At 49.8% G+C, this 142,189-nt stretch overlaps 3 protein-coding genes and 1 long non-coding RNA gene across 7 annotated transcripts in view; 2 read left to right on the forward strand and 2 right to left on the reverse strand.

Annotated features, from left to right (window-relative positions):
* Positions 1 to 2,870: 2,870 nt before the first annotated feature.
* On the reverse strand, positions 2,871 to 65,295 carry Pald1 (phosphatase domain containing paladin 1). 4 transcript variants are annotated; one of them, XM_038342438.1, is made up of 20 exons: positions 65,184 to 65,295; positions 36,922 to 37,135; positions 33,767 to 33,869; positions 32,167 to 32,346; positions 30,680 to 30,844; positions 29,647 to 29,807; positions 29,424 to 29,499; positions 28,521 to 28,672; positions 28,194 to 28,293; positions 27,946 to 28,050; positions 24,735 to 24,830; positions 24,261 to 24,389; positions 23,756 to 23,872; positions 23,517 to 23,672; positions 23,017 to 23,199; positions 21,878 to 22,018; positions 21,624 to 21,695; positions 18,239 to 18,379; positions 6,526 to 6,681; positions 2,871 to 4,319 (listed from the first exon to the last, which is right to left on the reverse strand). In XM_038342438.1, exons 2-20 carry the CDS (start codon positions 37,104 to 37,106, stop codon positions 4,008 to 4,010), a joined length of 2,730 nt encoding a protein of 909 aa, XP_038198366.1. In that variant the 5' UTR covers positions 37,107 to 37,135; positions 65,184 to 65,295; the 3' UTR covers positions 2,871 to 4,007. The 4 variants fall into 4 exon arrangements, with proteins under 4 accessions (XP_038198366.1, XP_038198368.1, XP_038198365.1 ...); XM_038342440.1 differs by lacking the exon at positions 65,184 to 65,295 and adding an exon at positions 64,846 to 64,957 and having other exon boundaries at positions 2,871 to 4,293; XM_038342437.1 differs by lacking the exon at positions 65,184 to 65,295 and adding an exon at positions 64,846 to 64,957.
* A 31,784-nt stretch (positions 65,296 to 97,079) lies between these two features.
* Nodal (nodal growth differentiation factor) lies at positions 97,080 to 102,163 on the forward strand. Its single transcript, XM_038344057.1, has 3 exons — positions 97,080 to 97,275; positions 100,561 to 101,276; positions 101,927 to 102,163. The coding sequence occupies exons 1-3, from the start codon at positions 97,080 to 97,082 to the stop codon at positions 102,077 to 102,079; spliced, it is 1,065 nt and encodes a 354-aa protein (XP_038199985.1). The 3' UTR covers positions 102,080 to 102,163.
* A 3,947-nt stretch (positions 102,164 to 106,110) lies between these two features.
* Positions 106,111 to 129,024, reverse strand: Eif4ebp2 (eukaryotic translation initiation factor 4E binding protein 2). Its single transcript, XM_038343387.1, has 3 exons — positions 128,647 to 129,024; positions 113,715 to 113,900; positions 106,111 to 111,636 (listed from the first exon to the last, which is right to left on the reverse strand). Exons 1-3 carry the CDS (start codon positions 128,789 to 128,791, stop codon positions 111,605 to 111,607), a joined length of 363 nt encoding a protein of 120 aa, XP_038199315.1. The 5' UTR covers positions 128,792 to 129,024; the 3' UTR covers positions 106,111 to 111,604.
* Positions 129,025 to 129,215: 191 nt separating this feature from the next.
* LOC119823579 overlaps positions 129,216 to 142,189 on the forward strand; it is a 13,886-nt gene continuing 912 nt past the window's right edge. Inside the window, exon 1 of the long non-coding RNA XR_005286977.1 lies at positions 129,216 to 129,465. This is a non-coding gene — a long non-coding RNA (uncharacterized LOC119823579). The remainder of the gene's footprint in view (positions 129,466 to 142,189) is intronic.

Genomic DNA, 142,189 nt, shown 5'->3' on the forward strand with positions numbered 1-142,189 from the left:
TCACCCCAGCTTGCCACGGGGCTTAAGAGCTCCCCTTCTTTCCTTCTGTAGGGTAAGGTCTTTGCTTCTAGAGTTCTGGCATTTCCGGCACGTGGAGTTTTATTTGGTGGCACGGATTCCCACACTCTAGGCAAGCATCGCACCCAATGAGCCACATCCCCAGTCCCTGGCAGGAACATGTTTAAGAGACTAAACAGACAGTGGTAGCCAAGGCAGGGAACAGCACTCACTGTCGCTGGAGATGGTTCACAGGCCATTGCGAAAGGGGGCCAGCTCAAAGGTGGGTATGGAAACCCTTCAAAGCGGGCATCCCCTTATCTGATAAATAGCCAGAGACTGGCACTGCCATCTTCAAACTCAGGGTTTGTCAACCCAGACTGCTAAGGCCCCCACAGTAACCCCTCCATAGGATAACAATTCCCAGCCCTTGGGAAGTCCTCATTTAAAAGTTCAGGGAGGAGTGGAGCCCTCAAGCTCTAGCTGGGAACTAGCACTGACTCACACCTGTAATGTATAAAGTTGGACACCCACCAAGTGGTCACTTTTACTAAACAAAGGCAGAGAAGGGCTACCTACCCTAGACAGCAAGAGCACAGAGGATACTCGGAGATGCTAAAACAGAAAGGCCGGGAGGGTCACAACTCGGTCTCAACATTAGCCATCCTGGACCATTGTGATGGTTCAGGTTACACCTTGACCAGTTGCTAAGCCCCACTCCTCTTTCCTCTGACTTTTATGTCTATGTGTGTCTATACAAGTATGCATGGGCCAACTGATGAGTAGATAGAATATTGGTCCATATCATTGGCCTCTAGGGAGCCTTAAACTAAAACCACCTGATTGTAAGTGTTCATCATAAAGGACTGCTGGCTGTTGATGTTCCCTCATAGAAGGGGGGGAGGCTAACTGGACCTTCACCTGAGGTTCGAGCTGTTCCTCGCAACCATTTTGTAGGCAGTTCTACCACAACCGCATGTGTTCTCGGGGCTTGGGAGGTGCTGGAGTATACAGGTCCAGGAAGGTGAACACAAGCAAGGGCTTCATCTAAGAGGCTGTAGGGAAGCCAACATCCACGCTGGGGTGAGACTTTGCAGGGCAGCTGCTTTGGGAACACCCTAGATCCTGTAGGCCACCCCTCCCCTGTGCTCTATAATCACATATGGTTTACATCTCTCCAGGGGAGGGAGTCTCACAACATGGAAATGTCACCTAGCAGCTGTCAGGATGGCAACTGTCACCGAGACGAGAGATCACCTGGTGTGGAGGGTGTGGAGAAAGGAACACATGGGTGATAACGGAAAATTAATATGGCTTCACGGAATCCGATATAGGGGCTGCCTCAGAAAACCCAAACCTAGTGATTCTATGTATGTATCATTTTTCTATGTATGCATTATTTTTCTAGTGATTCTATATATGCGTTATTTTCTCCTTGTTGTGACAAAATACCTGACATGAAGCAACTTAAAGAGGGTTGTTTAGACTCACGGTTTAAGAGAGATGTAGCCCATCACAGTGACCAGTGGAGCAGTAGAAACTACTCACTCCAAGTTAAGAGCCAGGAAGCTGCGAATGGACAAGAAGCAGGGCCGGGCTACCAAAAACCTCAAGGCCTGCTCCCAGTAGAATGCTCCTTCCAGCAGTGTACTTCCTCTGTGGCACATTTCCCAGTGGCGCACTTCCTCCAGCTGTGCACTTTCTCCAGCTGTGCACTTCCTGCAATGGTGCACTTTCTGCAGTGGTGCACTTCCTCCAGTGGTGCACTTTCTCCAGCTGTGCACTTCCTCCAGCTATGTACTTCCTCCAGTGATGCACTTCCCACAGTGGTGCATTTCCTCCAGCTGTGCATTTCCTCCAATGGTACACTTCCTCCAGCTGTGCACTTCCTCCAGCTGTGCACTTCCTCCAGTGGTACACTTCCTCCAGTGGTACACTTCCTCCAGCTGTGCACTTTCTTCAGTGGTGCACTTCCCACAGTGGTGCACTTCCTCCAGTGGTACACTTCCTCCAGTGGTGCACTTCCTCCAGCTGTGCACTTCCTCCAGCTGTGAACTTCCTCCAGTGGCACACTTCCTGCAGTGGCGCACTTCCTGCAATGGTTCACTTCCTCCAGTGTGGCTCCATTTTCCAAAGTTCTGCGAATTTCAGACACAGAGCCACCCACTGGAGACAGTGTTCAAATACATGGCCCTATCGGGGATATTTGACATTCAAACCAAAATGGCATAAATGAAAAGGACAGGAGAACAGTGCTTGGAGGGGCTGGGCAGGGCCCCTGAGTATCTGCAGAGGACATGGGGACTGACGTCTGTCCTCCTTGACAGGCCCCAACCCAATTTGAGCAGCTTTCTTTCTTAAAGTCTGTAGTGAAACCTCCAGCCCTGCTTCATCATAAGGCTAGTCCTGGCATCCTGTGTGTACGTGTGTACAGATGCTGTGCTGGCTAATTTCATGCCAACTTGACACAAGCTAGGGTCACTTGGGAAGAGGGAAGCTTAAGTAAGGAAGTGCCCCCCCCCACTGGCCTGAGGGCAAGCCTGTGGTATGCTGTCTTGACTGATGGTTGACGGCACTGTTCAAGCAGAGATCAGCATGACCAGTACAGGACGGTAAGGTGTGACCGATGAGACGGAGGAAGTGGTGTCTGTCATACCCACAGCCTCTAAACATCAGGAGTGCCAGTAACAAGGGCTTTCACCCCGCATCCACCCTTTCCCTGGAGGAACAGGGGACCCACTTATCCTCAGGGCTTCCATTATGTCTGCCTCACAGTAAAGATCAACCAGTGTAACACGTTGCATGTGTATACTGTTTTTAATGCTCCAAAGCTCTGTACAAAAAACAAAAACAAAAAAAAAAAAACCAAAGTATTCCTCACAACATCCCTGTGAGGTAGGTAGGCAAGTATTATTCTCCCATTTTACAGATGGGGAAACTGAGGCAGAGAGGTACAGTGATCCGCCAGTGGTCCCAGCATATCCCCTAGTCAGTGCCAAGCATGAGAGTGTGAAGGGGCCCTCTCTGGCCTCTGACTCCGTGGCTACTTCTCTGAAAATAACTGACACGTAGAAAACAGACACCAGCAAACCCGAGAGGCCGTGAACAGACATACAGCAGCTCACAAAAGGAGTCGGCGAGGAGGGTCACTACTTCCCCAGGGCTGGAAACAACTTTGGCCTCTTTGACTATTATAGCTAACAGCTGACAGGTCCTTCCATCTTCCTGCTGAAGGACAGGAGCCCAGGGACTCATCCCTGTCCCCAGAGAGTCAGATAGGTAGCCAGGCTCCCAGGTGTGCAACCGCTGGATGCGGCAAACTGCAATCCCAGCCAAGACTCACCAAACACAGCCCTCCATGTGCACCTTCTTCCTGTGTGAACAATACTGCTCATAACTCAGCCGTGTCCCGAGGAAGCAGCTCGGGGATCCTGGCAAGGGTGGGCCTGGAATCTGAGGCCCGACGAGCCACCATGGCCCTGTCCCACCCTCCACTGTCCACGAGTCTCTCCCAACAGTCAGCCTTGATACCCCTCCTCACTCCCTCACTGGCCTCCACAGGCTCTTTCCCCACACTGGGAAGATCTCCCTGATGTTTCCAACTCCCGGGAACCTCTGCCAGCCTAGGGAAGGAAGAGGGGAAAGGAAGGCAAGAGAGACGGAGGCATCCTCCTTGTCTTCCGGGCTGGCAATACTCACGAGCCAGGAGGAGCTGGGCAGAGCTGCCTTTAACATGGACCTGCCCAGTTCACCCCCCTCGCCTGCCTCAGCAGCTGCTTAGGCTAAAAGATTGAGAAGCAAGAGCAAGCCAGCCGGAGGAAGGCAGTGAAAAAGCAAACACGGCCAGCCTGATGCCCACTTAGGCCATCTGATGACCAACTGTGAAGAAGACAGCGGTGGTGACTGGCTGTGTGGGGAGCGAGCTCCCTGCTGGTCTGTGAGGTACACATGCTGGGCCTCGCCAGAGGCCATTACACACCCCAAGGGCTTACACAGAACAGCTGTGCAGTCTATACACCCAACAAAAACCTCCTTTGGAAGACTCTTAGCCCCTTAATCTCTCCAGAAAGCTGGCAAGTGTTCATCTGAAGCAGTGAGAACCTCAGGCCCCCAGTCTGCCTGGCAAGGAGCAAGACAGGTGGCCTACAGGAAGGCCCCAGCGTCACAGGGCTCGGGGTCTCGGCTCCGCTCCTGCCACCGGTGGCGGAGCCTCGACAGGGGCTGGTCCTCTGTGCTTTCCAGCTCGGGGAAGCCCAGCTGGTTGAGGATCTCGTAGATGCCAGCTTTGGTTGCCACCTGGAGAGGGCAGAGATGGGGCAGAACTTCAGGGGAGTGAGGCATCAACACACCTATTTTCCTCATACCAGCCTCCCCTTGCTGAGCTCTGAGGCACTGAGTCTGGGGCCCAGAGCTGCCCTCAGCCAGTTCAGCGGCTACCACAAGTCTGCGCGTCCATCTCTAACCACCTTGTTAAGAGGATCACTGGCAGTCTTCTCTCCTGGGACTGCATGGAGCAGCCTGTGCAAGTGCATGGGGCATGCCTGGGAGACCTCGGCGGCACTGGCCTGGCCACTCCAGCAAACCACATCTGGTCAGGGCGGCTGCAGAAGCAGTGTGGATGCCAGAGCAGACAGCCGCCCTTCCCTTTGCCTGGGAGTTCAGCCCAGGCAGCTTGGCTTTCTCTGTGCTGAACACTCAACATAGAGGACTGACCCTTAGCCCCAGACTCCAACCATCTCCTACATCTTGGGGACAATTCCACTTGGAGTAAAGAGATGATGCTCTTGCTGTCCCCAGGCACCCTCGCCCCAGCTCTCTCCTTCCAGAAGAGGGGCTGAAGTTGCCTGGGTCAGAGTCACGCTCCTGCCTAAACCACCAGCAACTCTCCCTCGACATCCTTCTGCATCAAGTCCTAGAAGCATATGGGGAGCAGAATAAGTGTGCCCCGGCCCTCGGTTTCTCTGTCTAAGCAGGACTCAAACAGAAAGTGTCCTTGTCCCCAGGCTGGGGATGTAGTTGCTGGTAGAGTGCTTGCTTGGCAAGCATAAAGCCCTTGGATTTGAGCCCCAGCAATACATAAACCAACTTGGCATGGTGGTAATGCCCTGTAATCCCAGGAAGGTGGAGGTGGCAAGATCAGAAGTTCAAGGTCATCTTCAGTCACACAGTGAGTTTAGAGCCAGCCTGGGCTACATGGGACTCCCCCACCTACATTCCACCCCAGGGCTCAAAGAGGGAAGCCAAGCTTGGGCCTGCTTACCAAGGTGGTCTCCGCATGGCCCTCATCATCTTCTGACTCAACACTCACCCTCCAGTGCAGAGAATCATTTTGCATGCCTCCCACAGGACACCTGAGACCAGCCCCAAGACGCATGCCAGGCAGCCCGCATCCCCACATCTCTGGCTATTCCCTGTGGTTCTGAACACGCTTCCATCCCGCCCTGAGCCCCTGCACCCGTCCTGTACCCACTCTGACTGAGTTCCTGGTTCCTGCCCTCCACCCACTCGCATCCTGGGAGCTAACTGTGAACCCGAATCCAGATTAGGATGCGGCTGCTGGATGGTGAGGTGGACAGGGCCAGCTTCCTGGCTGAGCGGTAATTACAGGCTGTTTTCCTCTCTCTCTCTCGGCCAGCACGTGCCAGGTGGGTTTGGAAGTTAAAGCCAAGAGGGATCACAGGGGCCCCAGGAAGGGAGGCGCCAATGACCAGCTCCCGTGACAACCATAAAGAAGTCTCTGAACCTCTGCAAGACCCCTCTGACCTGAAGCACACCTGGGTCTTGCCAGGTCTGGAAGAAACACTACACGCACGTGTGTCGCGGAGTCCCTACCACCTTCCCCGACGATGCCAAAACGATTGTCACTACTATTTTGTTTTGTTTTGTTTTGTTTTGTTTTGTTTCGAGACAGGGTTTCTCTGTAGCTTTGGAGCCTGTCCTGGAACTAGCTCTTGTAGACCAGGCTGGCCTCGAACTCACAGAGATCCGTCTGCCTCTGCCTCCCAAGTGCTGGGATTAAAGGCGTGTGCCACCACCTGACCCAGCTATTGTCACTATTCTAGTGCTGAGGACAGCTGACTTACAAGACGGGTCACCTTATCTAAGGTCATGGGTGGAACGAGACAGGATCAGGACTGACAACCTTACCCTTGGTCTTTATAGGGTATAGATGGAAGTTGAACAGAATAATGAACCAAAGTGTCCAGGCATCCAGGAAGTATTGGCCATGAGATACACAGAGCAAGCTCCTAGCTGTCAGGCTGCCCCTCTCATCCCCATCTCTCCCTTCTCCATCCATTCATGGACTCAGTAGTCACACTTACTGGCTGTCTGCATGGTGAGACACCGGGCAAGGGACACAACCGCTGAGTGAGACACACTCTCCCAGGAGAGTAAGACTCTTCCCATTTTATGGGGGAGCTTGTCACCAGGGTCCTTACAGAGCATACTCGGGGACCAGGGGAGAGATACAGCCCACCTTACCCACCACCCCCAGGCCGGCCTATCAGCTTCAGCGTCCTCTCTTACCTCCCGCATCCAGGTGCTGAAGGGCCTCTGCCAGGAGCTGGCCTTCTCCAGGCGGAGGTAGGCGTTAAAGAGAATCAGGTAGATGTAGCGCTCCAGGTACTGCAGGCTCCGCAATTGCAGCCTCCGAGCCTCCTGCGCCTCTTTGGTGGCCTTTGCCTGGAGGACAAGGAGGATGGTGTCAGCAAGGAGACCTATTGTCTAACGCACCTCCATGCTCACACGCTGCCTGAGCGTCAAGTAGAGTGACTTCAGGGCAGGGCTTGGATTGCTGCCTGGCTTGGCTGTAGAGGAGACCCACGGGGGACCAAGGGGAGGTGTCTCAAATCCATTTCCTACTGAGAAGAAAGGGCTGTACTTCCTCCCTGAAGAACATGCTGCTCCAAAGTCAGGTTGTCTGCTGGAAAGCTGGGGACATCTGAGGTACAGAGGGTGAGACGCTCAGCCTGGGGTCCCTTAGAAGGACCCTGTTGCCAACTCCTGCCAACATGGTTCCCAGTCTCCTAGGTCTGGCTCCTCTCTCCCAGTCCCCTAGCATCCCTGTGGAGGCACATAGGGCTCTGATTATGACCTGGCAGGGGGCCAATGGCACAGAGCTCTGCCAGGTGGGTAGAGTGCGGGATCTCTCACTTTAGCAAGCTCCCGCCAGGCGCCATCTCTGGAAATGGTACCAGGTCATAGGCTGGAGAAAAGGAGACGGCAGAGCTGAGGGATGGGAAGTTCCCTAGGGAAGATGGGAGTCTGGATGGGCAGTGAGGACCTCATGGGCCTGACAGTGAGAATGTGCACCAGTGAGGACAGGGACAAGGTAAGGGACAGCGACAAATATGGGAGATGTGGCCTGCTAGCCTGGGAGGCGAGAGAATGCCACCAGTGTCATGTAGGACATTAATCCTACCCATGGGGTTCACAGCCTCACTTGAGAACCACATGGAACCTTAAAATGCAAGCACCTGGGTTCATTCCCAGATCGGCCAATGAGGGTCTCAGAGAGGTGGGGTGTGAGCGCCATGCAGTTCAGCACCGGAAGTCACTGGCGGTTTAGCTAGTGCCAGTAGCCTGTTGGAGGAAGACGCTGTGGGAGACACATGCTCAAGAGAAAGAGGACATTAAAAAAAGGGAACACTTTCCAGGCTCTCCTCAGCAGGGAAACACGCCAGGAGACACTCACAAGATCTGGGACACGCAGTCAGCCTCGCCTCTGTAGGGTGGTCTGTCCCCACATCCCAGTCTGCCCACACAGCTATGGGAAGGAGTCGCAAAGGGAGAAGGCCACCCTGACCCGTACTACCCGATCCTCAAATCCTCGGGCCTCCACCCAGGCCTACTGCAGCTCTCTGATCCGGGGGGAATAATGTGTGGCATGGGATGTCCTTCAAGTGACAGCATTATCTGTGGGCGGGCACAGCCAGCCCCAAGGGGCCGGGGAGGGCTGCTCTCCCAACAGCTGGGCCGCAGATGGAAGCCCTTCCATGAACACACATGGTGCTGGCCTACATACTCTGGGAAAACTCCAGGGGCGCCCCCACGCCAGACGCGACCCAGCCCAGTGCCCTAAAACTCACGGCTGGAGAGGGCCTGCTTTGGGAACATACGAGGGGAGGTAACAGGCAAAGCCGGAGACCCTGGGGAGGGAAGCAAGGGAGAAAGTGGTACCAGAAAGGGCTTGAGGTCAGGGACAGTGCCCTGGATTCCCGAAAGACAGTGAGGCTCATCCCATGGCTGCAGTCTGACTAAACAGGTCTGAAGCCACAAAGGTGAATCCATCTGCCCTGCCCCCGGGAGGCCCCAGTGGCTACAAAGCAGCTTAGTGGCTGTGTCAGGAAAGGAGGGGGAAGGGCAGTAAGAGGAAAGTGACCTGTAGTGTGTGAGGAAGAAGAGGCAGGAGGCTGCAGGGAGACAGGCTGGGGTCAGGAGGGAGGTGTGGCCTCAGGGTAGAAAAGGGGGCAGCTTCGATTAGGTTAGCAACAGGGGAAGACAGGTGGGTTAGTTTTGATCATTGCCGACTCAACGCAACGTAGAATCACCTGGAAATAGCCTCAGTGAGGAACTGTCTAGATTAGGTTGGCCTGTGGGCATGAGAAAATTTCTTAATTGAGTTAGCTGAGGTGGGATAACCCACTCTGAATGTTGGCAGCACTGTATCATAGGCTAGGCCCTGGGATGAGTGAGGGGGAGAGAGAGCTGGCCAAGCACTGCCATGCATTAATTCAATGCTCTCTGCTCTTGACTGTCACTGTGATGGGTGTGATGGCTGATACCAGCTGCTTCAGACCCCCACAGTGGAGGACTGTATCCTAGAACTGTAAGCCAATCAGGGCTTTTCCCCCTTAAGTGCCTTTGTCAGGGAGTTCTTATCACAGAAGAAAGAAGAGAAGCTAGACATGGGCTCAGAGCTCGGCAGAAGCCAAGACCAAGGGCCAGAGCAGCTGCCGGCAGAACACATAGGGCAGGAAGCGGGTCACATCCTATTTTAAGGATTAACATCGTGTGCTCTAAAACACATCGATTTTGCTTATAGGCAGTGGATATTAGGGAAAAGAAAAAAATAGAGTTTACTTAAATGAGAAACACTTGGCCAACACAGTGGCATTGTTTGGTGAGCTGGTGCACACTGCATGGGTCAGGTAGCCCCATCCCTCAGTCTGCCTCTCCTCTCCAGTCTCCTCTGGACCCTAGAGTGTTCTCAGGAGGACAGGAGTCACCCACGGTGCTCTTTGGAAAAGCCACTTTAAGTTGCTTCCAACCAAGGCTCAGGAGAAATGCCCCACCCTCACCTGGCACGGCCACACCATACCAGCACTGTCCCAAGACACCGTCAAGAATGAGGTCTGAGGTACATCCGGCGAGGGGCAAAGGATGTCTTTCTCCTTACCACCAAGGGTAGAATTATCTCTAAATCCAGACACTGTGTGAAGATGCTGCCTGACACCCCCAGAGGTTCCCATGGACACATCCTGCCTCTGGCCACAGGGCTGTGATTTGAGACAACGGTCCATCTGCCTGTCACAGCCCAGTTTTCTTAAAAGCAGTCCATGCTGGCCCAGTTCCGGGAGCGGGCACCAGGCCACCTTCAGTTCATAAAAGTAGCCGAGCTGTTTTTAAATGGTCCAGCAGGCCAAGCTGTCATTAGCCATGAACCTGGACAAAGGCTTCCTGGACCCTTTGGGACTGAAACCTAAAATAAAAAGGGTCTGGGAGAGACACCAGGGCTACGGGGACCACAGGCTTCACCTCTGACCTGTCTAGCATGGATGTAGGTCTAGCTCTGTCAGTATGGCTGTCTGGCAGCTCTTTGCTGGGTCACCAGGAATAAATGTGAGGCTGACCTCTGTGCCTTCACCCACTCTGTTCCTTCTGCCTGCATTGCCCTTCCTCTCTACCTAGCCTAGCCACAGTCAACTTGTCCCCCAGGCTCAGGACAAAGCCCCTCTCCACAGCCCGCTCTGAGCAGTCCAGGCTCTACAGCCTCCCCTTCCCCGGCCTCCTTGCTCTCAGTCCGAACCATTTCATTAAGGCAGGGTTTCTAATTGCTTCATGGAGACGGGACTGCGAAGCCTAGGGTGGGCGGAGGTTGCTACCAGTTTTTGGTCTCTCTGTCCCTACTCCAAAAGGTCTGCATTAGAGCCTGGGATGCAGCAAGCCTCTGGCTGGTCAGTGAGTACCCTCCCCATAGTCTCCTCCTGAGGCGGTTTCCAGTAGCTTTGAGAATCTAGATTCTAGAAAGATGTTGGGACAGCCCGTCCCCCAACACGCCCCCACATATGCCTTCATAAAGGTGCCTGCACAACACTTCAACAGATATCTGTCAGGTACCCCAACTCATCACCCATGTCCCCCTGAAATCATTCACCCCCACAAGTTGTCCATCTTAGCGGCAACTGCCTCCTTCCAGGGACAGGGGCTAAACTCTAGCTACACAACCAACTCTCCCTTCCTTCATTTGCATCCCAACCAGGAAATCCCATTGGCTCCCCTTCGACACACTTCCAGAGACTGCCCTCCCCCCATCAGCTGCTCCCAGCTACCCCATCCCAGTGACAGTCCCTTCCTGGCCCACCTCCATGCCCCAGGACCCTTCCCATCACTGGAGAATGGCTTGTCCTGGAAGACCATCCCGGTAGACTAAGAGCCTAAGGGACGCGAACAGACAAGCTCTTCCTATTTAGGCAAATATTTATTCCACCTGCCATCTACCACCCACTCACCGGACACTGCAGAGCCCTGCTGTGCCCGGCAGGGTCCTGGGAGCTGGGCCTCTGCAATGAACCGAGCTCTCCCCGGAGAGTGAGAGCTACAAGCAGAGACAGCACAGGGGCAGGTCCCAGGGAGACGATGCTGGAGTTGACCCTAGGACCTCTAAGTCCAGTGGTACACAACAAACAAATACCATGCCAGGCACAGCACGGAGGTCCCTTGTAGGACCGAAAAGTTTCCAGCCCAGTCAGCAACCATGGGAAGGAAGGGAAATGAGGACCGGCTGCCAACAGGGGCCCTAGAGACACAACGGAAACACACTCATGAACACACAAGTGCTCACACTCACGTACACGTGCACACAAACTCTATCCGGCTGCACCAGTTTCACTGGCTCTATTCTGAGCTGGCCGTGAAGAACCTTAGGAAGCAGCCCTTCCTCCTGTCAAGGCAGCTCATGACGTTCAGAGGCTACTTTAATTACAGGGCGGGGCCCTGGAGACTCATTACCTACTAAAATGAGGTCTCCGGGGACAGTGAGGCTCTTAGAGAGTCTTAGAGAAGCTGAGACCCATTGGGGCTCAGCGCCTGAGCCTGAACCATCTCACTTTCTGTTTTTCTTAGGAAATGCCTTTAGTCCTTGGGGCACTGAGCTGATCTCTCCGCCTCCTGGCAGCTCCTGTTTGCTAGGCCTAGTCTGCATAACCAAGAAAGCAAAGGCAGAAGCAGCCACGGCTTCCTCCATAACCCTTCCTCTTTCTGATACCATGAAATTGTCCCCTGGGTCTTGAATGCCATCATGGAGGAAAAGGAGGATAGGACAAAGTAGAAGATAAAGTTCTGGACCCGCTTCCAGCCAAGTACAATCCTTCTCGGAGCCGGGCGGTGGTGGCGCACGCCTTTAATCCCAGCACTCGGGAGGCAGAGGCAGGCGGATCTCTGTGAGTTCGAGACCAGCCTGGTCTACAAGAGCTAGTTCCAGGACAGGCTCCAAAGCCACAGAGAAACCCTGTCTCGAAAAACAAAACAAAACAAAACAAAAAAAACAATCCTTCTCGGGCCTCAGTTTCTTCCTCAGTAAAATGGGTCTAATAAAACCTGCCCTGACTTCCTTACCTCTCTGAGGACGGGAATGACCAAGTGCTGAGTTCTCAGGGAACTCAATCAAAGCAGTGTGGTCTCTGTAAAGCATCCTGCAGAGAGCAAAGGGCAGCTACGGCCACCTCTGCCTCAGATTTTTCTCAGACTCTTTCTGGATGGAAGGCAGAAGGCACGGTAGACTGTTTCAAAAACACAACAGTAAGAATGACTGCAGCACTGGGCAGTGATGGCGCACGCCTTTAATCCCAGCGCTGGGGAGGCAGAGGCAGGTGGAGCTCTGTGAGTTCGAGGCCAGCCTGGTCTACAGAGTGAGTTCCAGGACAGCCAGGGTTACATAGAAAAACTCTGTCTCAAAAAACAAAAAAGAAAAGAAGAGGAGGAGGAGGAAGAGGAAGAAGAAGGAGAAGGAAGAGGAGGAGGAGGAGGAGGAGGAGGAGGAGGAGGAGGAGGAGGAGGAGGAGAAGAAGAAGAAGAAGAAGAAGAAGAAGAAGAAGAAGAAGAAGAAGAAGAAGAAGAAGAAGAAGAAGAAGAAGAAGAAGAAGACAACGACGACTAAAACCAGCCAAGGCAAATGCTTGCTGGCATTAATGCTTCTAGCAGGGCTTCCTCTAGAGCCTGACCTTGGTTTCTGTCAGAAATATTTTCCCTCTCCAAGTCCAAAAGGAAACAACATATTCACAGTTGGGTCCACCTGTGGGCGGTAGCCACGTTGGAATACCTCAGTAGGGCCTGGACTTTTCATACTGATCCCAGCTGCCTCATCTCCACCCCAACCTCATCAAGGGGCTCATCTCAAGAGACCTTATTTCTTTTCTTTTCCCATGTAAGGCAGTTACTTGTGTGCCTGTGCGGATGTGTGTACAGAGTCAGAAGACAACTGAAGGGAGTCTGTCATCTCCTTCCTCGATGGAGGTCCAGGGAATCACACTCGGGCTAACACACACACACACACAGACACAGCCTCACAGTTGCTCTGGAAAACAGAGGCATTGCTGTGAGCTGTGCCTCCAAGGCCAGGCTACTGAAGCAGGTGGAGGCAGAGAAAGGCAAGACTTTCCCAGAAGGCCTCGGGAGCTCCCACCTGGCATATACCACCTGGCATATAGCCACAATGGTATGAAGGGCCCTCGGCCATCACCATAAACTGCCCAAGGGCAGAGACAGGCAAGTGTGTGCCTCTTTTCATCTTGCACACAGCCTGGCAGACTTCCTCTTTGGTCTGACTCAGAGTCCGCAAAGGACAGGTAAGTGAGCACACATCAGGTGAGCCTAGCCTCAGATGCGGGAACACAACCCCGGTGATTACTCAAAGCCTACATAAGCCCACCTGTGAAGAAAGGCAAGCACGAGTGGACAAAGACCAGAATGAGGGGGCTGGAACCATGGCTCAATGGTCAAGAGCACTAGCTGCTCTTCCAGAAGATCCAGGTTCAATTCCCAGCACCCACGTGGCAGCTCACCACTGTCTGTAACTTTAGTTCCAGGGGATCTGGCACCCTCACATAGACATACACGCAGGCAAGACACCAATGCACATAAAATAAAAATAAATAAATTTTTAGAGGGAGAGGGAGAGGGAGAGGGAGAGGGAGAGAGAGAGAGAGAGAGAGAGAGAGAGAGAGAGAGAGAGATCACTGAAGCTCAGTAAACAAGGGGAGCCCCTCTGCACCTCCAGGCCATTTTGGACATGCTGTAATCTATCATGCCACCTCTAACAAGACACTGCACAGACTTCCTAGCTGTTCAAGCTCATATCACACATGGAGGTTCACATGTAGAATGTTTCTTCATGCTCCATGAGAGAGCAGGGAACTCCCATTTCCCCACTTCTCCCGGGCGGTGGAGTCATTTTATTGCCAAAAGCAGCACCGATGCCAAATACCAGCCATGTGTTCCTAATGGCTTCTGATTACCGCGTAAGTCAACTGCTGAAGTAGGCAGGGGGCTGGGAAAGACGGGTTCTGGAGGGTGAGGGGCAGAAGCCAAGTTACCACATGCTGTTGGGAGCGTCATACTCTCAAGGCTGGGTTCTGCTGGGAGGACTTGAGAACGGAGAGAAAATGTCCAGGGAGAATTTGAAATGGAGAGAATGCTGACCGGGACATTCCCAGGCAGTGAGGCTGACGGAGGGGGCACATCCCAGATGGAGCCTGGGCCCATTTCCATCCACAGCTGAGCAGCTTCCCCCACCCCCACCCCACATGGCCCACTGGATCCAGCAGAGGCCAGCTGAGGACCTCCAGTTTGAAACCAGAGGGCAGGGGCTTAACTGAACCCCCAAATACTGAAGGAAAGACCTGACTGCCAGTTTCTAAAGACAGAAATGGGGTGAGTTGGGGAAGAAACTGCCCCCGATTCGAGAGCCTCAGCAAGCCTCCCCCACAGCCATCGAGACACCCTGGGCTCAAATGCAGCAGTGTAGATTAGGGAGGAGCATGAGACTGGAGTAGAGACCTTTGCTTCCCATTCCTGCTCTGCCGCTAACTCACATAGGACCTGTGTGGCCCATGACACGCACCACAGCTTCGTCTGTGAACACACACTGTAATCTGAGGGCGTTCAGAAGCTGGGAGGAACATTTCGGGATGCTGGTCCGAAGACGCATCCTCAGGATCCTCCCCTCTGCTGAGCGCTTCCTAGGATCCGGCCCAGCCCTGTGTGTGTAGCCCCTGAGGATTTCCAAACACTGCCCCCTGAGAGGAGCACAGCTCCAGCCTGGCAGCTGGGGACATGAGCGGTGAGAGGCGGAGCACAGCTACTTCCAGCATCTACATCCCTGTCTTTTGCTTGTTGCCCAGATGATCGCTTCCGGCTCCTTCACCTCTTTCACGGAACTGGCTCTATGCGTGTCCACTGAGCAGAGCGACCTCTCTGTCCACTCTGATCATAGGTATCTTCACAGTGCAGAGACAGTGGGACTTTTCACACACAGAGACAATGCAGAAACCCTCCTCCCTCGCGCATGTGTAGAACTGGCCGAAGCCCCCTCGAGCGTGTGTAGATCTAGTCTTCTGCGCGAAGCATCTGGAATGTCTCAGGAGGCAGCTCAGCCCACCGTGATCTCAGGCAGAACACAAGCCCAGGACTTTCAGGAACGAGTCGTGCAGAGGACCTGGATGAAGGATTGCCCTTCTTGCTAACGGAGGGAACATTAAAGTCTCCAAAGGCTGCCATCCTCAAACCTCAGGGCCGCGAGAAATCAGAGCAGACAGACTTTCTACTTCCTGGTCACTAGAGAGCCCTTTTGTTACGAAACGCCAACAGTTCAGATGACAGTTGAGGTTTAAACTTTCTGTTTCATTTCTTTAAAGATCTATTTTTACTTGTCCCGGGGGAGGAGCTATGCCATGTGTGTGGGTACCATAGAGGACAGAAGGGGATATCAGATCCCCTGGCTCTCCTTACACTTTATAAGGTCACAGAGGTCTCTGTGGATGATTGTGGTGTGTGAACAGAGTCAAAACCAGTCTGGGGTTGATCCCCCCACACACACACACACAAAGTCATAAACACACACAGTCATACTGTCAAGACAAAGGAGAGCACATGTCAGGGCTTGCACATGTGGCTTTTCTAGGAGAGCATCTGTACAGCAAGCACCAAGCCCTAAGTTCCATCTCCAGTACTGCATAAAGCAGAAGCAACGGCGTACACCCCAATACTAGGGAAGTAGAGGTAGGAGGGTCAGAACTTCAAGGTCATTCTCAGACACATATGGAACTCGAAGCCAGCCCAGAATAAGGAAAACTCTGTCTCAAAATGAAAGAAAAAGCCAGGTGCTCATGCTTTTAATCCCAGCACTCAAGAGGCAGAGGTAGGTAAGTTCAAGGCTAAGCTGGTCTACATAGTGAGTTCCAAGCCAGCCAGAGCTTCATAATGAAACCCTGTCTGAGAGAAAGAGAGAGAGAGAGGGGAGAGAGAAAGAGAGAGAGAGAGAGAGAGAGAGAGATCTATACACAAGGAAAAATATCTATACACAAAAAGTATAATACATCATTCCATTATAATGAGATGTGTTATACGTGTCACTGCTCATAATGCATCATTCCATTATTATGAGACGTGTTTAACACACTGATGTCTCTGTAAAAATAGACAAGTAAACTCAGAAAGACTCAACAGGAAATACTGAGCTGTCGTTGGCTGGGGACCGACTGCCAAGGCTGTGAGCTTTCCTTCTGTGGCCCTGACCATGTTCTAACTCCCTGTTGCAATGGCAACCACGGACCAGTCTATTCAACCCATGCACCGGATAGTATGTGAACCACATCTCTGTAAGCTTGGTTACAACAGAGCAAGGCCCTGGCATGGCCCAGGCCCCGTGTCGTTCCAGTTCCAAGCCGTAAGTACTATCGTCTCAGAGCAATGGAACATCCAGAGACTGTGGGGACAGCCCCAGCAGTCTGCAAGGGAGCCTGAGGTACGGAGCAGGAGACCCCTTTGGTAGCTGTCGGCCTTGGCTGTGCCCTGGACTCACTCAGGCAAAGACTCATACACTGGTCACAAGCAAACCAAGCCGGACTCTAGAAGGGAGCTCAACCACCAGAGGCTAAAAGCTCCCCACTCACCTCGGTGGGGCAATATTATACAGGCCACATATTTCTGCATTGTATTGGCAGCCAGGCCCTCAGGCTACAGTCACACCTGAGGTGGTCACAAAACACTTACAGAACTTTACCTAGGGGCCGGGAAGATAGATCAGATGGGAAGGTACCTGCGAACAAGCGTGAAGTCCTGAGTTTGAAAGCCCAGAACCCAAAGAAAGCCACACATAGTAGCTCTTGCCTATAATCCCAGCATTCCTACGGCAGGATGGAGGACAGGGACAGGAGAATCCTTCAAAGCGCAGGGCCATTCAGCAAGCAAAAGACCCCACCTCAAAATGAGGTGGAAAGATCCAGAAGGGTGGCTTGGCCAGGGAAAACACTTGTTATATAAGCCCTGATGACCCAACTTCAATGCCCAGATCCCACATAAAGATGGAAGGAGAGAACCTCTAAGCCTCACAAGCTCACCATGACACACCCCTCTCCCATCATACACACACTAAGAGTCAATAAAAAACAGGGTCTGAGCAAGATGTCTGAGCAGGTAAAGACAACAATTTGCATGTGATTCCCATGAAACAGGAGGTGATGGAGAGGATTTACCCTAACTTAGCTCCCTGGGGCCACCTGGTGGCCAGACTTGTGAATAACTGCTTCTAGCTTCTGGCTCCAGCAGGGACCCTGAGATGGGGCTCCTGATCCACGGTCTCTTCCCCATGAGTGGCAAGCAACCTCTTAGTCTGAACTTTTCCCCAGGCTTACCCCACACGCCTAACCTTCCTCCACACAGGGGCTGACCCTCTGACCCAGTCAGGGTCTAACCCCCATGGCCCCAAATCAAGGCTGTTCTGGATCATTCTGGTCATGAGTCCCCAGCTTGAGGCTGAACAAGTGGCCAGACAGACCCAGGCAGAAGCTGCCCTGAAATCACCCAGGCATGGTATATGCTGCCACCTCTTGGTACCATGCGGCACTGCACCTACCCAGCTTCCAGGCTGAGAAGCAGGATCCCTGGCCACGTGACCAACCCAGTTCCCACACTACCGAGTCCATCACCTGCCCAGCCCTCAAGTCCTATGACAGGCAGAGAAGGGGGACCAAGGCAGACTCGAGGGCATATTCTTTCCAAATATTGAAAGCCCCAGATTCACACATTAAATCTGAAGACCACTCTAAAAGACCCTATCTTTACTACTTATTGAGTTATTAAAGAATAATTTGGGAGGACTGGCAATAAGGCTCAGAGGATAAAAGCGACTGCCACCAAGGCTGACCACCTCAATCCTTTCTCCAGGGCCCCACAACGTGGAAGGAGAGAACCTGCTCCTACAAGGTCTCCCCGACCCCCACACTCATGCTGTGGGCACACAAGTAAAATATGTAAAATAAAATAATATTTAACTGAGTAGATTTAGAAAAAAAAAACTAAGTGGGGACCAGACCCATACCCCAGGCAGTGTAAACAAACCTGTCCTGGGGGTATAGCAGCCACACCATGCAGTACGGAACATTGTCCCTGCCATCTGTCAGTCATATTGCCACCTGCCTGCCTGATTCTGCTTGTCTTCTGGGACCCTTGGATCACACACTAGAATCGTGTCCCACCCCACAGGGGTCTCAAGTGTTCCTCTTTACTTGGCCCCTCACAGCAGGCTTCTAACGTGTATGTTATCCCAGGTCAGGTGGGAGCAGCTTGGGGCTGCTGACATTTGTGTTTCCAGGTTCACACTCCCTTCTAAGAGGTGGGAAAGTGACCATAAAGGGCGGGGGTAGAGGACCACTGGACCTGCATCACCGACCTCATCCTCACCCCCACCGCGTGAGCCACAGCCCATGCTGCAGAGCCAGGAGCCTCGCGGGATGGGGCTCACCTGTCTGTAGGTGCAGATAATGATCTCCCGAAGGTGGTAGTGCATCGGCGTCATGGTCTCACTGACGGTGTCCAGGGCAGCATCCACCTCCTTCTTCACATGGTGGCCATCGGGCAGCAGTTGGACCACCTCCATCACCACCTGGGGCCAGAGGAGGGGTGAGTGGACGGAAAGCCAGGGGGATACTCAGCCCTGCACCCTCAGGCTTGGGGCAGTAAGGGGATGTGGTATCGCTCAGGTCACACATCTGTGTTTTTTTCATTCATATGCAAGATTCTGTGAGTTGTTCTGAGGGTCTACACATGTACATTTCAATGCATATATATGTGCTGAGTATGTGTGATGCGTGTGAACATATGTGATATATGATTGCATGTGTGTACAGATGCATGGACCTGTGCACATATGGAGGCCACTGGAGGATGTTGAGTGCCCTGCTCTCTCCACCTCATTACTTTGAGACAGGGTCTCTCACTGAACCTGGGCCTAGGCTGGCTGCCAGCAAGGCCCTCGGACGCTCTTCTCTCTGCCCCGTGCTGTGCTGAGGTCACATGCGCACATAGCCATGCCTGGTTTTTATGTTATGTAGTTCCAACCTGACTGTTGGAACTCAGGTCCTCATGCTTGTACAAAGCGCCCTTGCACCCACCATTCTTAACGTATATATCAAAAAGTCTAAGAAGCTAAAAAAAAAAAAAAATCTAAGAAGCCGAATGTATTCATCTTTTTTTGTTCATTTCATTGACTTTCTATCCTTAAGAGAACATCAAGGGATCAAGGGTCTGAAGAGACAGTTCAGCTGGTAAAGAACTTGCTGCTCAAGACTGAAGACCAGAGTTCTATACCAAGCATAAAAAGGCAGGCAGAGCGGCACATGCCTGTATCTTTAGCGATAACAGAGGAAAGGGAGCAGAGACAAGTAAATCCCTGGGGCTCATCAATCAGCTAGTCTAGCTGAACTAGAGAGCCCCAGGCCAGGGAGACTGTGTCTCAAATATTAATAATAATAATAATAATAATTAGTAGTAGTAGTAGCCAGTTCATGAGGGATTTTTAAAAGAGGATACCGGGGTAAAGAAAGGGCTCAGCCGTGAAGAGCTTATACTGCTCCTATAGAGGACCTGAGATTAGTGCCTCAGATGCCTTACAACAGCCTGTAACTCCAGTTCCAGGGAACCCAGCGCCCTCTTCTGGCCTCTAAGAGCACCTGCACTAATGTAGACAAACCCTCACAACAGGTACACATAATTAAAAATAAAACCCTTTGCCAAGCATAGTAGTGCATAACTTAAGTCCCAGCACTCAGGAGGCAGAGGCAGACAGATCTCTGTGTATTCAAGAACAACCTGGTCTACAGAGTGAATTCCAGAACAGCTGAGCTACATAGCAAGACCCTGTCCAAAACAAACACACACAAAAAAACAAAACAAAAAAAAAAAACACTTTTAAAAAAGTGGGTATCAAATACTAAACCTCCAAACTGTCATATCACCTCTGCCTGTCACAGTCACAGTTTAATGAAACAGACACGAATCCTCAATCTTTCACAGCACATTAACAGCAGGCCTGGGAAAGCCAGGCTCCTACAGCATAAGACACACATGATGCTGACAAGGAGGGTCCGAGAGATGACAGGAGAGCTGGGGAGATGATGGGAGAGCCGAGAGCCGGTGGGAGAGTCGGGGAAGATGGTGGGAGAGCTGGGGAGACAGTGGGAGAGGAGAGACGATGGGAGAGTCAGGGAGATGGTGGGAAAGCTGGGGAGATGGTGGGAGAGTCGGGGAGATGGTGGGAAAGGTGGGGAGACAGTGGGAGAGAAGGAGAGACGATGGGAGAGTCGGGGAGATGGTGGGAAAGCTGGGGAGATGGTGGGAGAGTCGGGGAGATGTGGGAAAGGTGGGGAGATGGTGGGAGAGTTGGGGAAATAGTGGGAGCGCTGGGGGAAATATGGAAAAGCCAGGTAGATGATGGGAGAGCTAGATAGACAATGGGGGAGCCAGGGAGATAACGGAAGAGCCAGAGAGACAAATGAGAGATGATGAAACAGCTGGGGAGACAATGGGAGAGCCAGGGAGATGATAGGAGTTGGGAAGACAATGCCAGTAAACCACAGGAAGCACTAATGGTTTGAAATGCTCAGAGTTAATCAAAAGCACAGGTAAAGTTCCTTATGAAGCTTTATCTTGTATCTTTATTTTTTAACTGTTGGACAAGCATTTTTACCCACTAAACCATCTAACTGCCCCAGCCCCCTGCTGGCTTTTTGAGACAGGATCTTACATGTTCCAAGCAGTCCTCAAACTCGCTAGGGAGCAGAGAATGACCTTGAACTCCTGATCCTCCTGCCTGTATCACTCAAATGTTGGATTACAGGCATGAGTCACCACTCCCACTCAGGATGCAATGCTGGGCTTAAGCCCAGGACTTCAGATATGCTCAACATGCACTCTATCTTATTTACTGCAGTGGTAAGGATCCAGTCCAGGGCCTCGAACATGCCAGGCAAACTCTTCACCACTGAGCTACACTTATTTATTTGAAACAAGGTTTCACTGTGTAGCCCTAGCTCACCTGAAAGTTTCTATGTAGACTAGACAGGTCTGGAACTTGATTTCTGTTAGAGAAAGAATCTAAGCATTTACCATAAAAGAAAGAAGTTGTCTAAAGAGGAGCACGTCCAAAGGCCTGGAGGCACTTGTGATTAGCAGTCTTGACCTCTCAAGCAGAGCTCAGGGCAGTAGGACTGCCAGCAGGACAAGTAGCAAGCATGTGGCACAGTTACCAGGTAGACAGGAACTAATTTAATGCCAGCCACTGGTCAGCTATAGGTCAAGTGTGCAAAATGGTATCACGGTCTGATACAACACATGGCGTGTGGCAGGTGCACGGTCTGATACAACACATGGCGTGTGGCAGGTGCACGGTCTGATACGACACATGGCGTGTGGCAGGTGCACGGTCTGATACGACACATGGCGTGTGGCAGGTGCACGGTCTGATACGACACATGGCGTGTGGCAGGTGCATGATACACACACGATGACTGGATCTGAAATGTTAATGGCTGCCCGGCCAGGGGCTCTGAGCTGAAGCAGGGAGATGGACAGAATAGGCTGCGGCCCTGCATGGGGCCACAACCACAGCTTAGTCTCAAGAAACTATTAGGTAGTTACCAACAACACCATGAGGAACCGAGCGCCCTGGCCAGGTAGGGAAGGGTCCAGCACCCATCCATTATGGCCATTTGAAGAAGCTCAAGAAACAGACTGTTCTGAGCCACAGTCTGTCCATCTGGGAAGCAGAAAGCCAGCCCCACCCCCATGACGCTGTCAGCAGAAAACTCCAGTCTGCATAGCACCCCCAGATTCCCAGGGGGCATACCCACCTGAAATTCGCCCTTGGTGAACTTGGCATCAGGCACGCTCACTAGTTCCTCCTCGCCCACCTCAGGGCAGCCCTGAGGGATGACAGAGCTGGATGGAGCACCCCCACCTTCTACCCTTTCCCCACCCCCAGAATCCCTGCTGGAAGGATCCCAGGACTACATCAGGCATGACCTCTGCCCCTCCACACTAGCTACAGCCAGTCCCCACCCTTGCCTGGGATTATGTCTGACCTCACTTGGAAGGCCACACCTACCCCAATGTGCCAGCAGGTCAGCACGGCCACCACCATGGCAGTCGTGGTCCGGCTCTGGCCACTAAGGCAGCTGAAGACAAAGCCTGTGCCTGGGTCCTTGGCGAGAGCAGCCCGCAGGGCCTCAAGCAGTCGGTCAAAGTCCTGAAGTGACAAGATCACAGCCTGAGTCCAGGGGTGTCATCGACTGACCAGACTTACATTGGTGACCTCCATCCGTGTGTTAACCCTGGTTTTCTGCTCCCATGTGCCCCATCATACACATAACCTTGTCCATGTGCACACACAGCTCACTAGGTTACACACAAGACCACATGTATGTAAAAAGCTGTGTTCTTGTGTATGTGCCCATCCCAGGCACCCAGGACTGGGCATATGAGCAGATACAACACACTTCTGGGACTCTGCCAATCCTCCACCCGACGGGTCACACACAGGTGTTTTCTAGCCTGGTACCCAGTCTCTCTGCCTGAGAACCATTCGAACACTTAGAGAGCAGCCACCAGGGGGCAGCACTCCACCGGCTGTGAGCCCACAGAGAGCTGGGCAAAAGCAACAGCCGTGACACCATCACAGCGACATCCACAGGTTGCATGTGCCAGACACACACAGCCTACAGACGTACCAGCACCTGAAAGACAAACCACACAGACGGCTGCAAACATACATCTGTCACATGAACACCACCTCAGTCACACAGCCGGATTCCACAGGGTTTCCTCCATGAGTGCCCCTCCTCACCCATGGATGCACCATCTCCACACAGCCCACAAACACAAGACAGATGCCATGAACTCCGTGGGAAACTACACCCCACACCACCAGGGCACCGTTCATCATATATCCCTCCAACAGGCACATGAGCAGACTCCCTCCCCTGTAACACATGGTACACATGCCTGCAACATATGATGTACACACTGGTCCCACCACACAAAGCATATGCAGGTAGGATACACACGAAATGGGTACATGAGCGTGCATGCACGCACACGTTCGCATACACAAAGATGGGAACATGCTTCTGAGGCCACATGTGGACCCCATTAGACAATCCCCTGGCCCCATTATGGAGTTGAGCTGCTTTTCCCAGGCCAAGGAAGAAGAAGAGACATCTGGTCCCCAGAGGTCTGGCCCCTCACCTCCTCCCGGGGGGCGCAGAAGTCTGGCATAGGAATGCGGTGGTAGGTAAGGCCAAGGCAGGTCCCCTGGTGCTGGCTGAAGACCTCCTGAGTGGTCAGGCACTTCTGGAACCTGGGGGTGGTAGGGTTCTTCGTGTTGGGAGCAGGAGCACTCAGGTGGGCCTTCAGCTGGGTCTCAAGGGCCTGGACAGGAGTAGGACATGGGGTAGAGGCCACTGAGACGGGCCAGAGAGGCAGGAACCTGCTGAAGCCATGACTAGTGCTGGCTTGCCAACCTCAGGGCAGAACCACCCCAGAGGCAGAAAAGCCACAGGAGAATGGGTACATGGAAACACGGGAATAGGAGGCCTGGACCAGCAGATGCCCGAATCATCTGCTCCTGGGCCCCAGCTCCTTCATCTACACAAGAGGAGTGCAGGGCCCTCTGGTCTCTCCCTCATCCCCCTTCTCTCCTCCCAAGTGCCACCTATGCAGATCGTGCAAAAAGCCAGAAACCCTACCTCCAGCTGCTCAGGGGCCAGGGTCGGTCCAGGTGGCCAGAGGCTGTGTATGTGCCCATCACACTCCAGTACAACCTCCTCCCTCAGGTTGATCCAGACCACCTGCCGTAGTTTCCTCTTGGCATCAGACAGGTAGGCCAGGATGCCACCTAGGGCCTGGGGGACGAAGGGCTGTCAGGGCCAGCGCTAGCCTTTCCCCCATCCCCATGTTTGGACCTGGGCCTGGGAGCGGCGGGCACCTTGGCACTGGGTTGGGCGGTGCCATAGATAGGCATGCGAGGTACACGCCGGAAGTTGGCCACATCCATCTCTCTGACAGTGCTGAGCTCATCCGGGGAAACAAGATCATCAGCTTCCTGTAGGGAGGACAGCAAACCAACCAACAGTGACCAACCAGATCCAGCCTCAGTGGGCAAGTGTGGGGTGGGAACAGCATTCTACTGGGTGCACGGCATGCATGGCTGGACACCTGCAGCCTTCTTAGTGCCCTGGCAGGGACGTGATGACGGGTACCCCCAGAGAAATCTAGCTCAGACATCTTACAGTTCAGTGTGACTCTGTGTCAAAACCCTGGGCTTTGAGACGAAGAAGAAGGAGCTAGAACACTAGCCAGAACATGGCGCCTGAACATGGCACATTCTGCTCACAGGAGGAGCCTACCAGCTCCCTGGCCATACTTCCCCAGCCCTCTGGGAACCTAGAACTCCTTGGTCCAGCCCACTCCACAGATACACAGCCACTTACCAGGGAGCCCTTGGCGATCAGGTCCTCAGGGGCCATGGGCCCCACTGAACTCAGCAGCACGGGCAGACGGTACAGCTCAGGGTGGATACACAGCCATCGACCGAAACTGAGGGCAAAGGCCAGGGGGTACTGCAGCCCGAGGCCAAGAGAGATGGGGCGTTGAGGGATGTGGGGTCATCTTGAACTCTCCCCGCCTAACCATGGAAAAGGGAGCCCCAAAAAGTATTGTGATCCAGGGGGAGAATAAGTAGGTGAGGGAGGAAGAGGATGGTTGCTCCCCTGACCAAGATAGTCTAGGCCTGGGCTTGGAAGGGAAAGGGGACATGGGGATGGGGGCAGAAACAACATTCACCTGGACCCCTTCTTGCCCCTCCCAACCTTCCTCAGGGACCAACACACACAACACCACTCTATTCCCCATCCCATGGGGTCCCTGTTGCTGGGGTGGGAGGACTGGCGCTCTCTCAGCCCCACCTGCTCATGCAGATAGTAGTTAAATAGGATCAGGTAGAAGTACAGCTCCAAGCTCCGCAGCGCCCTCTGCTGGGCAGCATGCTGGCTACCACTTTCCTAAGGATAGACGGGGGAGGGAGAAATGAGGCATTAAACATGGAGCTGGGTATAGAAGAGTAGAAGATTTCAGGAGGCACTCTCTAGCTCCATGACAGTTCTGCCAGGCTGGATGTCCTTCCACGTGTCTATCGCATTAGCTGTGGTCTATCTAGTACTGAACTCTGTGGTGACCACACTGGGAAAGGATGGCTCTGGTGCAGTTGCTGCCTCCCCAGGCTGGTTCCCAGCCCTGGGAGAGGGGACAAGGATGAGGAGTAGAGAACAGAACTCCCCATGCCATGTTCCATTTCTCCTGTGTCGAAAAGATGGCGCAAACCTTTTTTTCCTTTCTTGAGGGAGGCCCTCCATTAAGAACCAGGAACACAAGCCGGGGGGTGGGGGTGGCGCACACCTTTAGTCCCAGCACTTGGGAGGCGGAAGCAGGCAGATATCTGTGAGGTCAAGGCCAGCCTGGTCTATAGAGTGAGTTCCAGGACAGCTAGGGCTACAGAGAGAAACCCTGTCCCGAAAACTAAAAAAGAACATACACACACACACACAGAGATGTGACATTCCTGGGGCCTACTGCTACCCCTAATTCACAGGCAGGAAACAGAAATTCCAAGCAACAGAGCAACTTCCTCCTAGTCACCCAGCTGACAAGTGACAGGACTCCCTCTCCCCTGACTCGGGTTCTACCTCCCCCAGGCATTGGGGTATCCGAAAGAGCCCATGAGTTCCACCTCCTGACCCTCAAACGTCACCAGCCAGGTCAGTAACCTAGAAAGCAAGTGAGATCTGAATCAAATTGGCCTGAAAAAAGAGTCAGCGCCTACGGTAAGGCTGGACCCTACCCCTATCTCTGGGAATCTGCACCTCCAGGGTCTAACCAGCTTTTTCTATAGAAAGCTAGAGCGAGTAGGCTAGATGGGCAGCGTGGGGGTGGGGGCTCAGTCTCACCCCTCTAGGTTGCCATGGCAGCGTGATAGCTCTGCCAGTGACATATGAGTCAACCATAAGACGATGCCAGGGAGACAGAGATGGAGCATGAGCCCTGGGCTCTGAGCCAAGTTCTGATGACCCTTGACCCCTGGTCTAGACTAGGGGATATTGCTGGGCTCTGATGACCTCCTCTCCCTCCCCTCCGCCCCCGCAGAGGCAAGAGGGGAATCCAGATACTGTTAAAGAGAGATAAAGCTGCTCCAGACAAAAGCAATTACAGGACAGGGTCCTGAAGCTTCTCGTGTGTCAACAACTGGGGCCTGTCTGGTGACAGTGGCAGGTGACATTTAGCCCATGCATTTTCCCTCGCATGACCCCAGTTGTCCTACCAGCTAATTTTCATCACTTGCCCCACTTCACAAAGAGGGCAATGAAGGCTGAAGGCACAGAGCAGATGCCCAAGTCCCCACCTCTGTAAGTGGCACCAGGACCATGACCAGGCAGATGGATCGGGAGACCCCACTTCTACTCAACAAGCCAACACAGGTTGACCTGGCCACCAGTTTACGTGAGAGCCATTAAAAATCTTCCCAATGATAAAATGCAAGGATTCACATTAAAACTAGGGGGTAACTGCGTAGAGAATCGCAAACACAGTTAAAGAGCATGCTCAGGCAGCGACCAGTGTGAGGTGCCACCACTTCTCCTGTTTCTAATTCCTCAGTTTTCCCATCACGGAAACACAGCTCTCAAGGACTTTTTTTTTTTTTTTAAGTGTTAAAGAAGGAAAAAATTGTAAGGGCTTAGATTCTTTCCATACACTGAACACAAACACTGTCGGTCCCCTTTTCTCCCCGGAACCAGGGACGGGGCTGCAAGCCAGCCCAGCCCTGCTCCTGAAGCTGCCGGATGGACACAGTGCGCTCTTCCCAGGGAAGCTCCAGTCATTTCCTATGTAGGAAGAGCCCCTGTATGAATCCCCAAAGTACCCCGGAGGCTCCTGAAGTAAAGGCTGGGTCCTGGGGTGACACTGTGGGAAGGTGACAGGTTCCTGAAGGGGCAGGGACTGGCAATAGCTCTTTAGGTCACTAGAGATGTGCTCTAAAAGGGGTCTGCGGGATGCTGGCTGCCTCTTCCTATCTTTTTGTTCCCTGGCTGTGATGTGAAAAGTGTCCCACCATAATGTGCTGGCCAGAAGAACAGAGCCACAGGCGCTGCCTCTCCCCTCCCTCTCTCCCTTCCCCCCTCCCCCCTTCTCCCTACCCCTTCTCTCTTGGCTGACCTGAAACACACCATCCAGCCCAGGCTGCCCTTGAACTCAGTCCCCCTGCCTCAGCAGCAGTGTGGGATCACCAGCCTGCCCTGCTCCTGGCTAGCCTGCCCTGCTCCTGGCTAGCCTGCCCTGCTCCTGGCCAGCCTGCCCTGCTCCTGGCCAGCCTGCCCTGCTCCTGACCAGCCTGCCCTGCTCCTGGCCAGCCTGCCCTGCTCCTGGCCAGCCTGCCCTGCTCCTGGCCAGCCTGCCCTGCTCCTGGCCAGCCTGCCCTGCTCCTGGCTAGCCTGCCCTGCTCCTGGCTACCCTGCACCGCTCCTGGCTAGCCTGCCCTGCTCCTGGCTAGCCTGCCCTGCTCCTGGCTAGCCTGCACCGCTCCTGGCTACCCTGCCCTGCTCCTGGCCAGCCTGCCCTGCTCCTGGCCAGCCTGCCCTGCTCCTGGCCAGCCTGCCCTGCTCCTGGCCAGCCTGCCCTGCTCCTGGCCAGCCTGCCCTGCCCCTGGCCAGCCTGCACCGTTCCTGGCTAGCCTGCCCTGCTCCTGGCTAGCCTGCCCTGCTCCTGGCTAGCCTGCCCTGTTCCTGGCTAGCCTGCCCTGCTCCTGGCTAGCCTGCCCTGCTCCTGGCTAGCCTGCCCTGCTCCTTTACGAGCTGACTGTCTCAGCCTCAAGCTCTTCATCACTCTCACATAAAGCTGACTAAAGTGATGAGCTGGGAAACATCCGTGTCCAGAGGTCTCAGCAGGCCCCTCTGTCCGTGCTGTTTATTCTGCAGCCAAGAGACCTGCTCAGAAAAAATAAACTTCCTCTTCCTCAGCCTTCCCGCTGGTCCAGCTGCCCACCCCACCCCCTCCAGAAACCACTGAGAAACGGCAGTGAAAACTCCCAGTCCCAAGCAGAGTCCAGCATGCTCCTCGTCGCCTCACCTGCGTGGGGCTCTCTGGCCCGATGCTCTCCAGCTTCTTCTGGTTCCTTAGGACCTCTTCCTTCAGGTCGTGCAGCTCTGCACAGGCAGTGACCGCTCGGTCCACCTAGGGCCAGAACAGGGGGACAGAGAATGGGGGAGGACGGTTACAGAGAAGGGGTGTAAGGGAGGAAGAGACCCCACACACACTCCAGTGACAGGAGCGACCACCCCGCTACCCGCGCTGTCCTGGCCCAGCCCCTTGCTCACCTCCTCTACCATCTTCCTTCCCTGGGGCACCATGTGAATGAAGTCTTGGATCACCTGAAACTGCTCCATGGGCAGGGGTTTGGTCAACAAGGAGGCAGCCCTGACAAGGTGAGAGTCAGGAGTGTGATGAGGGACAACCACGCAACCCTCTGTTACCCGTCAGCCACTGGGAAGCATCAGATTACAGGCTCCTTCTGAATTTCATCGGGGGGAATGAAGGCTCAGAAGGGTCCAGTGCCTCTCCAGGGCACCAAGCAAATCTGTGGCAAATGAAGCAACCATGGCTTTGCACTCTCCTCTCCTGGCCTCCCAACCCCTGCCACTCACTCTGGCTGGGAGGTGGTTCTACTGCAGTGGAACAGCACGAGGGTACCCAGGACCATGCCCACGTTGGTCCTGCCCACACCTGACTGGCAGCTGAACAGGAGAGCAGGGGGAGGCCCGTGGTTATCTCGGAGCCGCAGAAGGCCGGGGGTCTCCTGCAGGAGGGAATGTGAACAACCGTCAGGCAAGAGTGTGATGGGAAAGCCCTGAGGCTGAGGCCCCAGTCAGGCTCATGACATCTGCAGCAAGCCAGGGTTAGAAAAGTAGCGCAGCCTCTGATGTCAAGCCTGCGGCCAGATCTGATCCATCTGCTCCCAGGGCCTCAGGTCCTGCCCCTGCCCAGCCTCAGGGGAACTCAGAGAACAGGCCAGGAATCTCATGGGGTCTGGAATAGGAGCTACTCTCAGGGTCCCAGGCCCTATGTGTTGACCTGATGCCCCTCCCCATGTAATATAAATGTCCCAAAATGGGATGGGACAGAAAGCCCCCCCCCATACCCAGTAAATCAGCAAACAAGCCTGTGGGACAAGAATCTCGAGCTTGACTGAAAAAGGGAAGAAGGAGGTCTAGAGAGGAGGAAAGGTCTCCCGCACCACACAGCGAGTGCACAGCCATGGCTAGAACCAGGACCTCCAGGCATCAGCTTTAGAGAATTGCAGCACGTGTACTCAGGTGCACGTGTGCACACAGACACATGTACACACACTGCAGAAGGATGCATCTATGCACACGTAAGGACGCAGACGCCACCCCACACCCCAACATATTGGACCCTATATACATCATAGATGGAACCTTCCACAGAGATAGCCAGAGGTCACATCCACCCTGAGCATCTCCATGGAGACCAACGAGTGACACCTGTTCCTACCTACCACTCCCAGAAGTCCCCTCAGTCCCACTTACCCGGAGGACACTGACAAAGGCATCGAACTGGGCTTCCAGGGGGGCCCCTTGCTCTGGCAGGGGGAGACGATGATACCTGCCGGAGGAGAACAACCCATGAGCCAGGCAATGACCTTGGGGAGCAGCTCGAGTCCTCACCCCCAAGCACAGGCCTGATGTGCAGATGGGGAAACTGAGGTAGCAGCTGGAGAGCCAGCCCAGAGAGGACATCAGCTCCAGATACCTGTAGGTGGGCTGCAGGAACAGCGGCCGCTTATACACTTCCTCGGTCACGTGCACATCATCCTCACCTCGGATGGTCACGGTGTGCGGCTCCCCACGCAGGTCCTCTGTGTTGTGGTACACATGGTACGTGTTCTCTCTCAGCTGGGCAAAGTCGTGGATCTAGAGCGAGATGCAAGAATCAGAGGGATATGACCTGAGCTCCCTAGGCCTCCCTGACTGTCCCAGCTCTGGGGACTAGGCCACACAGAGGCTACACACAGCCTTCTTGTCCTTCAAGAGGGAGCCACGTGGCCAGAGGCACTCTGCCCTGCCTACAGGGATCAGGCCTGAAGGCAGCCAGACCTGCGTGGACTGATCATGACCACCATGGAGGTCAGCCGGAGCGCTCTGCACCTGGCTACTGCACCTGCTCTGCCCACGGAGCAGTGGAAATGCGCTAAGCCACCTGGACGGGATGAGGCTCAGTCAGCTGAAGCAGAAGTAATTGAGGCAGGGAGAGGCTAGCCCCGCCAAGGCCTGGACTTCCCCATATCCATCTATCTCTAAAGCACAGTGACCCCTACGTTCCTCTCATACACCTCTCTGGGGTGTCAATCATCTCAGAGCCCCCACCAAGACTCGGTTGGGAGAGAAGAGGTGGCCCCGAAATCTCAGAGACAGGCCCAACAAGCGACTCCATAGTGCCGCACATGACCAGTGAGTAGCCCAACTTCAGCCTTGGGTCTCCTACCCTAGATCTCTCCTTACCAGACCAGACCCCTCCCTACACCAGGACTGGGGAATGAAGGAGGAACGTGGTGAGAGAGGGACAGAAATAGGCCAGCTTGGAACAAGAGGTCAACGGTGCAGCCAGCCACTCACCAAAGCAGGGCACGAAAGCTGAGGAGTGGGGGCCAGCGAAGGCTAAGTGGCTCCCACACCCAGAATGCTTTTAGGGGCATGTCTGGAGAGCAGACTGGAGTCTCCGCTCAGACTTCTGAGGCCAACGAGGGAGAAGGCTCTCATCACATGGCCACCCCACAGGCCCTCACCTCTTTCCGGATGGCCAGCTCCAGGCTCTCAGCCTTGACCCCCGGCCCAGGACCCCTGAGGTTCTCATGAAGGCTCTCCTTGTCTCGAGGTGTGTAAGACACGAAGTCCTCCTCGGCACGCAAGAACAGCACAGGCTCCTCCCGCACACAGAAGATGATACACTCCTGTCGAGAGAAGCCATTGCCCACCTGTGCTGCACGGATATCAGTCCCCTGTCCACCTCTAGGCCTTTGCCCAGATAGTTCCTCCCTCATCAGGGGTGGAGCACCAGACCAGTCCCTTCAACAGTAATAAACTGAATGGATTCCTGAAGTTCTGTCTAATTGCCACCTGTCTGCTAATTCCCCTCAATCAGCAGGAACCCATTCTCCTCTCAGAGCGACTGTCTTTTCAGTCTCTCCCAGCAAGTTCTGCCGCATTTTAACCTATTAACATGCCAGTAGGCCTGTCTTTTCTCTCTGAGCGGACTACACATCACCCAGGCTGCATCACATTCTGGCTCTTTCCACAGGCCCACGATACCTAGCACAGAGTCCTGGGTAAACCAGTTGTCTGCTAAAGACCGGCTGAAGAAAGGCTAGAACGCTCTCCACCAAGCAGTCAGCCATTGGCTGAGCTACATACAGCAGAGCCATCGCCAGGGTCAAGCTGGAAAGACAGGACCTATGTGCGCGTGCGCGCGCGCACACACACACACACACACACACACACACACACACACACACACACACACACACACACACACACCATTCTTGTTCACTCTGACACTCAGCCTCATCCCAGGCCAATACAGTCACTGACAGCTGAAGAATCTAGGATTGGAACAGCCCATTGGCCTTCTCCCCCCTCCTTCAGGCAGGTGAGAGAAAGCATTTGAAAGCAGGTGCTTGGGGTCTAATTGCCCGGGTCTGAGCCTTCAAGTGCTGCACAAGAGCTGTGTGACCTTAAACAAGCCACTTTCTCCCTCAGGACCTCAGTTTCCTGATCTGTAAAATGGGCCCCTTCCTCAGAAAGTTGACAGATGCCGGGCGGTGGTGGCGCACGCCTTTAATCCCAGCACTCGGGAGGCAGAGGCAGACGGATCTCTGTGAGTTCGAGGCCAGCCTGGTCTACAAGAGCTAGTTCCAGGACAGGCTCCAAAGCCACAGAGAAACTCTGTCTCGAAAAAAACAACAACAACAAAAAAAGAAAGTTTACAGATTTAGGTGTCAGCCAAGACCATAGTGTGGCAGTCTCTGGAGTTGGAAAGTGGCTTTCTGGTCACCTCTCATTTCCTCCAAGGCTCTCAAGAGGCTTCTGACCTTGGACACCCTCCCCCCCCCCCAAAAAAAAGGACAATGCAATAAACACTCTCCAATTTCTGCCTGAAGGTCGAGGCCTAGCTAGCCCAGGCCACACTCCCTTCCCTAGCCCCAACTACGCCACTCCTGAGTCTCAGAAGTCACTTCTTGCCATCGAGGGCCAGCCTAGGACATAGCAAGCTCACCTTGTACCCGTCCTTCTGGAGTTTCTGCAGGACCCTCCTGAATCCTAAGAAGCTGGGCTGTCCCATGCCAAACACAGGGAGCCCACCCCGCACCTGCCGGAAGTTGGGAGCCCCACAGCTCCCCAAGGTTCCCAGCATGTCCATCTTCTCAGTGACGTCACGCACCAGGAAATAGCGTCCCTGGCAGAGAGAATCACAGCAAGTCAATCCGGGATGCAAGGGTTTCTCCTCATGAAGAACTCTCTCATGGGCTCTAGGGAACAGGGCGGGGGGATTGAGGAGGGAAGTGGTCCTGCTCTCAAGTTGCTTGCAGGTTCATGGGACAGATACCTGTGATGGCAAGGGTGTTTGGTTCAGATAAACAAAGAAGGCTTCGTATAGAAAGTGCCCTTGGGGTCAGCCAGGCCTTAAGGAAAGCAGATTGGAACTGCAAGCCAAAGCTGGCGCCAAAGAGGGTCTGTAGCTCCCCTGGAGGACGACAAGACACCCCAAGGCTGGTGGAAAGATGGTCATGTCTGGATTGAGCTGGAAGGTAACTAGGCCAGCTTCCCGCTAGAGTCCCACTAGGTGCAAGGACTCCAGACTTGGGTGAAATGACCCAGTGCCAACAGAAAAAGACTAGAATACTGGCTGGTCAAGAGTTCATTCCTGGGCAAACCAGAATGCTGGGTCATCTCCTGTGACCCCTGCCTGACCGATGAGGAGTGAGACCTGTATTCCCAGGCAAGCCAGAAACTCCCACAATGATTACGGCACAGCCAGGCAGCCACCCAGTATCTAGTCAGTCCTATACCGCTCTCACAGCTGCTCATGGGACAACAGTACCAGACAACAGATTTTAAAACAGTGCAGTCTGTGGACTTTTACCGCCTGAGATATGGAGGGGAGGGGAAGAAGCAAAAAGGAGCTAAACCCAATAAGTTCTAACACTCTAAATTCTAGAGTGTTTAACTCTTTCAGAGTCTAAAACAGTCGTTCTCAACCTATGGGTGGAGACCCCTTTGGCATGCCTCTATCTCCAAAAATATTTACATTACAATTCATAACAGTAGCAAAATTACAGTTCTGAAGTAGCAACAAAATCATTTTGTGGTTGGGGTCACCACAACGTCAGGAACTGTATTAAAGGGTCACAGCATTATGAAGGTAGAGAACCATTGGTCTAAAAGAAGATGGAGAACACCAGATGAGACAGGGAGGGGGAGTAGGAGCTAGAGTTGGGGGCCAGGACCCCTGAAGGGAGAGTGGGCTACATGAGTAGTAAGAAGAACTGAGAGGCTGCGGGCATGGCTCAGTGGTAGAATGTTCACCTAGAACCACCAGTATAAGGAGCTGCAGGCATGGCTCAGTGGTAGAATGTTCGCCTAGAACCACCAGTATAAGGAGCTGCAGGCATGGCTCAGTGGTAGAACGCTTGCCTAGAACCATCAGTGAGGGGCTGCGGGCATGGCTCAGAGGTAGAACGCTTGCCCAGAGTATGAATGTCCCTTGAGTTCCAAAGAAGGACTGAGAGACTGAGACAGAGTGAGAGAAGGTGGACGTGGAGAAGCAGCAGAGAAGGGGGTAAGTGGGTGGGGCGGGGTAGGTAGGGCTCCCTCACCTGCACTAGGTAGTGCTCAGGGGTGGCATCTGAGAGCCTGCCCATCCTGTAATGGGCCTTGAGCAGCTCATCATGGATCTGGAACTCCTCCTTGCAATTGTACCTGCCAGAGGCACAGTGAAAACTGAGTCAGACAACCTTTACTGGTCCCTTACGCTGTCACCAGAGCCTGCAGCAAAGCCATCTCACCCCCATCCAAGCAGCTGCCCTTCATCCTCACACACAAAACAGCAGAACTGAGACTGAGACCTGGGGCTACCCCCGTTGCAGACTACATTTCCCAGCCTCCCTTGCAGCTAGCTGCGTGCCTGGATTAAGCTCTGGCCAATGAGATGCCAGGGGGTGAGGCGGGGCAAATTCAGGCCACTCCCAAAGGGAATGCCTTCTAGTGTGCCTTGCTTTTTTCCCTGGCACAAGTAGAACAGTTGTCCGAAAAGACGGAGGCACACGCTGATGTGGTAAGACATTGGAGGAGCCTGGGTAGTCACAGTCTGCCATACCAGCCTGGACACCCAAATGAGCCTTGATTCGAGTATTCTGTATGGGCAATACTGTTAGGGTACAACCTGGACCCTGATTAAGACATTGCCATTGGATGACCCACCACTCAGGCTGCTAGTGGAACAGGCCCCACACCTCCAATCCTAGAGCCCAGGGCAGTTCAGCCCACAAGATCTAAGGGCAAGTCCCTCCCCTGGCTGTTTTCGGGTCTTCCGATTCATAGGACCTTATTATCACCCACAATAGGCCTGGACACACACCAGCTGCTTAAAGAAGCCCATAGTGATTTCTGTAGACAGCTAGGTAAAGGCACAATGACTAAGGCAGAGTGACTGGGGACTCAAGACACAAAGCCACGCCGCCATGGTACCAGTGCCCCAGACCTGCCTGCCAGAGCTCGGGCACTGGGCTAAGGGCTCCATACAAAACAGCTGCCTGCAGGAAAGTAGTGGGCAGAATGCGGCCCTGGCTCCTGCTCCGCCTCCACCTTGTTAACACTTCACAGTGGCACACCCTTTGCCTCCCTGAAACCCATTTTCCTATCTAACTCAGTTTTCCTATCTATCTATCTGCCGTGACCAGGGCTCTGCAAATCTTTCCCACAAAGGACCCAAAACAAACATTTCTGGCTTTGTGGGTCTTGCACCAGCCTGACAATCCTGCCACTGAAGCATTAGGTATCAGCAAGTGTTGTACAAGGAAACGGACCTAACAGTGGGCCAATAAAACTTTATTTACATCAACAGGTGTAGGGCCAGATTTGGTCTGCATGATGCAGTCAGCCGGTGCCTCTACTGGATGATCTGTAAGGTCCTTTCCACCTCAAACACTGCAACCCAAGGAGGGCTGCAAGCATGGCCCCTTCCTGCTGGGCATTTTCAAGTAGCCATAACGGAGCCACAACACCCAGTTCCACGTTTCCCGTCATCTCTGCTTATGTTGATGAGGAAACTGAGGTCCAGAGAAGGAAGAAGGAGGCAGAGCCCAGGCTCCAGACCTGCTTCTCCCAAGGCTGCCTTCAATGTCCAAATAGACTCTCTCCCTCCCTCTCCTCCTCTCCCCTCTCCTCCCCTTCCCTCCCCTCCCTCTCTCCCTCAGTCCCTCCCTCCCTCTCTCTCCATGGTCTCACTATGTAACCCTGGCTGTCCTGGAATTAACTATGCTGACCAGTCTGGCCTTGAATTTACAGAGACCAACTTGCCTCTGCCTCCCCAATGCTGGGATTAAAGGTGTGCGCACCACCACACCACCGAGCAACCCAAACTAACTTTCATGTCCATCGAGTCACTTTCCCCTGACATTTCTTTTCTGCCTTCATCCCAAACACAATAACTTACGGTAATTACTGCTCTTCTGCCAAGCCCCAGGGCTAATGGCCTGACCACTCCACCCATGGACTTCTTCACATAGAAGCCCATCTCCCAGGCCTCTGCCAAATCCATGTGTGGAACGTATTTAACACTTTGAGCCCCGTGTCCTTCTTCCTGCAATCCAGAAAGGCCTGGATATGAGGAAGCAGGGTGGAGTGCACAGGTATCAGGAGACAAACAAAGCTTCTGGTTCCCCAGGAGACACACCCAGGGTCCCTGCATTCTTCTGTCTCCAGCTCCCAGAAGTACCCACTCCTTCATCCACACACATATGTCCATCCTTCCCGGCCCTCCTGGATGCTGTGTGCCCAAGTTGCTGAAAACATGCTAACAACAGCAAACTTCTGCCCCCTCACTCAGTGTTCCTGAAGGCCCCAGCTGGAGCATGGAGAAGGAGCTCCCAGCTTTCCAGCCCAAAGCCCTGAAAAAAAACCAGCTACTGGGGTGCATTGTGATGCCCACCTTAAATCCCAGCACTCGGGAGACACAGGAAGGGGAGAGCTCTTTGTTCTTAAGGGCAGCCTGGTCTTCATGGCAAGTCCTAGGCCAGCTCAGGCTACATAGTGAGATTCTATCTTTAAAAAAAGAGGGGGGGTATAAAAAGGATGTTCCTAGTCAACTGAGTTAATGGGAGTTCACCAACTCCAGCTGGACTGAGAAGGAACAAGCATAGGTCCAAACTAGTTACTCTGAATGAGGCTGACAGTTGCATGGCTGGGGCAGACCAAGGGGCCACTGGCAGTGGCACCAGGATTTATCCCTACTGCATGTACTGGCTTTTGGGGAACCTATTCTCTTTGGATGAATACCTTGCTCAGTCTAGACATAGTAGTGAGGGCCTTGGACCTTCCCCAAAGCAATGTGCCTTACCCTCTCTGTGGAGTGGGTGGGGGGTGAAGTGGGGCAGTAAGTGGAGGGAATGGAAAAAGGGAGGGAGTAGGAACTTGGATTGGTATGTATAATGAAAAAAGATAGTTTGTTTTCTTTTTTAAAAAAAATAAAAATAAATAAAAAATAAGATATTCCTTTGGCCAGTCTTCCTTGCCCAGGCTTCTGGCACCATACACATAGGTAAGCAACACAGCCCCGGAGACTCACAAAAGACTCAGTCCTACGACCTCCTTGCTGTGTGATTCCAGAAATACTGCTTAACCTCTCTGGGTCAGACTTGGTGTTTTTATTTACAAAACTGGAAGCAGTCTGTAAGCATTAAGGGCATGCAGGTCCCCCACTCCCCAAGGCCATGTCTTCCAGGAACACGACCCCACGTTCCCAGATACTCACGTGATCACGACGGGGGCCACCTTATTGGGGATGATGGACTTGGCCTTGCTGTTGTGCAAGCTTGTGGTGTGAAAGGACTGCACACTGAGCGAATGCCTTCCATCCATGGTACTGCTGCCCTGCAGGCCCTCTAAGGAGGAGCCAGCCGAGACTGTCTGCTGGGCTGTGCTTGCCGTTGTACCCATAGTCTGCCGGCGGCCTCAGGACCCCAGATCTGCAGGGAAGATGGCACACAGCTCATAGGGGCAGGAAACCCAGGAAGAGGCAATCCCCACCGTGGCTGCAGACACAGACTCTCGGGGGCACCTGCCTTTATGCCTCCTCTGCAGGCTTCAGGGACTGCTAAGAAGTGCTGGAGAGATGGCTCAGAGGTTGAGAGCACTGGCTGCTCTCCCAGAGGACCCAGGTTCAATTCCCTGAACCCACAGAGCAGCTCACAACTATCTAACTACAATCCCAGGGGACTATACACCCTCTTCTGGCTTCTATAGGCATCATACACACCAGTGGCACACAGACACATACATGTAGGCTAAATACCCATGTTCATACATAAAAATAAATAAAATTTTTTAAAAAAATTAAACATGTTCAGGGAAATAATTTCTTTAAAAAACAAAGGACTGAGGGGCTACTCAGCCATAGAGCACCTATCACGGGGTGACATGGGGTACACTCAGGAAAGGATAGCTGTCCACAGAGGTGACGGTGGTTCAGGACTTCTAGGCTCAGAGAGTATGAAATAAAGATGGGCAGAGAAGGCTGGGATGGGAATGAGCTGCAGGGTCCACATGTGGCCCCCGCACCAAGGCCATACTCACTTCCTTTGTGCCATTGCGCTAAGGCAGACACACAGGAAGACATTCTACCCATGAGTTTCCTAGAATGAGGCCAGAGACATCCAAACTAGGTGAGCTGCCATCGGATAAAACGCTGAAAGAGAACAGCAGCCACAGAACCTAACATCCGATCAGCATCATCACCCTGTGGGAGAGGGGGCAGCGCTTCCACACCCACAGAAAGCCAGGCATCCCGGATTCGAAGGAAACGGGTCTTGCCAGCCTGAGGTTAAAGTTCAAGGCCTACGGCTGAAGATCTGGAAGGTGGCGTAAGGCTCGGGGTCAGCTAGGAAGAAGAGGCTGGGTGTCCCACAGAGAGCGGCAGACGCAGCAGAGGGGATCATGGGAGTTTGTAAGAACTCCGTGGCCACAGGCACCACATATGGCACAGGTATTACTATGGGTGGGGGGATCCTGGTAGCTCCCCACGCCCTTTTACACTTGGGAGACAGCCCACCATGTAGCCTAAAACATGGTAACTCGCCCAGCTACAAATCATGGGTACTGTCTGCTCTGACCAAACACTCCTCCTGCGCCTCAGCACCCAGCGATGTAAACGGTGGGGTGATGGGGTCAGCACAAAGGAGGGCAAGTCAGTCCAGTTTCTAGACCCGACTTAGAGCTCACAGCGCCCACAGACTATCCCTATGCCTCCCAATACTGTAAACAGGGGATCCTTCCCCAGAGCCATCTCTTGTCTGGAGACTCAGAGAGAAACTGACCATCTCCTCTGCCCTTCTAGAACCTTCTCCAGCTACTCACAGTTCTTATCCCATACAGAAAAGGCCCCCTCTTTTCTTCAGTCTCGGCATCCTTGGAAGCTCCCAAGAGCCTCATGACAGTCCCGGTGACTGCCCCACACCTGTGTTTAAGAGACCATCTCCCTGGCTCTTGACACACGGCTCGATCCTCCACCCAACAAAGACACAAAGAATGAACCTTTATATTCTCACAGAGGAAATCAGGTGGCTCACAAAGCGGGGATGCTCCGTGGACCCCAGCTGATGGGCCACAGGGAGAGAACGCTCTCTCTTCTTCACCGGCCCCTCCAGCTGCCAGGCTCCACACTGAAGTTTCCCAGGCCTCCTCCCAGCAGCCTGGGCCAAAGGAATGTGAGTGGAAACAGCTCCAAGAAAGGAACACATAGGAAAGGAGGGAAGCGGGCACGAATCCACTGCCGGCCACAGCTGCCACAGGCCAAGTCCAGGCCCATTCCCACAGGACAGGCTGCCTCTACCCCTCCTTGCCTTGGACTCAAAGACAATGACAGGCCCCAGCTGGTAGCCTGCAAGGACAGGCAGCAGATATTGCAGATATGCACAGCTGGCAGAACAAGCAACTAGGGTAGGTAGCATCCTGTGAAAACTGATCGGACCTTTAGAATGGGTAGACATCCTATTACACAGAGGATCCGGAGGTTGCTAAGGTCGGTGGTACTGATAATCAGACCACTGCTGACGACCACGGTCAGCATGGCAGCTCTGTGAGTGGGCTCCCAAGACTCATCTTGGAGTTGGAGAATCAGAGCGTGGGTATGAAGCAAATCTGTTGAGGCAATCCACTAGCACAGGTGGGTAAACAACCTGCTGTATGTCAGGTTCACAAAATACCTGGGATAATCAACTCCAGGACAGGTTCAATCTGGTCTACAGATCCGGCGGTTTCAGTCAACGGTGGGTTGGCACCATTGTTTCTGGGCCAGTGGAGCGGCAGAAGCACACGGTGGAGGGGTGCCAACAGGTGGCTCTCCTGACAGCCAGGAACTGGTCATATTTTACCTGTTTAATCTTGATCTACCAAAGAGATGCTAAACCCCACGGCTCATAAAGTTTACACACACACACACACACACACACACACACACACACACACACTGCTTAAAGACGGGCAAGAGACATGAGGACGTGAACGCATCCAAACAAGCACACAAGATGACGCCACTCACTCATCTTCGGCGGCAAATTTTCAAAGCCTAAATAACCAAGGCCCTGAAATTCCCAGGCTCTCACACAGCAGGCCAAGTGAAGTCCTGTGGCTACTTCAAAAAACAGTTCCGTCATTTTGTTTGTTTGATTGATATTTATCTATTGGACAAGGTCTTGTTATGTAGCGCTGGCTGGCCAGGAACTCAGTATGTAGTCCAAGAGAACTCACGGTCATCTCCTACCTCAGCCTTGCCCCGTCGAGCACTGAGATGAAAATCATGAGCCATCACAAGCCTTGGTCCTGAAGTTTCAGACCAAGGCAAGCACATGACCACCACATGACTCAACATTCCCACTTAACAGGCTCTCCCAGAGAACAAGGCCGAAGGATGGCTCCTCATAGCCTCAGGATTCACACGGCCAGTGTCTGAGACCACACCACTACTAACACCCATCAGCTGATGACCGTGGAACCAAATACTGAAGATCTGTGCCACGGGGACGCATTCAACAGCAGTGACAAAGCGCAGGGCACGTTGCCACAACAGAGTCACAAACATCATACAACAAAGAGAAACAAGCATGCCCCAAAGACCAACTTTGGTTACCTCATGGCAGCGCATGACAATCTAGAAAAGACAAGGGCAGAATCTTAACGAAGGCAGGGTGTAGGGGCTAGAAGCTGCATGGGGAGCTCAGTTGGCACCTTTGAGGACAGAGCAGTCCTGGTTTGTCCAGAACAGCGCCTGGGCCAGCAGACATCAGTAAAGCAAACTGAGCCATCTTGATTAGTGAGCACTATGCACCAAGTCCCTGCAACCAGGGGCCAGGATGGAGGGTGTCCCTCCCACAACACGCTCCCCAACGTGCTACCCCACAGATGCCCAGCTCCTGCAGGAAGGCTCCCCAACTGCACTCACGCCTCTGTCTCTCAACTCCCACAGCCTCTGCAGAGCGTCACAGAAGTTGCTTCTCACCATTCAAACAGGAGCCAGCCCGCATCTTCCCTGACTCAGGATCAGCTGCCTGGTTCAAAGGAGCAGAAGACCACACTGCTCCCAGAAGGAAGCAGCTCAGAGCAGACATCCATCACTGCCTACCCTGCCGGGCTGGCCACTGACATGGATAGCCAAGGCTAGCATCCGGCGACAAGCAGACACAAAACACTGGAGCCTCACTTCAACATCAACAGTGCAAATCAGGGCTCGGATTTTCCTTTTTACTTGTGTATTGCTGTTAAAGTCCCCACACCTAACCTGGTTCCTTCAGGAATTTTTTTTTTTAAGTGTAATTACGTTAAGAGTGTCAAGTGTAATTACTGTAAGTGTAATTGCGGTGTTTCAAGGCTGGGTACAGGTCATGGCGCCTCCCTACTGCACCAGCTCCTCCAGCTCTGAGTCCAGCCAGGACCGTCCCCCTGTGGAAGGCCACTACTACAGCCCTGTGGGCTTTCCACTGACCAACAAGGAGGCCTAGAAGGTCCCATACAGAGCAACAATGGAGCAGGCAAAGAGGGGCTCCCCAGGTGACTCAGTTTAGTAACGGGGAGTATCCTGTCTGTCCTGCACCTGGAATTCCCCACTTGTGTCCCATAGATGCTCTCCCCCACCTCTTCCTCTGTAAAACCAGGACGGTATCCACTGGAAACTAAATGAAACCTTCCGAGGGTTAGGAAGGAGAAAACTCCTTTACTACCTCCTAACTTGACTCATTTTATTTTGTTTTTGTTAGGTTTTTTTTTTTATGGTTTGTGGAGTTGAACCTAGAGCTTTGTGAAAATTCTGGGTTCCATCCCCAACCCTGTATAAACCAGGTATGCGCCGGGCAGTGGTGGTACACACCTTTAATCCTAGCATTCGGGCGACAGAGGCAGGCGGAGCTGACTCTCAACTCTGTGAGTTTGAGACCAGCCTGGCCTACACAGCTAGTTCCAGGATGGCCAAGACTACACAGAGACACTCTGTCTCGAACCACCCCCTCCTCAAAAAAAACAAAAAACAAAAAACAAAAAAACAGACATGGTGAGACACCTGTAACCCCAACATTTGGTTAGTGGAGGCAGAAGGATCAAAAGTTCACGGGCAGGGGATAGAGAGAGAGAACCCAGTGGTTAAGAGCACTTGCTGTTCTTGCAGAGGACCCAGGTTCAGGTCTCAGCACCCACAGGGTGACTCACAGTCATCTGTAACTCTAGCTCCAAAGGATTCAACACCCCCTTCTGACTTCTGGGGTCCCCAGGCATACATGCAAGCAACACATACACAAAACAAAATAAATCTAAAAACAAATAAACAAACAAGCAAACCTAAGTTCATGCTCAGCTAGTGGTCTTTCTGAGCCTGAGCCATGAGGGAACGTGGCTCGCTAGTCCTCAAAAGCAAGACTGACCTGCTTGGGAGACTGTGGGAAACCCTGCACACTCCGAGCCTTCCACTCAGGTTCTCAGCCTTAAATCTGAACAAAACACTCACAGTCAGGCCAATGAGACGATTCAAGGGATAAAGGCACCTGCTGCCAAGTCTGAGGACCCAAGTTGGAGCCCCGGGAGTCACATAGTAAAGGAGAAAAACTACTCCTAGTCGTCCTTTGACCTCCACGGGTATACTGTCTGTGTTCTGTGGTTCATGCTCTCTCTCTCTCTCTAATAAATAATATGTTTAAATTATTTTAAATCCCCAGAATGCCTTCCTCCCCAAGGAAGGGCAGGGATGACTACTTAACCACAATGCTACCCAGGACCAAGATCTTTAGATACCTGTGCCATGTGACTAAAATCTAGCTAACAGGATGTAAGGGCATCACAGGCCGAGGGATGTAACAGCATCACAGGCCGAGTTCCAGAATCCTTCCCTATGAGAGCTTCTCCTCCCTTCTTCCATCTTGTGACCTGGGACACAGATGACAGCAGACATTTCGCAGCCATGTTGAGCCTTGAGCTCGTGAAGCCGCAGCCTAGGAACAGAGGCCAGCCAAGGTTCTGAGGAAACTATGGAGTAGAGCCACCACAGCAGGCGTGATCTACAAAGCCCTGGGCTTAGACAGGGACAGGGAAATAAACTTCCATCTTGTATAAACTCCTGTTATTTGGCTTTTCCTATGACTTACAGACAAATCTAATCCTGACTAATGTGCCTTGTTATTTTTAGGCTTGGACCCTCAGTGACCACAGACCAGATGGTCACAGGAATGTCAACCTTCCCTGCTGGTGGGCAGGCTGAGCTGCAGACTGTAAGTCTGTTCTCAGGGTATGAGGTGGAGGGAGTCACAGCAGAGGGCGATCACAGAACACGTGATCTGCCCCCCCAACACACACACACACCCCAGGATTTGGGGGAAAACTGGAGAGACATAGACATGAACCTACCATCAGTTAATCTCCACAACCAACTGCAGGGTCTAGAAAGTTCTGAGTAGGTATCATGTCCCCTGCTGCACAGTGCCTCTTTGTCCCTCCAGGAGCCCTTGTAAGTCATGAGAGTCCCCACAAAGAAAAAAAGCGGTCACCAGGGAGAGAGAGAGAGAGAGAGAGAGAGAGAGAGAGAGAGAGAGAGAGAGAGAAAGAGACCCCCAGCCAAGCCAGTCCGCTCCAGATAGAACTAGTAGTAGGCAGTGCAGTTCCCAGCGGAGCAGGGGGCTCCAGTGAAGCAGCTGCACCCTCAGCTTCTGTCCTCTGCAGCGCCCTTGAGCACTGGAAGGAACCAACTACCTGGAGACCTCAGACAGCAGGGCGGAGACAGTCCAGATTCTTTAGGGTCAGCAGAAATCTAGACTCTCTTGGGGACCCATGAGGTCAGCACCTGCCCACTTTCCTGAAGGCCACCTGGGGGCCACCTCAGAGGGCCAGCAGCACCTTACTCTCAAGCTCCATTTGTGACTCCAGTAACTGGGCTCCCAGCATCTGTTCCCACTCCTCCCAACCCCGTGGCCTCCCTTGTCTAGCATTGCAAACACCCCTTCCAGGGCTTGGGCAGTGGCTCAGTGAGCAGTGCTTGCCTAGCATGCATGAGACCCTGGGTTCCATCCCTCGGTGCCACAAAAATGGAGTACGGTGGTAAACATCTGCGATCCCAGCAGTTATGAGGTGGAGTCAGGAGTTTAGAGTATCCTCAGCTATCTACCAAGTTTGGAGCTATCTTGGGCTACACAAAACTCTGTCTCAAAAAAAAAAAAATCAAATAATAAGACACACCCCCTTCTCACCCCATGCCCAAGATTCTAGGTAAAACCAGACTGCAGTTGCCTCAGGGTAACTGGAAAAGCCCCATAGGTTTCTCTCAGCTTTGACTTGCTTTCATTTCTTTTTTATATTTACGTATTTGTTTGTTTGTTTTATTCAGATAGGGTCTCAGTAGCCCTAGCTGGCCTAGGAATTTCTATATAAACCAGGTCTGCCTTGAATTCACAGAGCTCTGCCGGCCTGGGATTAAAAGTGTGTCATGCGTGTCCAATGAAACTTTTTTGTTGTTGTTGTTGTTTGTTTGTTTTGTTTTGTTTTTATTTTTCGAGACAGGTTTTGTAGCTTTGGAGCCTATCCTGGAACTCACTCTGTAGATCAGGCTGGCCTCAAACTCACAAGAGATCTACCTGCCTCTCCCTTCCGAGTGCTGGGATTAAAGGCATACGCCACCATTGCCCGGCTACCAACGAAACTTTTTTGAAACTTATTTTCTTTGTGTATGTGTGGGGCACTCTCATGCCACGGTGCTCCTGTGGAGGTCAGAAGACAACTTGTGTGAGCTGGTTCTCTCCTTCTCTCCTCCTACCAATGGGTCCTGGCATCATTAGCAGCAGCTGCCTTTACACACTGACACACCCTCGTCCCTGACGTCCTGACAGGCCTTGGGGTCAGCCTAGCCTTCTCTGTAGGCCACCTTTGTTGCCACATGGACAGTGAGGGGACAGACCAGGTGGGTGGCTTTCAGTCATGCGACAGTTGAATCATTCATTCGTGCAAAATCAATGCCTCCCAACAGTGCAGTGTGCAGTCATCCCCATGCACAGCCATTGAGCTGGGTTCAGGGCAGAACTGTCGAGCCCCTAGTCCCTAGACCTGCTCCAGAGACGCTCCTGGGAAGAAACTCTAGCAGGGATGTCCTACTATTTTGGCTTCTCTGGGCCACAGTTGTTGAAGAATTATCACGGGCTACATGGCGGTGTCCAACCTGAAGCTTGCAGGTTGACATGCAGACATGCATTGTGTGTGATGCTGGGGCATAAGGCCGTCACCTGCAAAGTGCACTTTCCAAAATTATGCAACTTAACTACAAAAACAGAAAAAAAAAATCTCAAAATTCGGCATTGGTCAGGATGTGTGATAGTGCACGCCTTTAATCCCAGCATCAGGAGGCAGAGATAGACAGATGTCTGTGAGTTCCAGGACAGCCAGGGCTATGCAGAGAAATCCTGTCTCAAAAAAACAAAACAAAAACAAACAAAAAATAAATAAATTTGGCAGCTGACTACACTCATGTTCCAATCCTGCCTCTCAGAACACACACCCTTCCCTGCGTCTGTGCTCTCGTACTCTTGGGTTCCATACACAGCGTGCCACCCTGCGCTCGCTCCCTCCACCCCATTCACCCAGAGCCACTAGAAAACGCCCCGAGCCTTGCCACTCTCAGCCCATGTTCCATCACCTCTAAGAAGCCCTGCAGTCCACACCCCCCACCCAGACACAGCCAACTTGGTGTTTCTAAGTACAGCAGCCCACCGGCTTGAACCCCTGATAAGAGGAGTTTCAAAGCCTTTCTTATTGCTCCAGAGCGATGAGGAACAGAGGACTATGGTCCCATTCAGCAAGTGGAACAAACCAATGGGCAGAGCTCAGTGTCTGAGAAGCCTCTTCACTTCTCAAGGGAAGTCCGGGAGGCAGAGCATGATGGGCGGGGGTCGGGGTAAGGGGTGTGGGGAGGAGTGTCCTTTCCAGGGCCACAGCCTCCCACATGCTCCTGGACGCATATACCCAGGCCTTAACAATAGAGCTAAAAATAGGCTGATCCATCTTGAGGACAGTGGCTGAGTGAGTGGCCAGCTGCAGGAAACATCTGTCCCAGCTTCAGAACAAATACAGGGAAGTCACCAAGCTACAGGGTTCCCCTGCTGGGGGACCAAAGGGCTGGAGTGGAGTCATAAAGCTTTCAGGGCGGGGAGGGACCACTGGGAAGATGTTTCAGTCTCACACACACACACACACACACACACACACACACACACACACACACACCAATTTGTTGTTGTTTTGTTTTGTCTGTTTTTTGAGACAGGGTCCCTCTGTGTAGTCCTGGCTGTCCTGGAACTTGCTCTGTAGACCAGGGTGGCCTCGAACTCAGAATTCTGCCAGCCTCTGCCTCCCAAGCGCTGAGATCAAAAGGTGTGCACAACCAACTCCCGGTGTTAGTCAATATTTTTAACTATTACAAGAAGTAGGCATGGATGAAGAGCAATACCCAAGATTGGCTCTAGTTCCCGCACACAACATACATGTGTACACACACACACATTTTCAGGTCTATCCCTAGAGCAGGGGTGCAAATTGTCCCCTTCCTTCCCAGACCTTGCCCCTCAACTCCTAACACAGGCACAAACATGAATGCGTCTGAACATGCACAGTAGAGTCAGACTCCCTCTTAGGGAGCACCACTGTGTACCTTAGAATTGGAGCCAAAGGTGCATTTGAGACTCCATTCTGTTTTCTGTTTACAGAGGAGGAAATGGAAGCCCAGTGGTGGCCAGAGACCCGCCCACACTCTAACAGTGGGCAGGAGAATGGGGCCACTCCTACCCACCTGTCCCTTGCACCTCTCTCGTTATTTGCTTGCCTGCCCAGAACTAGGGAAGACCCGTTTATGGGACACACACCTGTGTCCAGCAAGCAGCGAGAACAGTCTCCCATCTAAAGACTTTGGGGAGACTCAAGGAAGAACTTCCCTGAGCCGGCCAGCTGCCTCCACCTACCTATGGCTCCCAGAACCCACACTGCATCAAGACACCAACACAGGCACTATTCACTGTCCCAGGAACAGCCACATCAACAGGCCTTCCCAGATCATCAATAACAGAAATATGGAGCAGAGGAACATCCTACTGCAAGGCAGGAACAGAGTCTTGGAAATCCTGGCCACTGGTGGGTGGCCTCTCTGCTGACAGGCCCGGCCAGGCTGGGAAGACACAGGACCTCGCTCCAGCCGGCTTGCTCTCACTCATTCCACATCTTCCTGCTGAGCACCTCTGCTCCTATCCAGACTGAGGGAAGCTTTCTGTCCTTTCCCAAGGGGTCTCCCAAGTCTCTGTAGGCAGGGGCTGGGGTTAGCCTTCAGATACATCCCAGGGTCTGGCCAGGGCTTGTCACAGAGGGGTCTCTTGAAGGAACACAGAACAGAAGTTTGGACTCATAGGAGCCTCCCGTGAGAATTAACAAATTAACAGGATAAGAAAGATGCAGTTTTAGCCCAGGGTGGGTAACACAGTGCCTGTACCACAGAGGGCCACCACATGTAACTACCCATTAAAAATGACAGGCAGAGAGGTATGCTCAGCCCTGAATCCCACACAGTTGAGAAGAACGGCGAGGAAGGAACACAAGAGTCCAGAGGCTTTGACCCCAGAGGGGTAGATATCCCATCTGAGAGCACACCCCACCCGTGCGGGCCCGCAGCTGCCTGAGACCCCTGGGCCTCTTCTCTTGAGTCATGTCCTCCTACCTCTCATCAGAGCAAGAAAAATGGCCAAGTTGCACCCTCCACATGCACACCAGAAACGTAGTCAAGCTCCCAGCGGTTATTTGAAAGTTCAAGCTAATCTTTTGTTGCTGTCTTTTGTGTGTCTGTATCTAGGAAGGGAATATTTTGTTTCACTTTGGTTGTTATTGTTTTCAAGAGTCTGTGTGTGTGGTTAAGCGTGACTGTCTATGTGCACACGTGTGCATATAGTGACATCAGGGATTTTCCTCACTCACCCTCTTCTGTATTCAGATTCAGGGTGTGTTAGCAGAACCCAGAGCTCCCCATCTCCACTGTATTCACTGACTCAGGGTCTGTCAGCTGAACCCAGAGCTCCTGATCTCCACTGTATTCACTGATTCAGGGTCTGCTAGTTGAACCCAGAGCTCCCGATCTCCACTGTATTCACTGACTCAGGGTCTGTCAGTTGAACCCAGAGCTCCTGGTTTAACCAGTCTAGTTAGCCAGCTTTCTTCCAGAGACTCCAAGATTCTGTCTTCCAAGCAGGCAGCCCAGTCACCCAGCACTGGGTACTGAGGACTCAAATTACAGTCCTCTTATCAGCAATAGCAAGCATCTTACCTGACAAATCATCTCCTCAGTCCTGATTTTTTTTTAATAGGGTCTCATGTAGCTCAGGCTGTCCTTGAACTCACTATGTACCCAAAGATGACCTTAAACACATAATCCTCCTGCCTCCACCCCTAAATGCTGGGATTACAAGTTTGCATCACCTCTGTCTTAGGGTTTCTACTGCTGTGAAGAGACATCGTGACCATGGTATTTCTTATAGAGGAAAGCATTTAATTGGGTGGCTTACAGTTTCAGAGGCTTAGTCCACTGTCATCACAGTGGGACATGGCAGTATGCACACAGGCAAGGTACTGCTGAAGAAGCTGACTCCCAGGCAACAGGAAGTGGTCTAAGCCATTGGGTGTGGCTTGAGCATATAGACCTCAAAGCCCACCTCCACAATGACACACTTCCTCCAACAAAGCCCCACCTCCTAACAGTGCCACTCCCTATGAGTTTATGGGGGCCAATTACATTGAAACTACCACAATCCCAACTAACCAAAACATGAATTTTTAACACCAGACAGTATAATGTGCTCTATCTGGGTTGTTAGGGGACAATATAAAAATTGTGACCCGCTGGGGACACAGTAACGTGGGTAGAGTGCTGGCTGCACAAGCAAAGGGACCTGAGTTCATTGCCCAACATCCACATCAAAGAGCCTGGTTTTAGGCTTTTTTTTTTTTTTTTTTTAAGACCAGCACCAGGGATATTGAGACACAGATCCCTGGAGGCTGCTAGCCAGACAGACTAACTCAATCAGTGAAAGTAATCGAAAAAGACATTCACCCTATGCCAACCTCTGACTGGCATACATGTACGTATACCCCGTCCATATACATACATACACACATGAACACATACGAAGATGATGGGCTAGAAAAATGTCTGAATTGCTATTGAAATTAGACCAGTAAATCTGAAGGGGGAAAAAAATAGGAACGGGTGATGTACAGTGGCCACCAAGACGGCACAGACACAGGCACCTGTCATAGGACTGCAATTCTGAAATCATGCTTCTCAGGGCCCAGGGTCCCCAATATCTTCATTCCAGGTCGCCCAGACGGGAACACACGTGACAGTATGTTGCTTGATGGAATGGTATTTTGTGGAGCAAAAGCCACGGTGGGTAAGATGCCACAGCCATGGCATGGAGCAAGCCAGCGCCCCACACGGAATGGCCTGTGTTCTCACTGTGACCACACACACCCGTATCATCTAAGAGTGTCCTCAATGACGCAGTGCAAGCTACCCAGAGGCACAGCTTTTCAGTAACTATGTGCTGACCCAGTTCAGCTGCTCACCCCGGTGTGAGAGCAGTCTGGAAGAATATTGTACCAGACCTGGTTAGGAGCCAGAGTGAAACTGACCTTTTTGGTCCAAAGAACGCATTTTCACTTGAGAAAAAAACAAAACAGTGTAGTTCTCAAAAGGGAGGGGAGCGAGTGGGTTTGCGGCCACTTATAAAGTCAGAGCTCAATGGGAAACACCAGACTGGCACAGGTTCTCAAAGCATAACAATTACTCAGGTGATAAATGCAATATTCACAGCAATTGATAAGCCGAGGACATGACTCAACAGGTAGAATGCTCGCCTAGCATGCCAAAGGGCCTGGGTTCAATACCCAAGACTGCATAAACTGTGTGTGGGGGTCCAGGTCTGGGACTTGCAGGGTGGAGCCAGGAGGACCAGAAGTCCAAGGCCATCCTTGGCTACCCAGGGAATTCCAAGGTCAGCCTGGGCTACTCGAGAACCTTCCTCAAAAGATCTGCCAGGTGCCAAGGTGCACACCTTTAATCCCAGCACTCAGGAGAGAGATGCAGGTGGATGGCTCTTGAGCTCGAAGCCATAGGGAGACCCTGTTTCCAGGGTGAAGGGTGGGGTCAGTGTCTTCCTGCCTAGTGAGCCACTGTTCCCCTCCCCCAAGGCCTGCACCTGATGTTACAAAGTCACAAAAAAAAAAGCCATTTAAAATGTAGCATGCTCTTGGGATTGGGGTCTAACAGAGAAAGATCACCAATGTTTATAGACTCTCTGGTCATGTCTAAGAATCTGCTCCTGTGCTAACAACTTGGCTCAGGGGATAAAGGCACTTGACATCAAGCCTGATGACCTAAGCTTGGTTCCCAGGACCCAGAAGGTAGAAAGAAAAAAACCAAGTCCAAAAAGTTACCCTCTAACCTTCAGCCCATACCATGGCTTGCTTGGCACTCTCAGCACTCGGGAAGCAGAGGCAGGTGGATCTCTGATTCAAAGTGTCTACCTTTCTAGTTCCAAGGTACCAGCACTACACAGTGAGACCCTATCTACAATAAATACACGAAATCTACTGCTGGTAGTATTTTTTACCTAGTACCAAAGAAAACTGTCCCCAGGTGACTAAAACATCCCATTCCACCCACAAATCGATGGAATGATAAGCCTTCTCCACGCACTTGAACCAAGCAGCAGCTCACAGCCCACTGAATGCAAAGGTAGAAACGGGCAGACGAAAAAGGGCCCTGGAAAACTGAAACAAAGGCTGAGTGCACACATAGCACACGCCTGTGAGGATACAGTTCAAAATGCTCTTAGTGACTTGGTATATGGAGGCAGGAATATCCCAGATGATTTTTCCAAACACTTTCATCTTCTCTGATTTACTTGAGGGTTTTTTGTTTGTTTGTTTGGTTGGTTTGGTTTTTGTGGTGCTTGGGAATGAGCCCTTCGCATCACGCATTCAAAGGTAAGGAATTTACCTTCTCCGTGGAGCTACGCTTCCGGTCTTATTTTCTCCTTTTCTCCAACCACAGACATACTCCATACACTGTAAGGCCATGGAGGCGAGCAGCCATGGTTCAGTATCAACTTTATAGCCAAAGATATTCTGGTGCCTTCCCCAGAAGTGGGCCCGCCCTTAAGTACCGTGGACAGACTCATAAACAGCTTCCTGTAGGAAAAACCAGGACCCTGAAGCCAGCAAGACTTGGCTTCTCTGCCAGGGATGTCCTGCTCCAGAGGCCTGGCTACAGCCTTGCTTCTCTCCACCCCATTTCCTGCAAGGTACTGAGAGTTAAATGAGGTCATTCAGTGCTGTCCTGACCAGGTCAGCGTTCTTGTTGACACAGGCAGTCCAGACTCCCCAGAAGAAATTTTGGGGCCCAAGGGTAGCCATGTAGCTTCCTCTACTCACACTAAAGGCCTCATATGTATGTAGCCCCAGACCAAGCACACAGCTTCCTTAGACCCCACTGATGGAATTCAGGAAAGGTGGATGGCTTATTCAGACAGGAAGCGAGCTCTCCGGATGAAAGACAGGCCAGCATTCCGTCAGGAGCCCCCACCTGCTAGTGACCCACGGGGTCATGGGAGCTTGGGAGTGTGTGGGCACACGGAGGCCGAGGAGGAAATAGGATTTACTGCAAAAGCCAAGCACAGGGCAGCCCCCTGGGCAGGGAAGTGACTTCATTTCACACTCTGTCCTCTCTGCTTCCGTCTCTGGCATGGAAGGGACTTAACCCTGAGAAGGCCATGTTTCTCCAAGTCCTGGTCAACTTCACACCAAGTCAGGGGAAGAAGTCAGGCTTTCTCCTCTCCCCGACAGCTAGCCATCTCAGTTCACAGATGAGGAAACTGAGGCGCAAAGAGGCTGACAGGAGGCCAGAGTCTCCGTCTCCAACACCTTTACCACTACCCCGAGCTGCAGTCAGGGAGACGCTAACTATCTAGCAAGGACGGCTCCTGAAGGAAGCAAGGGACCTGAGCCTGGAAAGGAAAACAAAGGTGTCATTTCCAGAAGGAACAACACGGACTGGTGTTCAGCGTTGTGCCGAGCCTCCTGGAAAAAAAATCACATGGTCTCTAGGACTAGAGTCGAGGGTGGGAGGTGGACCCCAAGTGCCGTGAGCACTGAACCAAGATGTCAGGTGTCACTCTGCTGGTGAGATGCACCGCCCAGGCTCAGCAACAGTATGGAGGCATGGCTACGGCCATGAGTCACCTTCAGGTGGCCATACAGAAGAGGAGGAAGCCCATGAGAAGGAACCTTACCAAGGATATGAAATTGCTCTGGAACAGGGAACCCAAGTGTCCTGGAATATTATTTTAGCTGGGCAAAGATGTGTTACTTTGTTTATGCTGGGGCTATTACTTTAACTATGTGAAGGTGTGTTCCCTTTGCTTCTGCTGCCTTTGTTAACAATGTCAAAGATGTTACATTTCTTTAATTGTGTAAAGATGTGTTGCACTTGTTTCACCCTGCCTGCTGATGGCACCAGATTGGTCTAATAAAAAGCTGAAGAGGCAACAGCTAGGTAGAAGAGGGATAAGCGGAGCTGTTGGACAGAAAGAATAAATAGAAGGAGGACTCTAGAAAGAAGGAGAGAACGAGGGAGAAAGAGAAGGAAACACCTGGCTGGAGAGTAGGCTCAGTGGTTAAGAGCACTAGCTATTCTTCCAGACCTGGGTTCGATTCCCAGCACATAGTGGCTCACAACCACCTGCAATGGGATCCGATGCCCTCTTCTGGTCTGCTGATGTATCTGCTAAGAGAAGGAAACAAGGGGGGGGGGGGGAGGGGGCAGAAGCCAGACAGCCACCAGACAGCCAGACACCACAAGTTGTAAAAGTAAGAGATAGAGAAGGAAAGAAAGGTAAAAAGTCCCAAGGCAAAGCATAGATGAAGGAAAACAGGTTAAGTTATAAGAGCTAGTGGGACAAGCATAAGATAAAGCTGAACGTTCATAAATAATAATAAGTCTTCAAAAGAAGTCATGATTTGGGAGCTGGTTGGTGGCCCAAAAGAAAAAGCCTGCTATACCTGAGGCCTGGCCCCTTCATGCTACCACCTCCAACATCTAAGGAATTCCCATAGCCAACAGCAGACCAGGCTCAGGCCAGGTCTATACCCTCTACACCCCCCGACAACAGCCAGATTAGGGCACTGGATGGGTGGGCAGGCCCCTAGATTCTACCCTTTGCCCCAGCACCAGCACCTTTGCAGCCTTGACTGAAGAGCTCGGTCCTTCTGGGTTAGTCAACCATGTGGTGCACAGGCAAAGCACTCATGCACTGTGGTGGCTATGCTATTCTTGACTGTCAACTTGACTATTCCTGACTATCAACTTGACTACATCTGGAATCAACTAAGACCCAAGCAGCGGGGCAAACCTGTGAGAGCTTTTCTTGACTGGATCATTTGAGGTCAGAAGACCTGCCCTTCATCTGGGCCACAGCTTCCAGTGGCAGCCCACATGAGAGGACGTGGAGAAGGAAGTGTTTGCATTTTTGTGTTGCCCTCACTCTTGCTGGTGAGCTCATTCTTTTGACTGGTAATAGGGCCTATTTCTTCAGGATTCCAAGGTATACTAATAAGCAGTTGAGACGCCCAGCTCATGGACTTTCTGTTGGGAGACTTGCCGGACCACAGCCTGTAAGCAGTTCTAATAAGTCCCCTTTATAGAGAGATATAGACACAGATTCATTCTGTCCCGTAAGCAGTTCTAATAAGTCCCCTTTTTTTTTTTTTTTTTTTGGTTTTTCGAGACAGGGTTTCTCTGCAGCTTTTTTTTTTAGAGCTTGTCCTGGAACTAGCTCTTGTAGACCAGGCTGGCCTCGAACTCACAGAGATCCACCTGCCTCTGCCTCCCGAGTACTGGGATTAAAGGCGTGCGCCACCACCGCATAAGTCCCCTTTATAGAGAGATATAGACACAGATTCATTCTATCAGTTCTCTTCCCCCAGAGAACCCTGACTAATACATACACAGAAAAGTAAATAATAAAAATTTTAAATAATGATGATGCCCAGCCCGACTGAGATGATCCCTACCAGACCCACCTGTGTGCCCACAGCCCGCACTCCATACACACTTGCCACTGTGCTGTTGTCACCTATACCCCACAGGCCAGCAAACATAGCTGAGTGACACCGGCACCAAATTCAGACCCGAGTGCCACCTAATGTAGGTTCACCCCACCCACGGGGACAAACCATAACCCTAGGGCCCGGACAGGCTAAGCCCAGTCCCCAGACCCCCATCTTCCCTTCCTAACTCTAGGCCAAGAGAGCATCAGGGAGGGGCGCCAGGCTGCACGGGAAGATGGGGTTTGGTTTCTCCTCTTCCTGTTTATCTGTCCCCACCATCCTGAAGCTCCTGGCACTGTTTGTTCAGGGAAAGTCCTGCCAAGAGGGAACATCCTGCATTATAGCCACCCGGGGCTGGGCTTCCCTGCTAGTTTTGTGCTGGGGGCTCTGAGGGCCACCTGCTGCAGGGCCCTGCCTGGCTCTGGGGCTGCTACAAAGAAGGGATTTCCACAGCAGCTGCACCAAGTAGGGGCACCTGAGCCTGAAAAGACACTGTCTCCCCATGGGCATCGGTTGGCTCCATTTCCAGATGGGAGAAGGGACAAGAAGGGTTCCAGGCAGGGACCTAGCCGCCTACTTTCGGGTCAGGGATGCAGAGTTCAGACTGTCCAGTCAGGTAGACCTGGCTTCCAAATCTGACTCAGCAATGTGACCTTGTCCACGTTATGAACGCCTCTGAGCCAGTTTCTCACCTGTCAGGTGACGACAGCAGAGAGCTCACAGGGAAGAGGTGGCACCTCATAAATCACGGCAGCTGGCAGCCTCTTCTCCGGTGCTGGCTCCTCACTCAGTCCTCAAATGTGTCATGCCCCCCTGCACCAAAAATTGTTAAATTGGACTGGAGAGATGGCTTAGCAATTAAGAGCCCTGGCTGCTCTTCTGAAGAACCCAGATAAGATTCCCAGCACCCACATGGTGGCTCACAACCATCTGTAACCAGTTCCAGGGGATCTGATGCCCTTTTCTGAACTTCGTGAGTACCAGGCATATACATAGTGCACATGCATACACATAAAATAAAAATAAATCTTTAAAAAAAAACTGAATAGTCACACGGAGGCAGGAGCAGGAGAATCCCGAGTTCAAGGCCAGCCTGGGCTACGTAACAATACTCTCACAAACAAAACAAGAACAATTAGGGCCCAAAAAGGAAGGAAATTCTGACTGGTTCTGCCACACGGAGGAACCCTAAGTATTCTGCGCTGTTTGAATACGCCAGAAACACATGTAGCTCTACTTTGTGCCCTGCCCTCCCGCCCCCCAACCCCGTAGCAGTTAGTCCATCACAGAGCCAGGAAGCAAGACAGTGGCTTCCAGAGACTGAAGAGTTGGTGTCTAATGGGCATAGAGTTTCTGGTTGAGAAGACAAGACTGTTCTAGAAAGGCTGTGGATGCTGGCAGAGTGTTTGCCTGGCATGCACAAAACCCTGGTTCATTCCTTAACACCATATACACCAGCCCTGCTGGTGCATGGAATCTAGAACTTGGGAGCTAGAGACAGGAGGAGGACTGGGAGTTCAAGGCCAGCCTCTGCTACATAGTGAGTCTGATGCCAGCCTGAGCTACATGAGAACTTGTTGAAAGACAGGCAGACAGACGGACAAACACACAAAGACAAGGGCAAACCCAAGCCTGACCATCTGCCCTGCTGGGACCCGGGAAAGGGGACAGAGGAGGAGGGAGGAAGCAGTCTCCTCCCCTCCCCCATTCCTGCTTGACCTGGAAGTTGCAGCCAGGGTGGGGGTGGGGAAGTCTAGGGAGTCTGATAGACTGAGTGACACTTTGCTTCCTGTTACAGGCCTTCTGGAAGCTCCTCAACTTCCTTCTTGGAGAAAGAAGGATTCCAGCCAGCAATTCACTCCTGGGCATCTCACGGTCCTCAGAAGACAGAAGAGAATCCAATGCCCATAGGTTAGAAAAAAGGCTCAGGTCCATCTCAGGAACAGTGACTGCTCCCGTGGAGGACCCAGAGAGCCCACACGGCAGCTCACAACCTTCTGTGACTCCAATTCCAGGGATCCAGGATGAGCACCACAAACACACATGGTACATAGACATACACACAGGTAAACCCTCATACACACTAAAAAAGAAGAAAGAAAGAAAACACCCTAATCGTAAGGACTATCTTGTACTGCTCTGCAGTCTGGGCTGGGGTTTGTTTCCACATTCACAGCCCAGTTCCTCCTCCATTAAGGCCACATGACAGCATCACACACAGCACAAAGAAAGACCGGCTCAAGTCAGAACATGCAGCGGGGAGGGAGAACCAGGCCACCTCACCCCCACGGGAGCATGACCGTGCCTGACTGAGAGGGCCAAGTTTCCAAGCAGGCTGGACTCTGGCAGGGCAGAGAGCATCTGTGCACCCTGGGCAAAGCCCGCGGCTGCCGTGCCAAGTCCTGACTCCCACAAGTAGCAGGCTGAAGAACCGCTACACACGACTTCAATAGTGGCCATTATTCTGCCCTTATCGGCAAGCCAACAAACCGGCCAGCCAGGAGCTCAGGGTGACCTACTGAGACAGACACACAGAGTCACTCATGGGCAATGTGGGCTGAACTGGGAGGTCTGGTTACCCCAGTCCATACACCCAGCCCCAAGTCCTTGATATGCATGTCTGAACACAGTCCAGGTAGCAGGGGCAACGGCAAGAGAGGCCAAGGCCCCAGTGTTCTGCCCGCTGGCCAGCACTGGCAACCTCTGAGACTGGCCCACTTCCCCACACCAGCATGGCTCACTGCAGGTGGCTGGCTTTCTAACATCCTTAACCTTAGTAGTCCTGTTTTTATAGGTGTTTGCTTTTTGAGGATGCTAGGGGTGGAACCCAAGGCTTTAGGCATGATGGGCAAGTGCTCCACCACTGAGAGCTACTCAATGCACCTCATGTTTGTTTCCAAGTTAAATAAAACCTGAGTTCTCAGGACCTTGGGTCTATTACGTCTATGGAAGCTACACTCTAACGTGGGTAATGTACACCAACAAGTACTTCTCTGTCTCTCTGAAGTAGGAATCTGGGCCTGGTATGCTGCTTGTTCAGTAGAATGTTCTTAACAGACATGAAGCCCTGGGTTCCATCTCCAGTGCGGCAAAAACTGGACAAAATGGTACTTGCCTATAATCCCAGCCCTTGAAAGATGGAGGCAGGAGAATAGAGAGTTCAAGGTCACCCTCTGTTACGTAGTAAGTCAAAGTCAGTCTGATTTATATCAGACTCTGTCTGGGAATCAAAATCTACAAAAAAAAAAAAAAAAAAAAAAAAAAACCCACAGCCAGGACGTGGTGGCGCATGCCTTTAATCCCAGTAATCCCAGCGCTTGAGGCTGAGGCTGAGGCAGAGGCAGGAGGATCTCAGTGAGTTCGAGGTCAGTTTGATCCACAAAGCAAGTTCCAGGACAGCCAGGAATGTTACACAGAGAAATCCTGTCTCAAAAAACCAAAAAACCAAAAAACAAAAAACAAAAAAACCAAAAACGTGGTGGCTGCTCTTCCAGAGGTCTTGAGTTCAATTCCCAGCAACCACATGGTGACTCACAACCATGTATGGTGGGATCTGATGCCCTCTTCTGGCATAAAGGTGTACATGCAGACAGAGCACTCATATACATAAAATAAATAAATAAATCTTAAAGGAAAAAAACACACGGTATGACTACAGATATATGAAGTGTTCAGGATTAGAAAATCTACAGAGACAGACAGTGGACTCACGGGTTGGGGTGAGCAGATACTACTAATAATAGTACAGGGCATCTGTGGTAGTTTGATTGGCTCATAGGGAGTGGCACCATTAGGAAGTGTGGCTTTGTTGAAATAGGTGTGGCCTTGTTAGAGGAAGTATGTCACCCTGGGGGCGGGCTTTAACCTTTCCTTATGCTCAAGATACCTCCCAGTTAAAAGCATTGCCTGCTCTTCCAAAGGTCATGAGTTCAATTCCCGGCAACCACATGGTGGCTCACAACCATCTGTAATGAGGTCTGCTGCCCTCTTCTGGTCTGCAGACACAGACAGAATAATGTATACATAATAAATATCTAAAAAAAAAGATACCTTCCAGTGTCACAGTCCACTTCCTCCTGCCATCTGATCAAGACGTAGCCAGCACCACATCTGCACCACATCTGCCTGCACACCACCATGCTCCCCACCATGATGATAATGGACTGAACCTCTAAAACTGTAAGAGAGTCACCCTGATTAAATGTTTTCTTTGAGTTCACAGCAATGGAAACTCTAACTAAGACAGTGTCTTCCAGGGTTCATGAAATTGCTGTATAATTAGACTTTGGTGGCGGGTGCCACCAAATATAATGTGAATATACTGACTAGAAGCAACTGAGCTGAATGACATGTGAATTACCCACTCTCTTTCCCATCCCCCTTTGATGTCCTGAGTTCCAAGTCAACCCCATCTGAGTCCCAGGACTCCTACCTGGGAAATACTTCACAAAATAGTGTTAAGACATGACACTGAATTATAAAATTATGGGAACATCAAAACTTCACAGGCAGAAGGGCGAGGGTTGTGTTTACCCATTTCAAGGAGGAAGTGAGCACAAAGATTCGGAGTCCCCAGAACGGCCTGTCAGGGATTTGTAGTGATATCCACGCGCCCAGCCCTCCACCCACACACATGCCAGAAAGCATTCCTGGGCTGAGGCCCTGACCAAGCACTCCTAAAAAAGAGCCGACTAAGTAGGCAGTCTCTGGTGCTTGCAGAAAACCTTGCACCTGCTCCTCCTCGCAGACCCCAAGGCTCTCCTGTGCACCCCACCAACTGCCCTCTGCGGGGCTATATTCCTTTTAGCTGAGCCCCTCCAGGACGATCACACCCAAGCAGTGTGTGCAGGCCAAAAGCGTCTATTTTAATGACTGGTCAGGCCTGGAGCAAGCACATTTACCTACTGAGCCATCTCATGTATCTTAAAACAGCTCATTTTATGGTCAAGGAAAAGTCATTAGAAAGGAATTGATTTTTTTTTTCTAAATGTGGTAGCACATGCCTGTAATCCCAGGACTTGGAAGATTGAGGCAGGAGGACTGCCAAACATTCAAGGTCAACCTGGGCAATTAATGAGTTCCAAGCTAGCCTGAGCTATAAAAATGAGATTCTGCCTCAAAAACACAAACAACCCCTCACATTTACTACTATAAAAACCCAACTCTAACTGAGCTCGGGACTCTCTAATAACTCTAATACATTAGATACACAAAGAGACCGAGTTTGAAAACTTGTATAAAATAAAGGTTCTTTGCTTTTACATATGGGAAAATGTGCGCACACACACACACACAACCAAGAGAAAGCTAGAGAGATGGCTCAGTTGATAAAGTGGTTGCTCTATAACATGAGGACCTGAGTTCGAATCCCCAGAACCCATGTAAAAGCCAGACACAGCAAGGCACATCTGTAATCCCAGGGCTCCTCCTGTGAGAAGGGTTGTTACTAGTCAACAAAGAGCCCCCGCCTCAAACAAGGCACAATCCAAAGACCAACATCCACAGCTGTCCTGTGATACACACACATACACACACACACTCACACATACACACTCACATATGACACAAATGCCCACACTCATGAGTGCGGGGTGTAAATACAAACACAAAAGGCAAGACTAGAGAGATAACTCAATCAGTAAAGTGCTTTTCTTTCTTTCTTTTGGCAAAGGATTTCGCTGTGTTGCCCTGGCTGTCCTGGAATCTCACTCGGTAGACCAGGCTAGCCTCGAACTCACAGAGATCTGCCTGCCTCTGCCCCCTAAGAGCTGAGGTTAAAGGTGTGTGCCACCACTGCGGGCATGTGTGCAATCTCTAAAAGCAGGCAGAGAAGAAATTTCCCACCCATTCTGCAGATGAGAACATGTGTTCGGAGCAGACAACTGAACCATCACCCAAGCTGATGCCCAGCAGAAACCCACAGAGGAGAAGCCTGCCCACAGTTCTCTACAGCCCAAGAACTGATGTCCTCAGGTGACCCTTTGTCATGGGCACCTGGAACCCTGAGCCTACTGACAGGTCCTGGGTGAGTCAGGCCAAGATACACTCACAGGAGGCTCCAAAGGACCATGAGTGCCACCATCCCCAGTCCCTTGCAGGGACCATAGCCATGAGGACAGACTGAAAACCTGGAAGCCAGAGCACAGCTAACCCACACTGAAGACCAATGGCTGGCTTGAAGCTCTCCTATGTCCCACCACAAGAGTGAGACGCTAGTGGAGGGTTACCCTGGAAAAGAAGCAGAAGGGTCCCAAGATGGAGCGCTCTGTCACTACCGGTACCAGTCCAAGGGCTCACATCCACTGACCACTTAGGGACCAGCAAGAGAAGGGTTAACTCAGTGGTGGGGTTCTTGGTCCAGGAAAAAGGAAATTCCCCTCTGTACTTTCCAAAGACAATCTTCCAAAACACCCCAGTGTCCATGTCCTCTTTTGGGGCAGGGAAAGCCCAGGAGCGGTACCGCCTGGAGGCAGGTGCCGGGGCTAAGTGGAAGAAGAGTTCCGGGCCATCTCAGGACACTCGCCACTCTCCCCCTGGAGGCCCACAGTCATCCAGCTCCAAGTGTTCTCTCCTTAGGGAAGAAAGCGCTGGGAGCCCACGGAGCTCCTCCCAGCGACCCAGTGATGCTCAACACCCATGTGTATTACAGAGAGTTGCCCCAGCTCCAGGCCAGACTGGATCCCTGCGCCACAGAAAGTCGGGAAATACATAAACAGCTGGGGCCATTCCACCTCCACCCTACCAGACCTTCTGCTGGGGTAATCACCTAACCTTTGCCAAGCCTACCAACTGACTGCCCGGGCAAACTATGCCCTCAAGCTCCAACCACAGACAGCAACAGCATGCATACGGTGGGCCCCAATGGTGTGTGGTATAATTCATGTGTGTGCCTTGCTTGCGTGCTAGGTGACTAGAGCCTAATCCACCTCTACATAGATACTTGTACTTCATCTGTGTGTGCACACAGGTGTTCATACACATGCGTGACCATGCAAAAGACCAAAGGTTGACGTTGGATGTCTCCCTAAATCGCTCTCTATTTTATGATTTTTTGAATCGGTATCTCACTGAACCTGGTTCTCAGCAGTTTGGCTAGTGGGCTGGCTAGCAAGCCCCACTGATCCTCGTCTCCACTCCCCCAGCACTGCACATGACGGCAGTCATAATGCAGGGTTTTAGTGATGGGACTTAGTCCTTGTGTTCGCATGAGATCCAACTTTATCAGCTGAGCCATATTCCCCACTGTTAGATTTTCTGTACCTCAGATGGCACCCGCACGGAAGCCTCCAAATGAAAATGACGTCAGGTTCTTGCCCCCGCCGAACATGGTGCAATCATTGGCTTCTCTGGTGTCACCAGCCACCACTGCTGGAAAACGTGATCACAATGGGGCTACAGCACCCATTGTCCCCCTAACACGCCCTGTGAGCCAGACAGTCTCCAGTCATCTCCGAACACAACTGATGCTCTTGTGACGGTCTTACAGGAGAATCCCTTTCCTTACCCCTTTCCTTAACCCATGACATAAGGAAAGTAAGGCACAGAGACATGAAGTGTGCTGCTGAGGGTCACAGAGCTCAGACAGGAACCCTGCTACAGGCCGCTACAGAACTATATTCTTTAAATCGAGGGAAAACAGTCAGGTGTGAGTCTATCAGGACACCCTGCGGAGCCGCTACAGAACTATATTCTTTAAATCGAGGGAAAACAGTCAGGTGTGAGTCTATCAGGACACCCTGCGGAGGAAGCCCTGCAAGTGACAAAGGCTATCACTCGCTTTTTCTTTCCCAAGTCCCAGACAAAGGCCTGAGCAAAGTGGCAGAGCCAGCTGCAGGAAAGGGCCTGCAGCTCCCTGCTCCCGGGCCCATCCCTATGCCATGCTGGCCACAGGAAACATGAAAAGCCTGTCTCCAAGCGCTTTGCTCTGAGCCAGGGAGAGGCAAGGGCAATGCTGCCCACCGGGAGGCCAGAACCATGATTTGGGGCTATTCTTAGCGAGCCACTGGCTCCCCTCCCAGAGGCCCAGCAGGCAGAAAGCCCAAGACTCCACACGCCCAGCCTGTCACTTCCTGACCCTTTTTCAGAGGACCCTAGGACAAGGAGGGGCTATGGGCAGAGAGGGAGGACAGAGGGGGCTGCCACTTCCAACAGAGATGTGCCCAGTGCCTACATGCCCTACTTGCCCAGGCTCCTAGCCAAGCACCTGCTTTGCCAAAGAGTCTCTGGGGTGTCCTGGTTGCACCCCTCCTGTCTGATGGAAGGTCACTAACTTTCCATGAATTGTCCCCCATTTAACCCTCCAGGGAGCTGAGGTTAAAGATGAGGCAACTAAGATGTTAAGTAACCATGGAAGGTCACGCAAGCATTCGGTGTCATGCTGTATCAGGGTCAGGGCTGGCTCCAAGGTGCCAGGCTGGGCAGAGGAGCCATGAGCGCAGCCAGAGCGTGGGAGACTCTGCTCGGTCCAAGTCAAGGGAAACAGCTTTCATCCCAGACCCTCCACATAACCCCCAGTGGTATACAGAGGCAACCGCCTGAAGGTGCAAGGATTTCAGTTAAGTTCAACAGAGAAGCCATGAGCCAGACTCTGGGGCAGGCAGCAGCTAAAGCAATGCACAGTGCAACTGGAAAGTTCGTGAAAGTCCCGGAGAGACAAAAGAATGCCACCAAAGGCTGAAGAAGCTTCTGCGGGTGCCCCAGGCAGACACTCAGACCTGTAACTGAGGGGACAGGCCTTCAGAGTAAAACCACTGAATCCTTTGGCGTCCTCTAACCATCCCCAAAATGGTCTAGAAATAAATCCACAGTGGGGCTGGGTCTCAGTTGGTAGTGTTTGCCTAGTATGCACAAGGCCCTAGATTCCATTCCCAGCACCCTATAAACTGGAGATGGTGGTGCATGCCTGTACCCTTAGCATCCAGGAGGTAGAGGCAGGAGGATCAGGAGGCTAAGGCTATCCTTGGCTACACAGTGAGTTCATAGCTAGCCTGTGATACACAATGAAGGAAGGAAGTCATACCACCACCCAGCACCTGAGATCCTGTCCCTCCACGCCAAACAAGATGATGCCTGGCTAGGCTGTCATATCCATAGCAACATTCACCTGGGACCACATCTCAACATCTGCAGCTATCAAGATGCTAGCCTTGACTAGCAGGGGCCTCTGGCCAGTATGTGTGTTTCTCTGAGGGCAACAGCTGGCTTTATGTCTACCTAGGTACTTCAGAACCTTGAGAACCAGGGTCTTGTATCTGCAAACGTCCGTTCAATTCATGTCTGTTCTTCAGTGAGCCCACCTGTCTGCCCATTCATACACCTGCGATCCCAAGGGGACAAGCCTGTCTATAAGTGTATCTGTGGCTAGTCTTCTTGGACATGCTCACACACACACCTGTCCCCTCAAGTGCCCATTCCCATTTGTGCCTGTTCTCAGGTAAACATGTCCAGTTCTTCCCTGTGTCTGCCCAGATGTTATACACCTGACGGTCCACATGTGCCCTCCCACCTGAGACTGGGAAGCTCCCACTAGAAGGACAGCGCCAAGACCTTAGACACCGGTACACTGCCACCTCCCCAAAGGGTTGTAGGAAAGTAGAAGCCTATAAGGGACAATAGGGACTGAACAGAGTCCTAGATACTGCAGGGCCTAACAGGTAGGGTCAGAGTTGCCCCAGGCCTCACCCTGTCCACTCTAATACTGGAGAAAGGAGCAAAGTGGGCCACCTCAGGCCTGTCTGCCCTCACAGGAAACCGCGTCTGGCCAAGGCCTCCTACCCTCCCCTCCAGTCCCCACGATGGAGGCTCTTCAAAAAGGAAGTCAGGGTTTCCTCCCGTAAGGAGCAGCTCCAGACTTGTGCTCCATTTGAGTGGAGAAAACAAATGGGTCCTTAGACGCCCCCCCCCAAAGCAAACAAAATCTGGGGTGGGGGTGGACACACAGAAGCAGGAAGTCTTGCAGGCCCTCCTACACTTGCCCGCCCCTGAGGTGGAAAGAGGTCCTGATTCATTTGGTACTGCTAACAAGGAAAGTGGGACTGACTCCACCAGGACACTGAAACACATCTGTGTGCAAAGTCTCAGGACACCCCAGCCAGTACCCATGCAGTACTGGTGTGTTTTGTAATTCCCATGAGTAGCCTCTTGGCATTTTCTTCTACTGCTACCAGCTCAGGGCTGATATCAAACTCCCTATCAGAGAACTGGCCAGTGTGTTTCTGTCTCGTCTTCCCTTGCAGGGCAGAGCCACGCGAGGACAGAGTCCTTCCAAGTCCTCCCACACTGTCTGGGTATGGCTCAGAGCCCACAACTCACAGGTGCTCTGCCACTGGCTGTGAGCAGCCAAGGTCTGGCGGTGGCTGTGGCTGCCGGAGCAGAGATGCCTCAAGCCTGCCCGGACCAGGAGGCTTTTGGAGCATCTGATTTCCAAAACAAGAGCACTCTGGACACTACAAGAGCCTGGAAAAGTCAGTCTCCAATGCGCTGTACCTTCTCTGAAGAGTCCATGTCCTTTCAGGGGGTCCTCTGAAGCCTGATGAGAGGAGGACAGATGGACACACACCACACATGCACAGGCACATGAAAGCACACACTCTGCATGCACACGCTCGCACCCAGGCTCAGAAGAGACCAAATAGAGCAGAGAACCAAAGCCTGTGCCTGCCAGGCCCCTGAGTTTGCTCTCTTGTCCCTGGGCCTCAAGGGCCCAGAAAATAAGTCCGGGGACCCCATAACCGGATCGCGACCCAGTTATGTCTCCTAACTTCGTCGGAAACCCAGCTGGCCGGGAGGATTTCCAGGCCCCGCAGTGAGGAGAGGGTACTACCAGACCACGTTGTCTCCGCTCCGAGGGAAGCCAGGGTACAGAGCTGAACCCGGGATCGACCTGCGCTCGACCCAGGAGCAGCACGGGCTTTGGGAGAGCACAGTGGCGCCGGCCTGGGACAGGCCTGGGTGTCCCGGACGCCTCCGCCCCAAGTCAAGGGACCCCAATCTACCCTCGGCACAGCCCACGCTTGCTTACCTGGCAGCCGCAGCTCCGGGGAAGCGTCGCGCTCTGCGGCCGGGGACTGCCGGCGCCGAGGCGGGCTGCGGGAGCGCCCGCGCGGGCTCCAGCTAGCTCCGCCCACCCTCCCAGCCCATCCGGGGGCGGAGGCAGCTCCCGCAGAGTCCAGGCCGGGCAGACCCCGTCAGCCTGCGGCCACCGAGCCCCGGATAATCCCCGGAGCCCCGCCCCGAATCCAGATTCCCCACCCCACCCCAACGCCCGGGCGGGACCCGTCATTCTCTTCCCAGCCCGTCCAGCCGCAGCTTCGGCCTCCGCCCCACGGGGAGGGGGCGCAAACTTAAAGACACACTCACCCCACCGCGTCCCTAAAGGCATCCCCCGGCCTCAGCGGCAACTCCCAGAAAGCTCCGTTCCGGGCCAGCTTCTTCCGTCTGTCTTTTGCTCCTGGAGAAAAAGTCGGGGGCGGGAAACACTGCCCGCGAAGCCAGTTCCTCTTCCCTTGTCGGCTCCGCTCCTTCTGGAAGATACCCAAGGCTGGCTTCCAACCTCCTTGGCTGGAGAAAGCGGCACAGGCTGGTGGCGCCACACCCCCTCACCAACTCCAGGTCCCCAGATATCGGTAGTCCCTGGTTTCCACCTGCCCTCTCTGCTTCTCCAGACCGTGCAGAACACCAGGGCTCCAGAAACGGCCTTTCTCCTGTGCAGCTTGAGATAGGGGACTGACGTCTCTGAGCTTCAGCTTCTCAAGATGTCCAAGGACGGGCCCCTTTAAAAGCAGGTTGTTAGTTTGACGGTGGCTTAGGAAAACTACAGCTCCCAGTCTTTGAAAGAGGAGGGGCCCCACTGCCCCTACGCGATGCCTCCAAGTGGTGGGTGGCTCTGACGAGCTCTGGGTCCAGACCTGGGCAGGCTACCTTGGCCTGGAGTCACCTAAGTGCTCTTGCTCACCTCTGCTTCTGTCTCAGGAGGCTCTTTTGTGTGTGGAGGGAGTCTCTCTCTCTCTCTCTCTCTCTCTCTCTCTCTCTCTCTCTCTCTCTCTCTCTCTCTCTCTCTCTCTCTTCCTAAACTAAGAAATCTTTCCTCACCTGCCTCTACCTCCCTTACCAGTCAGATTAAAAGGGTCCTTGGCGCACTAGGCAGGAAGTTGTGACCAGGATGAAGACAACTGTGACCTCTATCCACAGTCAAGCCAGAGGACTTACAACCCTTAAAGGATTTATTAAGGGTGATCTGGCCAGATACCCAGCACATCTGTGGTGGTGTCTCATTTATCTAATCTTAGAAGGTGCCTATCACTGTTTCTAATGGTTTTGACTCAGAGTTTCATATATCCCAAATTGACCTTGTTCAATATTTAGCCAAGAATAACCTGGAAATTCTGAGCCTCCTCCTGAATTCTGGGATTATAGGCACATGCCATTATTCTGGCTTCTGTAATGCTGGGGATCAAACCCAGGTATCCCTGCATGTTAGGCAAGCAAGCACTCTACCAGTATCCCCAGCCCTCACTATCCCTATGTAAAGGCATGGGGAAACTGAGGCCCAGGGATGACCTGCCCTCTATTTCACCCTCCCTCCTGCCCTCCCAAGGTGTGTGAGAAAGAAGAAAGAGAAAGCCTGAAGAGTCACCTAAGAAGGACACCCCATCTTGACTCCAGCTAAACTTTGCTCAAGTTAGCCTGCAACTTCTAAGCTGTGCTTTGTGGCCCGAGGAAGGTAAACTAAGCTCTCTGATCTCCACTGTTTTCACATTTGGGAGAGGTGTTTGAGGAGTCATTGAACTAGGGACCTGAGACCCAAGGACAGTGTGGGGCATGCTCTCAGGTTCCATCCTGGTCACAGAATCCTTGCTCGCTCCTCTGTCACAGTTCCATGTCCTGTCGTCCCCTCCCCAAGTACCAAATGGTGTCCCTACAGGCCTGAGGACACGTTTCAGGACCGTGTGCCCTCAAGGCCCCATAGCCAGGCCGGTGCAAACACATAGTTTAGAATGCATACATACACACACATGCACAGTGCCCCTCACTGTCCAGAAGACACTGAACCCTTGGCTGTCTACCTCAAGACAGTCCCTGGGAATGTCAGAGCATGTGTGACCTGTCTTTGGTCCCCAGCATGTTTGGCACCTCTCCAGTGAATATACACGCCTCACATGCGTCTCTGCTGTTGTTGAATCCATGTCTGTTGTTCCACAGAGAAGCCCTGTGTGGAGGCCTGCAAAAAACAGCTGTAATCACAAGTCTTCTGACTCTAACCAACAACCTCACAGCTCCGTGGAAAGGCTTCAGGAGCAGGGACTTAGAGACTTGGAGGCACCTCGGGGTCAGGCCACCGATGGATCATGCAAGCCTCAATGCCCAGTCTTAGGCCTTACCAGTCCCAACCCAAGCTCCTGCTCTGAGAATTCAGCTCTTCAGCCATGGGCTGGAGCAAAGGAAATCCCAAGAGCCAGAAGAACTAAAGTCAGGCCTTGAGGACCAGAAAGACCCCCCACTTGGGCCTGAGATGGGGAGAGAAGCCACAGAACAGCCTAGGGCACTGTGAGCAGACGCGCTGTACTCTTTCCAGGCCCAGGAGAAATCAAGGACCAAGAAATGGCTCTTCCAGCTGAGCCAGTCTGGAACCTCTCAACCACTGCATAAGTGTCTACAATGCCAGCCGGAAGCTCAGAGCGAAACCCAGTTCTCCTAAGAAAGGACCCATGGGTCACAGAATGGAACCTGAGAAAGCAGAGAGTTCAGGATACAGCCCCCCAGACCTCCAGCCACCCACATGAGACACTGTGTAATACCTTGAAAGGCCCAAGGAGTAGATGTGCCCTGTACAGATGTGTTTGTGTTGAACACATATGGACAGCCAGGGCTTGTGCTACTCTTCTGAAGGGATGTGAAGAAGGCATCGTGTGTGTGTGTGTGTGTGTGTGTGTGTGTGTGTGTGGCTTCAGCGGGAGTATGGGCATGCACGTGTGTATGTATGTGTACATGCATGTGAGTGTGCATGTGTGCACATGCATGTGTGCACGTGCATGTGTGTGCTTGCACGTGAATAAAAATGCACATAGAACACATGTAGCACCCCACCCCAGTCAGCCAGCTGCTGCTGCAAAAGCATCTCAGGAGGGTAGCTTGTGGGCCCCCAGGACCACTCAGCCCTAGCCAGGTTTCAGCGCTCTTGAAAGAGAGCTCTCACATCCAGTCCTTGAGCAGAAGCTGTGGGAACCCAGCTTCCCTCGTGGGAACACTCAAGCCACAAGTTATTTCCTGACAGGCACAAATGACTGTCCGGAAGGCAGAGGCACTGAATCGTAACCAAAGGTGACACTTGACAAGGGATAAGAAGCAGGCCCCACTGTTCCTCTCAGCTTCTGTCAGGCCCAGCAAGCCTGGGGACACAGGACGTAGATGATGAAGTCAACCTGTCCTTGCTCTTGGTGACCACAGAACTGTCACAGTACTCCGGGGCAGGTGTCAGCAGCTTCCCCCAAGCGTGCTGATCTCTGGGACAGTTACTGACCCCCAACCCAATCAGTCATAGACTGATATGACTTCCCTCACAGGCCCTTCGCCCTGTCTTAGGATCAAACCCCTAGATGACCGAGTCCTACTATGCGTGGTCGTTCCATGTGTAGAAGACACTGGCTTTGAACCAGGAAGACACAGGCCTGGGGAGAGCCTTGGGCGCCCCTTCCACATTACCTAACCTGCCTCCCAGTCGCCACAGGTCTCCAGCAGTTCTTGCTTCCTGGGACCACCTGGAGGATGAAAGGGGTGCCAGCCTCACTGGTGACAGCCAAGCCTCTCATTGTTATTGCCACCAGAGCTCACACCGAGAACCCAGCCTGAACATGCCAGGGCACAGGGCTTCTCCTTGCCAGGGCACAGGGCTTCTCCTGGCTGAGTTCAGAAGCCCAGTCCTCCCTGGTGCACCCACTAGGTTTGTGGGCTCTGGGCTGCACCTCATGCTAGCCCTGCAACGCTGTGGGACCCAAGCACATCTGGACTGTAGGTACTTTCAGTGACTGACAGCCTCAGAGCCACCAGAACTCACACTTGCACCACAACCTGTAGGCCACCCCCTAAATCGAATTGTTCAAAGTTTAAATTCAACCTTTTTTTTTTTCTCTTTTTCTGATGCTGGGACTGGAGCCCAGGGCCCTGAGTGAGGCAAGGCTATACTACTGAGATAAGCCCCAAGCCCTCAGTATGTTTAAAACCAAGACTCAAAGTAAATACTTTCTTCTGGTTGTCTCTTTTTTTGTTTTGTAGTTTGACTTTTATCTTTTTTTTTTTTTTTTGGACAGGGTTTTATGGCACCCTGATTGGCTTCAAAGTTCCTGTGTTGCTGAGGATACCACCAAAGTTCAGCTCCACCAGCATCTTCTTCCATATGACTGGGATAACAGGTGAGGGTAAACACGCCATGTGATACTCAGGATGGAACCTAGAGCGCCTGCCATGCCAGGCCTACAGCATCGTTCTTCAGGCATCTTCTCCATGCCTAACCCTGAGCACCTATGGGAGAGATGAATAGAGATGAATAAGCCAACAAGCCAACTGGTCATCTCTGAGCAATTTGTTCCTGCGAGGGAGGGATGGGACCTGAGTAATGGAAAAGCAAGGAAGATGGCCTTGGCCAAGAAAGGACACCCAGCTCTCTGGGCCAACTTCAGCGGAAGAAGATGGTTGCAAGGACCCTGCCAGCTCCAGCAATGTAGCAGGTAGCTTGTTCAGTCACCTGCAGGACACAAGTCTGAGTTTTCAATCAGCATCTGCCACTTATCTGTGTGACTTCAGGCAAGCTATTTAACTCCTCTAAGTTACGATTTCCACATCTATAAAATAGCCATACCTACCTTGGTATCATTCTGAGACTAAGCAAATATAAATCCCTTAAACAACAGCAAGCCCAGCTGAAGTTCTATTTTTGTTTTTGCCTTTTTCGAGAAAGGATCTCTCTGTGTCTCTCTGAGTTGCTTGGCTGACCTGGAACTCACTTTGTAGACCAGGCTGGCCTCGAACTCACAGAGCTCCGATGGTCTCTGCCTCCTGAGTGCACCACCATGCCCAGCTTTATTGTTATTTTGTTTTTGACTTTTGTTTTTTCAGGTGAAGTTCTGAACAGAAAGAGTCGTGGTCGTCTTCAGCACTAGAAGGTTCTCTGGCATGTTATTATTCATCTACCTCCCCTCTAGCGTTCCCTAGCCAGCACTTACTCCAAATCCCTTCAGAGCATACAAAATTGTCCAGCCCCTGCTGCTGTCAGGCAGGGTTCCAAGTGGCTTTCTGCTGGGCCTCAGTGCAAAATCCCAGCCCCTGGACACTAGGAATAATGGGCACAGGGAAGGGCCACCGCCCTGCAGCAGAGAGACCATCCATCCCTGAATGAACCCTCATTCCTTCCCTCCCACCCATTCTCTCCCTTAAATAGCCCAGCTCTGTTGCCTGGTTGTCTCCAAGCAGCCCAGTCCAGGCTTCCAAGGATGTCTCAGAATGGCAGTGCCATTTATGAAGATACTGCAGGGGAAGCAGGGAACTGGGGGAGGTCACAGGACCCAAGGAGGCCTGACATCGCCTCCCAGGGGCACTCTTGTGACAAAGTCCCTGTTTCTAGAAACAGAACTCCTGGAGAGGGTGGCATCTCCCTGAACCAAAGGCACCATGAATGTCTGCTTGCCTGAAAAACGTCAGGGAGGCAGAGGGACACAGACTTATGGGGACGGTCCAGGACATTGGGAACTTGAGACATGCAGGACCCCAGGCAGAAGCTTAAGAAGGTCACCTGGGTTCAGCCCCCTGCCTCCCAGCCTCCTTACTGACACTTGGGGGCTGGTTATTCCAGCAGGGCCTCTGACCCTCTCTGAGCCTCAAAGAACCCCAGTGCCGGAAGAGAACAACCAGAAGGGGTTAGAAGAGATGCTGTCATACCTTTTGTCGGTATGTGTCCAAATGACACAGGAAGAGACCCTCTGCCCCTGAGACGGGCCTAGAGATGTGCGTCTGTGGCTGCAAATCTGCAAATCGCCATGAACGGAGAGTCTTTCGTGGTGCGAGTCTTTTGTGGTGCGAGTCTGGACAACGGAAGGGTCTACAGAGAGGATGGACTGGTTAACTTGAGCACGGAACATGTGTAGTTATTTTATTTCATTTTTTAAAATTTTATTTTATGTGCATGCGCATTTTGTCTGCATGTGTGTATAAATACCAAGTATCTGCCTGGTGCCTTCAGAGGCCAGAGAGGACACTGAGTGCCCTGAAGCTGAAGTTACAGACAGTTGTGAACCACGATGTGGATGCTGGAAATTTATCTCTGGGCGTCTGGAAGAGCAGTCTATATTCTTAACCATTTAGCCATCTCTCTGGTCCAGCTATTTTATTTCTTAAGGGGTGTGTGTGTGTGTGTGTGTGTGTGTGTGTGTGTGTGTGTGTGTATTCAGGTATCTGAGGAGTCCAGAAGAAGGTATCATATCCCCTGGAACAGAGGTACAGGAGGCTGTGAGTCACCTGATATGGGTTCTGGCAACCAAACTCCTATCCTGTGGAAGAGCAATTTAAAAAAACTCTTAAGCACTGAGCCTTCTCCAGCCCACTTGCAGCTATTTTAAAGCAGGAGGCAGATGGATGTAGGTAGAGAGGGGAGTATCTCTGGAGTGGGAATGAGGCTTGGAGGTGGACAGACACAAGGACCACTAGGGTAGTGTGGACTGTGGTGGTGGCATCCCAGAAGCGGTCAAGGCCTTGTCTGTAGAGAAACTGATCCCAGCTACAGGTCACTCCCAGCTCACCCAGGCAGCTGCATACACGGATTAGAAGCTGGAATAAGCTTGGAAATACTGCATCCAGGGATAAGGGTCGGGTGTGAAGTTACATACACTAACTATGGAACACAACGGATAGCATCACCAGTATAGACAAACAACATCTGTATACAGGATGCCACTTTTGTTCTCTGCGGTGCTGGGAGAGAACCAGGGCTTTATGCATTCTAGATTAGCATTCTACCACTGGTATATGATATGTGTGTGTGTGTGTGTGTGTGTGTGTGTGTGTGTATGCATATGTGTGTGCATGTGTGTGCGTGTCTACAATCATATACCACCATGTTCAAACCCATAATTTTTTTCATTACTATTTATTTATTTTGGTTTTTTGAGACAGGGTTTCTCTGTGTACCAGCCCCGGCTGTCCTGGAACTCAATTTATACAGCAGGCTGGCCTTGAACTCACAGAGAACTGCCTGCTTCTGCCTCTGCCTCCTAAGTGCTAGGATTAAAGGCATATGCCAAGGTAAGCCTTTGGAAGGCTCCAGAAGTGGGTCTCAGGACAGTTTAGCCCTAGAAGGGGAGCTGCATCTGGGGCAAGGATCAAGATTTCCTTCTGCCCTCCTTTCATGCAGATGAACTATTATTACCTCATGCATTTATGACAAATTTTAATTATTAAGCCATTTTAAATTTTGATCATTTCCATATATGCACAGATGCAAAACAACATAATTAATTATCCAGGCCATTGTCCATATATGATGGCTCTCAAGCTTTTGCCTCTGGGAGCTGGAGAGATGGTTCCCAGTGGTTAAGAGTACTTACTGCTCTTGCATAAGACCCCAACACCCACATGATAGCCTGTGACCCCATGCCTTGGGGATACCTTCTTTTGACATCTGCAGGCTCCTACGTGCACACACACGGTACACAGATATACACTCAGGCACATACACATCCCCATAAAAAATAGAATATATTTTTAAATTTCATCTCTGGACTTGAGAGATGGCTTAGTGGTTAAGAGCACTGGCTGCTCTTCCTGAGTTCAAATCCCAGCAACCTCATCGTGGCTCACAACCATCTATTGTGCGATCTGATGCCTTCTTCTGGCATTACATGCAGCTAGAGCACTCACATACATAAAGTAGATAAATAAATCTTAAAAACAAACAAACAAACAAAAAATTCATGTCTCACCCAGGCATGATGGTACATGCCTAATCCCAGCACAGAGGCAGATGGGTCTCTGAGTTCAAGGCCTCTTTGGTCTACAATAAGAGTTCCAGGACAAGCCGGGCGGTGGTGGCGCACGCCTTTAATCCCAGCACTCGGGAGGCAGAGGCAGGCGGATCTCTGTGAGTTCGAGACCAGCCTGGTCTACAAGAGCTAGTTCCAGGACAGGCTCCAAAGCCACAGAGAAACCCTGTCTCGAAAAAACAAAAAAAAAAAAAAAAAAACAAAAAAAAAAAAAAAAGAAAGAAAGGAAAAAGAAAACAAAAAAGAGTTCCAGGACAGCCAGGACTATACAGAGGAACCCTGTCTTGAAACAAAACTATATATATATATATATATATATATATATATATATATATATGTGTGTGTGTGTGTGTGTGTGTGTGTGTGTGTGTGTGTGTGTGTGTAAATATATGTATATATATAATTTTATCTTTCATAATTTCTTGCAATCTTTCCTTTTCTCTTTCTATTTGTCTGAAGTGTATGTGTGTGTGTTTTGTTGTAGTTGTTTGGGTTTTTTGTTTTGGAGTTTTTTGGTTTTAATTTTTGAATTGTTTTTTTGCTATTGTTGTTGTCTGTCTGTCTTTGGAGTCGGGACAGAGAGCCTCAAACTTGCAGCAATTCGCTTGCCTCCCCCTGCCAAGTGCTAGGATTACAGACTTGCACTACCACGCCTAGTTCCCATTGGGGTTTCTGTTGGAGTGTCTGAAAACAACCACAGACCTCACAGAGGCTCACAGACCCCACATCAGACTGTGAGGGATGTGACACACACCATCCCAGAAGCAGAGTGTAAGAGAGCAGCCAGACTTGACCTTGACCCTAGACTAAGTTGGGTATCACCTGCCCCCTTCTTGACTGTTCCAGCAACAACTCATTACCAGAAATATCTCTCTCTCTCTCTCTCTCTCTCTCTCTCTCTCTCTCTCTCCCCTCTCTCCTTTTTTTCTCCTCTCCTCTCCTCTCCCTCCTTTTGAGAAAGAGTCTTCTGGAGCCCAAGCTAACCACCCCTGCCCCCATCTCCTAAATGCTGGGATTACAGGGATACCCCAGTGCACCTGGCTTGCCCAAGTCAGTCCAATGACTGGAAGCTACGTTCTTGAAGAGACTATGCTTCCTACTGCTTTGCCAGCTTGCAGACACCTCACAGAGGCAGAGACAACTCCCAGGCCTGTTCATCCCCCAGAAAACCTCAGTTACACTGCAAACATCCCTCCCCATTCCCATCCACTGCTTCCAGGGCCCTGCTGGACCTACTGGAATACTGTCTTCAATGCAGACTTCCATTGGCACTCTCTCAATCCTGCAGGAAGGAGCCAGCAGGAGATCATCTCTTTCATTGTCTCTTGGTCATTAACAGAAGCCATGGGTACCCTTCCAGGGTGGGTGGGGATGGTGAGAGGAAGCTATAGTAGCTGGATACAGCCTGAAGAGGATTACAGCGCCTCCCCCGAGTCCCAGCCCCTTGCTCTACCCCAGGTGTGTTAGTTTGCATTCACTGGAATGGATAGGGGCTATGCCAGCTCCTCTGAGCCTAAGGCTACCCTGGCCAAGGCTCAGAGAGCTTCCCAGTTCTGACATGGCTTCTGACTGCACCTCTCCCCACCTCCAGCAGGAAGCAGGGATTGTGAAGCCAGGCCAGACACCCTGAAACAGGTCAGTTAGTTCACCTCCTAAACCTCAGTTTCCCCGTCTTCTGGAAGACAATGGACGTCTTGCCTCATGGGGCCTCCGTGAAGGAACATGTGGAAAACATGGTACAGTGAGTTCCCCATGCCTCTGCCTACTCCTCTACACCCCCCCCACCAACGGATCCTACTATGTCCTGTCCCCTCCTCCTCCATGATGATCCTGGGCTCCTCTAGGGGCAAAGTCAGGGGAGGGAGCTCCATAGCTGGGCTCCTGTCTTCGCCTTCCTTTCAGTCATACCTTCAGCCCTCCTCCCTCCACTGAGGAGAAAATGAGACCAGGCTTGAAATTCTAGAGACCTAAGTTGCAGTCCAATCCCTGCCTCCCTGGGACTAGGCTGGGCAGATCAGGGGACTTGGCCTCAGACTGCTCTTCTGTGCAATAGACAAGATCATCTTTGTCTTGTGCTCTTCTCCACTCTGGTTATGAAAGGAGGGGAAGAGGCAGATACCCATTTGACGGCAGGTGACAAACTTCAGGTGACTTAGAGGCATTGTTGGAATGGGCCCAGGGAATGGAACCTTGGGCCAGGATGACAGTTGGAGAAGGTATCCCCACATTATCTCAAAATCCCTATCCCCTTGAGATGCCGTGCCTGCCTTCACTGGGTAGTAGACTTTATTGTGGCCACTTCCGTCCTAAGGCCAACTCCATTACTGTCTTCATTATACAAATGCATAAACTGAGATCACGGCTAGTTGAAGAATTTGCCCCGCATCCCCCAGTCCACTGGTGCCCTTATGTTCAGCCACACAAATTCTACCTGAGCTGGTTCCTCCTAGTGACTGGGACTCATGTCCTGGAAAGCAGCCCTCTTTGCTGCAGAACTGAAGATGTCAGGGTGGCCTTCATCCGTCCTCTCAGTGAATTTTGCGGCCACTTCCAACTCTCTCCTCTCTCTCACACACATACACACACACAAACACACACACACACACACATACACACGCCACCACCACCACCACCACCACCACCCTACACACACACCACACCACCGGCACCACCAGTGCCAGGAATCTCACTCAGAAAGTTAGCTTTCAAATATTTGAGCAATACCATGCCGTATCTGCCCCGCCCCCAGATGCCCCAGCTAAACACCCTGGCTTTAAAAGCTGTGGGAACCTTGGGAAACTTGAGTTCTGAGTTCTTTTCCTACCTCCCCTGTGGGATTCTTTCCCAAGATGGTCAAGAAAGGGGCCTTTGTCTCCCTACCCTTCCCCTTCCACTCAACTGCAAGCTGACTCCTGGCTCTAACTTTGCACCTAACTGACACTTTGCGTTAATAAATTGTGGTCGAGAGCTGGAGAGATGACTTAATGGTTAAAAGCACTGACTGCTCTTCCAGAGGACCCGAGTTCAATTCCCAGCACCTACATGGCAGCTCACAACTGTCTAAAACTCTAGTTCCAGGGAACCACCCTCCCACAGACAACTGTGTACATAAAATAAAAACAAATATAAAAAAGGAAAGAAAGAAATCGTGGTTGATCCTGAGCCCCCCTCACCTGCCTCGCAGCCTGTCACCTGTTACCTCCCCCACACACTTCTGATTTGGGGAGGGGACAACACTGGATTCCTTCAAGTGGGAAGCCTAGGAGTGCTGCTTTCTGGGGTCCTATAGGAGAGACAGGCCTGGCCAGGAAGGAGGGATGGAACCCCAGCAGGTCTGAGAGCTTCCTGCTCTGTGGCCTTATAGGCATGCAAAGAGTAAGTTCTCTCACTTCCTCTCCTAGGCCACCTCCCCACTCTACAAAGTCTCTCCATATGATGCCTGTGGAATTTCCATTGGAGAGGGTGGTAGGCTTCTGGACAATGGCCAGAGACGAGCCTGAGAAATGTAGTTAGTGCTATTGTATGAATCAGTTAAAAATACTGGAAGGGGCTGGGCAGTGGTGGCGCACACCTTTCATCCCAGCCCTCGGGAGGCAGAAACAGGCTGATCTCTGTGAGTTCAAAACCAGCCTGGTCCACAGAGCCAGTTCCAGAACAGTTAGGGCTACACAGAGAAACCCTGTCTCAAAATTAAATAGACAGACAGACAGACAGATGGACAGATAGATAGATCTCAAAATTAGAGAGAGAGAGAGAGAGAGAGAGAGAGAGAGAGAGAGAGAGAGAGAGAGAATACTTACTGAAAGTCAGATATGGAAGTGTACACCTGTAATTCCAGCAGCTGAGAGACAAAGACGGGAGGGCCAGGATTTTGAGATCATTCTCAACTACATAGTAAGTTCAAGGTCAGCCCAGGTAATGTGAGATCCTGTCTCAACAACACATGCTTAGTTGGTGGTTGGGGATATAGATGTAACCCAGTTGGTAGTGCTTATCTAAGAGCTGGGTTCAATCCCCAAAAAAGAACAAAAATGAGTATAGTATGGACACTTTTAATTCCAATCCTTGAAAGGTAGAGGTGGAGGATCAGAAGTTCAAGGTCATCCTCAGTTACACGTCAAGTTTGAGGGCAGCTGGGACTATGGGAAACCCTGTCTCAATATATATATATATGTATCTGGGCATGGTGTCACACATCTTTAATTCCAGCAATTGAGAGGCGGAGGCAACGGATCTCTGTGAGCTGGAAGCCAGTCTGATCTATAGAGTGAGTTCTAGGACAGCTAAAGCTATAAAGTGAGACCCTGTCTTAAAAAAAGAATGTGTGTGTGTGTGTGTGTGTGTGTGTGTGCTTAGTAGCATTCACCTACAATCCCAGCACTCAGAAAACTGAGGCAGGAGAATTGCAAGTGCCAGGCTACATACATATAAGACTTTATGTCAGAAACCAGCCAACAAATAATTACAGAGCTGGCCTTTATGTTTTGTTTTGTTTTATTTTATTGTTTTAAATTTTTCCATTGATTCTTTTTATTTTATTTTAGTTCAATTCTCCCTCCGCACCCCCCCCCCAACCCCACACATACAAGGGTCTCACTGTGCAGCACTGGCTGGCCTCAAACTCACAAAACAACCACTGACTCAGAGAAATAAAGACTCATGCCACTGTGCCTGGCCTAATCCCTTTCATTTTAGTGTGTGTGTGTGTGTGTGTGTGTGTGTGTGTACTATATACATGCCTACACTTTTCTACTTAGTTTTTGTTTGTTTGTTTTACCACATCACAATGCTTTTCTAGGTTTCTGAGATTTAAAAAAAAAATATGGGTGTTCTGCCTGTATACGTGTGTGTGTGTGTATGTGTGTGTGTGTGTGCTTGCCGGGTGCCCACAGAGGCCAGAAGAGGACATCTGATTCTCACACACACAAATTCCGAGCACGCACACACACACACACACACACATACACACAAATTCCATACACACGCATAGAATAAAATTTCAAAATTAAGAACAGGAAAGCATTCAGTCAGGTGCGGTGGTGCAGGCCTTTAATCCCAGCTCTAGGGAGGCAGAAGCATGCGGAGCTCTGAGCTCAAGACTAGCCTGGTCTACCAATAAGTTCCGGGACAGCCAGGGCTACTGGGAGAAATACTGTTTCAGCTCTCCCCCGCCCCGACACTGCCCCCACAAATCGTTCATTCTGTCACTGAGCTGCACCTCCAGACCTGTTACACATCTTTTACCACAATTGGAAACAAACAAACAAAAAAGACAACCCACAAATTGGGAGAAAATAATTGTCAGAAAAAAGAAAAAACCTCCCCCAAAAGAAGCCCCAGGGGTCCTGAGGTCTGGCTCTGAGTCAGGCAGACCGGCTGAGGTGGAGACCCCACACAGCGTGGGAAAGCAGGGGGATTCTCAAAGTCCTCCAGCTGCTCTCTCCCAGCTGCCCCCATAGCAACCCTGGGGCCCAAAAGCCAAGAAACTCTCATCTCAGCACCAACACAAGAGACCAGGGCTAGACTGTGGGAGTGGTGCCGAGAGCAGTGTGGCCTCAAAGCTGGTACCAGGGCCCCAGAGATCGCCTTTGGCAGGATGCGCAGGCCAATGGGAGCCTGGCGGAGTTCCAGCGCGCCCCAGCCCTTCTCTCCTGCTGCTCTCCAATCCTGCAGGGACCCCATCCTACAGGGCCCACCTCGAACCAACCTTTTCATCTGGCCTCTAAAGCCAGGTGTGTGGTCCTTAGCCCCTCCTTTGGATGCCGGGTGAGCTTGTGAAGGGCCTCATGCGTTGGAGTCTGACAGGCGACTGTAGCTGCAACTCCGTTTCTTATACTCAGCCCCTCATCTGCAAAAAGGGTACAATAGGGCCTATCTTGAGTTACATCGAGGATCACAGCAAATGACATAGTTGATGGAGGTCAGCATAGAGTATGTGTTTATTAGATGATCTTTCTCTTCCATTTCATTCATTCATTAATTCTTTGGGGGGGGGGGGTCGAGGCAGGATTTCTCTACGTAACAACCCTGGCTGTCCTGGAACTAGCTCTTGTACACCAGGCTGGTCGCAAACTCACAAAGATCTGCCTGCCTCTCTGCCCCCTGAGTGCTGGGATTAAAGGCATGCACCACCACCGCCTGGCTTCTCTTCCACTTCTCAGTGAACCAGCAGTGTACCCCGCTACTCAGCCACTAACTCTTCGGGTAACTGGGGTGAACCCAGTGCCTTCTCAGGGGCCTCAGTTTCTCCCACTGTAAAATGCATGCACGCATCTATCAGATGTTTCAACTACCTAGAGCAGAGGCCAGCCTGGGTTGTATGAGACCGGGTGTCAAAACAACACAAGGCCCCGTGTGGAGGCTGTAATGCCAGCACTCAAGTGGCAGAGGCAGGCAAATCTCTGTGAGTTCAAGGCCAGCCTGGTCTACATAGCGAATTCCAGGCTATGTAGTGAGACCTCGTGTCCAAAAATCAAAATAAAGTTAAAATAATAATAATAATAATAATAAAGTTACTGAACAGGGGCATGGGAAATGCAAAATCACAGAATGGTGATAGTCAGTCAGGTACCAGATGCCAGATGTGGAAGACTCCAACACAGCGGCCTGCTAGAATCAAGACTATGAGAAAGGTCACCCTCCCATGAGTAAGGATAAAACTGGCTAAGGCGGCTTCAGTGAGCCTCTGGAGTGCTAGAATGTTCTTTAGAGTGGTCCAGACAGGGGCTACAGAGGCCTGAGCTGATAGCTATGAAATGCAGGGACTTCATTCGTGCATTCTGCGCCCCCTAGTGGTCCAGGCCTGTCATCTCATCCACTCTTCAGGATGAGGCAGAAAGATCACTAGTTTAAACCAGCCTGGGCTACAGAGTGGGTTGAAGGCTCAACCCAAGCACCTTGGTGAGACTTTTCTCCTCAAAATAAACAGTAAAAAGCGTCATATGCAGAAGTAGAGCGTCTTGACTAGCTTGGATGAGTAGACTGTCACCAGAGTGTCATCAAAACCGCACTCTCCTGGGGTGACAAGGAGTTCAATATTTGGGATTTTTTTTTGGTCCCCTCCTTCCCCCAAAAAAACATTCAAGAGAGACCTACTGTGTGCATGGACAATCTGAAGGCTTGAGGGGTGTACCATGGGGCACGGGAGGAAAGGGTGAGGGACCTTGCCCAGGGTATACTCAGAACCGGCTCCATCTGAGTTCTTAGGGTCAATGCCCCATTATGGGCTCTAGGGGTGGTGGGGCAGGCAGCTGAGCAACAGGAGTTTGGGCCTTGGCAGAAACCCACCCCCTTCAAAAAAAAAAAAAAAAAAAAAAAAAACAAAGAGCTCCAGCCAAGGCCAGTCACCTGTTGCCAAGGCAACTGTCCCAAGTCAAAGGCACTGGGTGCAAGAGGCACAGGGCCAGGAGGTGACAGGCCATCTGCTGTGTCCCCTTTTCTTCTGAGGGAGGCTCCTTGGCTCATCTATGCTGCAGGCCACAGAGCTGAGTGTTGTGTGTGCGTAGTGTGTGTGTGTGTGTGTGTGTGTGTGTGTTTAACAAAGTTTCCGAACTTGCTATGTGGCCAGGGGTAACTTTGAACACCTGATTCTCCTGTCTCTGCCTCCCAAGTATTATGATTCTAGGATGTCTCACCCAGGTTTTTTTTTTTTTTTGCACCACTGTCTGCATATACATGCATTATAATATACAACTGTGCGCAATGGTGCCCATTACAACAGTGGGCAGCTTCTCCTGGAGATGGGCTGGGGGTTACAGTAGCAGGGAGGATTGGATGGTGGTAAAAGCCCTCCTTCACTGAGCATTCGCTATGTCCCTAGATCACCCTCAATTCTTTTCAGGGATTTTGTTTTGTTTTATTGAATTAAGAATCTTGCTATGTTGCCCAGGCTGACCTTGAACTCATGGCATCCCTCTTGCTCTGGTGCTGGAATTACAGGGACAAGCCACCTGGCTGCCATGAATTTCTTCATTCCGTGTCACATAAGCCCTCGGACACATGCGCTGTTTCCATTTCACGGAAAAGGAAAACAGAGGCCAGGGAAGAAACTTCCCAAAAGTCTCCTAAGAAGCGGTGGAGCCAAGATTAGAACCTAGGCAAGGAGACTCCAAAGCTTGAGCTCAGCACCGGGAGTGAGTCTCTGCTGCTCACAGGGCCAGAACTCTGCACAGTGCCCAGGAAGATAGACACAGGTGACAGTGACCTAGGTTTCCCTGGTCTCTACTAGCAGTGTGCAGAAATAACCCCGAGGAAAGTTCCAAGGAAAGAAAAATGGTGCAGGGGGTTGAAGAGGGCAGAAGGGCAGAAGGGGCAGCCTGGCTCAGCACCTGCCATTTGGCTCTCAGCTGGACCCAGGCCTGGGGAAGGATGGTTCTCTGTTAAGGACTAATGTAAGGACCAGACCTGCGAAGTCACCTGCTAGACCACCTCCCTGGCCAGCTCCTCTCCTTTACAAAGGGTATCCCTGGGCCTCCTATGAGCCTGGCACCATGCTAGGCACAGGGGATTCTGAAATCCACAGATGGTGCCCTTTGGGACCTGGGGCATCATACTTAAGGCATAAGGGCTAGTTAGCACCGGGAAAGCAGAGGCAGGAAAATTGCCAAGAGCTCAAGGCAGACGAGAGGACTGAACTAGAGGTCGAGATGTGGAGGAAAGCTTGGTGGCTTGAAAACTGAGAGGGACCAAAGCCTGATGTGTGGCCAAGGAGAACCTGAACCGACCTGGAAACAATTGCCCACCATCCAAGCCAGGCAGGCCTTGGGTAGATGCAGAGAGGAGGATAAGATGGAGTGAAGAGAAGCTCTCAGGAGGAAGGGGAGAGTGGGAGGAGGCCGCAGCATCCGCCCCTTGGCAATGAAGGAGAATGTAGTGTAGCGGCAGCACGAGGGGGATCGAGGGCCAGCTGTAAAGTACAGGGTGAAGTCAGAGCATAGCAGTGTGTCCAACATTAGGGCTATAGGATCAGAAGAAAGTGTGGAAGACTTGGGTGAACTTTCTGGAACTTTCTTTGCTTCCTTCCACATGCACTCTGGTTTCTGCCATCACCCATGTAACATCTACCCCTTTCCTCAGATGAGGGAAACAGTGCCCCAGAGAGAGGCCAGGGTCACATGGACTCTTTGCCCAAGTCTGCTCCCTGCCAGCAGGCTGTTTACAACAAGGCTTGGAAGCCAAGGACTATGCCAAGACCCCAAGAGTCCCTTGGCAGGGTCTGAGGACTCTTCCTTCCCCTACCTGACCTTCAATACCCAGCCCAGAAATTCCCAGGAAACAAAAACAAAAAAAAGACAAAACTGCCAGGCAGTAGTGGCGCACGCCTTTAATCCCAACATTTGGGAAGCAGAGGCAGGTGGATCTCTGTGAGTTCGAGGACAGCCTGGTCTACAGAGCGAGTTCTAGGACAAGCTCCAAAGTTACAGAGAAATCTTGTCTTGAAAAGCAACAAACAAACAAACAAACAAAAACAAACAAAACAAAAACAAAAGCCCAGAAAACAATGCTTTGACTTCCCCTTGGTCAACATTGATCAGAAAGGATCACATAAAATACGCCCCCCGTAAACAATGGGTTAGTTTTAAACCAGATATACTCTGTGTACCATGATGAAATCTCCAGCCGTCCCGTGCCCAGGATATGAGCTGTCCTTTCATCCAGAGTCTCCACACAGCATTGCTAACCTTCCCTTGAGCCACCTAGAGCCATCATCACCACAGTGATTGTGTTCATGTAACTGCTGTTGACCATTTCCTTTCTGAGGTAGTATCTCTCCGTGTATCCCTGCTGGCCTGCCGCTTGTAGGGGTCCTCAGCCCTTTGCTTCTCAAGGCAGGGACTGTAGGCGTATAATCAGCTCTGTGGTGTGTGTGTGTGTGTGTGTGTGTGTGTGTGTGTGTGTGTGTGTTGAGAATCTCACTAGCTCAGGTTAGTCTCAAACTCACTATCCTCCTGCCTCAGACTCCTGAGTACTGGACTTATAGGCATGTACCACCACGGCTAGCTCAAGTAACCCCTACCAAGCAGAGCATGTTGACTTATGTCTATAATTCCAGCTCTAGGGACATTGGAGCAGGGGGATTGCCATCTAGTCTACACAATAAAGTGGGTACCTGTCCAGAAAAAAGCAAAGAAATCACAAAATCAAAATAAATAAATAAGATCAGGTAATTCTTATTTTACTTAATGCAATTAATGTCCTATCTTATCATTAGTCATTCTTATGAATTGCTTACTGTGTCTAATATTTTTGTTTTGTTTTGCTATCCAAGATAGGATTTCTCTGTGTTAACAGTCCTGGCTATCCTGGAACTCGCTTTGTAGACCAGGCTGACTTTGAACTCACTGAAATCCACCTGCCTCTGCCTCCCATGTACTAGGATTAAAGGCATGCACCACCACTGCCCAGTACTGTGCCTAATTTATACATTTTTGTTTGTTTGTTTGTTTATTTATTTTTGAGACAGGGTCTCACTGGCCTGGAACTTGTCATTTAGACCAGGATGGCCTGGAACTCAGAGATCTGCCTGCTCTGCCTCCTGAGTGTTGGGATTAAAAGCTTACCACCATACATGACTTACAATTTTTAGATGTATTACTGTTTTTATTATTTTATTATTTTTTCTTCGTAGGTGTTTTGCCTGAATGCAGTACTCCTGCAGGCCAGAAGAGGGCACTGGATCCTCTGAGATCATTTATGGCATGTTATTACATATTTCATGCTGGTTTCAAAGTTGCTGTGTGGTGGAGGATGACCTTAAACTTTGGATGACCTCCTGCCTCCACCTCCTGAGTGTTGGGATCACAGGAGTGTGCCACCACACCCAGTTTTTTACTTAGTACCCTGGGCAGGAACGGAAGCGACGGGATCCTCGGTGTTGGCACCTGTGAAATGGGACTAAGTACTGTTAGCTGCTGCAGCTGCCGCAGCAGCGTGTCTCTGCCACCAAAGCAGTTAAATTATGTCATCACCAGTCACCAGGTGCCTTCCACTATCAGCTGTGCCACATGCGCACCCTGTCTGCCAGGCACAGCTGGCTCTCTTGCCTCTTGTTCCTCTCTTCTGTCTCTTGCTTCTCTTCTTCCGTTTGTCTCTTCCCTGTTCTCTCTGTCTGTCTGCCTGCCTCTCTCATGTCCCCACTCCGACACAGCCTTTTGCTTTTTTACTCTCTCCCTCCCCCAATAATACTCTTCCGCTAACTCTGTTCCAGGTGGTGTGTTTTCTTAGTGGCATACCTTGGTGCCCCCCCCCCCATCCTAAAGGTACCCACTTCGTCTTTCGGTTTTTTTTTTTTTTTTTATCCTCTTAAGTACACCTCCAGAGAGCACTGTTTCCTTCCACCAGGGTCAGGATGAGAACGAGGCATGGGTCTCAAGCATCTGACATGGAATTGACACAGCGGGGCTTCGTTGTTGTATGAGAGAGTTTGACTGCACATAATAACTCCCTGGAGCTGGCTACATTAGACCAGGCTGGCCTTGAACTCTCAGAGATCCTCCTGCCTCTGCCTTCTGAGTTCTGGGTTTAAAGCTGCGCGCCTCCACAGCACAAACTTTTCTTTAGTCACGCTTGGAACGGATGGACGCAGGTTTGGTACAGCCCCATCTCACCCTAATTCCCAAGAATCCAGAAGCAGATATCAGTCCTAGAATAAAGGACTCCTAGCGTGGTTGGGGTGAGAATAGATTCTCACTTCCAGGGAATTAGCTGTTCTCTTAGGTACTTCCTGCCCCATCCAGTGCCGCTGGTTAATCGTATTAGCTCCCCTGGGTTTCCCTGCTTTCTAGGCTTGGTATGCGCACCTCTCCAAGATGCCTTTGAAGTCCGGGGCCCTTTGATGTGAATGGATGTGAGTGGGGGATGCGCCTGCCGGGAGATCCTGTGACCCCTGTGGTCAGTGGTCTTCAGAGCGAGGGCTCTGGGAGCCTGAGTTGCAAGTGCTCCCTCCCTGCCTGAGGTGAGGCTTTGGAGTCAGGGAGCTGAACAGGAGAGCTCCCAGCAGCAGCCCACACCCCACGTGACTTTTGGTCAGTTACCCAGCCGCTGAGCCTTCCAAAAAAAAAAAAAAAAAAAAAAAAGAACTATAGAAACTGGGAGAGAGAGAGAGAGAGAGAGAGAGAGAGAGAGAGAGAGAGAGAGCTCCCATCTCATCTGATAAAGAGCAAGACTCTCAGAAAGACAAATCTTCCCCGCAGTCCCAAAAGGAGACAGCCTTCCAAAGACCTTAGAGGTCTAAGATCTGATCAAAATATTCTAAGCTTTGATCAAAATATTCTCTTAACCATGTTTTTCTTTCAGAATTATAAACACACATACAAAGAACATCATTTTAATTATTTGAACTTGTTTGTTTAATTTTATTTGTTTGTTTTTTCTTTTGAGAGAGCCCTAGATGTCCTGGGACTTGCTATAGAGACCGCTGGCCTTAAACTTGTGGTGAACCCCTGTCTCTGTCTCCCAAGAGCTGGAATTAGAGAAATGAGCTACCATGTCCAGTTTTATTGATTTCTTTGGTTGGCTGGTTTTCGGTTTTTTGTTTTGTTTTTGTCTGTTTTCAAATAGCATCTTGCTGTGTAGCCTTGGTTGACCTCAAACCTGCAGCAATCCTCCTGCCTCTACCTCCCAAGTTGTTGTCTGACTACCATAATTGTACCATAGCACACGCATCTCCAAACACATTTACATACACATAGAAATAATTTAAAAACAATTATAAAATAATTACTGGAGTGGGGCAGTAGCTTAGCAGTAATGTGCTAAACTGGAACTCGTGAGACACTGGTTCAATCCCCAGGACCAGCTTTAAAAAAAAACAAAAAATCAGCCAGGCAGTGATGGTGTAGCCTTTAATCCCAGCACTCAGGAGACAGAGACAGGGAAATCTCTGTGAGTTCAAGGCCAGCCTGGTCTACAAAGTGAGTTGTTTTTGGTTTTTTTTTTTTTTTTTTTTTTTGGTTTTGTTTTTTTTTTTTTTTGGTTTTTCGAGACAGGGTTTCTCTGTGGCTTTGGAGCCTGTCCTGGAACTAGCTCTTGTAGACCAGGCTGGTCTCGAACTCACAGAGATCCGCCTGCCTCTGCCTCCCGAGTGCTGGGATTAAAGGCGTGCGCCACCACCGCCCGGCTTACAAAGTGAGTTCTTAAGACAGCCAGGATTGCTGCACAGAGAAACTCCGAATACTGGCTCAGTGCTCTGGCAGAGGACTTGGGTCAAGGCCTCACATCCGTATTACACAGCCCACAGCAGCCTATCATTTCACCCCAAGGGATCTTCTGCAGGCACCTGGACACGCATGAACATACCCACATACAGACTCACTCATTCACATAAGTAAAAATGAAGCAAGTCTTTTCTTTTTAATGTTTGAGTGGTTTTCTTGCATGCATGTATGTGAACCACATGCACGCCCGGTGTGCACCCACGTGCATCCACGGAGGCCAGAAGGGGATATCAGAGTCTCTGGAACTGGAGTGGCGGATGGCTGTGAACCAAAGAGACGGTGCTCCTAAACACGGAGACTCTCCCAGCTCCTAAAATGAAATAAATCTTTTGAAAATTTTTAGTAAAGCATTATAGGATGACCTTTTAAGTCTCTTTTGTTTATCTTTGAAGCTATTAAAGATTAAACGAAAGCGAATAAAAAGTAAAAAGTGTCCCATGCCTCTGACTGCCAGTACAGATTTTTGGTTTTTGTTGTTTGTTTTGTTTCGTTTTTTAAAACAAGGTCTTGCTATATAGTTCCAGCTGGGGATGATGGCATGTGCTTTTAACCCCAGCACTCTGGCAGGCAGAGGCAGGTGGATCTCCGTGAGTTTGAGGAAAGCCTGCTCTAGATAGGAAGTTCCAGGACAGCCAGAGCTGCACAGTGAGACCCTATTTCAAAAAAGGGACAGGGTCTCAATATATACATCTGGAACCCCCTGGATGTACGGACTAGGCTTGAACCCATGGCAATCCTCCTGCCTCAAGTCTCCTGAGTGCTGAGATTTTCAGCATGGGCCACCATTTGGCTCTGTCTTCTCTCAGTTTTTTGGTTTGGGTTTTGAGGTAAGGTCTTGTGTGGTTTAGACTAGTCCTAATCTTACTGCGTCACAAGGTATGACCTTCAAATCCTGATTCTCCAGCCTCCACTTTGAAGCTCTGGGGTTGTACGTTGGAATCACCATGCCTGGCTTGCCTTTGCTTAGTTAACTGATTGTTATTGTAAAGTAATTTGGGGGACAGTCAGCACCTCTGCACCCAGAAAACAGTTCTGCTGTTATTCCATCCCCTACCCAGACACACAGACACCAGAGAGAGCGGGGAGGGAAGCATTTCTCAGCCCAGGGCTCAGAGCTGACTCATCACACTGAGAGTCACCTTTAGCACTGTGACTTCTTCCCAGGGACAAGGGGAGGTGGGAGGCAGGAGACAGAGGCTGTGGGAATCTCGGGGAGCTCCAGAGTGGGAGGAGAAGCCGTCCTCCTGGTGGTCTAGGTGTTTGTTTCACAGAATCCTTCCACTCCCCAGGGTTCCCAGGCCAAGGGAGGCTTCACCTCCTGACCCTGTGAGAAGCACTCAGCTGGGCTCCTGCTGGAGAGGGCCCAGGATGAGGAGCTGCAGGAACTTGAATCCACCTGGGTCCTAGGGCTGGACCAGCTCCATCCAGTCTCTCAGGCTAAGATGACGTCAGCCCAGTCCAGGACACAGCTTCCATTAGGCTCCTGAAAGGTAGGCACTGAATGTATAGTGTTTATAGAAGGCACAGTAATGAGCCATGAGTCCAGACACTGGCACATCATGACGGATGTCCCCTGTCGTGTGCAGGGAAGAGTGAGGAGAGGTGTGGCCTGGGGCTCCTGTTCTTTTGGCAGCCACAGCACTGAAAAGCACCTGCCCAGTCTTCACCCTTTCCCATTTTGTCTCTCCACTCCAATCCCCCAGTACAGGCATTGGGTAACATGTATTCATTCAACAAACACATCCTGATTCCTTATGTGTAACGGAAGTAGGCCAGGGGCTATTAATGAATCGGGCTGGGGGGCCGAAGAGGGGACAGTTGAAAATGACCAAAGGACAACACCCAAAATGAGTTCAATTCTGCTCTGGAGGTGCCCTGGAGATGATAAAGAGAACACTACCATACAGGAAGTTCCTTAGCTGGGGTGAATGAATGAAGGCCTCCCTGGGACTCTGTGGGGACATGCCAGCACCTGGCCTGTGTTAACAACTCTGGAGGATTTAGGGACTCTCCCTTAAGTGAGCTGTTCCCCAGTTTCTGTGTCTATAATGTGGAAGTCAATGTCCCATCACCTCCAAGGACTAATAGGAGAGATCCACACTTAGCATCCAGACCCTAGGTGGTGGTCACCATGGAGGACACAAGGACATGAGCAGAGAGCCACGGGCCATCCAAACCCTCCTGAGTCTGAAGTTCTGATTCCAGGTCTTTCTCAAACCTAATATGCACCAGAGTTTACAAGTCATTTGACTTTTTTTTTTTTAAAGATATTTATTTGTTTATTTTCCTCGAGACAAGGTTTCTTTGTGTAGCCCTGGCTGTCCTGGAACTCACTCTATAGACCAGGCTGGCCTTGAACTCACAGAGATCCGCCTGCCTCTGTCTCCCGAGTGCTGGAATTAAAGGCGTGCACCACCACCGCTCAGCTTTATTTTTAAGTTGTAATCACACACATGTACACGTGTTGTGTGCAGGTCTGTGCAGGTGAGGGCGTTACCTTGGAAGCCCGAAGAGTAAGGCAGATCCCTGGGGCTGGAGTTGCAGGTAAGCTGCCTGATGTTGGTGCTTGGAACTGAATTTGGGGCTTCCATAAAAGCCGTATTTGACCTTAACCACTGAACCATTTCTCTAGTCCTAAATCCTTTGTCTTGAGGGCCAAGCACATAGGTTTACTAGGCTAGGAAGGGAAGGGACTTAGGCACACTGGAGAAACAGACCTAGCTACACGAAGCAGTGATTCTTCAGCTACAGGGAATGTTTCCCATTTCTCCAGTGAAGCAAGACAGAAATCTACCTTCTGCAAAATATCAGTAATTTTCAGCCCAATGTGACGGCTCACACCTAGAATCTTAGCACTTAAGAAGTCGAGGCAGGAGGATTGTGGATGAACTATAGTTCCAGGTACACAGTGGGTTCCAGAACAACCTGCTCTGTGTTTATAGTCCCAGGCCCTGTCTCAGAAAGGGAAAGAAAGAAAGGAAGGAAGGGCTTCTACTGTTAATGCCTTAATAAAAACATTTTGAAACCTGACTGGAGAGTGGCAGATAAAACATTGTTCTCAGCCAGCTGGCGTCCGGGCACAGTTTGCCATCCCCACTCACCAAGTGCCAGGTCCTGTCTACTGCATTCACACTATGTGCCAGACCTGCTGGCCAGAACTCCTGAGGGCTCAAGGATTTGCCTCCTGAACAAAGACAAGCAGGGATCAGTCCTGAAGAACAGGGTGTGCAGAGGAGTGGAGGCCAGTGACCCTGGATCTGGATTCTGAGGAACAAATAAGAATGCATTTACCTATTTTAGCCTCCTTTTTTTTTTTTTTTTTTTGAGGCAGAATCTTGCTAGGTTTCTCAGGCCAGCCTTGAACGCATAACGATCCTCCTGTTTCAACCTCCCAAGTTCCAAAATTACAGGTGTGAACCATTGCACCTATTTATTCAACTAACTAATAAAGACAGGGCTCACTGGAACTCAGGCTGGTTTCAAACTCCCTTTGTAAGCTGAGGATGACCTTGAACTTCTCAGTCACACACTTCCACCTCCTGAGTGCTGTGATTATACCAAACCTGGTTGATGTGGTCTTGGGGATTGAATCCAGGGCTTCACATATGACAGGCGAGTTCTTATCAACTGAGCTGCGTCCCCAGCCCAGCCCTACTTATTAATTTTGACAAGAGGTCTCACTGTGTCACCTAGGTTTGTCTCAAGGACTTGTGGGCTCAGATCACTTACCCCTTTGCCAGCCTTCTAAATAACTGAGACCATTGCTCAGAGCCTCCATCAGCAATGTTTTGTGTAAATAAAGAGGCAAAGTTATCTTCAAGAAAAAAAAGAAGAAGCAGCTATGAACATCAGGAAAGAGCAGGTGTTTCTGAGGTGTCACTTCGGAAGAGGTGGGAGGCTGGAGAGGAGGCTGTGAGCTACAGGCTGGAGCGCAGGAGCTGTTAATACCTCCAGAACTCAGAGAGCCACCTGAGCACAGCAGGGGCCTAGACAGAACCTCTCCTCAGCTCTGGGTGTCAGAGCAGTGGTGTGGGAAACAGATGGGTGGGACGTACTGAACGTGCAGGCCCTGCCCCCCACTGCCACTCACGGAGTTCCTCCATTTCAGGTCACAGAAAGGAGTGAATGGGCCGGGGGCTTCAGAACAGAGTCAGAAATGGTCCTGCTTCTTGAGAACTCCTTCTGGTGACTGGCACGGATACACGGGCAACTGCTACACAATACTTGCTTCACTCATTTATGGATTTGTTTTGTTGGGTTTTTGTTTGTTTGTTTTCTTTGGTTTTCGGTTTTTTGAGACAGGGTTTCTCTGTATAACAGTCCTAGCGGTCCTGGAACTAGCTCTTGTACACCAGGCTGGCCTCTAACTCACAGAGAACCGCTTGCCTCTGCCTCCGGAGTGCTGGGATTAAAGGCGTGTGCCACTGTCGCCCGGCTCATTTATGTATTGTTAAGACAGGGTCTTACTGTGTAGACCTGGCAGGCCTGGGACTCAGATCTGCCCGGGTTGGTCTCCTGAATGCTGGGATTAAAGGCACCTGCCTCCATGCTTGCTGGGTAATGCTTTATTTAGGAGCTTTACTGTATAGCTGGAGGCTGTAGAGAGAAGAGTATTATTCCTGCCTATCCTCCTAGTATTGGGGGGACCCTAGGTCCTCGCACACACCAGGCAAGCACTCTACTATTGACCCACATCCCCAATCCTTTTTCTACTTTAAATTTCTGGGCCTCGCACTGAGTGGCCCTGCCAGGCCTTGAGTAGGTGGTGTTAACAGGCATTAAGCCCCACCTCCTGGAGGGGACTTTGCATCTGTATTAGATGAGCTGGGATTCACTGAGGAGATGGGATGGGAACAACCGAAAGGCAAGTGGTCTGGGGCTTTGCTTTCTGCGCCCATCCCATCAGCGGGCAAGCATGGTAACTGAATGCTGCACCAGGCGCTGGAGTGCTGCAAGAAGGCAGATGTTCTCAGCTTCACAGAGAACTCGCTATTGAGTTCTTCCTTGAGGCTTCTGCGTGCAAATACAAACAGTCGTCCAGAAGTAGCCATGAAGAGCTCTGTAGGCGGAGACTGCTCATTTGTTTCCCCGGCCACCCTGCCTGAATAATCACCCAAAAGCTATATTAATTACATCACTGCTTGGCCTATTAGCTCAGGCTTCTTATTAACTAACTCTTACATCTTAAATTAACCCATTTCTGGGCTGGAGAGATGGCTCAGAGGTTAAGAGCATTGCCTGCTCTTCCAAAGGTCCTGAGTTCAATTCCCAGCAACCACATAGTGGCTGACAACCATCTGTAATGGGGTATGGTGCCCTCTTCGGGCCTGCAGGCATAAACACAGACAGAATATCGTATATATAATAAATAAATATTTAAAAAAATAACCCATTTCTATTCATCTGTGTATCACCATGAAGCTGTGGCCTACGGGTAAGAGTCCTGCGTCTTCCTCCTTCGGCAGCTAAATAACATCTCCTTGACTCCACCTATTCTCTCTCTATATCTCTTCCAGCAGCCTAGCTATATTCTGCCCTGTTATAGGCCAAAGAAACTTCTTTATTAACCAATGGCAATAAAACATATTCACAGTTTTAGACAGAGGGGAATCCCACATCATCTCCCCTTTTCTGTCTAAATAAAAAAGATTTTAGCTTTAACATAGTAAAATTACATATAACAAAACAGGTATCAAGCAAGAATTACAATATTTAGTCTATTTGTATCTGGAAAGTTTCACACCTAATTTATCTTTTATCCTCACTAAGGAAAGCTGTAATTATAACTATCTGTCTTCAGCTCCACCAAAGACCCCAGAAAGATATAGTATTACCTAAGTTAACAGGAAGTGCATTGTAAGCAACTTCCAAAACTCTAGAATTGACAGAGACATCTTGCCACCTGGACAGTCACCCAAAGTTCTTCTGTAACATTGGGGTATCCATCTTTACCCCATAGTGGAGGCAGGTGGATCTACGTGAGTTTGAGGCTAGCCTGGTCTATATAGTGATTTCCAGGCCATCCAGGGATACATGAGGAGACCTTGTCTCAAAACAAAATAAAAACAACAATTTGGCAGATAGGTAAAGGTCACTAATACTGTTGTTGTGTGCCAGTAATCCCAGCACTCGGAAGGCAGGGGCAGAAGAATCAGGAATCCAAGACCAACCTCAGCTACATAATAAGTTTGAGATCAGTCTCTTGTAGAAGAAATTTTGTCTCAAAAAACCAAAACCAGGGCAGAGAAGACAGTTCAGAGGTTAAGAGCATTGCATGCTCTTCCAGAGGACTTGAATTCGATCTCCAGCACCCATGTGGCAGCTCACAACTGCCAGAGACTCCAGTTCCGAGGGATCTTCCCCAGTCTTCTGGCCTCTAAAGGTCCCAGGCACACATATGGTACACAGATATATAAACAGGCAAAACAGCTATACTCATAAAATGAAAACAAATCTTAAAAACAAACAAACAAAAAAGTAACGATATATAGTAAACATGTCTTTGACTCCCGAAGAATCATGTCTAGGTTGTCTAGGTTAACAGGGTGTGAACTCATGGGATGACCAGATTTATGCAATGATTTAAGGGGACTAGAGTAATCCTAGTGCTCCAGTCAGGAGAGAGCCAGGGCAGCTGAGAAAAGACTTTGCCCCCACCCCCCAGCAGCTGTGTGGCCTCTGAGGTTATCATTCAGGTCAGACCGTCTGGGGAAGTGAGAGAGTGTCACCCTCCGCCTCAGGAAACAACCCTGGGACTAACTAATGCCCCTAATTAAGGGAAAAGGGTGGCTTGACTGGTCTGTGTCCTGATGAGCCTGGGAAGACCTGGGTCCTCCTCCCGAGGAGCAAGAGAATGTAGGAGATGGAGGAGCTTTGTCAGACAGTCTAGGAGAAAGCCCAGATCCCCAGGCAGCTGGGGGCCAATACACACAAGAAATGAGCTCTGTCTGCAGCCCAGGTCACATGAGGGCAAGACTTGAGAAGTCTAAAAAAAAGTTTACTACAAGACATCTGCTCAACTGTATTAGTCAGGGTTCTCTAGAACTTATGGAATGAATCTCTCTCTCCATATATATCATTCCAATAAATTCCCATCTATATAATATGGGAATTATATATATTTATTTGGGAATTTATTGGAATGGTTTACAGGCTGCAGTCCAACAATGGCTAGTGTGAATGGGAAGTTCAAGAATCTAGTAGCTGCTCAGTCCCATGAGGAGGCTGGGTGTCCCAGTTGGAATGGGTGTACAGGTAAGGCGAGGGCAAGCAGGTGAAGAATTAACCCTTCCTTCTTCCACGTCCTTCTATAGGCTTCCAACAGAAGGTGTGACCTAGCTTAAAGGTGTATCTTTCTGCCCCAAAATCTGGATTACTAATCCCAGCACTCGGGAGGCAGAGGCAGGCGGATCTCTGTGAATTTGAGGCCAGCCTGGTCTACAGAGCAAGTGCCAGGACAGGCTCCAAAGCTATAAGAGAAACCCGGTCTGGAAAAAAAAAAAAAGATTCGGATCACAAGTGTGCCCCCTCCATTTCTGTATTATAGTTCATTCCAGATATATTAGCCAAGTTGGCAGCCAAGAATAACCATCACAACAGTGTTTCTTTTTTTGTTTGTTTGTTTTGACACATGGTCTCATTTATTTCATTTAGTTTAATTACTATGTAGCTGAGGCTAACCTCGAACTGAAGATTTTTCTGCCTCCATCCCCTGGGATTATAAATATTCCCTGTGTTTTCTTTTCTTTTTATCCCCTATAACTTTTTTTTTTGTTTCATGTGGCTGGGAATGGCAGGGCACAATCTTAGGAGGCAGAGGCAGGTGGATCTCTGTGAGTTCAAGGCCTACCTGGTCTAGGTAGTGAGTTCCAGGACAGCCAGGACTACACAAAGAAACCCTGTCTCAATAAAACCAGAGGGAGAGAGGTAAAGAGAATTATAAACAATTTTTAAAAAACATTTATTTTTATTTATTTATTTATATATTTATGTGTTGTGTCATGGAAGAGGACAACCTTCAGGAGTCAAACCCCCTTCACTATATGAGTCACAGGGACTGAACTCAGGTCACCAGGTTTGGGGGCAAATGCTTTTACTCACTGGCACTGGGCCATCTCACCTTCTCTTTCTTTTCCTTTTTTTTTTTTTTTTTTTTTTTTTTTTTTTTTTTTTTTTTTTTTTTTTTTTTTTTTTTTTTTGCTTTTTTCGAGACAGGGTTTCCCTGAAGTTTTTTTGGAGCCTGTCCTGGAACTAGCTCTTGTAGACCAGGCTGGCCTCGAACTCAGAGATCCGCCTGCCTCTGCCTCCCGAGTGCTGGGATTAAAGGCGTGCGCCACCACCGCCCGGCTCTTTTCCTTTTTTTAAAATTTATTTATTATGCATACAGTGTTCTGTCTGCATGTATGTCCGTACACCAGAAGAAGACACCAGATCTCATTATAGATGGTTGCAAGCCACCATGTGGTTGCTGGGAATTGAACTCAAGACCTCTGGAAGAGCAGCCAGGGCTCTTAACCGCTGAGTCATCTCTCCAGTCCCCAGCAGCTTTTTTCCCTCTTTCTCCTCCTTTTCTTACCTCTCTTATGGGAAAGCACCAAGAGTTGAAACATGGGTGTGTGTGGCAGGTGACCTTCCTCTCCCGCTGGCTCATCCTTGTGTATCTTGGGGCCAGGACGTCACCGTCTCATGAGCTTTCATTTTGCATTACTGCCATGTCTTGGACACAGGGTAGAAATGAAACCAATGAAAGTTAGCAGAATGTGCATTGCGTATGCCTCTCAATAAATAGCCATTGTTACTATCATTAACTTCAACTCAGTTTGTCTGATTTCTCTTTGTAGCTTGGGCTGCCCTGGAACTCACTCTGTAGACCAGGCTGCCCTCAAACTCAGAGATTTGCCTTCCTCTCCCTCCCTGGTGCTGGGATTAAAGGTGTGCGCCACCACCACCTCCAACTCAGTTCTTGCACTTCCTATGTGCCACACAGTGCAAGAAGCACAAAGGCCAAAAGCTTAACCATTATGAGACGCTTCTAACTGAAGGTAGAAAAGACCATAAAATCCAGACACGGCAAAATCTCATTGTGTCTGCCTTTGGAGAGGGGTCTGCTGTACAGGACAGGAGTTCCTAACACCACCAAGTAACATTGCTCAGGAACACCAATACCCAGCCAGATGTATAATCCTTTCAAAGGGGTTTAGAGCCCTTCAAGCGCTTAGTTTTAAGTGTTTAGGAGGAGAGATCTCTCCAGCTGTTTTACCTGGGACACATCCTACAAACTGTTACCTGGCCACCCAGGTTTCCAAAGCCTTCAGATAAGAACCACTAGGGGTGCTCGTTGAATTTGCAGATCACAGCGCCCTTTCTCTCCGAGGTCCGGAGGGAAGTGTGGAGGCTAGGGTTTAACAAACACCCTCAGGCAAGTCCAGACGTGGTGCTTCGTACCCTGGGTCTGAAACTGGGGTTAGAAGTGAAGCTCAGTGCCTATTGAGTTCACGCGAGACTTCAATCCCAGTACCACGTAAACCAGAGCACCTGTAATGTAATCTGAGTATTTAGGAGGTGGAGGCAAGAGGATCAAATTTTAAGGTCATCCTCGGCTACAAAATGAGTTCAAGGCTAGCCTGGGCTACATGAGACCGCTTGGTGAAAACCAAAATGCCTGGGTCAGACAATGATATCGAGTGGGGAGGTCAGGATAAGCCAGCGAATGTGCAGAGAGCATCAGGACCTGTAGCAGCCTGCAACCCGAGGCTCGGTCCAGCTGGTTAGAACAAGATCAGGCAGGTCTGCTGGCCCCAGGAAGTCGCTGCCCCATCCTAACACCTGCTCACATCCCAGCCTGTGAAAGAGTGTGTAAAGTCCCCAGCACGTAGTAGGTGTTCAGTAAATGTTAGCCAGCTAACGTGCAAGTTGGAGGCTTTAAAAGGATGGGGGTGGGGAGCAGCTAAGGAAAAAGCCAGCAATAGCGGAGGAAAACATGGGGGCGGACGGACATGGGGATAGGAATTTACATTTCTTTAAAAGGTAATTCCAATCCCGCCTTTCCTTTTGAGAACACAAAGCCTAGGATCTTTCCATTCCCAAGATTCTCTTCTTAATGACTCCATTCCTATGTATTCAGTCATTTGTGTGGTGTGAAAAAAAAAGGTTCAGTCCTTAACATAAATAATATAAATAACACTCCTCGTGGATATGTCATATTTATTCTGCGCAAACATATACGTCTGATTAAGAAAGTACAAGTCATTTAATTCCATCTTGGGCAGACAAGGTGAGATGGAGCAGTGGTCTTAAGACCTCCCAGGGCCCTGCTCTGCTGGCAGGAGATACAGCCAGCAAGCCCCAGATTTTCCTTTCCTCTTCGAAAACTCCCGTAGCAAGCAGGGAAGAGCCTGTGTCACCACCCAAAACACCTGGATTAGCTATAGCTGGGTCTTCCTCTGCTCCCCAGGAGGGCGCTTTGGTATTTGAAGCTGACATTTTTCACCAAGGGCCTTCCTCTGTTCTTGAAAATTCCCAGTACTTGCCAATGAAGGCTGTACCCCTGGCTGGCCTGGTGCTACCCAGAACAGAGCCCCGCCCCCCACCCCAGCACTCCCTACCTGCTTTTGGATGAACTAGAAAGAGAGGACGGCCAGGGTCCAGAGAGGCAAGGTAAGGAAGCCATTGTTGTAGTTCTGGGCTTGAAGCCAGGGCTCCAAAACACCTTCAGCTCAGCGAAGCACAATTCGTAGCACGTAAGAGACCGCTGTCTCAGCAGTAAGACTTTGCGAGGTAGAGGGGCGATGTGCGGGGCAGCCCAGACCCAGTCTCTGTACTTAAGCCCCCCACCCCAATTTATCAGTCATATCTCATCACATCACACCTTCCTCCAGCAGGGGCTCCCCTGCCCTACCCCTCCAGGGGGTTATAGGTTCTTAAGGCCTCTCAGGAGGAAGGATGGAAGGGGGCGGGGCAGCGGTGGCTGAGATATAAGAGACCCAGACGCTGTTTGCGGGTTCAGCCAGCTCACCATGAGTGCCCACTGCTTCCCTATCCTTCTTGTCCATGCCTGGTGGGCCCTCCTCCAGCCTCGCTCCGCGATAGTGGCCGCCTTTCCTCTGTGGACACGGGGGCAGCCCTCGTCACCGTCCCCTCTCGCTTACATGCTGAGCCTCTACCGAGACCCGCTGCCTCGGGCGGACATCATCCGCAGCCTCCAGGCGCAAGGTAGGCTGCAAGCCTGGCCTCTCCAGCACCCAAGGGCGCACGGCCCGGGAGGCGCGCGGTGACTGCGGCGGGACTGGGCACCAAGGGGTCGTTCAGGATCTGGTCTTAACAAGGTTTCCGCGTGGGCAGGCTTAGGGAACAGTGCTAGTGGCCGTGACGGAGAGGAACCCAGCGTCCAAGGGCCACCGCCTTTCGGGTTCTAGTTAAGGTGGCAGAGAGTAAGGGCGAGGCCCGGATCGCGCCACTGAGAGTCTGGGAGCCTCAGTTTGCCTATCTGTAGTTTAGAAATCGTAGCACCTCCTTCGCAGACTTGTAGAGAGGACTAGGTGACAACACCGCCCCGCCCCCAGAAAGGCTCTGCACGAACCAGATATACAATAAAACAGGTCGTTACTGAGTTTTAGCCCGGCTGCAGCAAATGCCACCAGGAACTAGGGTTTATGGATCCGAAATTAGGGACTGGGTGCCGGAATTACAGAACTCCGGTAGCTCTCGTTGCTGGGCGGTGTCAGGTGTCCTGGGTGACCCCGGGCTCAGAACTTCCTTGAATCAAAGTGTGTGTGTAGTTGACCCAGAGATCTGAGTGTTGCTCACCAGGGAAGATCGACTGGTGGGTGCCCAGGAGAAAGAGTCCAGACTCGGGACTCCTTTCCCGGCCGCAATCCACATCCCGTGGCCTGGACAGCTTGGCCAGCTCGCGCCTCTGTACTGCGGGGCCAGACGGCCCTCCACGGGACCCGGACCCAATCCACATCTGCTAATCCGGTCTGACCCGTCGCCCGCCGGCCCTCGCGACCTGGAGGCGGAGTCCCTAGTCCCAGCCTGCGGTGTCTGGGGTGAGACTGCCGGTGACCCTCTCCTGAAGGGTCATCTGGGGGGGTACTACGGACTAGGACACCCTGGAGGGAGAGGCAATGGGGATTTGGTGGAGAGCTTGGCCCCTCCGGCTAGGGTGGGGCAGAGAAAGTTCTTGAAGGTTTATTTATGTTCGTGATGGGACAATCTGGGATTCAGGAAAACTGTTAGGGTCCATCCAGTTCTGTTCGCAGTCGCCCGAGTTTCACTTTTTGTTTACTTTTGTAAATCCGGGGCTCTGCCTGGAGGGAGTCTGGGAGAGCGGCATTCCAGGTCACGTCTCCCCTCTTGAGTCAGTGTGTAATCTGCCCAGTAGTGGCAGTGTGGGGTCTGTCAGCTGGAATCTTAGTGTCTGTTTGTGCTTCAGTGTTCAGTTCACTCATGTGCAAATGGAGTACCAGTGGGGGTGGGGGGGGTGGGAAGACAGTTCCTGTAAAGCCTTGGCATGGGGGGGGGGGAAGCAGAAAAGCAGAAAATGGCAAGGGCCTTATGATAGCCTCTTACCTCCCTGGCTGGGGACAGGAGCAAGCAAATGGCCTGAGCAACTCTTTCCTTTAGAATTGGAGGTAGCTGGCTGGAGAGATGGCTCAATGGTTATTAAGAGCATTGACTCCTCTTCCAGAGGACCAATTCCCAGCAACCACATGGTGGCTCACAACCATCTGTAATGAGATCTGGTGCCCTCTTCTGGCGTGTGGGCATACATGGAGGCAAAATGTTGTATACATAATAAATAAATAAAATCTGTAAGAATTTGAGATGGCTTAATGTGCTAATTATTCTTGCACACAAGTGGGTTTCGGGGTGGCCGTGAACCCCTTCAGTATCAGTTGTTTAATGAGCTAGAGCTGCATCTGGGCATCTGGAGGACCCTCTATCCCAGGAGACCCTGGGGGCAGCCCGAGAGGAAGCAGTTTCTTCCCGGTCTGCCTGAACACTGGTCATCAGTTATTAGCGACTGTGTCTCCATGCAGCGCCTAGCTACCTGACTACCACATTTCATTCCTGAGTTTTGTATAGCACACAACATCCCTTCTCTCTATAAGAAGGCAGCTGAGGCCCAGAGAAGGAAAACTGACCAATGACAAACTGGAACCAGGACGGGGGGGGGGGGGGGGGGGGGCGGTCACAGGGGACTCAGGCTGCTGCTCTTGACCATGAAGCAGGAGCACTTGCCTCTGAGGGACCATTTGCAGATACTTAGGATAAAACTTTGAGATCCCACACAGGCTGCTAGTATAGGGGGCAGGAGTGACTAGAGGAAGCCACCCAGCTCCCAAGGGCAGAGGCATCCCTAGGCATGGACTAGTCGTTATTGTATCCTGATGTTGCTAATGAGGACGGGAAGTGGAAATTAACTGAGAAGGCAGCTAGAGATGGGCGGGGAGAAGCCGCCAGAGGCAGAAGCTGCAACTCGCCTAAACCCAAAGATGGTCTGGGGATGGTTAAAAAGCTAAGAGCTACCCAGGATCCCTGCCCAGATCCCTGCCGCCTCCAGGGCTACTCAATATGCGCATCTCAAGAGTCTTTGTTTATCTCCAATGAAATAGACTCCAAAACAAACTGGAAACACCAGATAAGTGTAAAAAATTAAGCCTCTTGATTTCCCCATGTCCTTACATCAATTATTTTGTTCTCTTGTTTTTTTGTGACAGGGTTGTTTCATGTAGTTGCCTCTGGCCTCCAATTTGCTATGTCCCCAAAGCTGGCCTTAAATTCCTAATCCTCCTGTTCTTAAGTGTCCCAAGTGCTGGGACTATCAGCATGTGCCACCATACATGGCTGTAATGCAAAGAAGAGGAAACAGGCTTTTTGAGTACTATTTGAGCTACTTGAGTACTGGAATTACAAGCCTGAGTGACCATTTCCACTTAGTAAACCACGCCCAGTTTATGCAGTGCTGGAGATTGAATTCGGGTCTTTGTATTTTGTAGGCAAGAGCTGGACCAACTGAGCTACATCCTCAGCCCTTTGGTTACTTTTCAAAAAGAGTCTTACACAAGTCTTCCAAGGCCTCCATTTTCTTTCATCTCTGAAATGGGACTATGAGAACACACACACACATATTTATACACATATATGCGCTTTTATACATATACATGCACATATATACATACATATACACATGTGTGTACACACACACACACACACACACACACACACACGGTAGCTTAACTTGTAGCCTATTACTTGAGAGACTGGGACAGAAGGATGGCCCAGAGTTCCAGGCAAGTCTAGGATAAATATCAGGTTCCAGTTCTGCCTGAGTTAGTATGAAACTCCATCTCAAAAAGCCAAAATAAATAAAATGGACTCGATTATATTAAAAATCAATAGGGGTGGGCAAGAGAGATGGGTGACAGGCAGCTGAACCAGCTGGTGGCCGACAGAAAGTCCTCTCACCCTGTTTCCTCCCGACTTCTCCCCTAGATATGGAAGTGAGTGGGCAGAACTGGACCTTCGCTTTCGACTTCTCCTTTCTGAGCCAAGAAGAGGACCTGGCATGGGCGGAGCTCCGGTTGCAGTTGCCCCGCCCTATGGACCTCCCCACTGAGGGCCCACTCACCATTCAAATTTTCCACCAGGCCAAGCTGGACCCAGAGCAGGAGCCAGCGGACTGCCTGGAGCGAGTACGGATGGAGGAGTTCACTGTCACTCCGTCTCAGGTCACTTTTTCCTCGGGCAGCACTGTCCTGGAGGTCACCAGGCCACTCTCCAAGTGGCTGAAGAACCCCAGGGCACTGGAGAAGCAGGTGTCCAGTTTGAAAGGAAAGTGCTGGCATCAGTCCCGCACCCTGCCTGTCACTGCCACCAGCGCCAATGTGCTCATGCTGTACTCCAACCGGCCTCAGGAGCAGAGGCAGCTGGGTGGCGCCACTTTGCTCTGGGAAGCCGAAAGCTCCTGGCGGGCCCAGGAGGGACAGCTGTCTGGAGAGAGGGGCCGATGGGGCAGAAGGCACCGCAGACATCACATGCCAGACAGAAGCCAACTGTGTAGGAGGGTCAAGTTCCAGGTGGACTTCAACCTGATTGGCTGGGGTTCCTGGATCATCTACCCCAAACAGTACAACGCCTATCGCTGTGAGGGCGAGTGCCCTAACCCTGTAGGGGAGGAGTTTCACCCTACCAACCACGCCTATATCCAGGTACGTTGCCTGGAATGGAACATGCTAGACAGGGGATATGGCTTTAAGTCTGTGATGAGATAACTGGGTTTGGTCATTCAAGCACTTCCATGTTTGCTCCAGTGAGGATGCAGATTGCCACAGCACTGAGTCCTGCTCTGTGGGGTTACCCTGGGAGCTCTCTGATACACACACACACACACACACACACACACGCACGCCAGCCCCAAACATGGCCCACGATGATCCCTGGTGCTGGGGTTACAGGTGCATACTACTACGCCCAGTTATTACGATATTGGGGCTCAAATCCAGGACCTCCAACATGCTGGACAAGCACTCTACCAACTAAGCTGCATCCCCAGCTTTTCCTTGTTCCTTTAATTAGGTGATGGGAACAGAACACAGAATCTCTGCTCCTCTGACATTCTGGGAAAGGACATTCAAAACTGGACTTTAGGAATGGATGAGCCTTCCTACTCCAGCTCATTACTTGTGTGACATTATAAACTTCTTCTCCAAAGTCTGTCTATTTCAGGACCAACAGACTATTTCACAGACATGGGGGTTCATGAGTTGGTTGTACGTGCAGCATCCTATTATTTATGAAGATAATTTTTCACTTTAGCCAGAAATACTAATTTTGCCTCTTCCTCCTTCCTCCCTTTCAGAGCCTGCTGAAACGCTACCAGCCCCACCGGGTCCCTTCCACATGCTGTGCCCCTGTGAAGACCAAGCCACTGAGCATGCTCTACGTGGACAATGGCAGGGTGCTCCTGGAACACCATAAGGACATGATTGTGGAGGAATGTGGGTGCCTCTGACAGAGCCAGGGCAAGTGCTGAATCCGCTTGCCCTCCACAGTGCTGGTAAACTCCAGGGAGATGCATAGTGCCCATCCAGGGAGCAGAAACAGAAGAAGGGCTCTGCCTGCCAGAGCTGAAGAGGAAGTCCTGCCCCCTGTGCTTATAGGGCTCTTAGACCTGCCAGGCCAGAGGCTACTGTGGGGAGGCAGGAATGGGGAAACCTTGCAGGGGCTGGCTGGGCTCCCTGGAAATGGGGGTTATGAACTGCACGAGTGCTCTTTAAACTCTGAAGCCCTTGAAATGGTGTGCAAAGGCTGGGGTATACATGTATTTATTTTTTCGATGCTACCTGTAGCTTTCCTGTATTCTTAAAAGTGGCCTGTGACCCTCCCTAAAGATCAGTATAATTGTATTAGATTAAAACTAGCCATTTGGCTCTCCCTGATTCAAGCTGGGCTAGGGGAGCCCCACAACTTTCTAGCAGGCTTGCGCTAACGGGCTGGCCTTCCTCAGGGGCTCCATGATCTCTGCTAATGAGTTGCCTAAACAATAAAGCCACTGTCCAGTTCTCCCAGGGCCAGCTGTGCCTTTGACCAGAGAGACGGGCACTCATCCAAGAGGGACTGGCCATGGTGGACTACAGAAGCCAGAGCTGTCAGACATCTGTTTGGCAGATATAACCCAAGTTTATTAAAAGTCAGTGAGAATTCACCCCAGGCTCTCAAGATGTGTTTTGGGGTTCCGAGGTTCCGATCCAGCAGGGGATGAGGCTGTGATCATAGCTTTTGCAGAGAGGCTGTGTGATGTGGGAGAACTTTCACTGCTTGGCCTCCCCTTGTGAAAAAAGTGGCAGAGCCTGATTCGTTTATAGGAAGTACCTCTAAGGGCTAGAGGATGATTAGGATTCAGTGGCAGCTACTTACTTAGTATATGAAGGACCCTGGGTTAAACCCCAGCATGAAAAGCTGGGCCTACTAGTGCACACCTTTAATTAACAGCACTTAGGCAGAGGCAAGAGCTGGTTTTTATGGTGAGTTCTAGGACAGTCAGAGCTAAATAGTGAGACCCTGTCTCGAAACAAACAACTCAGCATTTGAAAGGGAGGGCCATGGATCTTTAACTGGATTGTCCTCTGGACCTTCCCCCACTTTTGAGACTTTAAACTTTAAAAGCATAAGACCTGCTAAGCCCTGTTGAAAACACTTTCTTGGGGGAGGAGGAGGAGCGACTAGCTCCTGATTCTGCATGACAGCATAGAAGGAAACTCAGATGTCTAAAGAAAGTTCTATTACAACCCCCCCCCCCCACCAAAAAAAAAAAAAAAACCAGACATCAAAACCTTTAATTCCAGCACTGGGGAGGCAGAGACAGGCCAGCCTGGTCTACAAAGCAGTTCCAGGACAGCCAGGGCTACACATAGCATTCCTGTGTGTGTGGGTGGAGGCAGGTTCCATCACTAAGGTATCTGCTTGTTCTCTTGGCTGGGAGATTATGCAGGTCTGCAGGAGCTCTTCCTCCTAGGATGCCCATCCCCTTTGCTCCAGCCTTGGCTGAATCAAGGCAGTAAGACTGGTTCAAGCAGGGACTGGGTTGGCTACAACCTAGCCTGGGCTTGACAAAGGTGGCTCAGCAGCAGAGCTGGGTCTAAGAAGCTCTGAGGTGAGCAGTTCTGTCATCAGGGTTCCGTGTTGGGGTTTGAGTCAGGATCTCCCTTTAGCCCTGACCGGCTTCAAACGCAAGGCAATTCTCCTTCCGATTCTCAAATGCTGGGATTGATTACTCATCTCTACCGCCATGATGAGCCAAATTTTACTTTTGAAACAATGCTATGGGGTCCACTTGATCCAAGAGCTTTCCTGAATGCTACCCCAGAAAGCCCTGAGAGATGCAGGGCACCTGGATGGGATCTAGAGGACTAGGCTAACTTAGCTTAGACCAAAGGCTTGATCCTCAGGACTCGAGCCCACTATGAACAGCTGAAGTTCTTGGAGTGAAGTGGCCTCTTGGGGGCTTTAGGAAGCAGGTGTCTGCAGTTCTTTCACAGCCAGACATCAGGGCCGAAGGTCAAGCTATTTGTGACTCCAGCTTGTGGGAGTGTTTATAGTTGGCTGTTCTGTGAACTTGGGATGAAGCTCCCTAGTGACAAGGTATTGCCTATGTCAAGTTGGGGATGTGGGCACAAAGCGATTGATTAATTACGTGTTGATTATGCTCATCATGCTAGCTGGCTGCAGGTATCTGGGTACCAGTGTCTAACAACTGCTCCAGATCTGGTCCATGGGTTGGTAGGATGCCTTGGACATCCCAAAGAACTCTCTCTGAGAACTGTCCTATCTGAATGTAGGGCTTTGATAGATATTTGCTCTTGAGGCAAAGGTCTGGTGTTCTGCAAGTGTAAGCAGTGCCACGGGCATAAGCAATAGCTGACACACACACACACACACACACACACACACAATGCAGGTGGGTCTGGCAGTAGCAGAGACAAGACGATAGAGTTGAGGGATGCACAGCTGTGACCCTCTGTACCATAACTTGAGTTTATCTCCATGTCAAGAACCCTTTTAGCCAGGCAGTGGTGGTGCAAGCTTTTAATCCTAGCACTTGGGAGGCAGAGGCAGGTGGATCTCTGTGACTTTAAGGCCAGCCTGGTCTACACAATGAGTTCCAGGACAGTCTCCAAAGTTGCAGAGAAACCCTGTCTGGAAAAACTAAAAATCCTTTTACAGCAGAAGGACCCCATTCCTCCATCCCCAGTAGAGGCTCTGCAGGTTATCCCAGCTCCAAGTTCCCTTTAGTCCTAGCTTTATACAGTTGTGTCCACTCTAACCCACATCTGCAGAGGGTCTCAGTATAGCCCATGCAGTCTAGAGTGATGGAGTACAGATGTGTACCAATTGAGTTCTCCAAGAACTGGCTGTAGCAGCACTAGGCAGATTCTCCTAATCGTACAATCATTTCTTTACCCTGACAGAACCAGAGGTTGAGAGATCTAAGGCCCAGCACCAAACCTCTACTCTACTACACTGTCTTGACACCTGTCCACAGCCACCAACACGAGAAAGCCAAGCCAGGCTCATGTAGCACAGCCTAGAACAATGGCTCTCACCTGTGGGTCGAATACCAGATATGTGTATCAGATACTCATAATTCATAGCAGCAGTAAAATTACCATTATAAAATAGCAATGAAAACTATTTTATGATTGGGGGGCTCACCACAATATGAGGAACTGTGTTAAAGGGTTACAGCATTAGGAAGGTTGAGAACCACTGGTCTAGACCAAGATACATATGCCAGGGTGGGCTCCTCAGAGCAGGGAGAGGCTGTTATAAGCTCCTGTGTCCACTCATAGGACCAGAATGACAGTGATCCACTAGGGAGACAGAAAGCAGCAGGTCTCTTCGGCCTGGCTTCTCCAGCTGAGACTCGCCAAATGTGAACAACCTGCAACAGCACACCAGACACTGTCCTGGTGTGTGCAGGCCAGGCTGGCCTCCAACTTTCAGCAATCTTTCTGCCTCAGCCTCCTGAGCAGTGGGGTTTCAGGTGCAAACCTTGTGTGGCATCTGACTCCAAATAAACAAGGAATGAAAAGAAAGAAAAACAGCAAGCAAGCAAGCTGGGTGGTGGCCACAGCACACACCTTTAATCTCAGTACTGGAGAGGCAGAGGTAGGCAGATAGATCTCTGTGAATTTGAGGCCAGCCTCATCTACAGAGCAAGTTCCAGAACAGCCAGAGCTGTTACACAGAGAATCCTATCTCGAAAAACAAAACAAAAAAATAAATAAAATCAATATACCAAGAGGCTAAGTGTAGTGATACAAGCCTTTAAACCTAGCACTTGAGAGGCCGAGGCTTGTGACTCTTTGCTTTCAAGGCCAGCCTGGTCTATATGGTAAGTTCTAGGTCATCTTACAACTACAGTGAGACCCCATCTCAAAAACAAACAAAAAACGTAACATACTAAGTTCAGGCTGGCTCTGAAGTGTGCCTGTAGCGTATGTGAAATGCAGGGTTCACTGCCCAGCACCACAAAACACCAAGTCAATATTCAATATCTTTATTTAGCTGTAACAGCAACTGTTGGTGAGAAATTTTTTACTAGTTCCAAACACCTGCTGGCTTGGAAGGACAGTAAGAAAACAAACTGGTCATGGAATCACACAGGACTGTCCTAGGATTGCATGGAACCTTCCACTGACCATTGCTGACAGCGAAGGGAGGAGGGTAAGGGGACAGCACATCAAGGGAACCAAGTAGGAGGACCAAGGAAAAAGTACTGGCAGCCTCTGAAATTCCATCCCATGTGGCTAAGACTGCAGCAGTGAACAGGGGAGGGTCTATCAGAAAACACAGATTCTTAATATGAACAAGTGGGAATCGGAGTCCTTGGGATTCTTCAAGTTGCCTTCTTTAAGGCTTCCTGGAGCTGGCCCCTACCTCCTGCTGGTGTCCCCACTCTCTTGCCCTCCAGTCATAACCCCCAGGCCTGGGCTGGGCAGTTTTTAAGACTGAAATGGAGAGGAAGGGGGTATAGAGGCAAGAATGGGCATTCTGTGCTAGATTTGTGGATTCTCTAAGTTCACAACGCCCTGGATTTAGGTCGGAAGCCCTGGGAGGAGCTCCCTTTGGAAACATCAGCACAGCCAAGTGTCTACCAGGCATTCGGCCTCCCACCGCCACCCTTCCACCTCAGAAAGGTAGGCAGGAGTTTGTATCCACTAGGAACTGTTTCCGCTCAGTTCAGTAGCCTTTTCTACTGGGCACAGTATGGCCCACTAGGGTGCAGGAAGAGTTGGAGCAAGCAGAGGGAAACCATAGACAACCCAAAGACTTTGAAAGTAAGCTCTGCCATCCAGGACCTGCCTAAGGGAAAGCTAGTTTCATAGAGTAGGGAAGGTATCTTGACTGATCAACTGGAAAATTGAGGACCCGTCAGTCATCCTTACAGTCTTCAGCTACTGTGAGCAGCTTCACAAAGTCCACCACTACCGTGAAAAGCACTGCCAGAGCAGGAAGCACAGCGGGATGGCAAGCACCGAAGGACTGCCTCAACTGCAGGAGCCCGGATTCCTGTCACGAAAGGCTGAGAGGCAAGGGCTGTGGGTAACTCAAAAGCTCAGACAGAACCCTCTACCCCAAGAAGAAATGGTGTTCCTCCACTATAAACCCCGCCTTCCATGGTAAGGATGGGTCAGTGATTGGGTTTTCGCAGATCAATCAATAGCTGCCGTGGGCATGGAGTCCAGAAAACATACTAAAGAACTGTGTGAATACAGTAGTGCCTTTCCTCTAGAGGGGATAAAAAGGGTTACACCACACCCCCCTCAAGCAGCCAGCACCCAAGATGCAGATGGGAAGGAGGCTCCCTATCTGATACATGTCTGGTACACTAGTGCCCTAACTTACAGTGGCAGCCTATACAAGCAGGCTGGATGGACTTTCAGTGGAACACAACAGATGAGAGGCCCAAGGAGACAGGAACAAGAGCTTTCTATTCCTCACCCCTAGAAGGAAACCCACCATGAGAGCCTGAAATACATTCTAAAGCAAGCATGGCTACAGAAAAGGCTAGCAAGACAGAGCACCAATTTAATCAAGAGCCTCCATCTAAGGATGGGGAGAATGGACAAGTAGACATCCCATGAGATCCGAGGCACTGGCGAGCCACCTCTGAAGCGTCCCCTACAGGTGAAAACAAGACTGCTGCTTTTTGTAAAAGCGCCCTTCTATCCAAGTGCCCAGGAGGCAACAGGCTACTCTGCATGCTGCAGACCAGAGGAATCAAGTATACAGACATCTGCATTTTCAGATGTCCCTGGCTTATGATCTGGGTGGAACACCTAGACCAATGCATGCAGGTAGCACCTGACTTCAATATCATCACCAGGAACCTGAACTGCTTTCTGCTCTGTAACTCATGAACCTGACATCCAATGTCCTTTGATTCCTCTGCCAGACAAACACCGCTCCAGTTAAGAAAGTTTGTATGGCTGCACAGGAAGGCCCCCAATTCCTTTTGTCAACTCTGGGCTAAAGGAAGACAGAAGGGGTAAATGACGCTTGAAGAGGCCCCCTCAGAATCTCAGAAAAGCAAGCATTCTTGAGAAAACAGGCAGATGGGGGGTGGGGATGCAATGGATCTGGGAATCTTCATTTCCTGCCGCTTCTCTTAAGATAAATGGGTAGCTTTGGGGAAAGAGAAGTCTTTTATCCCAGTTTGGTCCTACTTTAGAGGGCTGTTTGATAGCAATGCGCACCCAGCTTATGGCTGTGGCTATCCCCACTTCCCTGAGGACTACTTTCCTCCTGTTAGGGACACGGTGGTGTAAAGGCACTGCAACTTTCTTCTTACCCACCTCCTTTTCTAGGATCAGTCACTCAGGAGGAAGCTAGGTGCTATGGCATGATACCTAACAGAGACCCATATGGAACAAGGAAGGCACCCTGCTGACAACCACAAAAACAAAGTATGGAAGTGGGATTCTCCAGCTCCAGACGAGAGCAGCCCCACCCACAGACTACATGCATCTCCATGAGACCTCATGCTAAAGCTCCATGCTGAGCAGCCTCTAACCCTATTTGAGACACCAACAGGTAGCGTTTACTATTGTAAGATATTAGGCTGGCAGGTAATTTGTTACACAGCAGTAGATAACTCTTTCTATCTAGAAGCCAGCTTTTCCACTCCAGTGCCCTGGAGGAGGCAAGGAAGTGCCTATTTCAGCAGAACACAAGGGCTGGGAACTCAGGAGGAAGGGCACTGCTGGTGTCTCCCGCCAGGGCTGGAGCTTCTTCCTCATGTAGGTTGATTGTCCCAAGTGCAGAAACACATCCTTCATAGCAACAGTGTAGATGGCTACTAAGGTTTAAATAACTGTCTCCTTCAGGAGGGAGGCTGGCAGATTAGGACCATACACCCTCCATTTAAGGCTCCAGCTGTGAGGCCTTGTGACCACCCAGAGGTGAACCCCCACTGGACCATGCTTACTAGAAAATGGCTCATGAGGCATGGCACAAAAATGCCATTTGCTGGAAGCTTATGTCTTGCCTTGTGCAATTATCTTACAATGCTCATGTATGGAGGTCAAAGAACGGGTGGCCTTCATATAAGGCCTGCACCAAGCAGTGAGGGGTCCTGGCAGAGGACATAAGGCTAAAAGACTCCTGCACCACGCAGGTGACACTCCAAGGAATACTAGACATGTCTTCTCATTGAGGAGGGGCGCACATGCAGACTCTCCAAGATGGCAAGAAAAAGGAAAGTTTCTCTATCCTACTCAGCTGCCATGTCTCCCTTCCCGGTGGTGGGTCCAGGAAGCCACTCTGCTGCAGACAGCGTTCAATGAGGAAGCGTATATTCTTCTGCACACTCACACCTCCTCACTGCAGAGTCCACAGGGTGCCAAACACCAATGTGCGAAGAACCATGAGCCTTGCTCGCGAAGAATGAAGCTCCAGGGTACAGAGGTCCTGAGCAAGCTGCTTATGCCAATGGCTGCACAACTTAAGCTTTCCCAAGACTCCATGAAATAAAACTTGGAGTTTAATTAAAAACATAACAGATACATTTAACAAAGAAATAAAACTCTTCTGATTATCAACTTGGAGACTACAAGAATCCCCAAACATTGGAGACCCAGCTTATTCCTGAGACAGCGACCGTCACAGAGGGCTGCAGTACGAGCTATTCACATTGTGTGGCAGGAAACTGAACAAGTTCTGCAGATGTCCTTCCTTTTTCCTAAAGTCTTCACAAAACAGGGTCTTTCCATGGTGCAAAGGAAAAACGAACAGCTTTCTTTCCCAGCCAATGGGGATCTGAAATCTTACTAAGAGGGCTTAGACAGGCATCCAATAGAACCAGAAACTCCCAGGACACCAGTGGCTGTTGTACTGTCTTCCTGTAGGAGGACGGATGCACCAGCCTGTCTATGGGGGCCTCTCTCCCGTGATCTCCCTGTCGGTCCACAGTACCAGGAATGTGGGGCAGAGAGGAACAAGAGAGCAAAAAGGTAAAGGAAAAGAATGAAGTTTTCGCCAACAACTCATAGCAAGGCAGACTGGTCCAGTTTCACAAACCACTATACTCCAAATAGCCCCCTAAACTTTAGAGCACAGGAAAGCACTCAGAAGCAACTGTGAGAGATAACCAACAGTGAAGACAGCAGACTTGCCTAGGAACATTTTTTTATAACCTTCCTAATACTGGAAGATGTTTTGTTAAAAAAGTTGCAGTTCAAAATTGTACTGAAAACTTATCTAAAAATAGGTCTGTAGTCATCTTAAAAATAAAAAGTCTCTCCTCTGATAAGAGAAGAGACAGATATTATCAGATACCAACATGGGAGGTATCTTTGATGTAGATTTAGAAAATGGCCTGGTGGAAGAACCAGAAGGAAAGAGAGTGAGGTTTGAAAAGGAGAGAAGGAAGGGAAGCAAGAAGGAAGGTCTACAATGAGGAGGAGAAGCAAACTGGGAGGAATGCACTCTTTCAGCCCGTGCTTCTCTCTCGGCAGCCAAGGATAAAGTAGATTCAGAGGAAGGGAATAGGGGAGTCAACTTTAAACTCAAAATATAATAAACTACAGGGCAGCAAACCTGCTAAGGTCTATCAGGTTTAAACCATGACTACTAGGGCTGGCTACTTGTGTGGCTCAGTCCTCTGCAGAGGCCAGAGTTAGGGCATTCTCAGGCAGACCGCTGGGACCAGCTGTGCCCACCAGGTGGAGACCAAAGCACTGGCACTTCAAATGACTGATCTGGGAGCAGACAGAAGTCCCAGGGCATTTTGGAGTGAAGAGGACTTTGCCTACAAGATGCAGGCAGGAAGAATGGCAGACAAGCAAAGACCACCTGGTCACCCAGGGGTCTCTTCAGAAGGAAGGTTTAAAAAAATCCCTGTGCCAATGAATTAGATAAGGGAATAGGGAGATGAGCCATCACACCCAGGACAGAAGCCTTCTCCCCAGAGAAAAGGGAGCTCATGACATGTGGCCCAGGTATGCAGTCGGAGCTACATACAGGAGGTACAAGAGCTGTGCTCCAGTACCGAGGACAAACATCTCCAGGGATAGGGCAAGCAGCTCATATTGTTTATCATTCTTCAGAATGGTTTAAAGATCCCACATCCAGCACTGACTCACCAATGGGATGCAGGGAGGAAGACAGAAGAGAGTACAGGAACAGCAATGGGCACCAAACATCCTTCCCTCCCCAGTCACCCCAAGCAGAGGTGCTGCTTCTTAGAGTTCCTGACAGAAGGGGGCAGAAGAGTCTTAGGAAATGAACAGGAAAGTTACAGGGACTGCTTTCCTCCAAGGACCAACCACTCAGTTCCACAGAGTAATCCAAGGGCTATCATCCTAACCTTAGCGGGGCAGGGGCAGGAGACAGGGGAAGTTGTGGTCAATGGAGCTTATCTCCCATCATTTGGCACCCAGAGGGAGGGGAGGGGGAACTGCCGGCTTCTCGGTTCCTACTGGCCTAGTCAGTCACATGGGCTGTTGCGCTGAAGCCTCCTTTGACTGTGCAGCAGTCAGATGTCCATTTCAAACTGGGCCTCATCCCCTGGTTAGAAGGAAAGAAAAGAGAAGTTTAGTACAAAGAGTAATAGCAAAGCTGTTTTCTTTCTTTTTCTTTTTTTAATAGTTTTTTTTTCTTTTTTAATTTATTTATTTATTATGTATACAGTGTTCTGTCTGCATGCCAGAAAAGGGAACCCAACTGAATTACAGATGGTTGTGAGCCACCATATGGTTGCTGCGAATTGAACTCAGGACCTCTGGAAGCACAATCAGTGCTCTTAACCTCTGAGCCATCTCTCCAGTCCAGCAAAGCTGTTTTCGGGCGGGAGAGATGGCTCAGAGGTTAAGAGCATTGCCTGCTCTTCCAAAGGTCCTGAGTTCAATTCCCAGCAACCACATGGTGGCTCACAACCATCTGTAATGGGGTCTGGTGCCCTCTTCTGACCTGCACACAGACAGAATATTGTATACATAATAAATAAATATTTAAAAAAAAATGGGCTGGAGAGATGGCTCAGCGGTTAAGAGCATTGCCTGCTCTTCCAGAGGTCCTGAGTTCAATTCCCAGCAACCACATGGTGGCTCACAATCATCTGTAATGATGTCTGGTGCCCTCTTCTGGCCTGCAGGCATACACACAGAAAAAATATTGTATATATAATAAATAAATAAATATTTTTTTTTAAAAAAAAAGCTGTTTTCAACATCTTTCTCTACCTGCAAAGGGCAAAACTAATAAAAACATCCTGTTTCCTGTGGCCCACGATACCTACTCCTGAGGGTAATACTAGCACTCAAATCCAACACTTAAATTTGGGGTGAGCCTGGGCTACATAGCAATAAAACCTCATTTATTTTTGTTTTGGCTGGTCAGTCTCATCTGGGGGTGGGTATGGAGAGAAGAGTCACACCAGGAAGGTGTAAGGAGATGTTTCCAGCTGCTTTTCCACAGACCAACCCCATCGCAGCTCCTGGTCACTCAAGGGAGCACACTCTTCTGGAGGCTTTGAACTTTGCTCCTGCTCTGAACTGACACTTGCAGTGTGTGTATGTGTGTGTGTGTGACAGCCTACACCCAGAATTCAGGCACTCAGGAAGGAAGATTGCTCCAAGTCTGAGGTCAGTCTGGGCTTCATGGTGAATTTTCTGCAGCCTTGGCCAAGAGCGAGACTTTGCCCCCCCCCCCCCCCCCCAACCCAAGTAAACAAACACCTTAACTGGAGTTTCAGAGAACATGAAACAAAGTCTGAGGTGAGCACAAGGCCACCTCATCTCATCCTGCTCTGAAGGTGCAGGGCAGCCTGCCTCCCTCCCTCGCCCTCTCCCTCTCTGGAACAGGGTTGCTCTGTGTAGCCCTAGCTATCTTGGAAATTGCTCTGCAGACCAGGCTGGCTTCGAACTCAGAGATCCACCTGGGATTAAAGGCATGTGCCGCCACCACCACCTGGTCAGGTTTTCTTTCTGAGGTTGATGGAAGCAGGTGGCCTAAGATTCTGCTTTGGGGTGAATGTGTGCATGTGACACACTTGTTCATGCAAGGAGGTTGCAAGGACAACATGTGTGCAATTGTGTCTATATGGGCGATCCCTAGTAAAAAAAAAAAAAAAAAAAGACTTCCGTAGGCATGGTTCTAATTCACCTTTGGGTTGCCATCTTTTTTTTTTTTTTAAGATTTAATTTATTATATATACAATGTTCTGGCTGCATGCCCCACCAGAAGAGGGCACCAGATCTCATTACAGATGGTTGTGAGATACCATGTGGTTGCTGGGAATTGAACTCAGGACCTCTGGAAGGAAAGTTAGTGCTCTTAACCTCTGCGCCATCTCTCCAGCCCCTGGGATGCCATCCTTTTTAAAAAACTGCATCTACCTATATAGACCAGGTGGCCTCCAACTCCCAGAGACCTGCCTGTCTCTGCCTCCTGAGTGCTGGGACTGAAAGTGTAAACCACTACATCTGGTTCCCATCCCAATTTGTTTTTCCCCTAGCAACTAGGTGGAAACTGAAAGCACTTCAGTAGATGTTTAGGAGGAGAGGACACGTCACATGCACCACCACACTCATCTGTGCTTTGATGAAGCAGCATGTCCCAGTCTACAGTCCACCCCAGACCCTCACCAACTGCGTGCTTCCTGTCATGATTGTTCAGGTTGTTCAAGTTGTTCACTTCTACTTTGGAGTCTTCAATTAAGGTGCCAGGGCTGGTGACTCCAGGGATATTGGGCAGATGGCAAGGCGGGGTCTGTGCCATGGGAGAATTGCGACGATCCAACAGAAACTTTCGGTCATAAATGATCCGTGTTCCTAAAACACAAGGTTGAAGAGTTCCAATTAAATTAAGGTACCACCAACACAATGACTACTGAAGCTGGCTACTTGTGTGGCTCAGTCCTCTTCAGAGGCCAGAGCCAGGCAATTCCCAGGCAGACTGCTGTATCAGCTGTGCCTACCAGGTGGAGACCAAAGCACTTCTAATAACTGCTCTGGGAGCAGACAAGAGTAATGGGGCATCTCAGAGAGAAGAGGAAGAATAACAGACAGGCAATGACCACCCGGAATCCCTTCCAATATCACTTAATCCCTGGCATCAATCCAGCTAAAAGGAGAGACTACCCCCTCCCCATGAACAGAGAGGGCAAGGTGTTCTGCTTCTGGTAAACTCCTGTTGATCCTTCAACACTCAGTTCCAATGCCACTCTCCCTCCCCTTCATCTGTTCTTTTCACATCACTCAATACATCACCTTGTGCAGGACTCCTGCCTATGTATGTGCCAGTCTACAGAATTCAAGCTCCATATGACAGTTGTGTCTTATTTATTTATAACTGATAGCCAAATATTTCAATTTTCAAAACTGAATCCCTCCCTCCCCATTTCTCTTTCTCCTTAAGAAATTTAACCTGGGTTGAAATTTTGGATCTAAATCTTGTTTCAGTCACTTACCTACTAGACCAACTTAATTCCCAAAGGTCTTTTTGTTTTAATTTATTTTTATGTGCAATGGTGATCTGCCTGAATACATGTCTGTGTGAGGGCACTGAACCCCTGGAGCTGGAGTTACAGTTGTGAGCTGTCATGTGGGTGCTGGAAATTGAACCCAGGTCCTCTGGAAGAGCAGCCAATGCTCTTAACTACTGAGCTATCTCTCCAGCCTCCATCAAGATAAATTTCTTAATCAAAGACTAAGCAAATATAAACAAGTATGTGGAAAAAGCAGATAAGCACCTTCTATTAAAGGCTACCCAAAGAAACCCGGAGGCTGACCACTTCTCTAGAGAGACAGAATACCGTATTTCTTCAAACATAGACCTAAGAATGGCTCAGCAGATAGAGGTACTTGCTGCTAAGCCTGTTTAACAGGTTCAACACTAGGTCTTACATGGTGGAAGTAAATGGGTGATTGCCAAAGTCTGTCCTTTTTAAAAACAAGATTATTGTTAATTTACAAATGAGTATTTTGCCAGCATGTACGTCTGTGTACTGAACGTACTGAGGCCAGGAAGCACTGGATCCCGGGGAACTGGTGTTATGAGCCACCATGTGGGTGCTGGGAGCAGAACCCAGGTCCTCTTGAAGAGCTTCCAGTGCTCTCCGAGCCCTCTCTCCAGCCCCAAAAGTTGTCCTTTGACCTCTGTACACACTTTGGCAATATAAGCCCATGCCATGGACATAAAATAAATAAATACAACAAACCACTTGCAGTCAGTCAGATGGAGAAGGAAGCTCGCAGTCACTGCCACTCACGAGGATATTATTCTCATCACGAGCCAACCTCTCAGGTTTATCTGTACCTAAGCCCCCCACCATTTAGTCCAATCACTCTGCACATCAAAGCTTCTACACTGAATTGTGGTCATAACACATTCTTTTCTAGTCATCTCAACTTGATACTTCTAATCTGTTTGGAAACCCATAATCTGCTTATTATTAAGCTACGTAGATTAGGGGTCAAAGGTTGAAAGGGGACAGACACAATGGCTTTTTCTAACAAAGGGAGACAGCTTTAGTGGCCTGACTCTATACATTTGTCTGACACCCTCACTAGCGACTAACATATTTATGGGGTACAATAACGTTCTAATTCATATGTATACCAGGTAATTATCAACTTGGAGTATTTCGCACATTTACTACTTTAAACTTTTGTCACTTTTTCCTTTTTTAAAATTTATTTACATGTATGAATGTTTTGCCTACCTGTATGTATGTGCATAATGTGTGCTTATGAATGTTGTGGGTACTAAGCTCTTAACTGCTGAGCCATCTCTCCAGCCCCAATCCTGTTTTGACAGTGCCTCCCTATGCAACCCTGCTGGCCTTGAACTTGGTATCCTCCTGCCTCAGCCTTCTAAATGCTGAGATTATAGGCAAGCACTCCACACCCAGCTGAAATGCTTTTCTTTTTATATGTCAGTATGTATGTATGTTATGTATGTATGTATGTATGTACGTACATATGTACATGAGCATGTGGTGGTCAGAGGACAACTTTCAGAAATCTGTTCTGTTCTCTCCTACCATGTGGTTCTCAGGGATATAACTCAGCTCATCAGGTTTGGCAGAGCACACCAAAATTTTGATAGTACATTAAAATCCAGTCTTTTAACCACAATTAGACAATGATCTAAGGTGCCGTCATAATTAAACTTATAAATTACAGGATAGTAGTCCTCCCTTTTCTGAGGTTTTGCTGTGTTTTCAAAGTGGTAAGAAAGCAAAGATTTAAGTTTCAATTATTTTATCATCGGTCACTACTGATCTCTTGCTGTGCCTAACTTACATAGGGATGTACAGAGGAAATCAGCAGCCACGGCCTACTGCTTCCTGTAGTCTCCAGCACCCAGAGGATGTTCTGAAATCAATCCCCATGGTTGAGGGGAGACACCAATAATGTGAACAAACCAGTTGTTAATCTCTTCATCAGCGGACGGACATGTGGCTGTTGCAACACCTTGACTATTAGGAATGACACCAATTTAAGATGTAGATATCCATGCACAGGTTATGGTGTGAACAGCCATTTCCTGGAGCACATCCCAACAAGGAATGCTAAGTTACATGCTAACTGAGGAACTGCTGTTTTCCAATGACTGCAAACTCCTGCCAGCAATGTGAAGACTCCAACTTCTCACAGTGCATTTTACACTGTCGAGTCTTTTTTATGCTAGCTGCCCTAGCTGACATGAAGTGATCTCCCCTGTACTGACCTACCCTGCCTTCCCTAATGACTAATTCTGTCAGCTTTGCACCTCATGTCCTCTGGCTTTTCTAATATCCATCACCTTTGGAGAAAGGGGTCAGGACCTCTGACCTTGTACTATGTTTTAATCATCCCCTCAAAACGTGTGTGCGTCTGCTGAGGACTGAACCCACAAGCTTGTGTATCTGAGGCAAGTGATCTACCATTGACTGAGCTCTCCAGCATTATTTTTTATAGTCTGGATATAAACACACACACAATTTATTTCTGCTTATATATTTTCTCCCTCGATTGTTTACTCTCTTCTCCCATCTCCCTCCCTCCCCCAGTCCTGAGGATTGAACCCAGGGACATGTGTTCAGTGATGTCATTCTTTGAAGCATAAAAAGAAAATAAAATGTTTAAATCCCTGGCTGACCTGGAACTTGCAGTACTCCCTGCCCCATCTAATACACACAATCGAGTTCTAAATGCTGGGTTCATATGTGCCACCACCTCAGGTCCTAGTGTTTAACTGCGATGAGATCCTATATATATATATATATATATATATATATATATATATATATATATATATATATATATATATATTTGTTGCTACTGCTTATGGGTTTGTTGTCAAATCTAAGAAATTACTTAATCCAAGGTTATGAGTTCTGTTTCCTGTTTTTCTACAGGAGCTCTACCTGTGACTGTGGGTCCAAATTCTGTTTCTGTGAGGGCAGCCAGTTGCATAGGCACTGTCTACTAAAAAGAGGTTCAATGTGAATTGCTATGAACTTCTTCTGAATGGGGGAAAAGGTGCACTGAGAAGGCATACATACTACTTCTGGCTTCTCAATTCTTTCCCATTGCTCCACATACAAATGCAAACCACACATTCTGAAACCAGAGGATGAGAGCTATTTCGGGTCCTGTAGAGTTCCATATGAATTTCAAGGCCGCTCCCAAAGATGCGAGCGTCTGTGTGCATCATTTCCTAATCTAGCAACAGTAAGTGCCTCTTGAATCTCTTTCAACATTAATTTTTTAAAAAGACTTATTTATTTTATGTATATGAGTGCTCTATTTGCATGTACACCTTTATGCCAGAGAGGGCATCATATTCCACTACAAATATGGTTGCTGGGAATTGAACTTGGGACCTCTGGAAGAGCAGCCAGTGCTCTTAACCTCTAAGCCATCTCTCCAGCACCTCAATATTAATTTTTAAAATTATGTTTACTTAGTGTGTACACACACATGCACCTGCATGTTCGAGGGCATACATGCAATGGAGTACACGTGGAGGTCAGAGGACAACTTGAAGAAGTCTGTTCTCTCCTTCCACCACATGGATCCTGGGAATCAAATTCAAGCTTAGCAGCAAGTCCCTTTACCTATTTTAATGGCCACTCAACATTTTGTAGTTCCCAAAGCACAAGTTTTGACTTTTGACCAATTTTATTCAGTTGTACCTACTGAACTAAATTACTACCTTTCCAGGCCAATTTATTGAATTTTGAGTCATTGCAGGTTAAAGAATTTACTTATTTGGGTTGGGCAGTGGTGTCACAAGCCTTTAATCCCAGCACTCAGGAGGCAGAGGCAAGTGGATCTCTGTGAGTGTGAGGCCAGCCTGGTCTACAGTGAGTTCCAGGACAGTCAGAGTTACACAGGAAAACCCTGTCTCAAAAACCCCAAATAAGTAAATAAATAAGTTACTATTTGGTAGTTACATACCAAATGGGACACACACACATACACCAAAAAACAGCACTAGCAACCAGAATGTTAGTGATTAACAAGGACCTTGATTCCAAAGAATCAAGCTATTCAAAGAAAAACGTTAATTATCAGGAAAAATATTCCTTCAATTCCTAAATGGATATTTGTGTTTATGGTAAAGAATCAAAGACAATCTATTAAAAATGAAAATATTCCATGTCCTTGACACACATGGACTTGTAGACAAACTTTTTGTTTTGGGGGGGGAGAAGCAGGGTCTCTTCCTGTAGCTCAGGCTGGCCTTGAACTCATAGTAATCTGACTACCACCCTTAGGAGGGCAGTGTATGGACCGCAGACTAACTGGGTGTAGAGTACTAGTCTAGCGCCGCAAGGCTCTGAGTCTGAACTCCAACACAACAGAAACACAACAGAAAAAGGCACTTCCGTTCCACACAGAAGAGGACTAACACGGCCAGGGCAGCAGACTGCAAGAACTGAATGAAAACAGCGGGTGGCTGGATGGTGGAGTCACAGGAGTACGTGAGGGCATGCTCCACACTTACTGCTCCAGTGCTGGGAAAGCAGGCAGGCAGGCAAACTGAATTTAAAAAGAACCAAGCATCAACAAGATGGCTCACTGGGTAAAAGGACTTAGTGCACAAACCTGAAGCCCAGAGTTCAACCCCTGGATCCCACAGTAGAAGTGACCTCTGAAAGTCATCCTCTGAGGTTCACACATGTACCTCAGTACACACATCGGTAATATTTAAAAACAAGCAGTTAAAAATAAAGCAACACGCTGAGTTTGATGGTACATGCCTTTAATCCCAGCACCTAATCTGCATAGTGAATTTCAGGCCAGCCAGGACTACAGTCAGACTACCACAAAATAAAACAAAGCAAAACAGACAGACAACAACAACCAACCACCAGCACCACAAAAAAGACAGCACTTGGCAAGCAACCTTGGTAGTCTATGGCAATTCTTTTTAATATTTATTTTTAGACAGGCAGTGGTGGTACCTTTAATCCCAGCAGAGGCAGGCAGATCTCTATGAGTTCGAGGTCAGCCTGGTCTACAAAGTGAGTTCCAAGACAGTCAGAGCTGTTACACAGAGAAATCCCATCTCAAAAAAAAAAAAAAAAAAAAAACAAAAAAAAACAAAAACAAAAACAAAAATAAAATAAAACTTAAAAAAAAATTTTTAATCTTTAATTATGCATATAGAATGCAGGTGCCCAAGGAGGCCAGAAGGTGCTGGTCTCTTGGAGCTGGAGTTGGAGGCTGTTAGGGGCCTTATGTGGGTTCTGGGAACCAAACTCCAGCCCTCTGCAAGAGTAGTGCATGTTCTGAGCCACTGAGCCCTTCCTCCAGCCCAGACATATCTTTAGCAGATTATCAAGAAATCAGAAACAAGATATCTAGCAGTCAGTGACTTTAAAGCACTCAGAAGAAGGCTGGGCCTCCCCCACCCCTTAATAACAGAGAAGGAAGATGCAGAAACATGTGAAAGATGATAGAGAGCTTATCCCCTGTGCTTGGGAAGGTCTGCCTGCCTGCACCAGAGTCCAGGTTTTAGTTTTAACAAACATTTGTTCTTCATGGAGGCCCTCGATGAATAGACTGTTAAAAAGTCCTGTGGCTGATAATCCAAAGAAAACTAAAGGCTGCCTAAACTGGAGCCCCCAGGAGACTGGTAGTGGCCAAACCACATTTACTTTGCTCAGCCACTAAATCCCTCAAAACTGAGACTGTTTTTAGGACAGCTAAAAGCACAACTGGAGTTTGGGGCCTCCTATCATAATGCGACTAAGTGCTGTGGCAAATGGAGACCTGAAAAGTTCTATGGACGATCTAAGAAATCCTTTAAACCCATTCCCCAGCAACCGGGAGCAAAGGTTACCAAATGCAAGTACTCAAGGACAGGCCCATCTGAGCACTTGCATAGGCCAGAGAGGAATGGCTGTGTCCTACTAGGAAGCACTGTTGGTGAGACCCTGAAGAACAGCTGACAAGACGCCCTCTGTACAAAGAAATCAATGTAAGTCACAGTGACACAGAGACATGGAACAACACAATTAACACAGGCAGTCAGGCAAAGTCTGGGTTGCATAATGAGTTGAATCAGGTGTTCTCTAAGGCTAATAACAGGGGTCTGAGGATGTAGCTCAGTGGGTAGAATACTTGCCGAGCATGCACAAAGCTTTGGTGCAATCGCTGCACAAACATAAGTACTCAGGAAGCAGAGGCTTAGTTCTGGTGAGATTAGGCTACAAGAGACCTTGTTTCAAATCAAAAGAAAAATAAACAAAAATTAAATAAATAAATAAACAAATAAATAAATAAAAAGGAAAAACAAAACCAGTTAATAATACCAAGTCCCAACTGACCCTGTCTAGTGTGTCTCTGGAAATAATTCTCCATAGAAACACCTGAAATGCCTCATGGATCAGGTCTCTGGATTAAATCTCATGTCATATGTTGTCAAGTTTTGGTAATGCTAATGATAAACTACCCATCATTCCAAGTGGCATGGGGAAACACAAATTCAGTTTAGGCTTTCAGCCTATTTCCTCCTTAAGGTCACTGCTTTTGGCCAGGTCTAAAACCAACCCACACCTACTACCACCCTCCACTTTTCCTCACAATGAGGAGTGTGGACTCATCCTTTGGATACACCCACCTACCCTGTTTCCTGCTGCTTGTTTAAAGTTTTAGGAGTTGGGCATGGTCAATAGTGGCACAAAAACTTAATCAAGCAGGCAGAAGCAGGTGGATCTTTGTCAGGCCAGTACGGTCTACACAGCTAGTTTCAGACCAGCCTCTGCCTCAAACACAAGAGCCACTTCATGTCAATGTAGAAGTAACACAAGACCTAAGAGCTCTTAACAGTCCGAATCCCAACAGAGCCTGCTGCACTCCTGCTAAATACCTCTGAATCCACAGAGCAACGCCTATCCTAATATACAGTCAGCATGCCCACTATGCACAGAAAGACATTTCCAAAGAATTAAAATGGAATGAAACGTTATTACCTTAATTCCAAAACCTGGCAAAGAAGACACAAGAAAAACAGAGTACTGTCCTTCATCAGTATACAAAAGTCCTCAACTAAAACCAGCAAACCAAATCCAGCAACATCTAAAGAGGATCGGTACCAGAACAAGGGAGATTTAGCAGAGTGTGAGGCTGACTTGACAGCTGAAAAGTCAATTAACGGAATATACTTTTTTTTGTTGTCGTTGTTTTTGTTTTTTGAGACAGGTTTTCTCTGTGTAACAGCCCTAACTGTCCTGGAATTCTTTGCTGGCCTCAAACTCACAGAGATTTGCCTGCCTCTGCTCTCAAGTGCTAGGAATAAAGGTGTGCAATAACACCACACCCATCACCTGGCTATGGAATCTTTATATCCAGCAAACTAGGAATAGAAGTGAATTTCCTCACCTTCTAGCTAAAGGCTCCTGTAAGAGCCCACAGCTGTAAGAGCCACAGTTGCCACAGCCCAGAGCTTTAAGTGCCAACAGCTAAGATTTTACTTAATGGTGAAAACTGCTTTCTCCCAAAGATCGGTGTGCCACACACCACCACACTGAAGGCCGTACCCAGTAGAACTGGTCAAGAAAACCAAATACAGATCTAGACAAGGATGGAGACCATCTCTGCAGATAACAGGAGACCACAGGACCAGAACTGTATTTCCCAATACAATTATTTTTGTCTGTTGAGATTTTTACCTTCTCCAAGCTATGGTCTAGGAACAAGATGAGGTGGTCTTTAAAAACTAGGTTTTTGGACAGGGATGGTGGCAAAGACCTCAAATCCCAACTACCTTGGTGGCTGAGTCAGGGAGAAAGAAAAGTTCAAAGTCAGCCTGAGCGACAGAGCGCATTCAAGGTTGACCATGGCAACTTAGCAAGATCCTGTCTCAAAAAAAAATGAAGTCCTTCCTCCCCGAAAAGGTAACTGACTAGACAGAAAGCCATCGAAGAGAACGCTTAAAAATTATAATAAGGATGCTGAAGTGTAGCTCTCCAGAAATGATGGCTTCTGCCAGGGATGTGGGTGGGGAAGGACTCAGCTTTTTTAAAGCAATAATGCTCCAGTTAGTAAACATGCAATACAAAGTGAATTTTCTTCTTTTTTTGGGAGGAGGTCGTCACTAAGGTGGGCGGGATAGACCTGGGAGGACTGGGAAGTGAGTGTGATTGGGATGCTTGGGTATGAAATTTCCAAATAATGAATAAAAATATTATGTTGGAGGGAAAAAAAATTTAAAAGCTCACCAGCTAGCTAATCAATCAGTGAGCACCATTCAGCAAGAAACGTGTCCAAAACTAAGGTAGAGCACATCAATAGAACAGTGATGCTTGCATGCACACAGACACAAAGACAAACGAGGAACACTCAGAATGAACAGCTGTTGACAGATGATAAAAAAAAACTAGCCTTTTGCTTCATTGTTTTTGATCTACCAACCTCAGACCCCAAGTGCTGGAATTACAAGAAAACACCACTGTACCCAAGAACAAAGGTTTTATAGATAAAATAACAAAGTAAGGTTGGGTATGGCGGCACATGTCTTTAACCCTACCACTCAGGAGGCAGAGGCAGAGGCAGGCAGATCTCTTTGAATTTGAGACCAGCCTGGCAGGCATACTTAGTAACTTCCAGGCCAGCCAGGGCTACACAGCGAGACCTCAAAAACAAAAACACACATGCACACACACAAGTGACAGATTTGGAAATGGCAGCCTAGGTTTTATCTACAAGTCTCAACAGAGCTTAGGTTCTATAAATAGAGATGCAAAAAATCTCCTTCCTAAAGACTTGGAGCTAGGAAGCCCTTCAATTCACTAAACTCACCAAAGACCCAGGCCCCTTCCTCTCCTGCTCACCAGATGAAGCAGCTTCCCACACTTAATTGTCCTGTCTAATCTGCAAGTCTTTACATACAAGCTAAGCCTACAGAATCCATAGTCATATAAAATCCCTCAGAGAAACTGCCTTTAAGACTTCAGGTCTGGAAAGGTCTCTGCTGAATGACTTTAGGGTGCAGGTGTCAGTTTCTCTGAGGGATGGTGAGCAGAGGAGAGGCCGTTCTGTATTTGGAACAGCAGCTCTACCTTCCCAGTCACCCCTCATCTGAATGATTCTTCTCTCCCAGTGCTGCCTTGACAAGAAATGACCTCAGCCTTCACCAAGCTTGCAAAGCAAAGCCATTCCCTCCGAATTCAGCACAAAGCCTGAAGGATACCCTGGCAGAATGCCATCCCATGGCAGTCTGTAATACTGAAGTAAGCAGTTGCCATTTTCCTGGCATAACAAGGCAGAGTGATGTGATGTGTATCTCTCACTCATAATAACGAAGTGCCGAGGCTAAGAACTGAAGTTAAAGGCTCAGTGAAAAAAGGTGTTTGGTACATACTTGTGAGGATCTGAGTTCAAATCTCCGGTGCTAGAACCTGTTGGGTACCTAACCTAGTCTAGTCAAACTATAGGTTCAGCAAACAAACCCTGTCTAAAGGGTGATAAGCAAGCAATGTTTTTCTCAAACTCTGCATGGGCCCACGGGGCACACACACACACAAAAAAAAAACAGAAGAGAACAAAATGAAGCTAAGGAAAGACATTTTGTTGTCTCAGAATGAATAGGCCAAACTCACTGAGAAACTTTATCATCCCTGTAGCCAAGTAAGAATCAGCTCATAAAGCAGGTTCCCCCAATACACCTTTCCTTTCCTTTAAAAAAAAAAAAAAAAAAAAGATAGCACACTTTAGTCTAAAGGGGATTATTTCCACTTCTTCAGGCCTTCTTGTTTATTTCCAGATTTTACCAATAGCCCGAGGTAACTCTGCCCCAGGAAACCTAGCAGAGGCAGGAGCCAGCTGGCAGGGAAAAAGAGACAGAGAAAACACATGGATTTCAGGCCATAGCGATTACTGGCCCTCTGCTGCTCCTGTGTACACTGTTCTTTTCCATAACTGAGAATGTGACTGAGGAGAGGGACCAAAGAAGGCTAAAGGTCATTAGACTTCTGCTTAACCCAGAGCATTTGTCTCTCAGGAAAAGACGGGGAGAAAGACGCTGCGAGCTGGCATTCCAGTGGTAGAAGCATCTGCCAACTTCTTTCCCAGGAAGGTAAGCATCTACGACAACGGAGGAAGAATTGAATCTAAGGCTGCCCAACACTAACATGTTCATTTCTTCAGGCCTCAGGGACCTTTAATTCTAAAGTCACCTCATTTGGGTCCTCCAGCTAACTGGACTGAGGAACCAACAAGAAAGTTCAACACTGAACATGCTCACCTCCCACGAGGGCGACAGCAGCTGTTACTGGAAGAAGCAACTACCACCCATCACTCCATGTGTAGACACAAAAAAAATGAAACAAGCTTTCCTGTCCCCTAACACCAACAAAAGCAACTCAAGATGTCACAGCAAGTGTGCCTTTAGTTCAGCTCTTATTTCCAAACCACAGAGGGGAGTTTTAAAAAACCCTCCAGCTGGGCTTGCTTACTTTGGGTCTCCAACAAATGAACAGCTCTTGCCCCACCGAGGCCAGGGCAAGGCCAATCTTTCAGGGCATTCAGCAAACAGAAGGTGATCCTACAATGGTCCCCCTCCCCAAGGGTGTGGCACTTCAGATATTCAGAAGCTCAAGGCAGGAAATGCACTCCCTTCCCTTCTCACTAAGCAGAAATTCCCAGTCCAAGCCTGCTGCTTTCAGGTCTCAAGTATATAAACCGGGCATTTGATCATACTGTTCCAAGTGTTAATGGCAGCCTCCATCCCTTTCAAATCAAGATCTGTAGCCCATGCAAAGCAAGACCTACACTTAACACTTCATTTTTTGGAGACAGAGTGTCATATAGCCCAGATTGAGCTAACTCTATTAAGCCTAAATTGGCTTTGAATTCTTGATCCTGTCTCCTCACCTGTGCTGGGTGCACAGGCCTGCACCACCTGCCTAGGTCTGCTGTGCTGTTTCCTGTAAAGTGTAGATCACAAAAACCCACTAAAGACCTTATCAACCATGGAGATAAATTGACTTAGTGAGAGGAAGAGAAATAAAGCATCAGAGGGAAAATTTTCCAAAGTAGGAGACAGCTCAGGAGTAAAGGTGTTCACCACACAAGCCTGAGTTTGGTACCAGAAACCCCAATGGAAGGAGAGATCAAAAGTTGCTCTCTCACCAGGCGGTGATGGCGCAGGCCTTTAATCCTAGCACTGGAGGCAGAGGTAGGCAAATCTCTAAGCTTGAGGCCAGCCAGGTCTACATTGAGAGTTCCAGGTCAGATAGGGCCACACAGAGAAACCCTGTCTTGAAAAACAAAACAAAAAAATCGCTCTCTGACCATTACTGGCAAGCCAAAACACTGTACACACACACACAAAGGTCTTTTTTTTTTTTTTGAGTATGTGTCTATGAGACGTATGCCACGTGTGCAAAAGATGCTAGTGAAGGCCAGATGAGAGTATGAGATCTCCTGAAGATGGGAGTTACAGACAGCCCAGTGTGGAAGCTGGGAACTGAACTAAGGTCCCCTCACCTTAAAGTCATTACAGCCGAGCAATGGTGGCACAACTTTAATCCCAGCACTTGGAAGGCAGAGGCAGGCAGATCTTGGTGAGTTCAAGGTCAGCCTGGTCTAGAGTCCTAGAACAGCCAGAGCTAAAACACAGAGAAACCCTGTCTCAACCACCACATACACAGACAAATCATTCTAAAGTGGAAAAAGTCAACACGCATTGTTTAACTAACCACCACTGAGTTAACTGCTATAAAAGACTGCTTAGCCAGTCAGAGTGGTGCATACTTTAAATCGCAGCATTAGAAAAGCAGAGGCAGGTGGGATTGCTGAGGGCTGGCCTGGTCTTACAGTGCTATCTCCTTACAAAAAGGAAGCAAGCCGACCTGCATCAAAATCTAAAGACTGCCAGGCACAGTGAGTGGCCTTTAATGCCACAGCTCACAAAGCAGAGACAAGGCACATCTCTGTGAGCTCCAGGCCAGCCAGGGGCATAGAGTGAGACCCCACCCCCAAACAAACTCTGTGTAGAAGCTCTGCAGACAGGCTGAGCGGTAACTGTCGTGGAAAAGCAAATGAATGCATATTTCCGGCAGACCTTCCCAAGCATGTTAGAACTAATCCAAGCTGCGAGACAGCTTCTATCTTTAAAGCAAGGCTTAAAGACTACGTGCCTTTTCTTCTTTTGAAAGCACAGCAGCTCGGGGTTTGAAATATGACCACAGATCGTCTCTGGATCTTTCCTCAGGAGAGCAAGATTAACATACAGCTAAAACTATGGTTCCTTCCCAAGGAAATTAGAGCTAAATGCACCTGTTACTGTGACACGTGCTCTGAACCGTTGGAAAGTATGGACATTTTACTGACCAAAACCACAAAAAACTCTGGAGAATTACAGATCTCTCTCCACCACCCTGGAAATAATCTTTTTTTTTTCCTTTTAAAGAGACAGGTATGTGACGTTTGGCTGTCCTGAAAATCATTATGTAGAATGAGTTAGCATTGAACTCACAGAGATCAACCTGCCTGTCTGCAAAGTGCTGGCCACTAATCTCTGTTTCTTAAGTTATTAGCTCAAATTAAGACAATTTTATCTGGAGCTGACCAAGATCTTTCCTGATTGTTGGTTCCACCAGACATGGAGGGACACACAACAATCCCAGCCCTTAGGCAAAAACACCTTGTGGTGAAACGACGTCTCAAAAGAAAAAAAAAAAAAAGTAATGAAAAGAAAGACTAAATCTTGTTGGTCTTGAAGAGATCAAATCAAAGGTCTCTTCAGCAACATGAGCCACTGTTCTAGAGTGGACCTGTCTTACCCATTCTTAAACCCGGAGAGTCCTAAGGAATGGCTTCCTCTGTCTGAGTCATTCTGAAGGTCTTTCAGGGCATTCATCCCTTTCTCTAGACTGGCCTGGCTGGATCCTCTGCCAACTTTTCTCCTAGCTTTGTTTGCTTTGCTCCATCGCTCCCTTCCTTGTTTGGTTGGTTTTGTTTGTTTTTTGAGACAGGGTCTGACCCTGTAGCTCAAGCTGTCCTAGAACTCATTTATGTAGCTGGGGCTGGCCTTACATTGCAACTCTCCTGCTTCATCTTCCCAGAGTTATGGGACCACAGGCCTAAACTACCACACACAGCATCTGGATTGCTATCTCTTGGTGTTGGCAAGGCAATCCCTTATTCTGTGCCTTCCAATTGCACAAGATTCCAGGAGGGGCAGGCCCAATTTGCAAGTGATCGGTTGAAGTGAACTTGGGAGGCCTGCTCCATGGTCAAGACTACCCAACTGCACAGACTGCAGAGACTGCCAACCAGATCTTCACCCGCTAGTCAAAGGCCAACCCCCTGGGTCACCAAAAGAAGGCAAAGTTCTGAGATTAGAAAAGGAAGGCCAGTTCCCTTCATTAAAGCCCAGAAGATTCCTTTCTCCCTCTACAGAATAGCCCAGAAAGGGGACAAACAACCTTTGCGCTTCCTTTCCCGTGACCAATTCAACATGTTTCACCTCTAGTGTTGCTGGTAAACAGTTCCGGGTCATCTTTGGTAAAGCAAACCCAGGCACCTCCTTTTGCACTGCCTCCCTCTACAAGCCCTTTTCCCTACGACCCATGCAACCTAATCCGACTAGTGTGTGCTATTTGATAAAGCCCCCGTCCACAATCTCAAAGTCGCTCCCCCAAAGCTCTGGGCTGAAAGCTGACAGCGCCTCTACCAGAGCCAACATCTGGGCTACCACAGGAGGCATTTTACCCTCCCCCCGCCAATTCTCCCAGCCTGGGGGTCCCCCGACCTGTGATGACTCCTCCAACAAAGTAAACAATGCTGCCAAAGGAGGATAACACTGGGCGAGGCATGCACGGTGCATGCCAGCCTCGTCCCGGGGCTCTAAGCACTGCCAGATAAGTCAACGGACGGTTCCGCACCGGATCCCCCTCCCCGACTTCCCTCCTCCAAAACCCGAAGGGAAGCTCCAGAGACGAGCCCTGCTTCGCAGAGTGCACGCTCTGCAGCACACAGTGCGAGCGGCAGACGTGCCCGGGAGAGGAAGCAGCGGGTAGAGCATACAGTGCCACGCGCCAGCGGCGATGGCGGGCAGGCCCGGACGGCTCACCTCCCGGCGTGGTGGAGAACAGCGTCCCGCCGGGAGTGGTGCAGTAGTCCTGAGGTAGCTGCGCGGCATCGCTGATGGCCACGGTGCGCGTGGGGATGGCGCGGCTCTGGCTAGGCTGGTGGCCGCCGCCTGCCGACGCGGACATGGCTTAGGCGCGGGCTCGCGGCTTTGTGCGGCGGCGGCGGCGGGGCCCGGGAGGCACTGGCTCGTCGAGCGGGAGAAAGAGAGCGCTCGGCTCTCAACTCGCCGGCTCTCGCTCGGTCGTCCCGCTGCGCTCCCGCCGCCGCCGCCGCCGCCCGGTCCTCCGGCCTCCGCCCGCAGCCTCAGCAGCAGAAGCAGCAGCCGTAGCAGCGGCAACGGTGACTACCGGAAGCGAGCGAAGGCGGGAGCAAGAGGGAGGGGAGTGCAATATGGATACCGGATGTGACGCAAGCAGGAGGCGTGTCGGAGGGGTGTTGATCGAGGAACTGAGGGCGGGGCTGAGCTGCTAAACCAGAGGGTGGTCCCGGAAATCCGAAAACAGGAAGTGGGCGTGAAGGGTGGGTCCTTCAGGGTGCGCTGGACGGGACTTGGAGGGACGGGACTGAGCTCCTAGGGACCAAATGGAAGTGAAGCTGGGTGTGGGTGACATTCGCTTTTGTTTGTAGTGTGGTGTGTAGGTGTCAACTAACAGTACTTTCCTGGTCCCTACTTCGGGTTCCCAGCTATATCTAATAATAAAAATAATAATTTTGGAGGGTCCCGTGGATGGTTCAGCGGATAAAGAATGGTATTTGCCACCAAGCCGCCGACCTGAGTTCCATCTTCAGAAGCCACAAGGTTTGGAATGGGGGGGGGGGCACGTCTCCCGCAAGTTGTTCTCTGGCTTCTAGAGGCAGGACGCATGGCTCAGCGGTTTAGAGCACTGGGTATCCGACCTCATCTTCTGACCTCTGCAACACACACTCTTAATGCACATATATACATGCAGATAAAGCACTCATACGATAAAACAGAAGCAGGATGGTTACGAGCTTAAGGCCCATCTATGCTACATAGCTAGTTTGAGGCCAGTCACGAATACAAGAGACTGTCTGAAAAGGTAATGAAAAGTGGAAGGTGAGGAGATAGGTCCACTTGTAAGATTGCAATGCTGTGCAATCGTCAGGACTTGAGTTCAAACACTATCATCCACATTAAAAAATATTTTTAAATATTTATTAAATATACAATATTCTGTCTGTGTGTATGCCTGCACCAGACCTCATTACAGATGGTTGTGAGCCACCATGTGATTGCTGGAAATTGAACTCAGTACCATTGGAAGGGCAAGCAATTCTCTTAACCTCTGAGCCATCTCTCCCAATAAGAGATATTTTTTTAAAAGGCCAGACATGAGGCTGACAGTGGTGGTACATGCCTTTAATCCCAGCACTCGGGAGGCAGAGGCAGGCAGATCTGTGAGTTTGAGGCCAGCCTGTTGTACCGAGTGAGTTCCAGGGAAACCCTGTCTTAAAAAAAAACCCAGACATGAAGTAACCGCCCCCCCATGCTGTGGAGAGCAGGGGCTAGGAGTTACAGCTGGAACTCACTGACTTTCATCCCGACTCAAAGCTCCATGAGATTCTGTCTCAAGCTGGAGTCTTCTGGGAAAGGGAACTTCAACTGAGAAGGTGTCTTCATCAGATTGGGGCCTGCTGACAATCCCGTGGGGCATTTCTTGATTAATGATTTCTATGTGGCTGGTGCCACCTCTGTGTTTATGCTGTGTGAGATGGTACAAGTAAGCAGGCTAAGAGAGCCTGGGAGAGCAAGCCAGTAGGCAGCACTACTCCATGGCCTCTGCTTCACTTCCTGCCTCCAGTTCCTGCCTTGAATTCCTCCCCCGATTGTCATTTATGATGGACTATAAACTTTAAGGGGAAATAAGCCATTTCCTCTTCAAGTTGCCTTTGGTCATGACCTTTATTAAACAATAAAAAACAAGTAATACACAAGGCAACAAGAGGGAGAATGGTGGACCTCAGAATCCTCCTTTGGGCTCAGAGCCCAAAGGAACATGTATGCTCATAACACAGATACACACACACACACACACACACACACACACACTTGAAAAGTTTTTCTTGCCTAATAAGCCTCTCCACCAACACAATAATCCAAATCAGACCAAATCTAACCAAATTAGAAAAAGCCCAGGTTTAATGGATGCCAGCATTCCCTGGTGGCATTCCAGGCTCCCCTAGGAATGGAGATAGGGAAGGAAGACAGGGAAACCACATGTTTGGTCTCTGGGGGGCAGTTTAAATAGCCTGTGGGAGTGGTCTTGAACCTCTCTGGGGAGGGAGTCACCATTTGGCAGGCTTTCTCTGAGGTGGAGTCTGGACTTCGGCAACTCCTAGGGGACGGGGTTTGGGGTACAACTTTCCACTCAAACATTCCAGACACCTTGGGTATAGGGATGCCCAGGGGCTGGGGTGAAGCCTTAACCAAACATTCCAGACTCTTTGGGTATAAGGATATCAGTGGTTGGGGTGAAGCTTCTAACCAAACAACCCTGTCTTAGTTAGGGTTTCTTGTTGTGGAATATTATCTTAGCTGGGCAAAGATGTGTTGCTTTTGTGTGTGCTGCATTTGTTTAATTTTGTAAAAATGTGTTGCATTTGTTTCACCTTGCCTGCCTAAGGCACCTGATTGGTCTAATGAAAAGCTGAACGGCCAATAGCTAGGCAAAAGAGGGATAGGCAAGGCATTGAAAAACCTCCATATAGAGTTTGCTTTTATTATGGCAAAGTTAGTCACAGGGTAAAGAAACTACTCTTGCCTTGACTGCTGACAGTGTGCCGTACAAACTGGACAAGCAGCATACAAAGGAAAAAAACCCCGAACTTTGCCGAAACAAGGCAGACAGTCCTTTAGAATGCCTGCTTCATAGAAAAGTCTGACAGATAGTCTAGGCCTTCAGATAAGCCTTGTGCTTTCCCATTGCACAGAGACTGAACAACAAATGTTATAACTAATTTCCTTAGGACTTGACTATTATCTCAGTTTTCTCAGGTTCACTAAAGATTCCTTTGTCCACAGACAACAGATGCAGTTTAGAGAATACAGTGCCCACATTCCCAAGTGGTAGAGTAGGTGATTTTGGTCATTTGGTGGGTTATGGATATTTATCATCATTTAGTGGGGATATAGGAATATAGGATAAAAGACAACTATTAACTTCAACTATTTTGCATTGTTATGGATTTTGGCAGCCAGGTGGTGGTGGCGCACACCTTTAATCCCAACACAAAAACATTAAGGGCTGGAGAGATGGCTCAGAGGTTAAGAGCACTAGCTGCTCATGCAGAGGTCTTGAGTCCAATTCTGAATAACCATATGTTGTCTCACAACCATTTATAATGGGATCTGATGCCCTCTCCTGGTATGCAGTCATATATATTTTGTTATATTATATAAATTTAAATGTAATTTTTGTTATATGTATATACAGTATATGTTTCTACTCCCTTTTGGGATATTGTGCTTATGCAACTCATTTAAGAATGGAATGTATAACTAAGAAATGCAGATTAGCAGTTAGTCATCTATAATAATCAAACTTCCAGTTAGTTATGTTTTCAAGGTTAAACAGATATATTTTAGATAGATGGTCTTCAAATACTTTACAGGCCTACAGACTATGACATTTAAGATGTTTAATAACCTGGGGCTTTTCATGACAGTGAGACATGTCTGCTCCTGGCAGCACTGATTACTTCAGAGAAGATGATGGGCATTGAAAAACCTCCATATAGAGTTTGCTTTTATTATGGCAAAGTTAGTCACAGGGTAAAGAAACTACTCTTGCCTTGACTGCTGACAGTGTGCCGTACAAACTGGACAAGCAGCATACAAAGGAAAAAAACCCCGAACTTTGCCGAAACAAGGCAGACAGTCCTTTAGAATGCCTGCTTCATAGAAAAGTCTGACAGATAGTCTAGGCCTGTAGGCCAAAGATTAGTTACCTCAACATTACAGAGGCAGTCAGACGCCTGTCAGTTCTTTAGTTTTGGAAGTGGCTTGCACTACACTTCCTGTTTACTCAGGTAATATATCCTTCTGAGATCTTTGATGGAGTTGAAGACTAGATAGATACAGTTTCAGTTTTCCTTAGTTATGATAGAAAGTAAATTAGATACTGAGCTATAGACTCATCAAGATAGAATAGATAATAGAGAGAATTCTCAGAATTTGCCAAATGCAAATTGACTGGATATGTAACTGTAATCCTTACTTGATAATTGTTCTTGTTATATGTAACTTTACTATTTTAGAGTTAAAAACCCTTTCTTTTTTGACAAAAAGGGAAAAATATTGTGGAATATTATTTTACAATTTCTATTGCTGTGAAGAGACAACTCTTATAAAGGAAAACATTTGAGTGGCTTACAGTTTCAGAGATTTAGTTCATTATCATCACAGTGCGACATGGTGGCTGGGAGTCCGGCAGTGTGCAAGCAGACATGGTGCTGGAGAAGGAGCCGAGTGAAGAAGGAGCTACATCTTGATCCCAAAGGCAACAGGAAGTGATCTGGGTGTCACACTGAGTGAAGCTTGAGCAAAGGAGACCTTAAAGCCCATCCCCCATAACAATACACTTCCTCTAACAAGGCCACACCTTTTCCAACAAAGCCACACCTCCTAATAATGCCACACCCTATGAGTTTATGGGTGCTAATGACATTCAAACTAGTCCACACCTCAAAACCAAAGTAAAGACAAAAAGGAGAAGGGGGCTGGTAGGAATGTAACTCAGTGGATGAGTGGTTTACCTACCAGGTGTGAAGACATGGGTTCAGTCTCCAGTACCACATAAAATTGGGTTTGGTGGCACACAACTGTAATCTCAGCACTGGGGAGATAGAGGAAGGAGGATTCAAAGTTCAAGGTCATTCTTAGCTGCATAGTGAGTTTGAGGCTAGCCTGAGATACAGGAAACATTATCTGAAACCTAGTAAATTATAGAGAACCCCAGAAGCTCTTGTTAGTGTGGCTTACCAGTACTGCTAATTACCGCATTGCAAATTAAAACCATGATGGCTTTAACATTTCTGGTACTTCATTAAGCAATAACCCATTATATGCTGCTTCATAGCAATTAGAGTCATTGAAGCTGTAATTTTAATTTTTTGTTTTGTTTTGCTTTTTTCAAGACAGGGTTTTTCTATATAGCCCTGGCTCTCTTGGAACTCATTCTGTAGGGCAGGCTAGCCTCCTTTTGCCTCTGCTCCCCAAGTGCTGGGATTAAAAGCATGTGCCACCATGCTCTACTTCATAATTTAAATTTTCATTGTAAAAAAAAAACCAGTTTTCCAAAGCTAAATAAACATAGACCATTGGTGTTGTTTTATTTTGGCAAAAACATTAGCACCCGACCAAACAGACACAGCTGGATTAGCATAGCTGTTTGTGTGCTCACCGGGGCGATGTCCTTTCATTAAGTGTATGACACAACTCAACTTCCCACAGGCACGCGCTGCAATGGGAGGTGTCTGACCCTCTAGACCACACTTTGAGTGCACAGTGAGAGAGTGATGGCAAGCCCCAGCACCGCTGCTTCATTCCCATTCTGCAAATGAGGAAACTATAGCTAAGAAAGAAGAGGGGTTAGCCTAGGAGTGGGAGGGGTTAGCCTGAGGAGTGGGAGGGGTTAGCCTGAGGAGTAGGAGGGGTTAGCCTGAGGAGTAGGAGGGGTTAGCCTGAGGAGTGGGAGGGGTTAGCCTGAGGAGTAGGAGGGGTTAGCCTAAGGAGTGGGAGGGGTTAGCCTGAGGAGTGGGAGGGGCTATCCTGAGGAGTGGGAGGGGTTAGCCTGAGGAATGAGAGGGGTTAGCCTGAGGAGTAGGAGGGGTTAGCCTAAGGAGTGGGAGGGGTTAGCCTAAGGAGTGGGAGGGGTTAGCCTGAGGAGTGGGAGGGGATAGCCTGAGGAATGGGCGGGGCTAGCCTGAGGAGTGGGAGGGGTTAGCCTAAGGAGTGGGAGGGGTTAGCCTAAGGAACGAATCTCTAACCCCTTTCCAAAAGGCAGGCAGGTGCTTAAGATGAACAGAAGGACTTTGGGGTTTCGCTAAGGCATGGCGTGGGGCTGATTTCATGATGTTGGAAATTCAATGCAGGAAGAAGAGTTCTCTGCCAGCCCTGAAGTCTAGAAAGGCCCAGAACTGGGGAATGGAAAGGCTGAATTTAACCTTTGAAAAACCATTATGACTACTGGTGGGTCCGAAGGAAGGGGAATTTTCAGCTGAAGGGAGGAGGAAAAGTTGGACGCTAGTTTTGAATTTCTGGAGGGCTAACAAAACATTTGGTTTACAGAAAGAAAACCTAGCCCTCTTTGATCCATCTTTAATTATAGATTCCCAGTATTCTGGAGACCAAAGAGAGAAAATAGCAGCGAAAGGTAGACACAGGAAGTAGGGGCGGGATCAAATGAGATGAATGAAGCCCAAATTGCAGATCTCTGCCTTTTGTTTATGCTGTCAGTGGCTGAGCCATTTTATGTTCCCTCTAGCAGAGTATAACGCTTTTGTCTCTAACTAAAGAAAACACTTTGCTTAGTTCTTTGCTAACGCTTATTGTACCTGTCTTTTGATTTTAGCCACCCTAGACAGCAAAGTGATAGCTCACTGAACGTTTGATTTGTGTTGCCATAATGGTTCATTATGAATGTTGAGCACCTCTATATTCCTATTAGCTATTCTCTTTGGGGAAATGTCTGTACAAGTCACCTGTCCATTTTTCATTTGAGTTATTGGACTTAGTGAATCTTGAATGCTCTTTATATATTCAGAACCTTAAAGCTTCACCAGATAGAACACTTGTCTTAGTTAGGGTTTAGTTTTTTTATAAGATTTATTCATTTATTATGTATACAACATTCTGCCTCCATGTACGCCCACACACCAGAAGAGAGCGCCAGATCTCATTACAGATGGTTGTGAGCCACCATGTGGTTGCTGGGAATTGAACTCAGGACCTCTGGAAGAACAGACAGTGCTCTTAACCACTGAACCATCTCTCCAGCCCTTAGTTTGGGTTTCTATTGCTGCAGTGAAACACTCTGACCAAAAAGCAAGTTGGGGAGGAAAGGGTTTATTAGACTCACACTTCAGCATTGCTGTTCATCACCAAAGAAAGTCAGGACAGGAACCCAAACAAGGCAGGATCATGGAGGCAGAAGCTGATCCTGTGACCGTGGAGGGGTACTGTTTACTAGCTTGTTCCCCTGACTTGCTCAGCCTACCTTCTTATAGAACCCAGGACCACCTGCCAGGGATGCTACCACCCACCATGGGCTGGGTCCTCCCACATTGATCACTAATTGAGAAAATGCCTTACAGTTGAATCTCAAAGAGGCTTTTCCTCAACTGAGTCTCCTTCCTCTCTGATGGCCCTAGCTTGTGTCAAGCTGAGACACGAAACCAGCCAGTACAACTGACCCCTTGTCAACTTGACACACAAGCACACCACTATAAAGCCACACCCCTTCCTTTCTTATTCATTCCCAAGATCTCACATTAAGAACATAAATAAGGTTCAAGGCCAGCCTGGTCTACAAGAGCTAGTTCCAGGACAGGCTCTAGAAACTACAGGGAAACCCTGTCTCGAAAAACCAAAAAAAAAAAAAAAAAAAAAAGAACATAAATAAGAACATAAATAACTTTAAAAGTCCTATGGTCTTTTTTTTTTTTTCCTAAACAGGGTTTCTCTGTGTAACAGCCCTGGCTATCCTGGAACTCACTCTGTAGACCAGGCTGGCCTCAAACTCACAGAGATCTGCCTGCCTCTGCCTTCTGAGTGCTGAGATTAAAGGTGTGCACCACTACCACCTGGCAAGTCCCACAGTCTTTACAAATTCAAACATACTAAAATTTTAGTAACCAATCTTTTAAAATCCGAGGTCTTTCAGAAGTCAAAGTCTCTCAACTGTGGGCTCCAGTAAAATATTTTCTTGGTTCAAGAGGGGAAAATCAGGGCACAATTACAATCAAAGCAAAACAAAATTCCAGCTGTCCAAGAGCTGCGATCCACTCAAGCCCTTCTGGACTCCTACAAAGGGCTCGGGGCTTTCCTCCGGCTCTGCCCTCTGCAGCACACACGGCTTGTTTTGTGGGCTCCAGCTGGCTCCACTCCACTGCTGCTGTTCTTGGTGGTCATCCCATGGTGCTGGCATCTTCAAAATTCTGGGGTCTTCTGCTGCAACTGGGCTGCACTTTCACCAATAGCTTCTCATAGGCTCTCCTCATGGTGCCAAGCCTCAACCCTTTCAGTCCTGGGCCTTCAACCACCATAGAGGCTGCACCTTCACCAAGGACCTCTCCTAGCCTCTCACAGTGCCAAGTTCAGCTGCTCTCCATGACCCCTCGTGCCTTCAAAACCAGTACCACCTGGGTGATGCTTACACGTTACCAAGTCTGGCTGCCAGCACGAGGTGCAGCCTTGGCCGCCTCTGGAACACAGCTTCTCTGTGCTCTCAGGAAACACTTCCCAGAAGATTTCACCTCAGTGACGTGGGTCTCTTCTTAATCGCCGCGAATTTCTTAGCTGCAGCTGCTAAGTATTCCAGCAAAGCAAATTTTGCCTTAGTAGTTCTGGTATCTTGTTAACCACAGCTGACTCTTCGGACCCAGCTAAGCAGAACCTCAGAATCTTAACTCAAAATAACAAATGGCCCTGATAGGGTTTTTAACTTCCCTCTGAAATTTTGCAAGCCAGGCCTCCATCTTCTGCACTGCTCTCAATACTCTTATCTTCCCCCTTCCCACAGAATGGGTCTCAACACTCAATGGCTTTTCTAGCCCAAAGTTCCAAGTCCTTCCACAATCCTCCCAGAGGCATGATCAGGGCTTTCACGGCAGTTACCGAGCCCACCCTCCAAACCCCCCCCCCCCCAATGCTGGTACCAACTTAGTTAGGGTTTCTATTGCTTCGATGAAACACCAAGACCAAAAAGCAAGTTGGGGAGGAAAGGGTTTATTAGACTCACACTTCAGCATTGCTGTTCATCGCTGAGGAAAACTATAGACACACCTGAAGGGGCAGAGTGTGGCTCAGTGGTGGAGTACTCACTAGCATGAACTAGGCTGCCTGAGACACACCCCCAAGACTTCGCCCATATTCACAAGTGTCTAGTTTTGGTTTCCGTGCTTGAGACCAAAGCTGGAACCTGGACAATATTTGACAGGGGCTTTCCCACCTACTGCATCCAGTCCTGATACTTAGTAATTGAAATGGTAGGTCTTCTCTCTTCCTCCTTTTTTTTGTTTGTTCTTGTTTGCTTGTTTGACTGTAGCTTTAAGATGAGCCTTGTTGCCTGGTGGTAGTGGCAGAGGCAGGCAGATCTCTGTGAGTTCGACTCCAGCCTGGTCTACATAGTGTGTTCCAGAGCTACATAATAAGACCCTGCCTTGAAAAACAAAACAAAAAAGATGGATCTTCCTATGTATTCTGGGCTGGCTTTGAAGTTGTAATTCTCCCACCTCTGACTTTAAAGCACTGAAATTACAGGCATGCTCAACCATGTCCAAGCAAAAATACTGCCCAACTCTCAAGCAAGAAATCAGAAGGAAAACCTATTTCCGTACTTTCCTGGAGTCAGTCATAGACACATAGGCAAGTCCCTCTTGACCTAAGTGTGCAGGTTGAATAACATGTCTGAATGTTACCCTGACAGCTTGAGGTCAGGGACCCCACAGAACTCTCTAGATTTGCATCTAGTGTTTTGTCAAAATGCAGCACGGAAACCCTACCACCTATAGACACCTGTACCGTGGAAGTTTTACATTTCATTCATATAACTAAAGTTTTGTTGACCTGAAGTGGCTGAGGTGTCCCCAAGGCAGTCGTTTGACAGCTTGGCCTCCCCAAACTCACCCTTCATTCTGTGTCTGATTTCCCCAGGGCAGAGGCGATTCAGCCACCCACACCAGATCTGTATCACTGAAGGCTGATGGTCCCTCATCCTGGAAAACAATTTTCCACTTTACAAAGCACTTTTGCAAGCGTTTACCTTCAGAGCCACAGCCCTGTGATGGAGGCAGACTGTTTACTGTTCTTATCTATCCTTTACAGATGAAGAAACCCAGGCTCAAAGAGGTTACCAGACTTATTAGAGGAGGTTCAGGCACGGCCTGATGAGCTGGACTAGGAGCTCTGGCTTCCATCAGGTGGAAGATGCACTCCTTCTGTCTGCACCCTCCCTCTGCATCCTCCCTTTGCACCCTCTCTCTGCACTCCCTCCCTCTGCACCCTCTCTCTGCACTCCCTCTGCACTCTGCCCTGCCTGCTGCTGGCCCACATTCCTAAAGAGATCCTGGTGCCCCTGAGCATCTATCCCTCACCAGCACAGCTGCAGAACTCACTGCGCCTTAAGCAGAAGTCAAGGACATCTAAGAAGCCAATCATGATGTCACTGTGTCCAGGCACTGAGGCACTGCATGACTTTCAGAGATCCTTTCTGGCATCCTAGAAGCTGGAGGGTGCTAGTTTTTATGTCAACTTGAGGCAGCCTAGACTCATTTTGGAAGAGGACTCCTCAATTGAAAAAAAAAAAATCCACCAGCTTGGCCTATGGGCAAGTCTGTAGTATATTTTTATTAAGTAGTGATTGATATGGGAGGGCTCAGTGCCACCCCTGAACAGGAGGCCCTAGGTGATGATATAAGAAGGCAAGCTGACTGGGCAGTGGCAGCACATGCCTTTAATCTTAGCACTCAGGAGGCAGAGGCAGGCGTATCTCTGTGAGTTCAAGGATAGCTTGCTCTACAGAGCAAGTTCCAGGACAGCCAGCACTTCACAGAGAAACCCTGTTTGGAGGGAGTGGGGGAAGAAGCTGAGAAGTTAGCCAGTAAGCAGCACTCCTCCATAGCCTCTGTCAGCTCCTGCCTCCTGCCCTGACTTCCCAGATGTCACTTACCACAAGCTATAAGATGAGATAAACCCTTTCCTCCACAAGTTACATTTGATCATGGTGTTTTTTTTTTAATATTTATTTGTTTATTTATTTTGTATACAACATTCTGTCTTTATGTATGCCCGCAGGCCAGAAGAGGGCACCAGACCTCATTACAGATGGTTGTGAGCCACCATGTGGTTGCTGGGAATTGAACTCAGGACCTTTGGAAGAGCAGGCGATGCTCTTAACTGTTGAGCCATCTCTCCAGCCCTTGATCATGGTGTTTTAATAGACACCCTAATTAAGACTCCCCACCTGCCCTCCAGAGTAGGAATTATCACTTCTATTTTACCAAGGAGGAAGCAGTTGCTAAAGTGACCTGGGTACTTCGAAAAATTACTTGTGCGCTCTCTCGCTCTCTCTCTCTCTCTCTCTCTCTCTCTCTCTCTCTCTCTCTCTCTCTCTCTCTCTCTCTCTCTCTCTCTCTGTGTGTGTGTGTGTGTGTGTGTGTGTGTAGACTAGAGGTCAATACTGGGACCTCTTCCTACCTTTCTTTTTTCTTTTTTTTCTTTTTTGTTTGTTGTTGATGTTTCCATTGTAAATTTTCTTTTTTTTTTTTAAATTGTTACTATTAATGCATGCATGTGTGTGCACATTCGAATCCTACAGCATGCATGGAGAAGTCGGAAGATAACGTGGTGGAGTTATTTTCTCCCCTTCTACCTTCATGTGAGTTCTGGGGGTTGAACTCAGGTTACTGATCCTGCTGGCAAGTGCCTTTAGCAGCTGAGCCATCTCCGGAGTCAGCCTCTCCCTTCATCTTCGCAGAACCTGGAGCTTCCTGATTCAGCAAGGCTAGCTGGCCAAGGAGACCCAGGGACTCTCCAGGGCTGGGATTCCAAGGCTGCGCGTGACACCCGGCTTTTGTGTGGGTTCTGGGAGGTTCCCCTCAGGTCTTCATGCTTGTAGAGCACATGCTTCAATTTTTATTTATTTTTTATTTACTTATTTATTTAATATACATTGGTGTTGTCTTAGGGTTTTTATTGCTCTGAAGAGACACCATGACCATGACAACTCTTATAAAAAAAACATTTATTTGGGGTGGCTCACTTATAGTTTCAGAGGTTCAGCCCATCATCATCATGGCAGGAAGCACGGCGGTGTGCCGGCAGATGTGGTGCTGGAGCTGAGATCCTACATCTTCCTGGTGACAGGAAGTCAATGGGAGGTCACACTAGTGAAGCTTGAGAAAAGAGACCTCAAAGCCCGCCCCCACAGTGACAAACTTCCTAATAGTGGCTCTCCCTTTGGGGCCATTTTTTTCCAAACCACCACAGGTGTTTTGCCTGCATGTGTGTCTGTGAGAGGGTAGGGGTCTCGGATCCCTCAGAACTGGAGTTACAGACAGTTATGAGCTCCCGTGTGGATACTGGGAATTGAACCCGGGTCCTGTGGAAGAGCAGCCCAGTGCTCTTAAGCGCGGAACCATCCCTCCAACCTGTTAAATACTTTTTTGACTCCATCATCTCCCCAGTCCTAAAAATTTCCCAGCGTTGTTGGGGAGGGTTCATGGTGCCCCGGTGCTGGCTCCCCCCACCAGCTGGTTGTATATTGCCTAGGAGCTGCAAGCCCAGAGTCTGAAAATTCTGGGGAGGAAAACCCATTCCTCATGGAGCATACTTCTGAGGATTCATGTCAGGGCCAGCAAAGGTTTGACTGACAGGGTTGGTCATCAGGCATCAAACAGATCCAGGAAGTTCCTAGAAGGTACCAAAGCTGTAGTGTAGTAGGCAGAACTGCACTATGTCTGTCTGTCCCACGAGGCCAGAGGGAACCGTGCTCTCCTCCCAGTATTCTCCCTTTGGAGGTCTTGGCAGGTGAGTCTCCATCTCTCATGACAGACTTCAGAAAATGGGGTGAGGGACTGGGGGGGCTCATTTGGTAAAATGCCTGCTGTGCGACCATGAGGACCTGAGTTCAGATTCTGCACACCTACCTAAGAGGGAAGGCTCTGATTCCGGCACTGGAGGAAGAGCTGAGGCAGGAGGATCTCTGGAGCTAGCTGACCCACTAGTCGAACCAGATGGTGTGCTCCAGGTCCAGGGGAGACTCAGTCTCAAAAACTAGGTGGAAGGGCTGGGGAGATGGAGGGGCTGGGGAGATGGAGGGACTGGGGAGATGGAGGAGGGGCTGGAGAGATGGAGGGGCTGGAGAGATGGAGGAGGGGCAGAGATGGAGGAGGGGCTGGAGAGATGGCTCAGCAGTGAAGAGTACTTGCTGCTCTTCCAGAGGATCTGAGTTCAGTTTCCAGCACCCACGTCAGGCAGCTCACAACAGCATATAACTCTGTTTTAGGGGATTAGCCCTCTTCTAGACTCTTCTGGTAAACACACATACACACACACATACACATAAATAAAAATTTAAAAATGGAAGCATCTTTGGCCTACTCCAATACACTCCCCCATACACATATGCACATACACACATGAGCATATACATTGTACATACACGGAAAGAAGGAAGGATGGAAGGAAGGAGGAAAGGGGTATAGCTTGCTTTAAGGTTACATAGCCCTAGTAATGGGGGTTCTTGAAGCCAATTTTGTATCTCCTGGCTACCAGGTGACCC

Source organism: Arvicola amphibius, chromosome 9 (assembly GCF_903992535.2).
Source record: "Arvicola amphibius chromosome 9, mArvAmp1.2, whole genome shotgun sequence".
NCBI classification, from domain to species: Eukaryota; Metazoa; Chordata; class Mammalia; order Rodentia; family Cricetidae; genus Arvicola; species Arvicola amphibius.

Bases quoted from the DNA above. Each gene is read 5' to 3' on its own strand.
- Nodal (XM_038344057.1), top strand. From the start codon at position 97,080: ATGAGTGCCCACTGCTTCCCTATCCTTCTTGTCCATGCCTGGTGGGCC. The intron at 97,276-100,560 runs GTAGGCTGCAAG...CTTCTCCCCTAG, and splicing joins CCGCAGCCTCCAGGCGCAAG to ATATGGAAGTGAGTGGGCAG. The intron at 101,277-101,926 runs GTACGTTGCCTG...CCTCCCTTTCAG, and splicing joins CCAACCACGCCTATATCCAG to AGCCTGCTGAAACGCTACCA.
- Pald1 (XM_038342438.1), bottom strand. From the start codon at position 37,106: ATGGGTACAACGGCAAGCACAGCCCAGCAGACAGTCTCGGCTGGCTCC. The intron at 23,200-23,516 runs GTAGGGTTTCTG...ACTCCTGTCCAG, and splicing joins TGGCCCCTGAGCAGCTGGAG to GCCCTTGAGACCCAGCTGAA. The intron at 4,320-6,525 runs GTAAGAGAGGAC...ACTCCCCTGAAG, and splicing joins TCAGCACCTGGATGCGGGAG to TTCTGCCCCATCTCTGCCCT.
- Eif4ebp2 (XM_038343387.1), bottom strand. From the start codon at position 128,791: ATGTCCGCGTCGGCAGGCGGCGGCCACCAGCCTAGCCAGAGCCGCGCC. The intron at 113,901-128,646 runs GTGAGCCGTCCG...CTTGTGTTTTAG, and splicing joins GTTCTCCACCACGCCGGGAG to GAACACGGATCATTTATGAC. The intron at 111,637-113,714 runs GTGAGGGTCTGG...CCTTCTAACCAG, and splicing joins TGACAGGAAGCACGCAGTTG to GGGATGAGGCCCAGTTTGAA.